Source organism: Podarcis raffonei, chromosome 3 (assembly GCF_027172205.1).
Source record: "Podarcis raffonei isolate rPodRaf1 chromosome 3, rPodRaf1.pri, whole genome shotgun sequence".
In the NCBI taxonomy this organism is placed as follows: Eukaryota; Metazoa; Chordata; class Lepidosauria; order Squamata; family Lacertidae; genus Podarcis; species Podarcis raffonei.
Genome location: NC_070604.1, coordinates 56,329,890 through 56,448,789, shown reverse-complemented (window position 1 = coordinate 56,448,789; position 118,900 = coordinate 56,329,890). Strand labels below are relative to the sequence as shown.

The 118,900-nt window shown below is 40.5% G+C and overlaps 2 protein-coding genes across 10 annotated transcripts; one reads left to right on the top strand and one right to left on the bottom strand.

Annotated features, from left to right (window-relative positions):
• The first annotated feature begins 685 nt into the window (after positions 1-685).
• On the top strand, positions 686-94,259 carry CEP85L (centrosomal protein 85 like). 6 transcript variants are annotated; one of them, XM_053381780.1, is made up of 14 exons: positions 980-1,067; positions 8,820-8,959; positions 15,374-15,535; positions 42,955-43,739; positions 70,126-70,247; positions 76,756-76,873; positions 77,811-77,993; positions 80,021-80,173; positions 81,827-81,981; positions 84,113-84,230; positions 84,841-84,891; positions 90,773-90,880; positions 92,199-92,412; positions 94,041-94,259. In XM_053381780.1, the coding sequence occupies exons 2-14, from the start codon at positions 8,842-8,844 to the stop codon at positions 94,199-94,201; spliced, it is 2,448 nt and encodes an 815-aa protein (XP_053237755.1). In that variant the 5' UTR covers positions 980-1,067; positions 8,820-8,841; the 3' UTR covers positions 94,202-94,259. The 6 variants fall into 6 exon arrangements, with proteins under 6 accessions (XP_053237752.1, XP_053237751.1, XP_053237755.1 ...); XM_053381778.1 differs by lacking the exon at positions 980-1,067 and adding an exon at positions 6,326-6,468; XM_053381782.1 differs by lacking the exons at positions 980-1,067; positions 8,820-8,959 and adding exons at positions 6,328-6,468; positions 17,287-17,344.
• On the bottom strand, positions 45,916-117,596 carry PLN (phospholamban). Of its 4 annotated transcripts, XR_008329518.1 has the most exons (6): positions 117,302-117,596; positions 115,156-115,294; positions 113,709-113,800; positions 87,215-87,404; positions 56,321-56,405; positions 51,490-51,609 (listed from the first exon to the last, which is right to left on the bottom strand). XR_008329518.1 is itself a non-coding variant. In XM_053381786.1 (5 exons), the coding sequence occupies exon 5, from the start codon at positions 51,484-51,486 to the stop codon at positions 51,328-51,330; it is 159 nt and encodes a 52-aa protein (XP_053237761.1). In that variant the 5' UTR covers positions 51,487-51,609; positions 56,321-56,405; positions 87,215-87,404; positions 115,156-115,294; positions 117,302-117,562; the 3' UTR covers positions 49,559-51,327. The 4 variants fall into 4 exon arrangements, 1 of the variants encoding a protein (XP_053237761.1); XR_008329519.1 differs by lacking the exons at positions 51,490-51,609; positions 113,709-113,800 and adding an exon at positions 45,916-47,646 and having other exon boundaries at positions 117,302-117,594; XM_053381786.1 differs by lacking the exon at positions 113,709-113,800 and having other exon boundaries at positions 49,559-51,609; positions 117,302-117,562.
• Positions 117,597-118,900: the final 1,304 nt, after the last annotated feature.

Here is a 118,900-nt window from a genome sequence, read left to right as displayed (position 1 = left end):
CTTGGCAGCCTCCATGCCTTATCATGCCCTGTGTAAAGTATCTTCAATAGGGTTTAGTCCAGTGTTAACCAAACCAGAAAGATTACTTCTTCCCTTTTACCCATTGTGGTTGAACTAGCTCAACTCAACAACCAGTGTGTTATTGTACTCAAAACTGCCTTCTGAGTAGGACCACGCTATTGTTATAAAGTTCACCCGTTGGTGACCACGCTATCAAGCCCCCCACCCTCTCTCTCTGTGTATACACACACACACACACACACACACACACACACACACACATATATATATAGTGTGTGTGTGTGTGTGTGTGTGTGTGTGTGGAAAAGTTGCAAAAGCGTTGACCTGGAAGTTGTTTTCTTTCTCTCCTCCTAATGGTGTCAGACGCACGGGGTCCGGCCCTCTGCACGTGCTCAGAGGCCCTTTCGCATGTGCTCCCGGATCCACCTTCCACGTTCCCGGGCTGCCTCCTGCTACTTTCCAAGAAACAGCCCTCTCCCCTCCCTCTCCTTTTCCTCCTCTCCCGCTTCTCCAGTTACCCCTGGCGGGCTCCGTGCTGCCTGCCGCCCCCTCCCGCTTCTGCTGCCAACTCCCCTCTCTTCAGAGAGTAGCGGCAGCATCTGCTGAGTTCCCGCCTCTGTCCCCGCCCGGCACCGAGCAGCAGCAGCAGCAGCAGGAGGAGGAGGAGGCGGAGGAAGAAAAGAGACGCGAAGCTGCAGTGTGTGGGCAGCAGCAGCAGCAGCAGCGAAGGAAGGAGGCGAGTTTAGTCCTTTCCGCTGCTAGTCCTGCGAAGGAACTGGCCGGCAGCAACCATGGCCTCGGCTCCCCGCAGGCCAGAGTCGGGCTGCCAAGCGCGAAGGGCAGGAGCGGCGGCGGCGGAGGGCCGGCAATGAGCGACCAGCAGCAGTTGCCCCTTCCAGCCTCGGCCGTCCAGGCCGCGCGCGGGCGCGGGTCTCCGTGCGGACCCCCGGAGCTTCTCCTCGACGGCCCTCTCTCCGCCCGCGGAGGCCCCGCCATGTGGGGGAGGCTCCTCTCCGAGTTCGGCCAAAACGGCGACTACAGAGCAGGTAGCGGCGGCGGGGGGGGGAAGGCCGGCCACATCTCTTCGGGCAGCAAACGTGTGAACGCGAACCGGGTTTGGGTTGTGTAGCGCCCAGCCTCCACAAAGCGTGTCTCTCTCTCTCTCCCCGCCCCACTCGCTTGTTTCAGTTTCCAGGCCAGATTTCTCCCCTCGGTTTTGGCGCTCTCGGTGAAGGTCTCTTCTCTCCTCAGCTTGTGCCTGGCTTCTTCCCCTTTCCCTACAGTTGCTTCAGATGTTCGTTAACGCGCGTCGCCATCTGGTTTCGTGATTTGGGAGGAGAAGGGGCGGATGTCGGGCAGAGTTGCGGGGAGAGGAGCGGAGGAAGAAGAAGAAGGTCACTGCAACAAATCCGCCCGCCCGGCGATGCAGATTGCAGCCCAGCCTGGGTGGGAAAGGAAGCGGGGCGCCGCCGCTTCAGGGAGCCATTAAAGCCGGGGAAAGCAATGCAATTAGTTACTACGCGGCTATATTTAGCGCTTTCTCCGCTAATCACCCTTAAACCTGGCAAGATTGGTGAACGCGGCTTAATCCAAAGAGGAAAAGAAAAGCAACCCCCTGCGGGAAACAAACTAAACAAAATCACCACACTTGCTATTCTCTTTGGAAGTTCCCAGATACGGGTGGGGGGTGGTAAGAAGACCCTAGTGCTGCCCGGTTTTGCACATGGCCCTGGAATAATTAAGTCTGTGCTTGTCTCGTCTCCCAGTCATGGAGCCCCGTTTCCTCAGAGAGACACTGTATGCTCTGCTTCCGGGAAGTAGTGATAACTCAGGGTTAGGGCTTTATTTTGGAAGGAAAGCTTTAAAGCTCAGTAGTGCTGTTAAAACCGGATACATCTCTGTCGAGGCTTCTAGTGTGATGCTGCTGTTGAAATGGGTAGGTTAAAACGGGTGGAATTCAGTTGGGCCTGTGTAGCTCGCATGTCCTTGATAAATTAATTAAGCCATACAGTTATCTCTATAATTAAACCATGCAAGATAGGATTAGGTTGAATATTCTTGCACTGATGGCCCCAAACTAGGTAGTGTTTTAGTCATCAGCTCCTGTTACTGATACTGAATAGTTCTCTTGCAGTGCCTGAGAACAAACTGTACTTGTCTGCACAGCACTTTAGAATAAATTACCATTCTTTGGTAACACTATGAATTACTGAACTGTTTGTTACATGTGAGGAGTGGCTTATAGCTTTGTTGTCAGCTGTTCTCGGGGTGAACTATTAAATAGACTCTGCAGATTCTGTTGTTTATTGTGCATACCATTCATTTGCTAACTTTTTAATTAATGATCAGGGCTTGCTGTACATAAATAATTTCCTATTCCTTAATCCAACCAGAAATTGAAGCAATAGATTAAATTTGGCAGTTCCAGAAACAAAATCCAGAATTTGTGACTGGTTTACTAAAATAATTGTATATGACTCAAGTATGAACCAACCCTGTTGGTTCGCTAGAAGATATCTCTACTTTATTCTCCTAGTCTAGGATAAACACAGCACTGATCCCCCCCCCCGGGCACTGTTGGTACAAGACTTATAGCTGCCTATTCAGTTCTGTATGTATTCCATTTGCTGTAAAGTGAAAGGAAAATAGGAATCTACCTTCTAGCACGTCAGTGCTTTAGTCCATCTTGCTCATTATTGTTGACACTAACTGGCAAGACTGGGCTCTCCAGGGTTTTAGACAGGGGTCTTTGCCAATCATGTTTGGAGATGCCAGTGACTGAACCTGATACCTTTCGCCTGTAATGAATGTGCTTTACTACTGAGCTTGAGGGCATTTTTTAAATTTTTACAATTAGCTATTAATTTATTTGCATCACACACACATTTGCAAAGTATGCTTAGCTTTTTAAATATTGTTTGCTTGCACTGTACCCATAATAAAATGAAGCAATAGTATGTGCTTTAAAGAATAGGGTTGTAATATCTAAAAAGAACACACCTGCCACACTGTGAGTATTTTTATGGCTTTTCACGTGTTATACAGTATTACTGAGGAGAGTGGGTGAGAGGTGAACCCACTGTCCAAAAACAACAAGAGCTACCCATTTCTATAAGAAAATACATAGAAAAACAAGTGGGGAAAATAAACAACTTCCAAGTCTTTCAGAACAACCAGCAGATCTTCCTGAAAGTAAAAGGATAGAAGCTTGTGAGAAATGCACACATGTGATTAAGAATTGACAGGTGCTTCCCAGCATGTTCTACTGTTACCTCAATATGTTTGTATACTTAGTTTGCTAGGCTAATACAGAAGTGAATAATAAAATAGATTGATTTAAAAGAATGTTGCTGGTTATAATAGTATCCTGCTGCTGGACAAAATGTGACACCCTTATTGTCAAACCTGGAAATCTTTGTACCATTATGTTTTTTCATTTCAGTTTAGTATGTTTACTAAAATCTATACCATCCACTTGAAGCAGTGATTATGCCTGCCAAGTGCTAGAATATTAGGGCTGCTTTTGAGTGTACCATTATTGACTTTGATACTGTAGTTTGATTGGTTGAAGCCTCTGAATGGAACCATTATCTGACCCAATATGAGATTAGTTCTGATTGCACAATAGCTTGGTAATAAGTCATATCCATAGTGAATATTTTTGATTGTTCTTGTGGTTAATAATTTCTCGCAAAAACACTATAATTATTCATTATTCAGTATTTTTATCAGGACAGTTGGGTTGCAAACATAAATGTGAATTCTAATTATTTAAATAAATCATGTGCAAAGTTCTGTAGAGAACATGGATTAATTGATAGCTCTAATCCAGCAAGAGGTTTCATTGCGCAGGTTACTCTTTGCATGAATAAGAGGCTGTTTTGGGATGCAGAATCCCCCTCACTCATAATGACTTTGTACAGAAACTTTATAAGAAGACCACAGAGTATTGCACTTGTTTATCTGAATGTGTAGGTGATCAAGAATAAATATTTTAAACACCTGTTTCAGGTGTGGCACTTGTGAAGATAAGATTGATAATAATAATAAGCTATTTGTGGACCCAAACATTCATATTGCTTCATTTTATATCTATCTATCTGTCTATTATGGGACTATCCTCAATAAAACAAAATGACTGAACTCTGTGAAGCATTATATAATTAATTGAGGCAAAGAGCATTCATGGGTAATTTCAGACCCAGGTGGTGTTTTTGTTTTTTGTTTGTAGGATAGCTAGTTGTTAACCAAATTCCGAAGGAGATTCAGATGTCTGTTTTTGAGGCTGAATGGCTTCTTTTGCTGAGACTTCTCTTTTTCCTAGCATCTGAAACCTTTGTGTTTGGTTGCTTAGAAAATGTAGTTCCAGAACATGCATTGTTCATACGATTTGTGCATGGCATGTGGTTGCATAGCACTCACTAGTCCCACTGGATGTTACTAAATAATAATGAATGACACAACCCCTTCCTGCTTGTGCTATTTTGTGATATTTCAAAACAAACTTCATTAAATCTGTCTTCTCTAGAGCAATATGCAGTTCTTTTAAAAACTAAAAAGTGGTAAACATGAGCAGCCCTCTTGCCCCACAGTAATGTCCCGCATGGTGTAGTAGTGGTTACGAATGGTAGACTCGTAATCTGGTGAACCGGATCCACTTCCCCGCTCCTCCACATGCAGCTGCTGGGTGACCTTGGGTTAGTCACACTTCTCTGAAGTCTTTCAGCCTCACTCACCTCACAGAGTGTTTGTTGTGGGGGAGGAAGGGAAAGGAGATTGTTAGCCACTTTGAGACTCCTTAAAAGTGAAAGGCAGGATATCAAATCCAAACTCTTCTTTTTCTTTTTGTGATCCTTGTAATGGATGTATTATTATTATTATTATTATTATTAATAATAATAATAATAATAGAATACTCCATGATCTCTTTCTCACTCCAACACAAATTCCCAACGGCATTTGGTTTTGTGAAGACAAACCAAAAATCCTGATGTCCAGGCAGTCTCCTCACAACAAGGCTGGACTGCTGATTAGTGTTTTGTTTTTACTTTTACATTTATATACTACATTTTCTCCAGGCGCTCAGTGAGTTCCCCTCTACCATGCAAGTCATGTGATGTGTGAAATAAGAGCTGTTTTTAACAATGGCATTAGAGAAAGTGCCACATATCTGTGGCATGTAAATTGGTGTGCAGCCCCATGGGTGTATGAATAGAGTCCAATGTCTGAGTGTCAGGAGACCATAAAGTCAAGCTTTGATGTGCATAGCAAGGAGGCCTCGAATAAAAATACCCCGCAAAGTAGCATTCCCCAGAATGGCACCCCCCTCATCAGGCATAGGCAAACTCCGGCCCTCCGGACTACAATGGGACCATAATTCCCATCATCCCTGACCACTGGTCCTGTTAGCTAGGGATGATGGGAATTATAGACCCATTGTAGTCCGGAAGGCCAGAGTTTGCCTATGCCTGCCCTAGATATTGCTGGGCTGCAACTCTCATCATCCCTGACCATTGGCCATGCTGGTGCAGTTATTGGGTTTTTTACTCCAAAATATTGGGAGGGCAACGTCAGGGAAAGCTACTGCAAAGCCATTAATACCTGAATATGCACAGTGCAACAATTGTAGCATGTTTGATAATTTAGAAAATGCAGTCAAGTACTAAACATTTTTTGTGCTTTTTGGCTTTCAAAACTTTAGCGGGGAATCTTGAAGAAGGGCCATACTTTAGTAGTGGAGCATTTGCTTTGCACATATTCAGTCCCTGGCCTCTTCAGGTATTCCTGTGAATGTCCCCAGTCTGAAACTACAGAGAGCTGCTATTAGTTAATATAGACCACATTGAGCTATATTGACAATTCATCTGACTCAGTATAAGGCATCTTACTATGATTCCAAGCTGGATAATTAATAGTAGAGTGATATTTTGTTCCTTGATCCACTAACTTACTTGAAGGCAATATTTAGGCTGTTATAGTTATTTCTTGTCTACTAATAATTTCCTGAGACATGGTCTTGTTAATATAGGACAAATCTGATCTGTTGACAATATCTGTCTTTCCCTGAGCAAGGTAGGTTTTCTTGCTAAATGTTAGCCTCAGGTGATATGAGAGTGATCAGCCTCATAGGCAATGTCACAATTGAATTTTAAACCAGTGTGAGATCACAATCTTACTATGAGCTTTGAGGGGGGTCTCCTGAATTGGTTGGTTATGTTAAAACATGAAACAAATGCTGAATTCATACTATAGGTGAAGAACCGGCTAGGATAACCTAAGCTCTCTTTGCCTTTTAGGTGTGGGATGGGTTGGGGTGGGGAGGGGAGAAAGATCAAGTAGTTTTATATCTGTTTGGATATAAACAGTAATTGGAGCCCTGAAGATGAGAACGCAATGGTGGTACTTGCCTCCACGAATGCGAGTGTGTCCTTGAAAGGGGAAGTAATGGTGAGTTTCTGAATTGTCTGTGTAGTGGCACTGGCATGCCTAGAGCCTTCAGGGATGAACTCAGTAGGCTGTACTGCCTTTTCTCTCTCTCTGGTTTGTGTGACCTTGATTTTCAAGGCTTATATAGCACCTCTGCCTCCTGTTAGCATCTCCCTTCCTGTTCTTCCTATATCTTACCTTCCTATTTGTTTCACTTCCATTGTAATATGGGGTTGCTGTAATGTCCCTTTGTGAGATGGCTTTTCTGCCTTTACATTTGACCCTTTTAATTTCTTTTGGGGCTTGTGCTTTCGGGCATGCTGTAACAAATATGCATGGGTGCGCAATTGGATAATGAACAAGCAAGAGAGAAAATAAATCTCACAACAGATGGAGGCTCACGTGAAGCACCACCTTTTGTACCAAGGAATAGCATAAAGGGGGGGGGGGACAAGAATACAGCTGGCTCTATTCTCACCTAACTGTTATAATTAATGGGTGGTTTCTGAAGTTTATGTGAAACTGCAATCTTCACTCAGTTGGTTATGTTACAGTAAGGAGCAGATGAAGAGATTTCATAATCCATAATCCAGAACTATATAAAAGGTAAACAAGCATTCTTAAAATGTTTATTGCAACTTAAAATCAGGATTGTTATGAAATAGTAATGAATGAAGAGGACCATAATGGTTCATTCATTATGCAATGTGAACCAACAAAGATTATGTTCTTCCCATTTGCATGCCACTTATTTGGCAATGGAAGTTACTCTTAAGAGTCTATCAGAGTAAGCATTTATTTATGCATACTCATTTAATATACACATTTCTCATATTCTGTGCACAGTAGTAAATCAGTTGAGCAGATGAGAAATCTCTGCAATTGCTTGGGAGTCCTGAAGATCCTGAAATGGTTTAATGTGTGTGGCAGATGTCTTAACAGCTATTGTTGAAGAAAAACCCATTTGTTGCTGATAAGCTATAATAGGAGGAAGGCTGCTTCTACACTTGTCTCCAGTATCAACTGTTCTGCCTCTTCCACATAACTTTAGAATCCTATCTTTGGTTTGTAACCTGAGTTTCAGGAGCTTACAAGCTATTTGTTAATTCCAGTGGTATTCTTTACCATACAACTTTACATATGAAGACATTTTCATTCTTAAAAAAGGTCTCTATTCCGTGTTCTGAAAACTTATTTGAGCAACTAAGTCCCACTCTGAACGCTTCTGCTCCTCTTTTGCACAGTTTAAGCTCAGTTGTAGGCAATGTGAACTTTTCCCATATAATTGTGACTGTGATTGGGGTGCTGCTGTGTGTACTTTGCAAAATGTGTACTGTCTTGTTGTTGCTTAGTTTTTGAACAAGTGAAGCTTCATTGCTCAGAAACAAAAATAAAAACATACTATTGAAGAACAAACTTTAAATTGTACTTAAGCCCAATTCAGTAGGTTTTCCTTTATCTTAACTAGTGCACAATTACAGGAATAGTCCTCATGCATCCATGATTAGGAACTTCTGGCTAGCCACAGGATAGTCACATTGGATTCATTATGGCCACATAAGCATCTGCTTATATTTGTAATTAGGACTAGAAGAAATGCAGAAGTAGATGTTGAACAGTGTCTAGGTTACTGTAAATGTTTCTGATCTCTTGGTTGCAGTCCAAGTATGAGAATTTCAGTGAGTCAAAGGGATTGGTAATTTATGACTAGGATTTTCATAAGTTGAGTTTTCTGAAACTTTTAATTGCCTACAGGTAGTGTTGTGTCTGTTCATGCAACGTGTCTTTATCTCTCTTTGGGCAATCTTTGTATGAATGTGAATAGGCCAAGGACTGCTTGCATATAGTTTCTTTGTTGGGATTTAGGTGAAAGGATTGTTCCATGAATGTGAGAAACATTTAACAGAAATTTGCTCTTTGATTATTTCCAAGCTTCCAGTTGCCAAGCAGCAAGCATTCTTAGGCTTCAGAAGAACATTGTTACAGAGTTGGGGGCGGGGGAATCATTTTGTTTACAGTACTGTATACCTAACTTCACACTATGATTCTCCTGCATGGTGTGGAAGGATGTGCTTTTTAATTTGTGGTACTGCACTGGGTCAGCTCTTCTGGTTCGATCTATTTGTTTGAGGAGAAATGAATGGCTGCTATGTAGTGACATATGCACTCTGAAATTTCTGTTACATGAGCTGAGAATGACAACAGAAGACATTTTAAACAGAATTTTCTGACACGTAGTTTTTACTGTAGCTAGAAGTTGCAAACACTTTGGTTTTGTTTTTTTTAAAGTAAGCTTGGGCTAAATAGAGAATGATACTTACATTTGTTGAACATGCAAGATTACTACATTTTAAATTTTATTTTTGTTTCAGGGTTCAGCTCCCTGTTAAGTACATGGCTGAGCAGGGTGTCCCTGAGAGAATCACTCTCTTGCAGCTTCAGGTTCCTACTTGTAAAATGGGAGTAATAGTGACCATTCTGCAAAAGATGTCAGAAGAATATAGTGATGAAGGTAGTTCAATTTGTTTCCTCTTCTAAGCTTATATATATAAGCTGGGGTCCTTTGGGAGGAAGTGTGGAAAAGAGATTTAATAAATAAAATACCTATAAACATATAAAGTGGGGAGGGGATCAAACTTCTTCGCTTCTCCCATAGGGGAGCATGAGTGGACTAGGGAGACCAGTCTCTAGAGAAATTAATGTAGTTTCAGAAATGGCATTGCAGCCTGCAGAAAAAACCCTTCTTGTTCTCATACATTACCTGCGGAAAACCTCTGTTTGAAATTGACAGTAAAAATAAAATTAAAGAAGGCTGCAATACTAATGCTGGTACTTTGGGACTTGTCCTTAACACATGAAGATTCAATAAAATAGTTTTATAAAAACAATTTCATCGTATCAGAAATATGGCCTGGAATAGCAGGGATGTGGCTCTATAATAAAGGGTTTGAAATAAAAATGAAACTGGAGTTGTACACATCATATAGTATTTTTATTTACTACCGCCTGCTCCACAGTAGGCCATGGTGCTCAAGCTTTGGGTTTGTCTGGCAGGAATCAGGAGTGCGTCTTTGTCAATCTTACCTTGCCTTCTACACCACATTTCTGCAAGTTGCTTAGTGTTATACTGAAAGACGGGGGTTGTTATGCATGTCTTTCTTCCTTACCAAAAGGAAGCTTTGTGTGCCTCTGTAGGCAATGGAAACTGACAGCGGTGGCTAGGCAGTGTGATGTATAGGAAGAGACTGATGCTGAGCAATGACTGGAAGGAGCAATCGCTCCACCAGTTAGTAGCATGGAGCTTCCTTCCTCTTGGCCACTGATTGACCCATTGTACTACTGCTGTGTTTGCTTCTGTTGGAAACTGATGTGTCTTACATATACTGGTTGTCTAAACTTCAGCTGCATCCCCATGAACAAAGGTGCAAACATTTCCCATTTTTGTCACTGGCTAGAGGACCTTGTCAAGTGAAGTCATGAAGGGCTATCTCAAGAGTCCTTTGCTGAATTTTCCCATAATTACCTTGTACATAAGTACATAAATCGGCTCCCTCTTGCCTTAAGTTTTCTTTCACTGTTAATTTAAAGAGCTACTTAAATATTACATGAAATTACACAGATAACAGTTTAACTCCCTGTTGCCCAATTTGTATATTATTGCACAGTGTAGCTGCTGAAAAAACTTCATAACACAAAGAAGGTTGGATCACATGTACTTGTTTTTGTCACATTACTTTGGCAGTGGGTGGGTGCAGTGTTGGAGAGGGAAATGACAATGTGACTTTGGTGATACTGCCTTCCCTTACTTAATGAAGCAGTATTGACCCTACCCAGCTCTAATTGTATGGATACTTTGCTAGCTACTGTACATCTTCCTATTGCTCAGTAAATCAAGCATCTTCCTGTCCCTGCTTACCAAAATTTCCAAGATCAGTTTTCTTACTTCAAGTTCATGGTACAGTTGTACCTTGGTTGTTGAACAGAATCCATTCCGGAAGTCCATCTGACTTCCGAAAACGTTTGACAACCAAGGTGTGGCTTCCGATTGGCTGCAGGAGCTTCCTGCACTCAATCAGAAGCTGTGTCAGATGTTCGGGTTCCAAAGAACGTTCGTAACCCGGAACACTCACTTCTAGGTTTGCGGCGTTTGAGAGCCAAAATGTTCAAGTCGCAGGGTGTCTGGGATCCAAGGTATGGCTGTATAGCAAAAATTTTAAAAAAAAAAATTCATTGGAAATTTGGCAGCATGAAATGCTATTTTTAATGACAATGTAAAATGCATTTTTGTACAACAAACGACGTTTAGTTTCCAAGTGGTTGCAGGAAGATGGCAACACATATCCCTGTCATTCCACCCTAAGGTATGGCTGTTACAGGCCTGCACCTCTGCTTTACTGTGTGGCCAAGCCCTGCCTTACGTTCCTCAGTCCTTTCGTTATGCAGAGCAGGCTCGACTGTTGTTAGTTACATTTCTCTTTTTTAAAAAACTTTTTTTTGGTGGTTGCTGCATAACTCATGAGAGGACTGTATTTTGATTATAAGCAGTAAAATTGTTTGCAAACCAATGTAAAACTCTGATCTGAAAACAGCTTAGAATAAAGCAGTGTAAATCAACTATTCTCTGGCTGTTTTTTTAAAATGAAATCTCCCCAGATGGAATAATTTGGTTGAACAGAGAGTGTAAAAGAGGAATAGTTACTATAGGTGAAGAGTGCATTGGTTAGGACGATGGGGAGGTGAGCCAGCAATAGAAGGCATGAGCTAATGCATTGCATTTGTGTGCCAAAGTAGAAATAAGAAACATCTGTAGCTCAGTTTTCTGTTTCTGCTGTGTATTAACAGACTTTATAGGAGCAAAATAGCTAATCGGCAGGGCTGTGCAACTCAGCTCTAAACTCCTCTTGTCCAATTTTTTAATACTAGGATTTGGTTCTGCAAGTGGAATAGGTAGAATAAATGAGCTTTGCACAGTTCATACAATTTGTACAATGTCACATATGGTTTCTGTGAGGAATTTTTGTCTTCCAGAATTTGGAATGTTTCATTCAGTTTGTCTGTGTGTAAAGGAAGAACATGGATTTTAAGGCCAAGAAAATGTGATTTTGCCATGAGAAATGGCCGCTAGTTGCACTTAGCAAATGGACCTTTATCTGATTACTGAAATTCCTATTAAAGGAAAAATGGTCATTCCCTTTTTTATATTCCCTGCCTGCTCAGGTAATATGTAGGCTAGAGACTTGCAACATGAAAATGCAAACAGATTCTTAGGATTGTGTGCAAAGGAATAAAATTTAGTTGCCATATTCCGTGCAATTTGAGTCATGCAGGTTTCCAAAGTCCCGGATTAAAATGAAATCTACAAAGGCCCTGAAAGTTCGTTAGTTGATATCTATGCTGGTTTTATGTGTTACACAAATGCACTTGAATGAAAACATGAGCTTTAAGAGCTTATCATTGTGCTAAAGTAGATTGTTTATAGGCTGTCTTTGTCTCACTTGTGTCACTCTAATTACAGTTGAAGCCCTCTAGGGCTGTAACTTACTATGCAGCAGCCATGTGCCACTACGGAAATGATGACGACTGCTTGTTGCAAGTGCTGAGTAAAAAGTTCAAAGAGAAACTTTTGCTTACCTTCCTCTTCCTTCCATTCTTGCGTGCATCTATATACCTACACAGCTTTGCCTGGTTCTCAGCATACCCCTGTGCTCTTTGAGCAGGGCTCTTTCTCTTCTTGCTTACATTGAATATCATTAATTTAGTGAAGTCCCATTTTGTGTATTTTTATGTTTTGGAAATTGTTGTGGCCTACTGCTGATCCATTGAAGATAAGTAATTGTCTCGTAAAAAAGTATAAGTCAGCTATTTCACCAGCTGTTAGAGACAACCACAGCTATTAATTTAGAATTACAGTATAAGATGCAGCCAGTGCAGAGGTTATTTACAAGTAGGACAGTAAATTAATACTACCTATATATTAATTAATATATAGTAGTATATATTAATATATATATAGTAGTATATATTAATATATTAATATATAGGAGTATATACTCCTGCCAACCTAGCAGTTCGAAAGCATGCCCCCCAAAAGGTACAAGTAGATAAATAGGTACTGCTCCGGCGGGAAGGTAAACGGCGTTTCCGTGCGCTGCTCTGGTTTCAACGTTCGGTTGTGTCAGAAGCAGCTTAGTCATGCTGGCCACATGACCTGGAAAAACTGTCTGCAGACAAACGCTGACTCCCTCGGCCTGTAAAGCGAGATGAGCGCCACAACCCCAGAGTCGTCTGCGACTGGACTTAAGTGTCAGGGGTCCTTTACCTTTACCTTTTTTATAGTTCTCATACTATAAATACTACCCTAATGGAGTTGTTATGCCAGTCCTCAAATCTGGAAGATGGAAATCCAAGGTTTATATTCTTACATCTTGTCTGCGATCTATATATTCTGATTTCCTCCCCTTACATCATTTCGATCTTCTACAGGCAGGGCATTGAAGGATTTTATAGTGCTTAACTGTGACATTGAAGTATACATACATTATGCACTCTTGGTAGTTCCACTGCCCTCAAGTTCTGGGTGGTGGTGTTCCGGGAGAGAGCATTCTCTTTGTCAGCCCTTAAGCTATGGAATTTCCTTCCCACTGAGGTGTGTCTGTTACCTTTAATAAGTTGTTTTTGTCCTATGTTGAATTTACCCTGGTCTTTGACACCCGAGGTCTGTATTTCAAGACCCGACCTATTTGTTTAACTATCATTTGTTTTAAATTATTTCAATATTTTATTTTTAAATTGTTGTTACCCATCTTGAGACTTTATGGCAAAGGGCTGATGATGATGATGATGATGATGATGATGATGAATAATTAATAATAATAATACACTTTGTAAGTCTGCAGTATTCAAGGCATCAAGAAAATTTAAAGAGGCAATCTTCTGCGTGACTCATTTCTCTGCTGCTGTGTGTCTAAAATTTTACCAGATTTTGCTTTATGTTTAGTTGCATAAAATCCATAGATTCTGCTATAATTAAGTGTAGCTGCTGCCTCAAAGCGGTCTCCGTGCCATCATTTTACTACACTTGCTGGTAAAAAAAGTATTGCTTCCATATTTTGATTTAATAAAACTTAAGGAAATAATACAATTTCTTGGTAATCGCAGAGTCCATTTTACATGCAACTAAAATTGTAGTTGTAATTTCCTAATCCTTCAAGAAAAATGGGAACCTGCCCATTTCAAGCCTTGGCACAGGTTGCATGATTTGCTCCAATGTCTCCTGTCATCCATATGTATTGCTCTACTATTCCCCCGCTCCTCACAAACTGGGTAGGCCTGGCAGTCTGTTATGATTGGCAAAAATGAAGAAGGAACAGCAGGATAACGAGGGCAACCTGGCAGGACATAATGGACATGCTTGTGCATCATCTGCCCATGATATACTTGGCTCAGTCCCCTGACTTTTACATACATTTGATATTTGCATTGTAAAGGCAAGCGCTTTGAAGTAGGATAGGAATTAGCAAAGCGCGGATGGGATTGGCGTATACCAATTGGCAAAATTACGTTCTGCAGTTCTTTTTAAAATTTGAGCACTACAGACATGCACACATGAATACTTCAAGCAAGGTATGAGCTTCCCCTGCAATGCAAGTGGGTCAGGTTTGTCCTGCCACGCTGCATGTCATTTGTAATTTACTAAAAGAGCTTACTACTGTATCTGAAGTGTGTGTTAGCCAGTAGCACCAGCATAGCTGATTGGCTGTGTGCAGACATAGAAGAGGGGGCAGCTTGAGTGGAAATGTCTATCCTTCCATAGACTGGAATCCACAAACTGAATTAAAAGTGGAAAGATGTAATAAGTAGCGACAGCAGTATAGAGGATAGGAATCAAGGAACCTGAATAGATGTGGTTGGCACGAAGTCCAAGTGCCTTATTAGTTGAATTTAAAGTGTGGTTTCTGCTGCTTTGCTCTGTTTAGTTATGATGTAGTAAATCACAACGAGTGTCTGTTGATATGAGTGTGCATGCACGTGTGCATCTGGCATTATTCAAGGTTCCCCTTTAGCTGATTGTTAAATTGTGATTTTATTTAATTAATTGAGTTTTTGGAATAGGGTGCATCTTGCACTTACCGAAGGTTGGCCTCTACTACATTGTGTCACAACTCATAAAATCTGTATTTCTTCATGGCTTCTAAGTCTCTTCATTCAGGATCTGACCTGAATAGATGGCTTGTGACATGCTGTAAGGTCATGAAATCCATAGATGATGAGCTGAACTATATTTACTGTATTTCTGTTCTGTTATATCAGATAGCATGCAGTTGTTTAGTGTCTTCGGTTGAACTGATTGCTAAAAGTTGCCCTCTAGCCAAGAGTCTTTTGTGTCAGACAAATGAAACTTTGTCTGCTGGAAGGAAGCTGTTGAATACCCTTTCGAGGACATTGTGGTTTGCTGTTGAGCTCTCATATAATATTAATTACACTTCTCTTAAGGGTCATTTTAATTAAATTAAAACTAGAGAAAACTAGCCTTTTAGAATCCTGAGCAACATTTTCTGTGTGTCAGAATGTATGATGACTTCCAGCTTGCCTCTCAAAACCTTACTTGCAAAGAAATGCGTAGCAAAAAATAAACTGTATTTTGCAATATCTTCTGAGCCTTGAGCAAAGCTAGGTTGAGAATAAACACAACAAATATACAAAGTAGTAACTGAATGATACCAGATCTTAACAAGAGACTGTCATTTGTTTGAATTCGTTCATGTGCAACTTCTGTGATAAACTACATCATTAGATTACTCTAGAAAAAATTGCTACAGGTTTTGATGTTTCCTAATTTTACATCTGTGGATATTATCTTTAAAATCCAGTTTGTTGTTGAACTCTGTCATAATGACTTTGAATAAATATACTTTTTTCTTGGCAGGCACAGAATATTCTTCGTCGGGATGGTTACCTGGTACTGATCCACTGTGGCAAGCCACAACTGGTTCATCAAGTGGTCGGAGTACCCACCTGAGAAGACACAGCATAGCTTCTGACAGTGGGGACACTGGTATCGGAACCTCCTGTTCTGATAGTGTGGAAGGTGAGTAGAGATGCTTAATATAAGGCATTGGTGCTTTCATGGAATGCAGAGGCAAGAGATGGTCTTGAAACATTGAGACGGAGTTTATATAAAATACAGAGAAGCACGTAACTTATTCAGAGAACAAGTTAACTTTTTTCCCCCTGTTGACGTGAGAGATTTGTTTTTTCAGAAGTAATTCCCACCATATTCAGTGGGGCTTATTCACAAATAAGTGCTCATTAAATTGCAGCCTTATTTTTTATTTGGTCAAAGGTAACATGTTAAATATAGTTACAGGTAGGTAGCCATGTTGGTCTGCCGTAGTCAAAACAAAATAAAAAAATTCCTTCCAGTAGCACCTTAGAGACCAACTAAGTTTGTTATTGGTATGAGCTTTCGTGTGTATCTGAAGAAGTGTGCATGCACACGAAAGCTCATACCAATAACAAACTTAGTTGGCCTCTAAGGTGCTACTGGAAGGAAATTTTTTATTATGTTAAATATGTAAGACCTCCTGAGTATACCCTTCATGAGATGCTGATGTTCAAGAGTGTTGCTTTGTTTTCCCCTTCCACCATACCTAAACAAGTAAAAATCAATAAAAAATTTAATTTGGAAGGACACTTATAGCAACAGAAATACTTACATTTGCATAGGGGAGTAGTGCCTGTGTCCAGCTCTGCCTGGTTCCCCAGTTATGGCTCTTCCTAGATCTGGCTTGCAATTTGTTTACTTATTCCATGAACTGGTGGTTGAGCAATCCCTCCTTTGCCAGCCTGCTCATGTGCCTGCATCAAATTCTTGCTTGCCCTTGCCTTGGCCATCAGGCGGGTCACTAAATACAAGGCTGGGCTACATAGCTCTAGCTGATAACATTGTTGTACCTACTTTTATTTGTTAGCACTCCCTTTGTTCTGTTTTTACTTGCCCTGTATTTATTGGAAATAAAAGACATGTTATTGGATCTGCTGATGTCACTTATCTACATTGTTTTCACACTGCTGTTCTAAATCATCTTGCTGTTTTCCTGTCTGAAATTCATGCACGAGGCTGTTTTTCAAGGGAAGAGGAAAATTTTTACAAAGCAAAACAGGAACCTCACTCTGAACTCATTGGATTGCATTTTTGTCAGTACTGGCTAGACTTTAGGGAAGACTTTTTTAAAAAAAAAAATGGGATGCAGCATAATTCATGACAAAATCTAGATAGGCTGCCAAGAAGAACGTTATTTTCAAGCTGGTCCTTAGCCTGTTCTCAGTTGCAATGCTGAGAAGGCAGGTCTTGCATAACTGATGGTAGAAAATGCTGTTGAACAACCTGGCAACTTTGACCATTGCAAAGATGCAGGGAAAGGAAATTGCATTTTTCAAGCTTAATAAATATAATGAAGTTCCTGTCAGCTTCAGTACTGAACTAAGTGTGATTTTTTTATTGTACTTTCCCATTCTTAGTTATCCGTGTATAAAACCTAGCCTTTGCTTTGTAATATATCTTCACATAGAATTGCTTTAATGTTCTTCCCTCTAGCAAATGGGTATGTAGATTTGATAAATGATTACATACAGGGTACATGCCCAGATTATTTGAATAGATTGGCAGAAACTAGCAAAATCAGGGTTGTGAACTATTCTAGACCACCAAGGTGTCTGTGCCACAGAAAAATGCTTTTATTTACGTCTTTCTTTTTATGACTAGCCCAAAGACTGTTGCCAATTACTGTAGAATTTGAGATATTGTATAATCACATATTTATCTATCTGACTCCACAGTCCAGTGCATCATTATTTGAAATCAAGTACCACTATTTTCCTTCAGAGTTATTTCCATGTAAGTGTACATAGGATTGCAATCTGACTGTGATACTCTTCTTACTTGACTTATAAAGCTCTTTGTAGTTTGATACCTTTCCTACATTTCTTAAGGTTTTCAGCATTGTTGGAGAGAATTTCCTCTCCTTTCTCATTAAGATAAAAGTACAGATTTTGCTGTAAGTGAAGTTACATGTGCAGTGACGAAGAGCATTGCCTCTTGTTACTTAGTAAGTATCCAAAAAGTTCTTGCCTATTCAAAATTCCACGAATGCTTGTGGGAGTGTTCGCTGCCTTGTCAATTCGAAATAATTTATTACAACTGAAAAATCCAACTCACTAGGGTGGGAGAGGATAGATGAAACAAAAACAAGTAACAATTATAACAGCTGAGAGAGACTCTTTCCCCATATCTCTGGCCAGGAATACAACTAAATGTTTAGCCTGAAAGCATATACTATAAAATTGCAATTGTTCAACATTGTAGTCATAAAAAAAATCATAGTTCTCTCTCCCCCCCCACCCCAAATTGGCAGTCTCCCAATACAAGAACTACAGCATCTTCACCACAATTGGACTCATATGTGCACTTAGTGACTTTTCTGTTTTTAGTTTGGTTTTCAGTCTGCAAAAATAAACTGTTCTTGTTTCAAGCATCTTTGAATGTTTTCTGGTAAATAATGAATGCAAGTAGATCAATAATATAAATAAATACTCTCTAGGCAAGCATAGAAAAGGTATATTGTTCCCTCATATCCAAAAGGAAAATTATTGGACAGGTGGGCTGATTCCAACTTCAGTTTAGATCAGTTATGTCTAAGTTTGTTTCATTTGAGCTTGCTCCGTTGATACTTAACAGAAGTGTCGCTCTTCCTAAACGAGATTCTAGCACTTCATGTTATCAATAAAACAATAGTGGCGCATATGGTGGGGCAGAGCTGCCCACCTGTTGCTGCTGCTTACCCAGGCTGGGGCAGGGTGACCATGCAACCCCAACTTTGCCTTGCTTCAACAGCAGAAACACCGATCTTGGGACGGTGGCTACACCCCACCCCACACCCCACTGCTGCTGTAAAAGGAGCACAATACACTTGCCTTTCCTAACTTGAGATGTTTTGGACTACAACTCCCGTTATCCCTGATCATTGGCCATGCTGGCTCAGGCTGTTGGGAGTTGTAGTCCGAAGTGTCTGGTTGGCATCAGGTTGGGGAATGCTATACTATAGTCCTACTCACCTATGAGGAAGCTTGCTAGTCACTCAAAACTGAGAGATGGCCATTGAAGAAGGAAACTGTTGTTTGCCTATGCAAGTGGTTTACATGCAGTCAGTCACAGTCCCTTCCTGCTTCCATCTCAAAGCTTACTTGTAACTCATATTTAAAGGTCAGCAGCAGATAAGCTATGGAAATAGGATTCTGCTGTATGAACATATATATATATATTTAAGTTTCAGATAAAATTCTTTACATGTACAAATTAATGTGTGAAGCAGCCCTAATTGTGAGTGATCTAGAAGGTTCTCTGCTGATATTAAGCCAGGAACCAGCACTCAGAAGTATGTCTTTATGTGAATCACTCTCAAATAACAGATACCAATAAATATAACTGTTTTATGGGACCCAATAGAAGATAGGAATTTTAATATGAGTGCTGCAGTTCATTTGTACGTGGTAGGAAATGTATTATCTCCTTCTGAATGGTGTTTTACTGAGTCAAATGATAAACTATATTTGCAACAAACAAAATAAAAATAATGCTGTGATTTACAGAGCAAACTGGGAAAATGTTGCTACTACACTTTTTTCATGCACGTCAGTTGCATAAATATGTGCTCCAGTCAGCCAGACAGACAGATTTGCTCTGCCAACATGAAAGGAATAAAATAGTCTGTCACAGTAAGCTGCTTTTAAATAAGTGAATGGTCATTGCAACCAATGAAAACTGCAATAAAGGAATGGATGCCGAAGAGCTGTCTCTTGCTTTCGTCCATGTCTGATTTCAGAGGAAATACCTATTCTCTTTTTAATGAAAAAAATTGTATTAATTTTTAACTCGTGTACTAATTTGTCTCTTTCCAAACACCTGAGAGAAATCTGTCTGCAATTAGAAATGTATCTTTGGGTGAGATAGTTTAGGAAGAAGAGACAGGCAGAAGGACATTGCCAATTATTTTAAGTCATGTAATGGGCTCCTGCTAGTAATACCGTTAGTGTTGTTGGTGGACCAATATGTTGTCAGGTGTGGTTCTGCGCTTCCCTCACCCAGCAAATCAAACACACACACACACACACACACACACACCCCGTGTTTCTGAAATGCATTGACGATATTCAGGAAGAAGAGAGCAAAAGGAATGAGCTGTCTTGCTCACATCCCCCTGTGACCCTTTCCACTCCCACAGGATAGTTCAGGCAGCATGGGGGTATATTGCCACATCTACCAAGATTGGCTCAAGTGTGAAGAGCAGCTAAGTGAGAGGAGAATTCTTCCTCTTCACTGCTGCCCTTCTCACCCCTCCCCTCTCTCTCTCTCTCTCTCTCTCTCTCTCTCTCTCTCTGCACCATCCTGTTCTTCCTCTTGCTTGGCAGTTTCAGAATACGCCAGGAAGGAATGAAGTAGCTCCTTTCATAAAAGCAGACTTGTCCCAGGATGCCACCAGTTCCAGTGTCTATTGTGTTTTCTTACATTTATGCAAGAAGAATGCTATGAAATGATACTTTCTAATAGGGCAAACAGTTCTGAAAGGAAGGAATCAGTGAAATAAAATGCCAGTCATAAATTATGAGTCTTTATGATGTTTGCTGTATCATTATAGTTATTGCCAGTTCATTATGATACCGGTGCCCCTGGACTTTTAATTTTCCACAATTCCTTTGTAAGCATTCCTGTATGTAGTGGCATAAGGAACATTTTACCTGTGTTTATATGTTCCCATATGGCCTTGCACAGAGGACAGTATCAAAATCTGGAAGTAGAATGTGGAAATCATGAGCTGGAGACAAGGGAGAGTTGTCTCTCTCCAACCTACACTCATTCACAAATGCTTGGTTGCTCTTGACAGTGTATGTAGTATCTTTAATGTGCAATCTACCTGACCCTCACAAGAATTGGAGAGGATCATGAGGATTATTATTAATTGAATTTATATACCACCCTATACCCAGAGGTCTCAGGGCAGTTCACAGATTACCACATTATGATTACTGGGCCATGTTGGCTTGAGTTTAGTCCATGAGCCCTTTGTAAGCAATGACCTCAAACCTCTCTGTATACCTAACATGACCCCTTTCTCTGTGGGGCGCGATTTATCAAATATTCATGAATGAAAAGGCAAGGCTATAAAATGTTCTGCATTAGAGGTGTTTATAAATGATTGATAAGCCCATTTGCTGCTGCAGTTTCAAGGATTAAACACCAGTGTACACAGCCTTGATATTTCTTGTATGCTTACATCTCTTTGAACTAGCATAGAGCCTGTGAGGAGACATAGGACCCATTGAATAAAAGGCTGTAAGCTTTCGGCTGAATCCTCTGTCTCCTCACAGGTTCTGTGGCAGCCCAAGTTGAGAAATGAGTCACTATTGTATGGGAGCTAGTGCTGTTGCCTCCCGGCCCTTGTGCCAATGCAATAATGCCTTTCAGGAGACAGTGGGCAGAGTGCAGTGCTGTTTTCCCTTCTTCCTTCCCCATACCTCTTGTCAGCTTCTAACAACCTCTGATATTCAGTTTTGATGTTTGCGCAGCTCAGAAGGCGGTCCTTGGTGATGAGTACGTGGATGCAACTTATAGACTACTGCTCCTAACTTGGCACAATATGTATGGGAAGCATGCTTATGCGATGTGTTTTGTGTTTCCTCTTGCATAGCAAGGGCTTGGACATGTAGTAGGTCTGTTCTCATGCATACTACAGTTGGCCCAGTTGTTCTTGCTTACATTTTTTTTAAAAATCCAGGGTACACTATATGATCTGCAGTTGATGGCCAGATGTGGAAAAGGTTTCACTTAAATTTGTTGCTTGAGATTTGTTTTCTTACTTGCTTTTTTAATGTATTAATTCCTGCTCTTACATGGGGCATCCAGTAGTCTGGTCCCCCATCCAAAGTTCTGATCAAATCCACACCTGCTTAGGTTCAACAGTGTACTTCAGCCTCAAGTACTCCCAGACCTTGAATTGGGTCTTGCTTGAGATTTGTTTTCCCATGGAAACCATAAAACAATGTAAGCAGTGTTTAAACTGCCAGGAGAGGAAGTGAAGCTTAAGTCGCTCCCTTCCCTTGTGAAAGCAAAAGTTGCAGAGAGGCGTGCCAACAGTTACTCTGCTAATGGAAAAAAGTTTGTTTCTATCAAGTATCTTGTCAGTATTTCAAGTGCTTAAAAATTACAAGAAACCTTTGTTTTTATATAATGGTACGGATACTCTTAAAATACAAGCAATGTCCTTTGCTGGCTGATTGGGTTCTCACATTTTGCCATTAGGTGTAAATAGCATGATAAAAGATCATTTATCTGAGTTGAGAATTTTTTCAACAAAGATTTTGCATGGATGTTGTGTTGCCTGTGGTAATCTGAGGTGCTGAATGAAGAGGAATCCTGCAAAAGAAGCAACATATGTCTTAAGATGCATCTCCAAAACAGAAATATTTTCTTTATGCTGATCTTAACTCCCAGCAACCCCTTCTCCAATTCAAAAAGTAAGCATGTGAATGGAGAATGGAATCCTGGTTTCAAATCCTGCCTGCTTTAGCCAAGGACTAAGCTTTGGACAAGTCACTGTCCCTTAGTCGCAGTTTCACAACTAAATATATTGTAAACTATTGAACTACTTTTAGAAGAGTTTGATCAAGACTAAACATTATAATTACTGTGGATCCCCATGAAAAATAAAAATTATAGAACTGCTGATTAAGCAGCCCTGATCAAGATGGCTCTGGTTTTTGGAGTTCAGAGGATGATTTGAGGGAGCTGGTAGGAAGTTTCCCTAATAAAAGTTTCTCTGATCTGTTCAAAGGGTATATTGATTATCTACTAGTGGTTATATAATATGTTAGTTATCTAGTGGCATTAAGTGCTCAAACTGTAATTGGCCGGTATAGTTTGAATGATAGTAGCAAGGTAAGATGGTAAGAAGGAAGATGAATGATGTGAGAGAAGGAAAGTAGAGTATCCTGATGTCGGGTGGAATTCCATGGAGAAAAGCAAAAAGCTTGTAGCCAGATTCCTTCCTTCCAGCTAATGCACTTGGTTCAGGAGACGATTCTCCTGGCAGCATATTGCATTGATTTTTAGGTTGGAGACCGCAAGTCTCTAGGATTCTGTAACAGAAGACTGCAATTAGTTGGAAAACGAGCTGGCTGTAAATCAAAAATGTCTTTGTAGACCAACCTGCTCATTTTGGATTAGATTGAATTTATAGATGCCTCCCATTTCTTGCATTGCTTTTAGGTGTTGCTAAGTAACGGAGCATTAAAGAGAATTATACAAATGTATGTCTGCGTGTCATATTTAAGGCTACCAAGGCATTTTTTTAAGGCATAGAAGAGAAATAGAAAATAATTTGACTTGCTATAAGCCTAATCAAATATTGATAGTTTAGTAGGAGATTTTGAAAACAGAGAGATTGATCAGGTTGGGTTGGACATCCAGCATTCATTTGTGCCTCTTGGAAAATCTTCCTTTTCTGTGCCTAAATGTAAAATAGAAATAAAAAGAAATACATATATTTGTTCTTCTCCATATACTTGATATGAGGCATGGACAATAAAGGGCCTCAAATTTGGGGCATGACTCAGCCAAAGTTAAGTACTTTGAAGTCCCACTGAGTTAAGTAAAAACAACAGAGTTGTGACACCTTAAAGACTAACAAATTCCTTATGTCACAATAAATTTCAGTGAAGGATATTTAACATGTGCTTAAGGTCCCCATGAAAATTGGGTTTACGCTTTTGTCATTGAAAACATCCCAAAAAACCCTCATGTCAAACTTTCCCTTCTGATAAATGCTCTCTTTGAGTGGAAGTAGATGAGCACAAAAGTCTCGGCCACTCATTTGGCTTGATGTCTCATGCAGCGCTCTTCAACGCTCAGTATATGCCCACCCCCAATACTCAGTGCATGTGAGTTGTGATGTCAATGATCCTTTGGTTCACCACTAATAAATTTTGCAGCCAGCAATGTCTGGGAGAGTTATAATAGATAATATTCAGAAGGCCCACTAAAATAGTTGCTATGGTTGAGCAAGCCTAGTTGAGCAGGAACATTTAATACCCATGCCCAGTTCGCAGCTTGGATGTGAAGCTGTAGAATCCCAGGGCTAGCGTATAATAAGGTAAGCTCCACTTTACTTTAGACTCAAGGTTTGCCACATAGTACTAGAATATTAATCAGGCAGTCCTATTAAATGTCCTAATTTTGTTTCCCAAATCTAGATCATGTAGGACTGCCCATACTTTTAGTGTTTACAAAGCCATGTCACTGGTATTGACTAAATATTTATTTGTCACTACAGTTGTCTCTACAACAGACTGGTTAGGTGGCGTCTCACTGGAAAAGTAGTTGATGTAATTGAAGGTTTACGGTTACAACTCCAGGCACCTTAATGCAGCGAGATTAATTTCACAGTTTTCTGAAGCTGGAACACCCCTCAAGTGAAAAAAGCCTCTAATCCTTAGAATAATCCATTGGCTTTCTGCACTTAGAGCTAATGAACTTGCGGCTTTTGTGATCTTAACTTGACAGTAAATTCATTAGGAGATCAGGGTTATATTGGGTCATTACAGTTTCGTTGGAGGGGGAAAAAAGAATTTCCAGTCTTAAAACCAGTGCCCAGTTTTTAGAGTACACACGTCACAGCAAATAGGAATGCTTTTAACACATGATCACACCTTGTCAATGAGAACCATATTAGGGATTTGTATTATTTAAAATTTTCTACAAGAAGTGAAAACTTCTGTGGACAGATCAGAACAGAGGGCAAGTGTTTAGCAAATGTGAATTTTATTATGTATTTTGAGCAATTTTGATTATACATAAGAATAGTAAATGCACCTGAGGGTGGTTCCTGCAATATTTCATACATTGAACCAAAGTGTTAAAGTGACTGCTTTTATTGCAAGGGTCAGATGAGGGAAGGGGAACTGATCTCTTCTTACTAAGCAAAGGTCAAGTTATTCATCAGGAGACTAACAATTTTTTGCTTTGGTTTCCATGTTCCTTGGGCTCTGGCTATTAAATAAAGACTAGCATCCCACTGAAAGCAATTTGGAACATAGATTAGAGAAGGTCAGCAGAAACACACTTTTACAAGAGCACAGAAATAACTCAATTTAAAAATCTGTATAACCTATTGCATGGTAGCTGCCTGCCTGTTTTGTGTGGTCTCCAGGTGCATTTACTCTGCAGACCAGGGGAAAGCTCTCATGAATGAAATACAGAGCAGCATGTTAAACCCATTTTTATGTATAAAGGTTTGTTTCTCTCAGTGTTCTGTTGTTGCCTCTAGATATTAAACCACACTTGTGTGTACCAGTGGATAGTTCAGGATAATAGTTGATAACTTTAACATATATGGCAGATACCATGTTATCTCTTCTCTGTACAGTGGTACCTTGGGTGAAGAACTTAATTCGTTCTGGAGGTCCGTTCTTAACCTGAAACTGTTCTTAACCTGAAGCACCACTTTAGCTAATGGAGCCTCCTGCTGCCGCTGTGCCGCTGCTGCACGATTTCTGTTCTCATCCTGAAGCAAAGTTCTTAACCTGAAGCACTATTTCTGGGTTAGCGGAGCGTATGTAACCTGAAGCGTATGTAACCCGAGGTACCACTGTACTTTATGTAAGGAGCTGTATTAAGATAACTGAAAACCACACAGAAATGTGATTATTAGCACACTCCCTTTGATTGGAGACCTACAGGAAAAGATTTTTTAAAAAAAATACTTGAAATTCATTGCTTCTTTTCTTTCTGCACCTCTTCTCACTAACAGCCTCTTCTGACTTTATGCTCTGTATGCTTTTTTATCATTTCCTCTTAATTGTGTTTTTAACTCTGTGGAATTCAAAAGTGACTGCAATCTAGTAACGAAATATGTTGCTGCTTTTGTTTCATATCAAGGCCTTTGGGTTGTTTGGCATATTTGCCTCTAGTGATATATCAGAATTTTAGCAGTGGCAAGAACCGTTAATTAAGTATATAATTAATTAAGCTTCCATTGGAAGGATGAATGCTAATGATGTTACCTCGTTGGAAGCCATTCACTCAATAGAAGGAGGGGAAATGAGCATAACTAAATGCAGAGCTAGTGTCCAGGCTCCCATCCCAGTGAGCTTCATGACTGGGGATTTGAGCCCTGATCTCCCAGGTCCTAGTCCAACCACACCACCACACTGGCTTCCTAGAAAACTTCTGCTATGGAGCAGCTATATAAATTAAGCAGGTAAATAAATATGGGGAAAGCAAAATGTCAGAGAAGGATCTGAAATATTTTCTTAGAAGCTTGAATTTGTTTTATTCTGGATTTTTATTTGATTTTTTTAATGTGTTGTAAACCGCTTTGAGATTTTTTTACTTATAAAGTGGTATAGAGAAGATGATGATATACTCCCGCAATAAGGTTCCTAGACGTTCCGTTGATTCCAGCATTGCAGGGGGTTGAACTAGGTGACCCCTTAGGGGTACCTGTCAGCTCAACAGTCCTGTGATTCTATGACCGTTGTTGTTGTTGTTGTTTAGTTGTTTAGTCGTGTCCGACTCTTCGTGACCCCATGGACCAGAGCACGCCAGGCACCTCTGTCTTTCACTGCCTCCCGCAGTTTGGACAGACTCATGTTTGTAGCTTCGAGAACACTGTCCAACCATCTCGTCCTCTGTCGCCCCCTTCTCCTTGTGCCCTCCATCTTTCCCAGCATCAGTGTCTTCTCCAGGGAGTCTTCTCTTCTCATGAGGTGGCCAAAGTACTGGAGCCTCAACTTCACGATCTGTCCTTCCAGTGAGCACTCAGGGCTGATTTCCTTAAGAATGGATGCGTTTGATCTTCTTGCAGTCCATGGGACTCTCAAGAGTCTTCTCCAGCACCATAATTCAAAAGCATCAATTCTTCGGCGATCAGCCTTCTTTATGGTCCAGCTCTCACTTCCATACATCACTACTGGGAAAACCATGGCTTTAACTATACGGACCTTTGTTGGCAAGGTGACGTCTCTACTTCTCAAGATGCTGTCTAGGCCTGTCATTGCCCTTCTCCCAAGAAGCAGGCGTCTTTTAATTTCGTGGCTGCTGTCACCATCTGCAGTGATCATGGAGCCCAAGAAAGTAAAATCTCTCACAGCCTCCATTTCTTCCCCTTCTATTTGCCAGGAGGTGATGGGACCAGTGGCCATGATCTTCGTTTTTTTGATGTTGAGCCTCAGACCATATTTTGCGCTCTCCTCTTTCACCCTCATTAAAAGGTTCTTTAATTCCTCCTCACTTTCTGCCATCAAGGTTGTGTCATCTGCATATCTGAGGTTGTTGATATTTCTTCCGGCAATCTTAATTCCAGTTTGGGATTCATCCAGCCCAGCCTTTCGCATGATGTATTCTGCATATAAATTAAATAAGCAGGGAGATAAAATACAGCCTTGTCGTACTCCTTTCCCAATTTTGAACCAATCAGTTGTTCCATATCCAGTTCTAACTGTAGCTTCTTGTCCCACATAGAGATTTCTCAGGAGACAGATGAGGTGATCAGGCACTCCCATTTCTTTAAGAACTTGCCATAGTTTGCTGTGGTCGACACAGTCAAAGGCTTTTGCATAGTCAATGAAGCAGAAGTAGATGTCTTTCTGGAACTCTCTAGCTTTCTCCATAATCCAGCGCATGTTTGCAATTTGGTCTCTGGTTCCTCTGCCTCTTCTAAATCCAGCTTGCACTTCTGGGAGTTCTCGATCCACATACTGTTTGAGCCTTCCTTGTAGAATTTTAAGCATAACCTTGCTAGCGTGTGAAATGAGTGCAATTGTGCGGTAGTTGGAGCATTCTTTGGCACTGCCCTTCTTTGGGATTGGGATGTAGACTGATCTTCTCCAATCTTCTGGCCACTGCTGAGTTTTCCAAATTTGCTGGCATATTGAGTGTAGCACCTTAACAGCATCATCTTTTAAAATTTTAAATAGTTCAGCTGGAATACCATCACTTCCACTGGCCTTGTTATTTGCAATGCTTTCTAAGGCCCATTTGACTTCACTTTCCAGGATGTCTGGCTCAAGGTCAGCAACCACACTACCTGGGGTGTACGAGACATCCATATCTTTCTGGTATAATTCCTCTGTGTATTCTTGCCACCTCTTCTTGATGTCTTCTGCTTCTGTTAGGTCATTACCACTTTTGTCCTTTATTATGGTAATCTTTGTACGAAATGTTCCTTTCATATCTCCAATTTTCTTGAACAGATCTCTGGTTCTTCCCATTCTGTTGTTTTCCTCTATTTCCTCTATGACCGTAACCTAGGTTTAAGGTGGCATTTGGTGATTAACTTATATATCTGAGTTTCTAACCCTGCTTGGCATACTCACCCACAGTATTCACTCTGCAGGAATGTTGGCATTGCAAACACGTGCTCCTTCGGGGTTGGTGGTTCTGTGCCCGTCTGTGAAGGTGGCACCTGGTTCTAGGCAACAAGACTGCACCCTCCTGTTCTGGCTCCTGTTCAGTCGCTGTTGCCTTGTGTTTCATCTCTCGCCTCGGCTTCTCAAAGCTTCCCCCCCCCTCCTGGCCTACATTCTGCAGGAAGGGGAAGTGGCATCCCTGCTCCTCCTCCTGAAGTAGCTGAAGTTAGTGTAGAGGGGAGGTCTCCCCACTCCTCCAGCCCAATTTTTAACTATTTAACCTTTCCTCCTGCCTCTCTCTCTCTCCCCTCCTGTGCCAGAGTTTACCCATTCAAACCTGATCCCTATGACACTGTGAGACTCACGACAGCTGGAAATTTCATTTGAAGGCAATTCAATAAGATAAGGTGTCGGTTTTGACATGTTCATAGTACAGTACTTGATGTGTGGAGCACTTTATAGTCATCACCCTTACAACCGCAGAGGGTCATTAGCCACTAGTCATCATTGGGTTAAAATTCTTACACTGTCCAAGTCCAGGCACTAGGCTATATAAAGCAGTGGAATTCTTGATGCCAGCTAATGTTCTCCTAATAAAATTTGAGTTGAAATTGGATTTACATAGTTTTATAACAAGATTGGCAAAACCAGCTATGACTTGTTTTCTTGTCCTCTGCAGCAAAGTTTATAAGTGGTCAGCACTTTCAGTGCATATGCACTTTGTATGTTTTATTATGTTAATTGCTTAAAAATAAATAAATAATGTTTCAGCATTTTAAGGAGATGCTTGATGCTCTGTGAATGTTTCATCAGTGTGTGGAGGCAAATTATTACTAGTTCCAGTAATTCATTAGTGTAAGTGGGAACAGAAACAAGTCCCAGATTAGAGCTGAATATTCTTGATCTGGATTACTTTATTTACTGTTTTCAAATATCAAATTAAAATTGTTCCCTTATTTTGAGTATTTCTACCTCAGTACTAGCCCAGCGTCAGTGCAGTACAGATGGTACAGTCATGCTACATTTAGGTGAAAGGCTTGCCAATTTCAGGCTTGTTGAGTCTGCTTTGTTTTTTAGTAGAATCCTAAGGTCTACCACTCAGAATCAGCTGCACAGTAGTGGGTCAGGGGGACAGATATGTCCTCAGAATTAAGAAACAGTTTGTTTCTGAGCAGGAAACTAATTCTATGCTCAGCTGAGGAATTAGTTTTCAGTACTGGAACTGAACTCACATTCCAGTCATACAGACATCTGACCCTAGTTTCTTGACAGCTTTCCTTGTGTCAGAAATCGAGTTTGAGGGAGGAAGGAGCCTTTTTGCTATTGCCATTCTTAAATTATTGGGAGTAATACACACTTGCTATTCTACCTATGGATGGCAATCTGCCTTCTGCCTGCCTCTGTATATAGAGATGCAATCAGCTGCCCTGAAACTAAGCAGGTCTTGGTCTCATCAGTGTCTGGATGGAAGGCTGAGAACTTAGATATGCTGCCTTGAATCCACCAAAGAAGAAAAATGTAATGTGTGCGCTCTCTCGCTCTCTCTCTCTCTCTCTCTCTCTCTCTCAGTATATATAAGCACGCTTTATGGTACTTCATGGAGACAATTAATGTATTTCACCTGAAACGCACTGGCATCGGAAGTGTTACAAGCTCTCTCTGTTTATGACCATAACAGTCTTATTATACCAGCTTATTTTCTTTTTAATGGAAGTGTGCGCTCAAACTGAAGGAAAATGTGTGTATGTGCACACGTGTATTGCTAACAGCATAAACACCAGAATAGTTTTTAAAAAAACTTTCCATATTTACCTATAGAATAGTAATTTCTTTTAAATATAAAGCATAAATATATTTACATTTCTACCAACAATTTGGTACTTTAAAATCTCAGTCCTTCTTTCTGTAAGCTTCTTAGTTTGGTTTATCAACCCACTTTCATACTCTTGTTGTCATAACAAAACCTTGAGACTTAGTACCCACATACCTCTCTTCCTGATTGATGATATAAAATACTGTCTGTGAGGCTTCTAAAAATCACTAGGGTGTGGGCGTGTTTGTGTATCTGTGTGTGTTGATGTGTATTGGTGTGCACGTGCTAGGTTTCACATTTCATCCCAGTAGCATTGCTCTGGTCAGATACCATTGCAAATGGGATTTGCTGTTACTATTAGGTGACACATAAAAACACATAAGAAGCTGCAGTGCGCAAAATAGCTCCCTGTATGTTTTCTATCTTGTCCTTTCCCTTCTCCTAGGGCTCCAGAACACTTTAAATCATTAATGTCAGTAAACCAGCCTGAAATAGCTTATTTTAGTGAACTTGGTGCAGGAGGCTGAATACATTTAAGTACCTCTGGATAGGTTATCTGAGTAGGTGGTTCTGTATTTGTATTTGATATTTTCTCTCCTTTGTTCTGTAGCTGCTTATGTTTTTATAGCTTACCTAGTTGATTTCTGTTAAGATGCACCGAACTCATTTTTAGTTTTAGGGATGCCTGTCCTAAGGAAATACATAATTACTAGGAAGCAAGCCCTGTTGAGCTCTGTGAGACTTACCTCTGAGTAAATATGTTTAGTATTGCACTGCATGAGAACTTCACCACTCTCACTTTCCTTAAAAAATAATGGCATGAAATTTAATTTTATTATTAGTAATAACATTTGAACATAGTACATTTGTACCTCGGGTTACATACACTTCAGGTTACAAGCGCTTCAGGTTACAGACTCCGCTAACCCAGAAATAGTACCTCGGGTTAAGAACTTTGCTTCAGGATAAGAACATAAATCGTGCTCCGGCAGCGTGGCGGCAGCAGGAGGCCCCATTAGCTAAAGTAGGGCTTCAGGTTAAGAACAGTTTCAGGTTAAGAAGAGACCTCCAGAACAAATTAAGTTCTTAACCCGAGATACCACTGTATTCTCTTGTTAGCTTATAGTATAGAAGAGTAAAAGAATAAAAATAAAGCATAAACTATATAAATCTAATATAGATACAAAGTAAACAATAATAAAAACTTTCCACAGCCCCAAAGTTAAATAAAGATATAAAAACAGACCAGACTTCACGAGTTATCTAAAAATAACAACCTGAGTGAACAGAAAAGTCTTCACTTGGAGCTGATAAGACCCCAAGGATGGCATTAGACATACCTTTTTGGGAATAATGTTGCATTACTAGTAGTGTACTACTACTGAAAAGGCTTTCTGTCTGGTTTGTTACCTGCCTCACTTCTTTCAATGGGGGCACTTTAAACATGGTCAGCAGCTTCTCAGATCGAATGGGATAGAAGGTTTGAATTATCTCACATTTTGAGCATTCAGAACCAGCATGTCAAGGAAAGGCTAGCATAGGCTAGAACCCTGGTGTGCTAGTTTGAATATGCAAGAGAGGTTTTTTTTTAGTTTCTGTTTTTTAAGATGTGGGGAGCATTCAAATATTTAAACCAGGCACCCCCAAACTCAGCCCTCCAGATGTTTTGGGACAACAATTCCCATCATCCCTGACCACTGGTCCTGTTAGCTAGGGATGATGGGAGTTGTAGTCCCAAAACATCTGGAAGGCCGAGTTTTGGGGTACCTGATTAAAACCCATACCTGCAGTCTAAAGTGGTCATCCAGCAACAGCATGTGAGGCTGGCAAATGGTGTTCAGCATGTATCAGAAATGTAGCATATGTGATATTTGAGGCTATTGGTGAACTTAACAGTAGAGGGTAGGAAAAACACACAGGATTTTAATAATAATAATAATAATAATAATAATAATAATAATAATAATAATAATTTAATTTGTAACAAGCTTTTAAAAAATCTGATTGCTGTAAATAGATTTAAAAATGAGCAAGTCCAGACTTGCAGTCAAATAGACACAATACAAAGGAGAAAAAGAGTGGTGAAGGAAGAGAAAGCCAAACCAATTCTTAAAGTTGCATACTAGATCTTATCTAGCTGGAATGGCCATAGCAGATACAGTTATGAGACAGGAGGAGGCAAAATGGCAGTTAGTCCCAGCTGATCTGATGGAGTGTGATTTACTGTGTCCTTTTCCTCTGATGCAGCCATATTGAAAATTGTGCTGGCTTATATCTATGTCTCATTCCTGACTCAGAGGAAAACATTAGGAGGGTAGGTGAACACATATAATTCACTTCTGGTGAATGTGATGAAGATTAAGAGTGTTATTACAGGCACCATCCTACAAAGAACATTGAGGGGGCCCAACACGATGTCCTGTGTGATGGCACACAATGTCCCTATATTGTTCTGTGCTAGGGCTCTGCCCCCTGGAGCCAGCGCCTATGACTAATATATATGTTTCCCCCCTAATACAGAGTAGTATTAGGTCAAGCACTAATGAAAGTCAAGAAAGCTTTCATTAGTAACCTTCTTGTGTCCGTTTAGGCAGGTTTTTTTCTGGAATTGCTAACAAATAGTACACTTTCCATTAAATTTGTGAACTGTAGAATTACCAGAAAAAGGTAACAGTTTGCATTTGAAGTGCTGTGTATATGTACAGTTATATTTTATACATTGCTTTTAGTAAAATCTGATGCTTAACTTTGTCCAGGCTGCTGCCTCTGTTCCTAGCCTTCTTAGGAACTGATGTTTTAGCGAAACATTGGGCATTCTGGAAGGGTTTATTTGGCAGAGATGATTGTTCCTGGCCTTCATTGTATCTTGTATAGTGTTAAGCAATGCTTGGGTGGTGAAGAACAATATTGCTGTTTCATAACAACTTTTAATAAGAATGTAAGTCTCTACATCGCTGGAGAGGAAAAATAAAAAGAACCCCTGAGAAGTTATATCATCAGCAGTATGAAAACGTATGGGTATATGAAGGATAAAACAGTCTCATTAAATTTCATTATCTAGGGGAAAATAGACAGGCAATGTGTTGTAGAAACTTATAGAAGATTAGACTTTTTTGTAGCTTATGGAGCTTGCAGCCTTGAATTTAAGTTTTATTGCCAGTATTTTAATCAAATGAAAATGTCAGGTTATACTGCCGCCCATAATAAAGGTGTATAAATAATATTGGGATTTCAGTTTACCATCTGGCTTTATAGGCAATTACTTTTTATCCTGTGCCCTAAAATGTATGGTTTCACATCAGGAAACATACAACAGTGAGCACACTGCCTAAGAATTTTGGAATTTCCATCTTGGCTTTGAGTTGGCTTGTTTCAAACTAGCCATAGTTGACATCAGTCACAATGATACCTAGGTGTTAACGGTTGGTTTGGATGACACAATAAGCTGTAGTTAAACAAAAAAGAGTGAAAGTTTTCAGCTATGTCAGAAGAAGAGGAGGGTGCAAGAACTTGTGGTTTATCTAGGCATCGTGTTAAATTCAAAAATAATGTGTCTACCTTAGTTGTGCAAATAATCCTACACTTTTTTTGGTACTGGGGTGCTTCCAAATGGAGACTTGGTACTGCATATGGATTATTCATATCTGGTTTGGATGTGTGTACAAATATGCTTCTACACATTCTATTTCTTCATTTGTGCATATTCATTATTCATCCTTTTGCCATTCACACCAGTGGGCGGAGCTTGGTTGAATAGATCTGTTCTCTGGTGTGTTTTGTCTTGCCCCTCAGTCACTTGTCTTTTGCGCTCCACTGATCTTTTCCACTCTGAGCATGTGCACAGACATTTCTGTACCCATATGAAACCAGCTTTAGGAAAAAATCCCATTGAAAGTGTGCAGGAGCACAAGAACATATGTTACCAGCCCTTAATTGTGTTTCACCGTAGGCAAAATGGATTTTTTTTTTGGGGGGGGGGCAAACATATCCATTTCTACCTGGCCTTTAAAAAATAATAATACTGAGATCTTGCACAAGTGTCATAGCTATATTGCTCTGTTTGATTTGTCAGGAATGTGTTTGGGTGACACTATCCTCCCTCCAGTGAAAAGTACCCCATAACCATTAACAAATCAACCATGCATTCCCCCCCCAAAAGCCACAACAAGCCTTTTGCTGTTGCTGTTGTTAGCCAAACGCTGCTGTATGTATTGTTATTATAATCTGTGTGATAATTATCCTCGTGTATTTTGTGAACATCTTCAGAGAACAACAACTCCTAACTGGGTCATTAACATTTGGATGTACATTCAGCATGTGGCAACTGGTGGAAGTAGGCTTGCTTGTAATGTTTAGATTGCCAGAAACAAAATGACTAGGTTGTGCTCAGGTGAAGAGAAAATAGAAGGGGTGTCAGAGACCACCCACCAAAGTGACACGTGACAAACCACCCACAAATCAAATGAATGTTTCAACAAGCTTCTACACCAGTTTTGACTGAATAAATAATGGGCCATTTTACTTACTGGGTTTTCTGTCATAAATAGAAATATGGATTAAATGTAAAATAAGTACAGTTAGACATTTGGATAATGACAACACTTTGTCAACATGGCAAAAAACTTGTGCATTAGCAACACTGATGCCACAATAAACTCATTTCTGGAAGCTTCTAGTCTGCCTTGAATCTTTGTTTTCAAAAATTCATTGTAACGGTTATGAGATCAGACCTGTGCAGAGTTTGTCTGAGGCCCAGGGCAGGAGTCTTGTTAGAATAAAGGTATAAGCTCAAACAAAAAAACAGCCGGTCCCTGCCCCCCCCAACACCTTAGCCCTCTGAGGGCCCTCTGCTCTGCATGGACGTGCACAAGATGCTTTATTTAGAACAGGGGTGTCAAACTCAAATTCATCGGGGGGCCGCATCAGCAGTTTGGTCACCCTCAAAGGGCCGGTTGTATCTGTAGGACTTTATCAAAGTTATTTTTCCTTAGGCACTGGTGTGTGTTGTCTTGAACCTATACACTATTTAATATACCTATTCCAGTACGATTTTAAATAAGAATAGAAGAAGAAATAATAATGATTTTTTAAAAAGATGACGAGATGGGCTTCCAGGCAGACTGGAGCTCCAACGGGGAGGAGACAGGAGCCTGTCCCAACAGAGCAGAGCAGAAGCAAATGTTGCCTCCCCCTGCCCTGCCGCCACACTCAGGAGTCGGAGGATACGGAGCTGCAGTTTGGACAGCAGCAGTTTCTTCCTTGCAAGGGAGCCCCAGCGGCACTGCGGGCGCAGGTGGCCAGGATGTCCTGCTGGGGCCCCGAGCTGCTGCAGTTGCTCCTGGGGAGGGGGCTATCCGCCAAGTCCTCCGGCCTGGAGAAAGCCGATGTGTTGGCGTGGGGAGGGGAGCGGTGTTTCATAGCCAGGCTCCCGCAGCCAAGTTGCTGGCAGGCTCCCACTTTGCTCCAGCCGCCCAGATGCTTCGCCTCTCCCAGCCCAGCCAGGGCGCGCCGCCTGTGGCAGGACCTGCGCCAGGTCCCTGCTCTCCACTTGCCTCCGCCGTTCCCTTCCCCGCCTGCCAGCCCTGCTACTTACCCACCAGACCCCCAGCCAGCCCCTGGCCCCGCCGCCCGCACCCCTGGCCATCTCCTCGCCAGCTGCAGCGCCGCAGTGGCCTCTTCTTGCGGCCCGAGTGAGTGAGCGAGCGGCGTTCCAAGCATGGCTCTCGCTCCCTGCCTCCGCGGCTCTCTTGGGCTCCAAAAGTTGCCACACGCGTGACCCACCCCCTCGAGCTGCCGCGCCTGGGAGGCTGCGAGGGGCGGAGGCAGCCGGCTCCGAGCTCGGCTTTGCGTGACTGCCTCCTCTGCAGCGAGCCCCGGACTGGACCGAGCGAGCAGAAAGCCTCTTTGCCCGGCCCGCGAGGCAGGCGAAAGTTGCGGGACCCGCCAGTAGGCAGTGCCGACGGGGCGTGTCGGTTGGAGCCCTGTCTGCAAGCAGGCAGGGAAGGCTGTTGGCGTGGGTCACTTTTTAGAAAGGCAGAGAGCCTCCGCCGGAGTGCGGACCCTAAAATCTGGGTCGGGACCAGTAAAAAGGACGAGAAGCTCGCTACCTCGCCCTTGATGCCACGGGCCACATGACGAGGTCTGGCGGGCCGGATTTGGCCCGCGGGCCTTGTGTTTGACACCCGTGATTTAGAATACTAGGATATTGTTTCCCCTCCTTGATCTCCAAGCCCAGGTCATTTTGTATGGGCATGTGAGGTAAATGGAAAGTTCTAGAATAATCAGCATTATACTTCAGAAGTTGTCGTAAATGCAATTCATCTGGACTAGGTAGCTGCATTTTTCCTCCAAATGTGTTGGAGAGAGAAAAACACAACACACATCCTGCAGTAATTCACATGGCGAATAGTTTTGTGGTTTGAACTGTTCCCTAATGATAGATTGGGGGTGCGGTAGAGTAACAGCATCACAAATGAAATGTAGTGTGAGAATAATCCCAACGTTAAATAATGGTCCCACAGAGTACGGGAGTTGGATGGCGGATGTGGGGGAGAGTAGGCAAGGTTAAAAGTAGTTAAAAACTGATTTAATGTGGCCTTTTTCCACCAATGTAAGAGGTGATGCTCTCAGTATAAATCTGAATAAACATGTCACCCACATAGTCACCTCACTTACTAGATTCCTGACACCTCCTTATATTGCTCTCAAATGACATTCTGTCTTGCTGCAGAGCACAATTCATCCATGGCTGTGGATCCTTTTGCTGGCTCATCAGCTATGTGGTGCGCTTACTGGCAAACTGCCCAAATACATTGTTTTACCCTTCTTTCTCCCCTCACTTAATTTAAGTAACTCTTAAAAAAATTAAACATACTGAAGGGGTTTGAACAACCCGAGCTGAAAGTCGAAGCTAATTTCACATGAAGGGCTTTGTTATTCTCATATTCCTAGAACACAAAAGCTTTATAAATTCAGAATAAAAACTGCTTCTTTAGCTTCATGAGTGTATTGTCAGCTGTTCTCATGCTACTTCTGGATGTTCCTTTTGCATTGTTACTCCAGCTCTTGAAGTTGTCAACACAACATTATTATGTCATTGCATCTTGGAATTTAATGGAATTGCTACCAAAGCAATGGTGAAAACTTTGAATTCACATTTCTAAATAAGATTGACAGCCCATGTGGCTCTAGGGGTGTGGGGAGATTATTCCAGTGTATTCTAAATTTCAAAAAGAAAAAAGGGCAATAGGCACCTAAAAAAACCCCATAAGCATATGGAATGGATTGTTGGGGAATTTGCAGCTGGACTGTTGTGGACTTCATACCCAATAAAGCTCTGTTCTGCTGATTTTCGCCCCAGTATTTTCTGATCAGTCTTGCTGTGTGACCTGACTGTATCCATAGGCAGTAGGAATTTCAGTGAAAATAAAAGCGGATATAGTAAAATACCATATTTTTCCATCTATAAGACGCCCCCATGTAAAAGGTAAAGGGACCCCTGACCATTAGGTCCAGTCACGAACGACTCTGAGGTTGTGGCACTCATCTCACTTTACTGGCCTAGGGAGCTTGCGTACAGCTTCTGGGTCATGTGGCCAGCATGACTAAGCGGCTTCTGGTGAACCAGAGCAGCGCACGGAAATGCCGTTTACCTTCCTGCCGGAGCGGTACCTATTTATCTATTTGCACTTTGACATGCTTTTGAATTGCTAGGTTGGCCGGAGCTAGGACCGAGCAACGGGAGCTCACCCCGTCGCGGGGATTCAAACCGCCGACCTTCTGATTGGCAAGCCCTAGGCCCTGTGGTTTAGACCACAGCGCCACCCACGTCCGTCCCCCATGTATAAGACGCCCCCTATTTTGGGGGACTCAGATTGTCGCCAGTCCACCCTCGGCACTATCCATGTATAAGACCCCTCCCCCTAATTTTTGACATTATTTTTAGGGAAAAAACCTAGTCTTATACATGGAAAAATATGGTACTTTCAATTGCATCATACCAGCAAAACAATGGGTTGCATTTTTTCTAGTAATTTATTAAGCTTGTCTTCATTCTGCTCTTGAAGTCTTAACTGTTTCTTGATAATGCAAAATTAGAACTGCAATGAACTATAACCCCAGACAAATTCCCTCAACCTTTGCAAGATTTATCAGCTGTTTCAGAGAATATAGTTGTCTTGATCTAGCAAGGAAGCACTGTATATGGAAGCTGGTTTCTAGTTCTGAATCATTCTTTTACATCTTTTATATATCAGGTTCTACATGTGCAGAAGTATACATTACACAGGATGAAGTAGCTCGCATTCCCAACTATGGTTCTGTGTGGCATTTGTCACAGTGCTGTAGAATGGGGTTCTGAGCACCTCCTTTTGATTCTAGGTACCCCACATGTGATCACTACCAAAACTGTGACCATGTGTGTGCTAGTGATGTGCAAAGATATCTCCTTAGAGTGGAGAGAAGATGAAAAGGGGCCAGAAGAACTGGCATTAAATCCTGCCTGAGATACGTAGAATTGTAAATCACATTGTAGACAAACAATGCAAATTGTAAAATTGGGGAATTTCAGGACCACAGTCGCAAGGGTTTGTATAAAGTGTACAGCTAGGATAATTGCAATATTATATTTCTTGCTCTTGTAAATTTCTCCCAATATTTGAAAGAGTCAGTTCACTGCTGCTTTTGTTGCAAGGTTCACACAGAAGTTAAAAGGAGTCAAAAATAGAAGATAATTGGACTTACATGTTCAGAGGCAATATGCCTCTGAAATCCTAATTGCTGGGGGACAGACAACAGAGGAGGGCTGATTGTGAACTCCCTGGAAGCATTCATCTGATCCAGCAGGGCAGTGCTTATGCTATGCAAGTTGCCATTTTAGCCAAGCAAGTAGGTTACGGTTCATCCAGACTGTCAGTGTTTCACGGGAGGGATTCAGGCACATTGGAAACGAGGCTTGCATTCTGATGCAACAGATCCACTTTAAGCAACAACAACACCCAGAGTTTTTGCAGTTTGGAAAGTGATAGGAAAATGTGTTGAAAAGTGTGGGATGAACAAATGAATTATGGGAAAGGGTATAAACTCCCCACAAGCAAATCAGGATGAATGCAGAGTCAGTGTTTATTGTCATATAACCAAATTGGAACAAATGCTTAGTAAAGGCTGGATATAATCTAGCCTCCGCATAAGCTTTGTGCAAGCAGATCAAGATGAGTGCTCAACAAATAGGTTGTCTACAGGGGCTACCAGGAACAGGTCCTACCATGGTGCTGTGTTGTTTCCTAGGCTGAAGAAGTGCAGCACAGTACCATGGCAGCTGCTTTGGCGTCTGTCTTTTGTAGCCTTTAAAAGTTGCCATGTGGAAAAACGAGAGCTTGTACTGTTTAAAATGGACCCAACTTAGGGCTTATCTACACTTCCTCTTGTCCCACTGCTTTCCCCTGGGGAAAACCTCTCTCTTGCACTCAGTCACTGCAAATGGCATTTTAGGTTTTCTGTGGATTGTCGTTTGTTCCACTTTAGAGCAAAAGAGTGGATTTTCCCAGGAAAGGAGCAGAAAGCGTGGGCCAAGTGGAAAGCTGCTCACATCCATCCTTTCTAGTGGCTGTGTGGATGAGCTCTTGGTTATGCTGCTTAATTTTAGTTCATCTTCTCCAAGTAAAACTTGGTCGAATGTCACCCACCGAAAAGCAATGGCACAAGTTAAAAAGAAACCCACACCCAATCTCAGGGTTTGGGACAAGACTGTTTTGCAACGGAAGAAAAATAAAATCTGCAAGCAAATATTTCAAATAGAAAAAAAATAACTTGTAGACAGTTATAAGTTGGCAGACAACTCCTTGAGTAAAAATGGTTTCACTGTCTTGCTGTGTGTACAGTTCAGTTAGAATGAAATCAGCCAAGTGTGCATTTATGTACTCATTCTTTTCCCAGGGGCATTCATGTAATTATGGCTGAATAGACGGCAATAACCCGGTAACAGAACTTCTGAACAATGCACGTGGCAAACCGCCTTTTATTATTTGTTTGAACAGACAAGATTTGACTGCTGGTGTCCCTATGCTATAAACTAGGAGCACAAGATACTAGCTTTAATTGACTAATCACTGTGGTTAATCAACTAAAACTTTAATTAAATATTAACATTCCATGTTTCACCCTGCTTAATTGGTGGAAATGATGATCATCAGTAAAGATTTCAGGACCTTGGACTCTGAAAGAGCCCAGTACCATGTAGGAGACACAGAAGCACAACCCTTCCTTTCCCAGAGTCTTGATTTAAGAAGAAACTTGAAAGATGACCTTTTCTTTCAGTTTGCATGCAAAGCTACCAGAATAGTTTGGCATTCAGAGTGAAACTGCTATGGTTACTCCTCTTACAGGAATAGCCACAGGAAGCTGAAGGTGTCAGTGTTAAGCTGAAGTCAGTGTCAGTACATTTTCTGCAGTGCAATCCTGTGTGTATTGTGCTCAGATGCAAGTCCTATTGAATTCACTGGGATTTACTCCCAAGTAAATGTGCGCAGCTTTACAGCTGCAGGCATAGGATTACAGCCTTTGAGTAGATTTACCGTATTTTTCTCTCTATAACACTCACATTTTTTCTCCTAAAAAGTAAAGGGAAATGTCTGGCCCGAGTGCAGAGGCAAAAATCAGGCAAAAATCAGATCCCGCGTCACGGAGGAGGGAAAGCTGTAGAGGAGGCTGCTGCTTTCCTGCATTCTGCCTCAGGGTCACCCCAAATTCACCATCAGATCACATAGCATGTCTATGGCTACAGCCTGCACCAAAAAAAATCACATACCCACTGTTGCCTGGGGCCACAATGGTGCAAAAACGTGGTTACAAAGCACAGATCCACATGGATTCTCAGGATTTTTGCATTGGGCTACCCCAAACTCACCGTCAAATCACATGTCTGTGGCCACAGCATGAAGCACAAAAATGATACATCCACTGTTTCATTCAGAATTTTTTTTCTTGTTTTTCTCCTCTAAAAACTATGTGCGTGTTATGGTCAGGTGCGTGTTATAGAGTGAAAAATACGGTATATAGCATTGTACTGTTAAACATTTACCTTCCATAACACAGTTGTGTGCAATATGGCTTCAGAATTATACAGTGGTACCTCGGTTTTCGAACGTAATCTGTTCTGGAAGACAGTTCGATATCCTAAACGTTCGAAAACCGAAACTCAATAGCCGACAGCTAGGCTTCAGGGTCTTGCACTCAGCGGAAGCCACGTTTCCTGTTTGACTTCCGAGGCGCATTCAGAAACCGAAGCAGTTACTTCCGGGTTTTCGGCGTTCGAAAACCAAGGCACCACTGTTTTAAATATTGTCATTCTTTCATTCACTGTGATATGTAGTTTTATTTATTAATTGTCATAAATATAAAAGGAATTGCTCACTTGTTTCAAAGTCCTCAAAAAGGAACTGTCAACATTTTGGGAGTATGTACATTTATTTATATATGCTAGATACTTCAACAATTTTAACTTTTTAATGACATCTTTGGACTGTGGCCATCGTAGTTAAGAGAGATGGCAATGAAATGTCATGCGAGAAATAACATACTTTTGCAAGTCAAGTACAGTCTGGTCTCTGGAACACTGTACCTTCCATAACACAATTGTGTACAATATGGCTTTTTAATGACATCTTTAACGACACCTTCCCCGCTCCTTCCTGAGATCTGTGTGTCTGATCCTCTGTGCCACCATTAGCAGAGAGCTGCTGAACAGGATTAAATTGCCTTTAACATGATTTACCTGAATTCTGCTAAGCATTACTCTCCTTGAAAACCATAATGGCATGGAGCACTCAGAAGTCTTGGAATTGTTTTGTTCTTTCCCCCAAAGCCATACATTGTAACTGTAGCAGATCACGATGATTAAGAACAAATAGTAAGACTTTTTAAAAAGCCTCCCGTGTAACAGCAACGTGAACAGCTTGGGGGAAGGTTGAGCCACGTGACATTGTAAAGGCTAAGATTCTAATGCCAGGATTAGCTGCTTATTTTTGGTAGTCTGCAGGCTTTGATGCAAAGCAGCAGTTGCTAGGCATAGGAGAGCTGCTACTCAGATTCCAGTAACCTCTGCCTCACCTTTGTTAATTTTAACTTGCTTGTCTGTCTAGAAACATTGGCACATTGGCATTTTCTATACGCCTACTAATATTTCAGATGGTGAATGGAGCCAGAATGGAAGAGGCGAGGCACTAGCAATATACCATTGCTATATACTGCGTTATTTTTCAATATACAAAGGCTTGAATCTTAACTTCTTGTTCCATCAGCCAGATTTTCTACCTCCCACATCTCTCTGCATGAATACTCCCCGCCAAAACCTATTCTGGGAGTTATGGGGTTCTTTTGAGCAGCATGCATATGTTGCAGGGGGCCACAACACCAAAGGAAAACTGTCCAAAATTGGGGATCCCACCTCCTTGCATAAATAAAGGTGCCTTTCTTTTGTGCAATTGCACATTTGGTTCCAGTATATTATCTACCTATACGTTTGAAGGTGTACAGTGATTTTATCAGCAAAACCATGTGATTTACTAGTGGATATTCTAAATAGGAAACTAATAAGCCTTTATTTCTTCATTAGTGTTTAGTGTAACTTCCTTATTACCCCAGAATTGTTTTGGGAAAATGGCTACATATTAAGGTCATTGAAACATACAAATAGGATTCTTCCAGGCAGGTGTTTCTTGGGGGTCTGTGTTGGTCATGCATGTGAGGTTTTTTCCCCTTACAAGTCCTCTACGTTAGAATGCTTTAAGCATGAGGAGCGGAAGGAAAAAAAACATTTGATGCAGCTTTCCAGCCTCTTCCTGAAAAATTCAGAGATCAGTTCAGTCCTGTGTAGTTTTAGTGTATATAGTGAACTATAGTTTTTCCATCTTGTATCTCTTCCGCAAATTCTGTTAGTGTACTACATGGATGAGAAAACCTGTGACCCTGCAGATGTTGTTTGACTGACTCCCATCAGCTCTAGCCAGCAAATGGCAGGGGATGATGGGAGCTCCTGTCTATCAAATCTGGAGGGCCACAGGTTGCCTGTGCCTGGTGTACTGCAATATAGACAGGCGCCTCACGAATTAAAAACCATGTATGCTTCAAATAATCTCATCTGTGTCAACACATTATGTTTAATTTCTTTGTGGTGCTTAATCTTGACCTATTCTTATTTGCACTGTGTTCACTCACATGATGAAAATCTTTTTCTCCAGATCATTCCACCTCAAGTGGTACTTCGTCATTTAAGCCCAGCCGTTCACTGGTCTCGATTCCCACTGCCCATGTGATGCCGTCTAATACCAGCTCTTCACTATCCCAGCATAGGGAACCTCTGAAGTCTGACTGTTCAAAATGGAGTACAAGCTTTTTGAGGTCCGCCGCAAGCAGGCATCAGGGCATCCTGGACAGTTCTCTTGACATGAAGGACTTGAGGCCTGTAAGGAAATGGTCATCTTTGTCTAAACTCAGTGCACCCATTACCTGTAGCCAGGATGGGAGTGTTTATTCAGCAGAGTGCAGGACAAGCATGGATAAATTGGGAAGAGACAGCACTGTGTCACCACAATTAAGAATAAATGGGACAAGCTGTTTGCACAACAGCATGGAATTACTCAAGATGGAGGACAGAGAAACTGGGAAAAAAAGAAATTCTACCTTGGACTGCAAATACAAATTTGAAAGTTGCAGCAAGGAAGACTTGGGTGTTCTTGATCCCTCAAACAGGAGACATGCCTTAGATATGACCTATAGTGCCTTACCTGAAAGCAAGCCTGTCACATCCAATTGCGAAGTGTTTCATCAAGGATATATAACTTTGGGACCGCAGGCTGTGAGCGGGGTTCCCATTCAACCCTCAGAGAGGACTCAGAGATGGCTTACAGAACAATTTCATACAAACCCTCCAGAGTCCAGGCCTTCTGAAGAGCCATACAGTTTATCTCCTTGGCAGTTACAGCAGCTTGAAGAACTTAGAACAGGAAGTGAACATCCTGTGCAGGTAAGAGCAGAAATTCAGTTTTTGCTGCCACCAAGTGGATTGAAAGAGAAATGACATCAAATAACATATTAAATGACAGCAGTGGGTCCTCTACAGTCATATAGTGTAGCATGTGTCTGATGTCTTTGATAGTAAAGATTTTAATTGAAATGAACTGGGAATTTATGGGTGGGCAAGTCAATTAAGTATTAATATCACTCTATCTAGCTCTATACATCAACCACAATCATCTTTACATTTATGTTTACTTAGTTCATTTAAAGTTAAAGAAATTGATCCATGCCTAACTCTGTGTTGAATTAGGGACCAATGACTTCAGGCTTTTTATGTCATTAGCATATTTAAGGTAAATAACTCAGTTTCTTGGGTGATGTGTATTATCCCCGAGTTACCACAACTTGCTATCTTCAAAAACATATTTTGTTAAAATAAACTTGGAGAGAATACAATTAGGTTTTTTCTGTTTCACCTGTTTGAGTATGTTATGAATACATCTTGAGTGACAGAGTAGTTCATTGCACTTAAAAATGGTAAAGTTTCGTATAAAAATATTTTTTCTTTTGGTCGATGCTGCATCTCATAGAATATTGAATGTCTGGAATACCTGAGTCAGTGATTTATATAATGTAAGTTTTTGTTGATGCTGCGGAACCAAGGCTTCTTTCCCTTTTCTTTTTGCCTAGATTGTAGCAATTCATAGCTCTGAATTAGTTATAGATTTTCTGTTGTTGCAGAATTAAGCCCTGCACATTTTTTTAGGTGACCGAGACACTTGCTCAGACCGTTCCATGCCCTCAACCATGTATGCAGCTCAGTCTGGAAGTTGTACATCCTTCCCAGCTCTGTAGCCAGGTGTCCCTTGTGTAACCAGCTCATTCATTATTACAGCTGAGCCCTGACCACAGCACATGGAAGATGGTACACTGATGCCAACTACTTCACAGTGCCTGCAACTCCAAAAGTGAGAACCATGTGTTTTGGTGGGAGTTCTGAATTGCCCTCCAAAAGTAAAAGTGTGTGGGGGGGTGTTTTGTTTTTGCAACTTAAAACTATTTTTTCAGGTATTTGTATATTGAGTTGCTCTGTTTTAGTTTCCTGGTTTTCTTAACTGCTATTATCCAAAATAATCATAAACCAGTTCTATGGTTTGCTGTGATAGCAAATACCAACCTCAAGGTCAATGCAAAATAGAGCACTTCTATGACACAGTAATAGTAGAGCATTCATTATTCACTGAGTGCTGATGCAAAGAAAAACTGGGAACTGGTCTTCATACTCTGTATGAGAGTAGCATCATGGGAAAAGAAAACATTGGCATCATTTCAACCCTGTAATGTGGTAAATAAAGGGCTGTGGAAGTGGTTCTGTTCACAATAGAACAGAGTTGGGAATGGTTTATGTAGCAGTTCAGATATGCATTTATGTAGCAGTTCAGAGCACTTCACAACGTTATGTTCCCAATTCTTAGAATGACTGTAAAATAGTCCATACTACTTCTTCATATAATTGCAAATGGATGGTTGAGTATGAGAGAACGATAACTTGCTAAGGCTACCTACTGCATTTATGATTGAGGTGGCATTTGAACCAGGGACTTTTTGACTTAAACTCTTAGCCCCAAGGCTACACTTGGAGATTTATTGGGTATGTTTCAATTAGGTACAAAGGAAACAAAAACAACAAAGTACAGTCTTTTTTCATTCTTTAGCAAAATTAAACTTTTGATACATATATCTGTATATTTAAATTAGTGAAATTCTTAACACTGGTAAGATACAATACTGTCAGTACATTCTGGTATCTGTTGTATATATTACATATGTGAGTGCAGCTTTCCCACTAAATATGGACTTTTTATCAATCTCAGAGGACCTCAACAGTATGCAGAAAGTTGGAAAGACTTGTCCAGACTGCATATAAACTTTAATAACTGACTGATAAAGGAAAAGAGAGACATAAAATTGAGCAGTTAAATATTTTGGCTTGTGCCTTTGTAGGTAAGAGTTATATTTCAAACCAAATCTTGGGAACCAAAGTGGTAGAATTTTAAGAATGCTGAGGGTAAATTGAATTCTCAGGAAGGTGACAATAGAAGTTCAGTATTATTATTTTTTTTAAAAATGAATTAAACACATAAATAAAATGCTTTCAAGGTTAAGGGCAGGAGAACGTGTATATATGCAGAAGTTCTATTCTACTGTTACAGGATTGAATGGTCTTTCTGTTGGAAATATTCCCATGTTTGAAAACTTATGAGAATCTAAATAAAATGGTATTGCAACAGACTGTTCAATCTCTTTTGTTGTGATTGCCAATGTCTGATTTCTGAAATGTATACAGAAGTCTGTAGTTGTTTTCCAACATATATGTGGTATCACAGACATTTAAATACTGTAATCTCTGCAATTGCTGAGCTTCCATTGGCTATTCCATTTAATGTAGTAGTTCTTGCCAGCCATTCTGCTTCTGAAGGTGACTGTTTCCCTTTGATGGGCATGCAGACAGACAGACATATCTCAAAAAGGTGCCCAAAGACATATAAAGTTCCTATAGTAAATTCACTGAGCCGTTCATTCTGTGAAACTGATATGTAGGCAAAGCTAGTGTAGAAGAAACATATGCATTCTGAATTTCATAAAGGTCTCTTTGAAAATTTGATTCTACATTACTGTATATTCACAGCAATGAGCATCACAAGTAAAAGAATCATAGACACATCTAAAAGTCATGTGTCATCTTAAAGACTTTGTTTTTTCTTGCCACAGATTGACATGGCTATCCCTCTGGAACTCTAGCCATATCGATCCACTGCTATAGTGTGTCCTTTAGAAATTCTGTGGCTTGAAAGACCAGAGGAGCTAGCTAGAGACTAAATGGGAGCGTATTGGTCTGCTAAAAATGTTGTGACTAACACATTATAATGGAATAACACATTGGCCCATTTTCAGTGTTCAGAATAATTAACAGTGTACATCTATGCATGTTCACTAGTAAGTAAGTGCCACTGCATTTCATGGGTCTTATTCCTTAGTAAGTTTGGGTAGAGTAAGGCCCATCAAACACTGAAATACTCACTTCTGAATAAGCATGCAAACAATTTGGCTGCATTCCTACCCCCCCCCCACCTTACCTCCTCTAATTATTGTTTGCCCTCATCCCCAAATAAAAGTCACAGGAACTTCCATGTTTGCTTCAAATAAATGTGCTTTCATTATTTTCTTCCTTTAAACAATTAGATGCATGTCATTATTATTTTTTCTTTTCAGGTTGTTGCGATGCACCTTTTGGGCTAAGTTTTTTTCTCTGTCCTACTTGTAGAGTCTGTAATCTCAGAAGTCCACAGTCTAACCATTCTTCGGTAGATACGTAAATATATAGTATTGATGATTTCTGCTGGTGACCATGTTGCAGTTATTCTATACTGTAAGGGGGTAGTTTTTGTGAAGTACAGTCCTGCTCTGTTCTGGTGCAAAAATAATGCACACCAGCAAATCCATGTTCTTAATTTGTCTGATAAAATCAACGCTCCCCCAATCTTCAGTTTTTTAGGTTGTGGATTTTTCTGGGTTTTGTTTGTTTCAGTGTTTCTGTTCACAAAGTTTGAAGCTTCAAGTAACCATAGTGGATTAATAGTAACCGTTCAAACAAAATGAAAAATTCACATGAGCTTTACAAGGATGTACATGAGAACAAGAACCAGGAAAATAAGTAGAAAATTGAGTAGGAGGTTGAGGCCTCTGTTTGCTGCAAGATCCATTGTAGGCATCTCCTGCACTTTTTTTGTGTGCAACAGAATTTGTGATCACAGTTTTAAGTTTCTTCAGTTTCAGTGCCAGTGAATTAAGGTTGACAGGTGTATATCACATCTTCAGTTCTTGGCTTTTTCTGAGCTTTTGCTGTCCAGCACCTAAGAGAAAATGGCCGATGAGCAACAACTATAGAAACCAGTCCCACATAGATACCGACCGCCCTCTAAAACACCCTTGAAAGGAGATGCAGAGAACTTTTTAATAAGTGCCATGGTTTGCATAAAATGAATTGACTAAGGGAGTTGTCTGTCTTACTGTGCCAAGTAGAAAAGTATTTTTTCAAAACAGCAGATGACGTTTTACAATAAAATGCACATTTACCTTTATAACTAGTCACATAGCACAACCCTGCCCTCCAAGTTGCTAATCATCTGGCTCTGTTCTCATTCTTAAATCATCTATTCACAAAGCACATTTAGAATTTAATATTAATAAACCAATGAATCCTTATCTGCAGAAAGTCCTTATACAATGCACTGTGGGTGCTTCTACTGTTTGTAGTACATCTTAGTTACCATATTTTTCCATGTATAAGACGAGGTTTTTTTGCTAAAAAAATTGGGGGTCATCTTGTACACGGAACATGGGCATCTGGGGGAACTTTAAAAATATTTAAGCATGTGACCTGGATTTTGCCTTGAGCAAGCTGAGGGGGTCCCTCCTGCTGCCTTCCCCCCCTTCTCCCCCTCCGGGCTGCATGCTGGTGACTGGCTTGCCTCCTGAGGCCCCTGCTGGCTCAACCACCGGATCGAGAGCAGCTGCCGCCGCTGAGAGCTGCCTCAGCTACCTCTCCTTGCCCTTCTTTCCTTTTTTTCCTCTTCCCCTCTCAAACTCCCAGCCTGCTTACCACCTTCCTCAGCTCAGTTTGCTTGACGGCATGGCCCGGCGCAGAGCGGCCGCTGCTTTCCCCCGGCTCTTCCTTGGCATCCTGCTTGGGAGCCTGCTTCCCCACAGCAGCAGCCGCCACTGGGGGGGGGGGAGCGTGTGGTGCCCCAGTCGCTGCCTTTGCTTCTGCACCACAGTGCACTGCATGCACCTCCATGCTGGAAACTTTGAGGCCGATGTCCTCAAAAAGGATCAACAACTTGCCACCACCAATCATCCAGATTTTCACTTCTATTTTAGGGTTTCATTTTCATAATTTTGGGGTCAAAAAAATAGGGGGCGTCTCATACATGGAAAAATACGGTGTGTTATATGCAGCTTTCCACCTTGATGAGTGGGTCATTGGCGAAGGGGTAATTAAACTTGGGAAAGGATGACTGGATACTCTGCCACCATCTCTTAAGTTGGAGCTTTGAGGAGGCTTGGGTCATCTGCACCGATCTGACTGTCTCCATCGCCTACTCCAAGATAGAGAAGTTGAGGTGGGTCATGTGAATGCATAGTGATTGAGCTACTTGGAGTCATAGTCTCTCCTGGCTCCAGTAGGAAAGACTGGAGACAGTCTTGGTGGTGATGTCCATACAAGGCTCTAGCTCTGGAAAAGATTGAGAGAGCTATTTTTGCAGCAGATAGCTGTAGTTCAAGGAACACCTTTCCTGCTCTCCGTCAAAATGATCCCAACCTTTCTCCCTGGCTGCAAGGGGGCAAAATTGGGGCTAGACTTTTGCTACTTTCCACAGCAATCGGAGAACACAGCAATAGGATTGTTCCCAACTTCCTTCAGAGGCTCAGTGGTAGATCAAGAATTAATGCTATAATCCCACGTGGCTTCACCTGAACACGTTGGGCCATTTTTTCTTAGTAAGCATTCATAGAATTGCTCTGAATGGGAGGGGCAAGGGCCCAGCCATACATTTTGGCAGCTGCCAAAGCCAGCCAAAATTTCTGGTAATATGGATTTCTCAGCAATTATAGTCCCCTTTGGGGAAAAGTTAAGACTGTTTAAAGTGGTGTGATACTGTTTTAAATGTATAGTGCAGGTGGGCCTCACTTCGTTAAATTTATTCACGTTGATCAAATTTATTTACCAGTTTTAAATTGAAATAAACAGAAATAAGCCAAAAATGTCTTGCCAATCCATTAACCTTTATTTTTTATCTTAAGAAGGAACCCAACCTAATGTGTGTGTTTTTCTCAACACGGGAAGATCAGTTCATGTGTAACATAATTAGAAGAGTACATTCTCAATGTATGAAACAATTATAATAATTTAATGAGTCATTAGACATGGTTGCTTCTTACCAGTTCAGCTAAAATGATCACATGTACACTTCATAGAAATGATAAGTTTGGTTTCAAAACATTATGAACTTATTTTTAACCATTGGTGGGGTCAGTGCCTAGAAAAGCTTTGACCATGGTTAAGGTTCCTGGGGAGTATTAAATCCTGTAGTTCTTCCGTTCACAATTATTAACCAAGGTAAGAAATTGAAAGCATATATGTCCAATCCATGAGTAAACTCGACTCTATACCTCCTCCTCCCCCAATATATAATATATAGACATCCATAGTATGATGTTTTGGCTTTTTTGTACATTGAAGCAAATATTCAGATCTCTGAATGCCATTTTAAGGAGTGAAATAAAAACAAACAAACCCACAACCAAAGGACAAACTGCTTATTTCAATACTTTTTTTTTTTACTGTATGGAAGCATTTATTCTGTTTTAAATATTACTGAGCATTGCCAAAATACAAAGCATTGACCTCGCACTTTCCCCATACTTAGTGCTAGATTCAACTTATCTGGCACACTAGAGGAAACCAGTGCTAGCACAATAGGGCTCCCCACCCCCGTCCCCAGTACACCCCCTGTGCCTCCCCATAATCCGCTCTGGAGAACCCTCAGAACAGTGTGCAGAGAAGGGGAGGGGAGATCATTCTGTCAGGCAAGAGGAAATGCTTGCACTGATAGAACAATCTCCTTAGCGCTGCATTGAATCCCAACTTTTACGTTTGAGAAAAATATTGATATCAGTTTTACTTCATTACTTGGGTTTTTGTGCACAAAACTCTTACTTGTCATACTCTATCTACATCCAGTGTCTTCCACCACTTTCAAATTACCTTACTTGAACACACAAGCGAGGATATGCAGTATTTGCAAATATATCTAATGCCTGAAGGTTTATTTACATTTGGCCACAGTTTGGGTCTCAGTGCTTCTTTCAGGCTGTTCTAGACAAATGCCATTGCTGAAATGTGCAATATGCATGTCAGATGAAAAATTAACTTCATTTAACTATGGGTTGATTGAATACGTTTATTTTTCAGACCAGAAAGTCTGTGTCCATGTAATGGTTTAACATTAATTTCAAGATTTCAGTCATAAACATGCTAAAGCAAGCTTCATAATAGTTTGAGTAAACAATCCCAAGTACTCAAGATTTGAAAGTAGGCTGTGCAGAATATTTTCTAAACTATATAATGATCTAAGTGTACCTGTTAACAGTTCATTTAGCCTCGATCTCTACCTACCCATTCAAATGTGAACCTATTTCAGAGCCATAGTTAAAACTTATTGGTGGTCATATGTAAAACTTGCTATTGGACATTTTATAGCTTTTTTTACTAACACATCGATTCAGTAAAACAAGTCTGTAACATACACTTAACAATACATTTCAAATCACTGTTCAGTACAGGAGCTTTTAACATGGTTGCAGTGGCTAATAAGTGAATAGTGCAGCCGGTTAGAAATTGTTTAGTCCGAATGCTGGACTTTCTTGCAAGGATTTCCTTGTGCTGGAAATTTCCTCTTTGGTTCTTTTCTCTCTCTGGCTGCTTTCCCCATTTTCACAGCGCAGTGAAGATCAATCAAAGAAGCCAGACTTCAAAGAAGCATCACAATGATGCAAATAAGCAAGAGGCATATTAAGATAAGACAAAAATTCACAAAGAGCTCTTGAAGCCTTTGGCGTGTTTGTGGGTTCACCTCAATAGTTGAGGCTCTCCTCATAGCAGACCGGGTTATGTACTGGACCTTCTCCATGGCAACAGGAAAGCGCAAATTTTAAGAAAGTGGGTGCAGATTTTTAAGAAGCAGTGGTTTTCAAGGGCAGTGCAAAGTGCTTAATATCTTCTTGTTTGCTTTGTTTTAAGAGTCTTTGTGGAGCTGGGGAAAGCAGGAAAGTGAAGGGTTAGAAATACAACAAACAGTGCATTGACCAGGGCAAGTGCAGATTATTTCCAAGTAAACAAAATGTTTGAAACAAGCATGTGAGATTTGTTTACTGTGTGAGACATTTATACATAGAAAACAAATCTTAACAATAAGACCAGACCTGCCTTTCAATAATAGCACACACACCAAACTTGTTCTCAAGACCACTGCGTATGATATGGAAAAGAGCTGTTTGCAGCAGGTTTACCATATACTCTTATGTTAAAACCATAACAAATTTGAAGGAGAGAGGCATGTGTTTAATATGTGGCTGGAATACACCTCCTGGGTACACATGTTTGCAATTCATCATAGTGAGTAACAGTGGACATGCTGCAAACACGTCCATATCTTGTAAAGCAATCCTGAGAGATGTGGTTCATTTGCCGTACCAGGTGTGACTTGTGACCCATTAAGCTGATTGTAGCCCACCAGCCATGTATGGTGGTTCACAAAGGGCTTGTTAAGCCTTCTGTTTTTAATGCCTGCCCAAGACTGCAAAAACAGTGAAGCTGTCAAGCTCTTGGCAGTCCAAAATGCATAGTTGGTGGGCTCTGTTCAGCTTAGATCACATTTGCAAAGGAATGTTTTATATAAATACACTCTACAACTCGGCTTGACTTTCCATTACTTTTGAGCTCTGTTTGATACTGTATAAATGAAGGGCAATAGACCATTAGCCATTAAAATATTTGGCTGTTCAGTTCTTTTTTTCTTTTCTTTTTCTTTTTCCGGTTTACATTTGACAAGGGTAGATACTCTAAAACAGACACACACACACACACACACACACGGCAGGCACAAGACAACTCAAGGGACCTTGTAAAAACGGTGTTCCTTCTTCTAGCCAAATATGGACTCAGTTATGCTAAAGTGTTTATTCTTCTCTAAGCAAGCCGTAGTGAATTAAATACAGTACTAACAGATTTGTATTAAACACCTTTGTTAAATATGGCGTGACACTTCACAGACATGTCACATAGCTAGCTGATGGAAATAGTTATCACTCTCTTGTTACTGAATAAACAGCACAGATGCCCTCTTCCTGCATGTAATATTATAAGATGAAATTATTTGATGGAAAAACTCCACTCCCTGGGAGGGTCAGCAACATACTTCTTGATAGAACAGTATTTTTGGCAAGCTAGGCTGTGGCTTTTTCTGTAGTTAAGAACTTGCATTTGTCAACATGAGGCTTTTCAAAGAGTTAAGACTTGATGATTAATCATAACATATAAGCAAACAGCTGTGATCTCATTTCACTGCAATACATATAGCTAGATGAATACTGTTGCCTGTCATTATTGCTCTGAAATTGGAGAAGACATTGGAAGGACATCAGTGTTCCATTCATTGTTTTTGTTTTTGTTTTGTATCTCTGTACTAGACAGGTCTCTGTACTAGACCTTAAAAGACATTTGAAGGAAACAAGAATCACATCCCAAGCCTAGGTTCATTTAAATCCCACTTTGTTCATTGGGGTAGTCTGGTCTATAATTATTTATATTTGAATCATTATATATATGTATTCTCCTGTCTTGTTCTGAAAACTGAGAGTTCTTAAAATTGAATCCCTCAATTCCATTTAACTTAAAGTTTTGCTGACGTCAATTCAGATATCAAGTAGTTAGTACACAAAAAGTGGAGGATTCAGAATAAAAATTGGTTCTTTGATTACAGATGAGCGTCTACTAGATAGAAAAGAGGAAGAGGAGCAGTAGCAGTTGTTCTTTCATTGTTTTCTATTTTTTTTTAAGAAAATGGTGAGTGCTGCTTCATTAGTCCACTAGAGGTCATCAGTTTACTGCTGATTTCCCCTTCTTGAAAGTTCATTCAGGAGAGACAGCTTATAAATGAGGGGGAGACCATTAAAATCACAACATTTTTGAGGAATAAGTCTGTTCTGCTGGGAGTCAGTTTCTATTGTCCCTCTCCCAAAATTGTTTTGATACTGTTAGTGGCAGCAGTTAATCAGTTATTTCTGTGCAAGTGAACAGATTTACTTTATCCCACTAAAATCAGTCTTGGGATTCGTTTAAGAGGCTGGGGGCAGATCTGCATCATATAATCTTATAATGAGCAGTGTCAGCCATCAGGTATAACCAGAAAAGAATGATAAATAGAAGTGGTATATATGTATTTTTTGGGGGGGGGGGAGACTGGGGGTTGGCAAGAAAGGACACGAAACAACAGTATGGAAGAAGGAGGAATAGTGGTGCCCAAGAAGCTATGTGAAAGAAGCGATGAGCACATATATATTGGCTAATTAAGCAATTTGTGGCCTTTTAAACTGTTTGGTGGTTATTATTTTTGTTTGTTACTATGGTATGCATTTTTGTGTTTTTATATTGTAAACCACCAGGTTTACATGCAGGCCAGTATAGAAATTTAATTAATTAATTAATTAATTAATAATAGAATTGGCTCAAGATTCTAGGGAAAAGGTGAGATGAGGCAATAAGAGAAACAGAAATGGGATTATAGAATGTTAAGAAAAAAGGTTAGGAGAAAGTGCATATTTTCAGTCACAGAGAAAAGGCTCACTTTCATAACAGTGACAAAAACTGTTTCAAAGAGAAAAACATAAGAGTGAACTGATCTCTCCTGACATATTAAAAGTAATAAATAAATAAATGTTTAGCTAGCCTGCAAGAAAAATGAAGCAGAAAAGAACTTTTGGGGCGTCTAAAGTGTGTTTTGAGATTTTCCTCCTTCCAGTGTAAGTTCCTTTTAAAAATAAATAAATGAATGAAAAAGCAAACACCCCCCCATTTTTTTTATTAAAAAACAATAAAAATAAAACTTTTATTAGTTTTATTATGCCCCTTTCCCCACTTGAAAACATACAGTGAAATGGATCAAGTTTTGCAGTTTAAGTCGGTGAAGGAAGTTATCCTAACTTGCTGCAGATTTGCTCTGAGATTCTTCCGAAAGCTAGTGTTTGTGTCAGTGATAATGTAACAGAATTGGCTGTTATTCTGTGTTGCTGGTTTGTTTGTTTTGTGTGTGTGTGTGTGTTTTAAAAAAGGCCTCTTGTGGACAAAAATAAAAATGCAACTGATTGTTTTGAAAAATGTCTATAATAGAAATTAGGTAGTATTAAAAAAACTACAAAATCAGGTACTCTGAAAATGGGGAGTTCTGTTTCTATTGGTGTATAAATAAGTGTTTTCACTAATATATATTTCTGTTACAATGTTAAAAAGGAATTCTAAGTATGCAAAACTTAATCAAATAGTAACGGCTTTCTAGTGAAAATACAGCTTCCCTCTAGCAACAAGGTTAAGTCTTTATTGATACAATAACAACACCTTTAAGTTTTGCTGTCACCTTTATGTGGGAAACACAGCAGAACATATTTCCAAGTAAATGTTCATGGGACTGCATTTTGAATTAAAATTCTGATTAGTGGATGGAGAGAAAAAAATGATACAGTAAATCTTGCCTTCAGCTCTATAAATAGTTCTCCCCTCTCTCAAACCGTAAGATGATTTTATTTGCTTCTTTTTCTGTTTTTGGCATATGTGCTCATGATTACAATTGTGAGTTGGATCCAGATTTACCGTAATCTTGCTGAGAGCTGACCCATTGAAATGACGACTAACTTAAGCCCCATTGAATTCAGTGTGTCTGTTCTTAGCATGACAGTGGGTTGGAGCCAACTAAGTCATACTTGGAGTAGACTCACTGAAATGAACGGAGGTGACTAACTTAAGACCATTGATTTCAGTGGGCATATTCTGAGTGTCCTTAATAAAACACTTCAGTGGTTGAAAACATTACATGTTACTTGTAAATTAACACTGTAGGTAGGCTGCTTGAAATAAACACCTAGTTAATGACAGTGGCTACAACCATGCACAAGATTAGGCTTCTTAAATCCCATTGTTTTTAAGTGACCTTAACTGTGTAGGTTTGTAGCCGCTGGCTAGAATCCAAGAAATCAGGGTACTAAATCTGTGCCCAACATGTCATTGGGCTTTTGGTGGGTTTTTAAAATAGCAACACCTCTCCATGCCACATTACAAACCATTTTAAAACACCGAGGACTTTAAAAATCAGTTTGTGATATGACATGGGATGTCATGTAATTCTCACTGGCTATGCAGAAATCCTTGGGCTTTCTTAAATAAATACTCTGGTCGCAGGGAATATTAGTATTAGATGTGGCTTGCTGAGCTGTAGTAAAAAAAATACATGTACAAGTATACCTGTTTGTACTAAAACTGCTTAACTGCTAAACTAAAATGTAAACACTACAAAAATAAGATACTTTTACAAAAATAATAAGAATAAGAATATATTAACATTTTCAATAGAAAATTGAGAGTCTAGAAGGGAGGGGGGAATAACAAAATTTCTGACACTGTGACAGCAAGATCCTTTGCTGTCCACAAAGCACTGAAATATAGCTTGATTCTGTCTGAATTCTTTTCTTCCCAAATCATATGCCCCGCCCCCTCTATGTACAAATGCTTTTGCTGTACCTGCATTTATTATCAAAAAACCCTAAAAAGTTGCAGAAGGTAACCAGTGTTGGAGTTCTGCATCAAGCTAATGTTTCTCAACAAAGGCTGCAGACCTCTCTCTTCAAGTAGGATAGCTAATTTAGAAACCCACAATCCCTTATACATTTTTTTTAAAAAAAAACATATTTCCTTACCTCAATATCCAGTGATTTCTGAAATATGTGATGGTATGCTCTGGGAAACTACAAGGCTTCTCCGTCACAGAGTTTGTGGGAACAACTGAAGTTGGTGGAGGGAAAAAATAACAAAAGTTTCATAGGCAGGGCTCATGATGTCATCCAGGAATTTAACTCTAGTGATTGGTTATAGAAGAGGCTTTATAAGAACAGGGACATTGCACAGCTTACATCATTGAAAGCAGTGATATTTCGTTCTTGAGCTATAGGGAAGAGGAGTGAGTTAGAAAGGACTCTATATGTCTACAAATGTTATTGACATGTGAATTCAGTCAATAACAAGTGTACAGTGAGTACACATCACTTTCCAATGACAAAATCTCTCACTGTTTCCCAACTGGACTTACTGTTTTCGGTAACTTTCCTGTAAAGCTGTGTACAAAAATGAAAAACTGAAACACATGATTTTTATTTTGCACATGCTAATGAATATTAAGGACCAGTTTTTCCAGTGATCAGGACTCTAGTAATGCTTACTGTGGATTTGATCTAAACCTATCTCTCTCATGCCACACACTGCTTTTGAAATTATGAGTTTCAAAACAGTTTGCAGTATTAAGTGGCATCTGCTGTTTGGGGAACGGAAGGAATCAAAATGATCTCTTGTGGTGTTCCAGGAGTAGGTTTTCGGATTCTGCTGGAAAGTAAATATGGTAGCCTATTGTTCTGTACATGACTTCGAAAGAGCTCAAGAAACTTCACAATGTTATGGTAAATTTATCACACTGTTGGCAAATAGTTTCCATATTTTTTTCCATAACAAAATATGAAATCACTTCCTAATGCAAGTGACTCCCCCCCCCTTACATACCATGATGTTTGTAGCAATTTTACAATTTGTAGCAATTAGAAATTTTAGGAGTTATGCAAGTAGCACTCCTTATATCAGCAGTGTAGAGCTTCATTATTGTTGGGGTGATAGATCTCAGAGGCTTTCAAGAAAAATACATTTTTAATTAAAAAAAAGATCTTTTGTCAATTGGAAAGAAGGTACCATCTTGTTTTACCACATGCAATTACAAATGGGTTCACTTACATATGGATAGAATACAGGCTATTGAAAGTTGCATCTTGAGTTTCATTTAACACACTTGTTAAAAGTGAAATTTTGATGATTAAACATATGTAGTTTATAGCGTAGAAATGAGTTTAGAAAATATGCTTTATGACTGTTGTATTATGACGGTTCTAATATTTATGGACCATTCTTCCACAATTACTAGATGAAATTGTATTTTAAAAATCATTTCAGTGCAGAAAAGAATATTGTGAACCTAGGAAATCCCTTCTCAAATATCAGCAGTGTTCGAAACCCCCATTGTTCTAGTCACACTTTGCGAGAAGGAATTTCATTAGTGCAATCAGTTTCTGACTTCTGGGTGCAGTACCGTGCCTAAGATTTCAGATTAAAACTGCAGAGTAGAAGGAAAGGAGGGCCCTTTTTCTGCCTCCCCACTTCCAGCTACTCTCTGAAGACTGGAGAAGAGACCTTAAGAATATTAGGGGGGTGGGCAGAGGAAGGACTAGACCATGTAAAAAATGAACATAATATTTTAGCTGCAGTTCATTCATTTTCAGCTTTGTATTCTTGTTATTTAAAAAGCGTGCCGAGACATTGTTGTACCCATAACCTAGGTTTAATGTGCCATTTAGCTCCTAGCTTTCATATCCTTTCACAGCCCTTTTCATGTTCCTTCTTTCTCAGTTCGTGTCTCTTCGATGTCCCCTTTCCTCAGACCCTTTTTTATCACCTACTGTTGCCCTGCTTCTTTGATTAAGAGCTAACTTTCCCTCCTTCCTTACTGTTTCCTGTGGCTTCTTTGCCCTCTGCTTCCTTATATCCTGGGCTTGAAAAAAAAGTTTTGTTTCTTGTAGAATTGGAATGTTTGTGAACATTCCTTGACATCACACCTGCATATCCAATCTTTGTCAGAAGCTTTGTCACCAGCTTATCTAATTTTATAGTTTATCTAGACACAATTTCTTAAGTGCCATGCAAATAAAAGTGATCCATCCATCCCTGTATTTGATACTTGTAAGTTTTACATATCTTTGTGAATATGCTCACATGTCCTGTGAAGAGAGGGGAAACATTTGAAGCACCTTCTGGACATATGTCAGTCATGCACAGATAAAATAATACACCTTATTTAATTTCTAGGTTACATGAGAGGGACCTGAAAATAATTGATGTCTTGGAATACTGGCACATATAAAAAGCAAAGCATGTATTTAAGCTTTGGGTTGACTTTCATTTTCTTCAGGGGACAAAAATGTGCAGCTGCTGCTTACATGGCCTTAAATGGAAATGATCTGGGTTTTCTCCAGAGGGATTAGGAACCTACGACCAGAGCATGTTTCTCTTTACTTGTTTATAGAGATGTGGTAAAAAAAAATATATTTGGGGTCACATCTAAGGAGAGAAACATTTTATACTTTGTTGTAGCAACATATTTGCTTTTTTAAAAATGTATACCTTGGAAATAATTCTGACATCTTATATACTTATTTCTAAGTGTATATTTATTTGTACTGTAAAAAGACATTAATCTGTATGAAGTGCTTAACAGCCTGACTTTACAAGCACCGTAATCCCCTGATACCTGTTTAGGGCAGAGTTCTTTGGTTTTCCCCCTCCTGATTCATTGGTGGGTTTTTGTTTATGTTTATGTTTATTGACTATGAGTTGAAAGGTCATGAGCAACCATGGCTTACAACAGTGCACTAGCATGGTGGAGTTGGTTTGCCACTGCATGCCTAAGAGCTGCCTTTCTAACCAGGCTGCCAAAAACATTTTAAGCCATGGTTGAGGCATAATGCTGCTGCAAACCTATGTGCTTGTGGAAGGGGTCATATATCATTAAGCAGAGTAGAAGCTTTGAATGGAGAATGTCCCGGTTTAAATTGCTGGCATCTCCAGTTAAAGAATCTCTAGTAATGTGTCTTGAAAAAGTCTTCTTTCTGAGAGACTACGGACAGTGCTGAGAGACAAGGACCAATGGACTGAACCCAGTCTTGTATTTAATCACTAGCCTGGTAGCCTTGGGCAAGAAAGGATTGCTGGCAGGCATGCTAATGGAATTCCACACAGGAAGTGGGTGGACAAGCATTCCTCTTCTGCCAGTCCCCAGCAGGCTTCTGTTATGTTGTGTTGTGTTGTGTTGTACTGTAAACTTTTGTGGACTTACAAGGCTGGGCTGAACCAATATGAGACAGTTTAATATATTCATAAATGCATTTTTGTGGGATTACATCTCATATACAGCACAGTAAGGAGGACATGGCCTACATGCCTGTAATAAAGAAAATATTCAAGTCATACCATGGAAATGGCTAATGTCATGTATGCACTCAAACTAAATATCTGACCCAAAGCTCTATATTGTTGTGATATTCTGTAGAACCATTCTTCAGAAGAGATAAGCAATTATAAAGCCAGTTTGCTTTTTGGCAGGGATGGTTTTATTTTGTTTGATTATTTTGTTTGATTTTGAGGCATTTTTTTAGACTTGCCCTCTTGTTGGGACCCATGTCTTATTTGAAGTTGTTTTTCTTATTAAAAACAATTTATTGCTTTAGAAAAAGAAAACTATTCACTGGGAACAAAACCAGAAAGTTTGCTTAACTAATAACAAATAAGACCAAATTTAGAATGTTAACATAGAGCATGAGAATGCTATTAATTCAGTTCTGAGAGTTCCTTCTCTTCTGCACCCTGGATTGGTCTCAAGGGAGTTGAACGATGATGTAGTGGACACGACATTTCTTACCTCTGCACAAAACAAAAAAAGATTTGCAGAGTTGGGAATAAACATTAAAGACTGGTTGCAATGGCAGTACTTTTTTCAACCATAATGATGTTGAGAATTGCTGCTGACTGTACCCTGTTCTTTGTCCGCATGAATGAACTTGAGGGTGTTCAGAGCTGAAATGTATTCTGGAAGTGGTCCTAAGAATTTGTAAACACTAGTACTTGCATTTAATAAGTCAAAATGAAAACAAGTGTTTGTATTGTTCCTATGAATGAAAATTAGTTTTAATATCATATAGAAAACCCTAAAATATTTTAAGCCCTCAGAATCACCATCAATATCTCTATCCCTCCCCCCGACCTTCCTCTTGGAATAGTAGAACCTATACAACAGCAGAGAATATCTGGATTGTCATTAACATTAACGGTCAGCGTTTATATTTCCCCCCTTGGTCATGCACTGTTAACGCCTATAGTCATGAACATGTCAATCAAGCATGTTAAGGGCAAGAAACCACTTCTTTGGCATTTTGACCTGTTTGGAAGGTTTATAGAAACAAAGCTAAAAACTAGGTTGTTAGGTTGGACCACACAGTGTGAATTCATAATAATTTTTCCCACCATGTAACATGTTACTTTAGAAAACATTACTTATTTGGCATAAACAGCAGCAGCAGCTCTTGTGTTAAGAGTCTTGTAACTTCGGAGCTGTACTGAGTGTTTTTCTGATAAACTGTTCCAAGAAGCACCAAGATTAGCTGTGTTCTTTGACATGTTATGAGTGCTGGATGAACGCAGAGGCAAAGGCATATGAAGGAGAGATAAAAGGCTGAAATGCCAGTTGGGGTACTGTTCCAGTAAGCAAGAATTCTGGTACTGGATTATCTCTACTTTAGCAGCAATTACAGACTAGAGGCCAAAGATTGCATTTGTCACTCAAGCTGTTAAGATTTTCAATGGTTTACATTTTCAGTGGTTTACATTTTTACAGGGAGAGCATTCTGGCTCTGTACAGAGTATAATGAAGTAGAATTTACTGTAACTATCTAGAAAAGCGCCTTTCAAGGTTTAAGCAGCAATGGTCTGACTCTCCCCATTAAAGACTATTCAGTATGTACAGTTCACTCTTTCCCACTGGTCTGCCTAGTCTTGGGTCAGGAGAAGGAGGGAAATTAATGAAAGCCTATGACTACAAAAATAGTTGTTTTTAAAACAGGTTGTTTTTAAAACTTAAAATGTGTGCTTTAATTTGACTGTGGTAAAATTTGACTGTGGTAAATTTGACTGTGGTAAAAGAAGAGACGGGTGCCCACAATTTGCCTCTTGGTTCATTCAAAGTATAGATCTCAATCTCTCACCTCCCTTTTTCTTTTGAAAAGAAAGGTTCGTGGCTATGTTGGTAGTTTGAATCTTAGAACATAAGAAGAGCCTGCTGGTTCTGGCCAATGGCTTATCTGGTCCAGGATCCTGTTCTCACAGTAGCCAACCAGTTAACTGTGGGAAGCCCATAAGCATGAACTGAGTACAAGAGTACACTCTCCTCCTTTGATTTCCAGCAACTAGTATTGAGAAGCATTACTTCCTCCAACTCTGGAGGCAGAGCATGGCCATCATAGCTAGTAGCCATTGGTAGCACTCGTCTCCATGAAATCTTGCTAGAAAAGACCTCCTTCACAAAGGATTTCCTTGGTTTAGGAGATTAGGGAATGAGTTTGAATGTTTTGCTTACAGCCAAGGCCATCACAATGTGGGCATATGTCATACTTTATTGTGGATTTGGAGGACAGGTTTTTTGATGGCAGTTGTATATTAATTTCTAGTGCCTCATTTAATGCATATAAATAAATGTGTAGACCTCATAAAAGGGCTATTCAGTATCTGCAACCAAGAGGAACAAAGTCCACCAATCATGCATGGTATTCTACCTTAGTCTTGGCAAACTTACTTTTGTTGATGCCAAAAAAAGGATGGTTCCAAGGATGCTTAGCTTTGTGGATCATGTTGTATTGGTCTGCCCCATGTGGTGAGGTATGTTTAGTTTGAGACAGCTATGGAATCCCAAACTGGCTTTGAAGGAATCTTATGATAGATCCATTATTATTTTTTTGGTTAATGACCATGAAAGTTCATAGGCCACCATCAAATGAGAGCATTTTACACAGAGAAGCAGTATGTCTACGATACTAGCTACAGAGATGGAAATATTAGTTAAGAAGTTAAGAGTCATGAAACGCTTGTTTACCAAGCAGGTGGTAGGAATTCTGTGCTCAAAGTCCTGTTCATTACAGTTAAATAAACCCCATAGTAATTTTCCAATCTCCTTTTAAATGCTGGGTAGAATCCAGGCCAAAGTACACAAACTACAAGCTTCACTTACTATAGTAAAAGATCTATGTGCTTAAGTTTCTTCCACTGAAAGCAATGAAATTTCATAACTCAATTAAGAGTTTGGTTTTGGCTGGATTATGCAAATAATAATCCCACAGTGTTTTGTGGGAATTACATCTTGATCGTTTACATGGGTATACTAATGCTTGCTAGCAAATAAGTATGCATTAGATTGCATTCTTTATCAAACATACCTTTATGCCATTTAGTAACCAGCAAAATGCTAAATAAAATAAAATAAAATAAAAATCTGACAATGCAATCCTATTGCATGTGTACTCAGAAGTAAGTCCCATTGTGAGACTTAATTGTCAGGTTAAGTGAGTGAGTGTTTATTTTAGGCTCCCAGTTTTTTGGAGAATCTTCCTAATTTATCTCTAAAATAACATAGATTCCTCCCTGCTTCTCTTATAACTTGGAGTAAATAAGTGATTCATATTCCAATAAATTCTGTTTTGAGTGAAACTATGTTGAGTAAAGTACATAATATATTCCTCCACATTTACTATAAATACCCATGCAAAGGAATTCTGGTGTTTGTGTCTTACGCAGAATTCCTTCATGTTGGCACATCCCAGATGTCTCAGATATAAATAGTAATAAATAAATGCACACTGGAGAATCAAGTCTTAATTTTTGGAAACATCAGAATTAACTGCTCATGCAGTTGTTATAAATGGATCCGGACAAGATTCTGGGAGGCACTATGGTAAGACAGGTTTAGCAATATGTGTTAATTTGCTTCCTGTGTCATCTTCTGAACTTCTTTGTGGCCACAAGTAGACAGTTTAAGGATGTTGTTCTCTGAGAGTGAACAAAATATATTCTTTTCCTTCTCCTCCTCATTTTTGTTTCATGTTAAAAGCCTTTAGGATGCATCATTATAAGAAAAATCTATATAAACCAGGGATGGCCAACCCATAGCCCTCCAACAAATCACATCATACTTCACAGGTCTGCTGGGGCTGGTGGAATTGGAGTCTAGCAACACCTGGAAGTCACAGTTCACCACCACTGATCTAGACCATAACTGCTTCTCACACATTTAAATGAGGAGTACATTTTAATGAGTTCCCATCCATGTCTACAAACATGCACACATGTAAAATGAGAGACTCTACAGGCATCCAGTTTTAGAAAACCTGTAGATGACATAGCCACTTTGGCCATTTAAGGGTCTTTGAACTAGTTACATGTTTTCTCATGCTCACTGTTACATTTTCATGGATTTTCATTCATGAGCACAACTTCTGCTCACGCAAGGCAGCCTTTGAATTCCTGCAAAGATGGTAGACACAGGTTTTCCTCAGATGACCTTTATCAAGCTGCTGACTTTTAAAAGTCAAGTGTCCTATCAAGCACCCTTCATGGTGTCAAGTGGTAGAGGTTAGTTTTTTTTGGAACAGAGCCAAATCGTTAAGCCCTTTCACTTATTCCCCACAATAAATTACTTGACAATTTTTCCGTTTTCTTCATGGCCTTCTTGCAATTACAATGGTTACAGAGCCTAAGAAGTTGATTGCTTTTCCGGACGGTAATAGTCACATTGGTAGCAAGTGGGTCCTCCTTATCCTTGTGCATTTGCTCCTTACCAGTCCTGCTGCGTTCTTGAAGGAACACTTCATCTGATTGTCATAGTGCTCCACATGCCTAATCTGTAATCAAGACTGCATTATGTTTTCCTGTCTATCCAAGAAAATGCTACATTTTATTTGATTCTTTGATGTTGAATTTATGGCAGACATGTGGGGGTTTTTTGTTTTTTGGGGGGATCCTTTTCATACTTTGGTTAGATAATAGAATCCTGCTCTCTAAGTAACTGCATTTGACAGCATCTAGGCTCTCCCCTTCTCTTGGAAGTGCTGGATGTCCCTCCATTGATGAGTTGAAGAATGCCATTAACTCTCAGGCATGTGGTGAAGCCCCAGGACAGGACAGAATCCCAACAGAAGGGCTGAAAGCCAGCTTCAGTTCCTTCCTCATGACACATCTCCATGGCCACATCTTGCATTGTTGGGAACAGGGATCTGCACCACAAGACATGTGTGACTCCAGCATTGCAAACCTCTACAAGAACAATTGTGACCACCATTATTGTATCAACTATCATGAAATCTCCCTGCTAAGTACTGTGGGGAAAGCTTTCACCTGTGTAAATCTCAACAGATTACAGCTACTCACTAATAGGGTGTATTGTCACAATGTGGGTTTAGAGCTCAGAGGTCAACAGTTGACCTGATTTTCTCACTGCGCTGGCTGCTAAGAGCAGAGATACTCCTTGTGCTCCACCTTCATAGACCTGATGAAGGCCTTTGACCTCATCAGCATTGGTGACCACATGCTACCCAGAGTGGCTGGGGCAACCCAGTCAGATGGGTGGGGTACACTTATTATTATTATTATTATTATTATTATTATTATTATTATTATTTATTGTTGTTATTATTGCTTGAGGTGGTAGACCATTTTGTCAAACTGGACTCCACCAGTACCAGCAACCTTTTCATCAATGCTAAGCTGGACAAGGGTATCGGCAAGGCAGCTATTGCAATGGCTTGCCTCTCCAAAAAGGTATGGAAGAGTGTGATGCTAACATCCAATACCAATATCTGGTCTACCAGGCTTGTGTGTTGAGCATTCTGTTTTATGAAAGTGAATCCTGGGCAATTTACAACCACCAGGAGCGACTCCTCAATGCCTTTCATATGTGCTGTGTTAGGAAGATTTTGGGCATCTCATGGCAGGACAGAGTCTCAGACAAAGATGTCTTCTCCCAAGCCCATATTCCCAGCATGTTCACCCTTATGCCTTAGCAACATTTACACTGGCTTGGTCATATCCACAGAATGGAAGCTGGCAAGATCTCCAAGGACATGTTCTACAGAGTGATGGCTTCAGGCACTAGGCCTGTTGCCAGATCCAAGTCTGCATCACAAAGCTATCTGCAAATGTGACATGAATGCTGCTGACATCAACCCTGCCTTATGGGAATCCTCTGCAGACTATCGCAGTGCCTGGTGACAGTCAGGTTGTGTATCCACAGCAGTGCCCAGAGGAATGATTACTGGGAAGAATCACCATGGTGCATCTGCAAAATCAGATGCCTTCATCCACCCCACCTGCAATAAAACATGTTTCGCCCATATCTCTACAGCCACAGCTGGTGCTGTAAAACTCCAGTGGTTTGACTTTACCCTCGAAAGGTGCACTCTTCCATTGTCTCCTAAAACAGATGCCGACAAGTAACTTCTAAATCTGAAGGAGTCCGAATCTTTATTAAGGTCAATTTTTTAAATTTGTGCATGCAACACTTGGAAAGCCCTCCATTGCACTTTGGCATTGCGTTACACATGAGTACATATTAAAATGTCACTGGCGTATACGTTCACAGTACTTCTTATAGAAGACTGACAGAAGAGCTGTCGTTAAAGTGTATTTGTATGTTGTATGTATGTAGGCCACAGGCAACCCAAAGATTTCTTTTGTTTTCAGTCAACCAAAACAGTTGACATTTCTTGATCTTTGAGTTAACAGTAGTGCTAACACCAGATGATTATTATATCGCTACTAATATTAGTATTCGTATACATTCTTGTTTACTGTTAAGATCCCTTGATCGTGGTGTTTTCCTGTATAACATGCTAAACACATTTCAAAGAAGGTGATAGTTTGTAAAGATCACTAGAGAATTCGAATGTAATGGGAAGATAATATGAACACTTATTAAAACAAGTGCTTCTATACTTAGGACAGACCTTCTGTTATCTCTGGAAAATTCCAGACACACTTGCTCTGAACATCATCTGAAGTGCCACCTAGAAGTGTTGTCCATAATATTGGCCAGAATATAAGTGGAAGGCTTTCTGGCAAATGTGTTACTGACTTTGGTGCAAGGCTTAAAGGAATTGTTTTCTTTTTTCGATTTGTTTTAACATTATGTGTTAAGTTTTTTAGCTGGTCCATAGGTATGTAGTATGAGTCACCCCGCTGGAGACACTTCTGTCACTGAAGTGTACTAGCTCCAGGAGGTGTTATAAAAGAAGATGAATTAGATAAATCACAAATGAGATAAAAATAGTATTTTTTTCCTCTCGTAGTTTAGCTAGGATTAGTGACTCTTCTTCTGAAGGGCGGGGGGCATTTCTTGGAAAACTGCTTAACCTGGAAAGTAGAAGCAGAATGGGTAACTATGTAACACTGAGCAAACATGAAGGTGCAAGTGCCTCTATTAGCTATTTACAGTGTTCCATCAGTTTGTGGAATCGGTGGACAAATTTACACTAAAATTGTGTCCTTTAGAAGCCCATGATGGAAACACTGCTAGTGTTTAATTTAGCTTTCTGCATTTCTCTTAAAATAGCCAGTTCTGTTTGTTAAATTATCTATCATTATATAGAGGCAAAGACTGTTATCTTTCATTCTATATGAGTGATATTGGCTGCTAGTTGGGTATTTGTAACATGGAATGGTAGCTTCCAGCATTCCAGTAGTGTTCCAGGGTGTGGTCATAACAGCTGTAATTTCCTTGTATTTTGGAACTTGCATGAACATGGGAAGCCCTTAACACAGCATCTTAAACTAAAAGTTTTTTTTTTTGTTAATTGAATACACATATGTTTAGTATCGAGAAATCAGTTCCCAAGTGCAAAATCTAATACACAAAATGGGCAGCATGGAACTTAGCGATTTTCCAGGTTGCTTCTTTTATCAGCTGGAGTGCTTTAGTTAGAGGCATGTGAACATAATCTGTTCATGTTACCTCTGAAAGTCAAAAGTAGGCTCATAGATCCATGTAGATGGCACAATGATGATACTACAAAACATAGCACTGTTGCTTCAAAGCCCTCACTAGGATGCTGGCAGTGAAAGAGCTGCTGTCTGGAAGTGGCCTTAGGGGGGAAAGCAGGGGGTGGCACACAGGCTTCACCACTGAGCAGAAGCACAATCTGTGGAACCTAAAAGAAAGGTGTGTGCATCCAGTATGCACTATTTCATTGATCTCTCTCTAATTTAAAGGGGCAATAGGATCAGAAACTGAAATAATTTTGTGTCACCTATTTCAGTCCCCAGCAGTGGAAGGCTTCATTTAAATTCACCATTCTTTTAGGGACGTTGCACTGTTTGCCAACCTAAATATGTGTTGATGCAATATGAGACCATTGCTTGCTTTTTTTTAAGCTGTTCTTTCAATAATTGGAATGCCTTTATATCAAGGGTGGGGAACATCTTGCCTGCAGGCCAGACTTGGACCACCAGGCCATTTCCCCTAAAGATTCTCACCCGCCCCATAGCTGATGTTATTAGGTGTTGTCCGGTGTGGGGCAGGTATCAACATTGTCACAAAAGGATAATTGGGAGCTGAAAGAGAGCTCCCGGTTGTTCCTTTGCTGGAGCAAGGCACACTCGGCCACCGCCCCCCCCCACTTCCCCTCCCCCACAGGAGGGCAACTTCTTCAATAGCTTCAGGCAGTTCCATTGAAACCACTGCTAAAACAGAGCTTTCCCTCTCCAGTTTAGTGGTTTCAGTGGAAACAGCATGTTGCTATCAGAGCAAGACAATACTTGAAAATGGTTCTCATGATCTCTTTAACTTTTCCTAGGGCAATTGCTCTGTCCTTCACCCATTTACTATGCATACTGTATGTTCCAAATACTCCACTATCTTTGTTATATTCTGGATTGTCTATGGTGCGCTTTCATGGTTAAAATGTGGAAACCAAAGCTGAAGACACAGATGGATATCAAAGCCTCACCTGTGTATAGAGTAATACAGATTTAGATTAGACTGGCCTAGTGTTCTGATTTAAGTAATTTTATGTTATGTTTTTAAAAACCTTCTATTGTGCTTTTTTCTGTCATACTAAACTCAAAAAGCAGTTCAGCTATCATCCTCAAAGAGCTTACTTTTAGAATTGAACAGTTGTCTTTTTAGGGATTCTTCACAATTAAAAATAAATAGTTGATTGGATCCTTTAGAATTCTAACATCAATATTTAAGAATACCAGGTACTCTTGTCTTTCAGTAACATAGAATTTAATCTGCTTAGGAACCTGCTGTGTGTATTCAACACCATGTGTTCTATATGAATCAAGAGTGCCTTTGTTGTTCTGGGCTGTATCAAGGGAAGTATATTTATAGCACTAGGGGTGGAAGAGTTGGATGCAAGTAGTGGAAAAATCAAGTGTGTGCTTTGGAACAAGGAGCAAAAACAATTACGTCTGAACACTAAAGTTTCTTTAAAAACAACACAAGTACAGGTGGTGAATTCAGTGTTGCATTAGTATGAATATTCTGTCTGGACAAGCATTTCAGCTTGCCAGATGGAGCAATCCCCTCTCTCTCCCCCTTTCTATGCTGTTCTGGGGATTCTCCCAACCCTGCTAGATCCATTTGAGGGGTAAGGGAGGAAAGCCCCACTGGCAAGCAGAAGTCAAGCAGGGCTTCCACTGATGGGGCTCCTTAGGTGAATTCCACCCAGAATGTGGAACTAGATGGCCTATTGGTCTGATCCAGCCACTTTATTCTTGGGTTCTTGTCCCTCCCCGCAAACTTCTACAAGTTTAAATATTCATAATAGCATTTTATCTTGGGTTTTTTGAACTCTTGCAGTCCATCAGTTGATTATATGAGAAGCAATAAATACCCATTTATATGCTAAAAGAAAACCATATTGTTTTATTCACCCTAGGACAGAAACTAATCTAAAACTCACTGAATCCCTTAATATCCTAAAGCCATTCCTTTTGTTCCTGGGTGGTATTTCTTCCAAGCATACGTACCTATTGGATTGAAAGCAAAAATTCCCACTAACGTGTTTTATAAGGGTTTGGAATTGACTTTTAACATGTGGCGGCTTGTCCAGTTACTGATAAGGAAGTGCTACTTGTATATAGTTAAACCTGTATGAATAAGGATTGTGGTGTAATTCCAATTTACAGGCCACTTTTTTGCATAACCATATTCTTTTGAAATAGATAGCAACTAAAAATAGCAACTTCATGTCCTCATCAAGTATCAAGATCTACTTTTTAAATCACCTCTCACCATAAAAGTAAAGTTGAAGAATGAGGCCATTATTTTAATGGTGTCTATAATGCAGCAGCTGATCGTGGGGTGGAGTGGAGGTGCTTACCTGACCACCTGGCAGCTGGGTTGCGGCTGCTTACGAGGAGGGGTGCACAGAGTCATTCCAGCAGACTTGTTGGTGCATTTACACTATGCCTCACCACGGCATTATACTACAAGATCTGCTTTCACTGACTCCTACTAAGCAGCACAGACTGTCAATGGCATAGCTGATATGAGGCAAGATGCTTTATTTGTGCCCTCAGATAATAAACCAGTGAAAAATCACACAAAAAGAAGCCAATGTGAGACTTCAGTTAGCTTTCACTTACATCAAAGAACAAAGCAAGGAAATGTTGCAGATGAAGACTTTATAAATGGCAAAACTACTGTTTGCCAGGTTTCTGTTTCATCTAGGAAGACCAAAGGAAGGACCGCTTTCCAATAGGCTTTCTAAACATACATTTCTCTCAACTAAGCACTTTTAAATGTATAAATGGGTGAGTAAGTGTTGTTTTTCTGCTCTTTGACAATATTCTTTTGCACATTTCTTCCCAGGTTCTGAGTGGATCATCTCATCAGAATTACCCAGCTGCAGGCTTTCAGGATTTCAACAATTGGGAATCCCTGATGAAAATCAAAGAAGGATTGCTAAGGCAAAAAGAGATTGTGATTGATCGGTGAGTAAACTCTATCTTTCCTCCAGTTGCTTAGAGGTTGCCTTGTAAATTGGTTGAGTGTCCCAGAGACTGATTTCCAAAAATGATTATGTGCCTCCCCACAAACAAACAAACAAACAAACAAACATGAAAGATGAGTACAAGGGTTTCACATCAAATTTCACAAATAGATGAACAGTAGAAATGGCCAGGAGAAGGATTGAAAAAACATCAGGTATCATCATGTTAATCAGTGGTACCAGGTATAGTTCTGGAATTATAAAGCTGCCTTTTATTGTCAGACGGTTGGTTCGTCTTGCCTCTGACTGTTCTCCAGGGTTGCTTTTCCCAAGCACTGCTGCCAGTCTTGTTTGACTGAGATACCAGGGATTGACTCTGGGATCTTTCATATACAAAGCATTAAGATATAGAACTTCTGGGTATCACACTTCAAAAAAGATATCATAGAGTTAGACATGGTAGAGAAAGGGACAGGGGTTTGAGTACCTTCCATATGAGGGAAAGCTGAAATGTTTGTGGACTTTTAATTATAACAAAAGAACAATTTGGGAAGGAAACTTGATGGAAGTTCATAAATAATGAATAGCGTTGAGAAAGAGAAACACTATTCCCTCTTGGTAAAAGAAAATTCAGCACATAACACACAATTGATTTATGGCATTCTTGAGTCACGGAGAATTGATGAAACCGTTGTATTTGTCTCAGGAGTATTGCTTAATTGGGAATCTAACAGACAAAACAGAGTTAACAGGTGCACCCATGCTAGAGTTTACAGATTTCAGTGTGAGCAGGATGCAAAATTAGGAATGAGTCTCAAGTTTTTTACATTATGAATCAGTTACATACTGTGTATTGCATTCAAGTGCATGGAACCCCATATAGTAATTGTGAATACCATACAGTACCATACAAGAGCCTCTAATTTTCTAGTAAGTAATCAAATCTTGATATATTGACAGCATTTCCTGTTTAATATTCTTCTCCAGCTCTATGGCTCTCAGCAGAGTTGATGTATCTAGAGCAGAGATTTTCAACCTTTTTGAGTCCACAGCTCCCTTGACATTCTTTCTGCGGCACCCTGTGGGGCTCGGGAGCCCAGTTATGTTACCCCTTGCCTGCAGAGCTGGCAGCCTCTCAACCTCTTTTGAATGTTTAGCCTCCTCTCCACTCTCCTTGGGAGTCCTCCAGGAAGCTGCTGCTGCCATCTCTGATCTCTGAGCTGCCCTTGCCCCAAAGAGCTTATAGCCAGGGCTGCTGCAGTAAACAGCTGTGCAAGCCTTGGGGAGGCAGAGACGTGAGAGGAGGGAGGGAAGGAAGGAGGGACAGAGGCCAGTATTGCCTGCTGCACCCCTAACCATCATTCACGGTACCCCAGGATGCAACGGCACACTGATTGAAAACCACTGAACTAGAGGATTGATCTAGCATATTTGACATGAATATGTTATCCTTGCAATTTGTGCTTTCAAAATTGATGGCAGTCCCATCTTTAACAGATCCTAATCTCATCAAGGTTTTCACAGATGTCATGAGAGCTCTTTCTAGGTAACAGAAACAAATTCAAAGTTTTTTTCATTTGGTAGTTCCCATTTTTGTGTGTACTTCTATTGCTAAAGTCATAGGATGAGGCCTATTGCACAGTGTTGTTTTATCAAAGGCTCACTAAGCTCCTTGTGGACTTTTAACTTAATTTGTGTAAAAAATGTTTGATACTGATGCCAAACAAGTTGCAAATTATACTTAGATGTTATAGTGGAATGGGCCCCTTTCCCTTTGTAACCCCTCATGGTCCCTTGGAAGGGGGTGGTGGCCCTGTATAGCACTCATTGTAATGTGACAAGCTACAATAAGTGTGATCAGAAGTGCTATGAGCTTGCATAGGGGTCCCCAGCCCCTTCTCACTTGCCTCAAAAATATTCAAAAAAGAAGCACAAGTTAATACTGCTGGATTGGCATGTTGAGAATATGGAAACGATAAAGAGTTAGTCACATAGTAAAGGAATATGATTACCCCAGAAACTGCCAAAATAGGTAGGATTGAGTGGCAATTGAGCATATGCATTACTCAGAGAATTAACAATTAGTGGGTGGTATAAGAATGCTGTCAGTAAAATAAAATAAAATTCTTAACACTCCGGTCTGGTCATGTGTTTTGGTCCAGTGAAAGAGAGAGAGGTTCATGACTCTTTGATGGATGAGTGAGCTCCTTTAAGAATATGGAGCTCACATAAATACTACGTTTTATTTTAGGGGTAGTCTAGTTACAGTTTTTATAATGCATCAAGAAAGAAAAAGAAAGACAGACAGACAGAATTTAACAAATGTGTAAGCATTTTACTCTCTTCTGTCTAAGCTAGAAAAGGGCTATTTCTTGTTTTGTTTCATTTTGCTGTATGTGACTTCTTTTGATTAGTTAAAAATATTGAATACCAAATGACTTCATTTTTAACACTAGAGGGAGCAATGGATTCTTGTATGGTTTTAAGTAGTATATTTGCCGCTTCACTCTATTGAAAGCATACACACATTACAACTATTGTCTTGTAACACTTGGGATTGTTCTGACCTTGATTGGCCATTGCATGCTATGCATTTCCAACGCTCGTGCTGGCTGGCAGTGTCGGTTTGGCAAGGATTGCCTAGAATGGTAGTGTGAATAAATGCCAAATGCTAAACGTATGACATAACTCTCTGAAAATAATAGCACACTCATCAACAATTGCTACGTTCTTTTCTAAACAGCTTAGGGACACTCAAAGGGCTTTTAAGGGAAGGTAAATACAAAGCTTAGGATTTGAGGGAAGAGATCTCATTCCACAGGGCATAATGATGTTTGAAATCCTGAAACAGCTGCTGAATCCTTGGCTTAGTGCCACGATTAGAACTGTGGTTAACTAATAACTAATTCCCTGACCATTGAAATGGATACTTTTGGGGTTTGGGGTCTCGTGAACAAAATACTGTTTCATTACAAGGGTTAGAACCTTGTGCTGGGTATAACTTAATTCTGTACATGCCTACCCAGAAGTAAGTGTGATTTAAATTGCAGGTCAGATGGCAGCAAAATTGTTCAGAAGCAGGTATCTTTCATATATATATATATATATATATATATATATATATATATATATATATATACACACACACACATACATGCGCGCGCGCGCACACACACACACACACACACACACAGATGCATTTTGCAAATGAAGTAAAACACATATTGCTTATTTTTGTTTGTTTTTTTCAGCCATCTCAGGCTCAAATAGCACATGAAAAGCAGGTATGCACTACAACATTTTGTTGTGGTGTCCCAACTGTATCCTTAAAAGCCATGTAAGGTCATGGCCGTCACCATATTTAGGATTGTTATACGCTATGTGAAGAAATACTTTTGACAATCTACTTGAAATACCTGAAATTAACTAAAATTATGTTTTCTATTCCTGCTGTGCTAGTTGATGTAGAAAGACTATGTGGGGGCTAAAATTAATTCTGATCATATAGCTGTCAAATATGGCCGGCTGAGTTCTTGAAGATGTGCCATTAGTGCATGCAAACTGCATGTATAAACATGCTTTCTTTTATCATGCATTTATTTTTCAGGAGTTACACTGCAGTTGTAAAAGTTCTACATTCATATGTCTATATAAAATGTTTCTGAACTGACTCAAAATTAGATTCGAAACAGTTGAACTTTTACTGAACCATTTTTTTAAAAAATGTTTGTGTCTGAGCTGAAACTAAACTGGAAAGTCTAAAAATGGTAATGAAGCTAAACAGGAACTGAACATATGTTTAATTGTTTAGTTTTTGGGTTTATGGATACGGAGGGAATGTTAGTTTTTACACTAACATTTGAACAGTGTTATCTAAAGCATATCTAAAGCAAATTAAAAAATGGGGAGCTTTTCTGAGTGACTGCTTTGTCTCACAAAATCTGAGTCCCTTTGAAGCTTATTGTACTATGTTTTATTTATTTAGCAGAATTTGTATACCACTTAATTTTACATAAAACTGATAAGTGGTTTACAAAGAATATGTAAAAGTTAAATTAAATCCCATGCCGTGGGTTACTAAAATTGGAATAGGTAAAAAGATATGGCAATGTGACAAATGGTTTTACAATTTAAATATTTTTAAATGTTTAATTTTTCAGTGTCAATTTTCATACAGATAAGAAAAATAAAGATAGTTTTTTAAGAGGACAGAATACACACCACAATGACAATACATATTCTCAGCTCACTCGTTCAGTAAAAGTTCAGAAAAGTCTTGAAACAACTTACAATTTTAAAAATTCAATATAGAGTACAATATTAAACATGGATTCAATACAGAACTATATATTTATCTGTTATTACTAATTTTCTAAAAGGGCAACTCTTCCTCTCAGTTTGGCTTGTTATTTACACTATAAAAATGTTTCTTGACTTAAAAGTATAATCTAAGCATTTGGATGCAAAGGACTGCATCTAAGTCATACTCAGAACAGATCCACTGAAATACATGGTCTTAAGGCTCATTGAAGGGACGCAGGTGGCGCTGTGGGTTAAACCACAGAGCCTAGGGCTTGCTGATCAGAAGGTCGGCGGTTCAAATCCCTGCAACGGGGTGAGCTCCCATTGCTCGGTCCCTGCTCCTGCCAACCTAGCAGTTCGAAAGCATGTCAAAATGCAAGTAGATAAATAGGTACCGCTCCGGCGGGAAGGTAAACGGCGTTTCCGTGCGCTGCTCTGGTTCGCCAGAAGCTGCTTAGTTGTGCTGGCCACATGACCTAGAAGCAGTACGCCGGCTCCCTCGGCCAATAAAGCGAGATGAGCGCCGCAACCCCAGAGTCGCCCACGACTGGACCTATGGTCAGGGGTCCCTTTACCTTTACCTTTTAAGGCTCATTGGTTTCATTAAATCTGCAACTTTGTCAGATACAAATATTACTCAAAGTGTGGATACTATTGGCAGGAGTCAAGTATAACTTTTGGTGATGAGACTATATAATGGGGCACAAAAGCTAACTGTTTTTAGTTTAATCGTTACAGAGATTGGTTGTTGCCACCTTACACACATGTCTGAAGAAAGGAAAGAGAATCAAATGACCCAGTAAACATTCAGACCAGTGATACCCAACCAAGCATTTTGAAAGTTCACAATTGCACCCATGCTGTTGTTACCAACTATTTAGAGAAGACTTCCCATCTATGGAGCATATGAGTTCAATATAGCATATAATTCAAAAAAGATGGGTTGTGTAAGAAGTAATTTCTACTCTATAATGAGTATGGAGGGTTAAATGGGAGAATGATCAAATGAAGAGGTGGAAAACTGGAGGTACCATTAGGGTGGAAAAATAGAAGCTGATAATTGGAAGTATGGAAGACAAAAAGAGAGGGGAAATACTGCAAATGTTGGAGAGAGAGAAATTATTGGTTTGAATGTTGCAAAATAAGGATTCCACTTTTGTATGTAGACTCAGATCACTACATAGCAGACACCTGAGGTCTTACTATCTGGAATGTATTGGAAAATGTTAGAATTACCTGCAGACTGGCAGACAGCCGAGTATATAGTTTCCATTGCTGCACTCTGACTAGGCTTGTGAGATCACCATGCTATCTTTTTTTAAAAGCAAAGCCCTATCATTGTGTGGTTATACAGTGGATTAATAGCAACAGCTGTTGGAGTAACAAAGGATTAAAGCAACCATACAACATTATCAGCAATGAAATGTACGTGGCACAAGGCCTTTTATTGTCAGATAACTCCAGAGATTTATAGGATTATATGTATGGTAGGGAATGTTTTTGCAGTTCATTTTGGCATCCTTTCTGAATACTTTGACAACTTTTTAAAGCTCATGTTAGATTTACTATGAGAATTAATACTGTGAAATATAATTGCATACGAAATAAATGAAACATTTTTGTTCTATTTTTTTGCAAGCAACTTTCAGTATAGTTACGTTAATATGTGCAAGTAACCGCTGGTTATGCAAATATTGCATTGAATTCACCTATAACAAAATGGAATAGTCAGGTATATTGAGCCATTGCATATTACAGGGGATGGTTGAAGCCTTCACTGAATCAAACAGTTTTCTATTGGCATATGGACACCGATTGTATACAGTCCATCATATTTTAACAAAAGTGACATATAGTCCCAAGTCTTCAATTTAGAGTTCTGATAGCACTGTGAAGGCATACCAGGCCTCCATTCACCTTAGGAGGAGCAGCAAGTGATCTGCTTCAGTTCACAAAGAGCTGCCAAATGCACTGAAGGGAATCAGGAGGTCCCCACAGGCAGGAATCTTCTATAGCCACACTAGAGCTAATGTACTCATACCAGAATGTTGATCTGCTCATGGCAGTTTCACTTCCATAGTTAATACAAAGTTGTGGAACAACTTTGAGATGAATCGACAAGAGGGTGAAAATGGAAATACTGGGAAGCATGATTCAAGTTTCATGCGTTCTTTCTTTGTTTCTGTTCTTTCTCTTATGAATTACAGGCAGAACCAGCAAATTAACCTTTTATATCAGAAAATAAGGGAGAATGAACTCCGAGCTCAGCAAGCAAGGCTCGGGCATATTGTGAATTGTGAAGACCCTTACATGAGTAGTTTCCAGGTACGAATTATTATTATTTTTAAATCATCAGGATAGTCTGCACACATCTGTTATTATGAAGGGCAAGCCCAGACTCATCTCATAGTAACTTGTATTACATTTGGAGAAATGCAAAAAAGGTTTTGCCTTCCAGACAAATCAAATTATGGTTAAATACATAACCGTATTGGAGCAGTTCTTATATATTGATAATAGTTTAAAATCAATTCAGTGCATGTGTTGTTACTACCCCCTTGCATTTCAAAACTAGTATCTCGTTACATTTTATAAGCTTGGAATTTAAAACACCTCAGATACAAAAGTGAAGAGATACATATTAATGAAATAATTATTTGTGTTGCATCATGAAAGAATCTGAGCAGCTGTACTATTTCAGAATGTAGGTTAGAGGTTTTATTCTTGATGAACAATTTTGCCATTGGATAACCTTTTTGTCTAGATTAGGCCTGAGCACAATTCCCCCCCCCCACCACCATAAGGTTAAGTTTTGTGTTTGGAGGGGAGGACTAAAGGTGGGAGGGAGTTGACCTGACATGGTTCGTTGTACATGTTGAATTGCATAAAAATGAACTGCCAAACTCATTTTCGTTTTTGTTTCATGCTCAGATGCATATTTTTTTATTTGTAAAACTACTTATAGACCCCGTTCCCTACATAAAATATCAGTGCACTATACAAAATATGCAAGTACAGCAAAACATAAAATACCACAAAATACAAATAATATGCTGGGATATCAGCTGGAAACTGGGTGTGTGCTATAGCTCAATATTACAAACAATAGGTTCTTTGTTGTCCACTTCTGTATGTGCATTACTTAAAACAATATAGCATTCAATATGTTGTACTCTTGCTGAGTTGGCCACTCTGATCCAGGTGAAAGGTTTAGAACAGCATCTTCTCATCTGTTCCCGTTCCTTCCTTTCCTTCTTCAAAGCAGCCTCAGTATGAGAGCACAGTGATGCAGGCTCAATTTGCAGAGAGATCTGTGGCCCACTGTGAAAGGGACGAGCTGGAACGAAAGCTTGCAGCAGTGCAGAGTAAGGAGCTACAACTCAGTGAGTTTCTCAAACAAATGGCAAACAAATCCAATGAAGATAAAAAGAAGATGGAAGAAAAGGTGGGTCTTGCATTGACTTTTCCCAAACGGTTTTATTGCTGAGACAAGAACATATATTTCTCAGACAAGTTGGCTGTACTTAAGGCTTCAGAATGATCCATAGCATCTTTTTTTCGGAGCAGCCTTCCGAAGGCTGGGGGCGGGAGGAGGTCTCTCCGCCCCACCGCCAGCCTTCGGAGCAGCCTTCCGAAGGCTGGGGGCGGGAGGAGGTCTCTCCGCCCCACCGCCAGCCTTCGGAGCAGCCTTCCGAAGCCTGGCGGGTGGAGAAGGTCTCTCCGCCCCACCGCCAGCCTTCGGAGCAGCCTTCCGAAGGCTGGGGGCGGGAGGAGGTCTCTCCGCCCCACCGCCAGCCTTCGGAGCAGCCTTCCGAAGGCTGGGGGCGGGAGGAGGTCTCTCCGCCCCACCGCCAGCCTTCGGAGCAGCCTTCCGAAGCCTGGCGGGTGGAGAAGGTCTCTCCGCCCCACCGCCAGCCTTCGGAGCAGCCTTCCGAAGGCTGGGGGCGGGAGGAGGTCTCTCCGCCCCACCGCCAGCCTTCGGAGCAGCCTTCCGAAGCCTGGCGTGGGGAGGAGGTCTCTCCGCCCCACCGCCAGCCTTCGGAGGAGCCTTCCGAAGGCTGGCGGCGGGAGGAGGTCTCTCTGCCCCACCGCCAGCCTTCGGAGCAGCCTTCCGAAGGCTGGGGGCGGGAGGAGGTCTCTCCGCCCCACCGCCAGCCTTCGGAGCAGCCTTCCGAAGCCTGGCGGGGGGAGGAGGTCTCTCCGCCCCACCGCCAGCCTTCGGAGCAGCCTTCCGAAGGCTGGCGGCGGGAGGAGGTCTCTCTGCCCCACCGCCAGCCTTCGGAGCAGCCTTCCGAAGGCTGGGGGCGGGAGGAGGTCTCTCCGCCCCACCGCCAGCCTTCGGAGCAGCCTTCCGAAGCCTGGCGTGGGGAGGTCTCTCCGCCCCACCGCCAGCCTTCGGAGGAGCCTTCCGAAGGCTGGCGGCGGGAGGAGGTCTCTCTGCCCCACCGCCAGCCTTCGGAGCAGCCTTCCGAAGGCTGGGGGCGGGAGGAGGTCTCTCCGCCCCACCGCCAGCCTTCGGAGCAGCCTTCCGAAGCCTGGCGGGGGGAGGAGGTCTCTCCGCCCCACCGCCAGCCTTCGGAGCAGCCTTCCGAAGCCTGGCGGGGGGAGGAGGTCTCTCCGCCCCACCGCCAGCCTTCGGAGCAGCCTTCCGAAGGCTGGCGGCGGGAGGAGGTCTCTCCGCCCCACCGCCAGCCTTCGGAGGAGGTCCGAGGACAGTGGGGAAGACGCACTGCGCTTCCCCGCTGTCCCCGGAGATTTCCCTATGGGCTTTCATCTTGCGAAGGAAGCCCATAGGGAAATTCGTCTGGCGAAGCACCTCGAAAAACAGAAAACTCTTTCTTCTTGCGAGTTTTCCGTCTTGCGAGGCATTCGTTTTGCGAGGTACCACTGTACTTTTGCAGTAGCAAATGATTAACATGAGCAGGGCTTCCTTATCCTGTAGACATTTTCTCACAGAGGCTCTTGCTCACATTTCTACATATGGGGGGTGGGCACAAAAAAATGTGGTTGACTGCTGTATGTACAAGATACTGGTAGGGATTATGTATGAAACTGCCCACAGGTCTAAAGCTCAAATCCATACAATCACAGAAGCAAAATTTTTAATTGCTCTATTTTGGAAGAAAGAAAAAAGCAAACCAATCACTTGTGTTTATATATATGTTTTGTGGTTTCCGAACTGCTGATTTAAATAAAGGAAAAGCATCTTTAGATAAACACACATCTAACTACTTTTAAACAGTAAAGAAATGTTCAGCTATGGAAATAGTCAGCAAGAGCTCTTAGCTTTTAAAAAGATAAATGACCTATAACAATCCATTTATCTTTTAAATAAAAACAGTTCTACTCCCTGCTGAGAAAATAACTTTCAGAATCTGCTGAGTTTTAAGTATCAAAGAAATCTTTCAAATTACCTTGTGCATATTCGATTCCGACTTCAAAGAATGAGATGCAATATTACTCTCTTTTTAGCTCAAAACTAGAGACAGGTACATAAGCAGCCTGAAAAAGAAATGCCAAAAAGAATCAGAGCAAAACAAAGAGAAACAGAGAAGAATTGAAACTCTTGAAAAGTACCTGGCTGACCTGCCAACACTGGATGATGTTGAAAGTCAAAGTAAACAGGTAATCTGTGTTTCACCTAGAGCTTTTGCTAAATGCATATTATGAATTGCAGAACATAATACTTGCTCACAATGTCCTTGGGTAAACATTAAAAGGTCATGACCGCCTGTAACATCTCTGCATAAGCCCTGTAGAAGTGATTGAGTGCTGCCCCAAAGCTCCTACACAGATCTCATAATGTTCTAGATTTAATAAGAAATTTGCAGCTGCCAGAACTCGAAGGTTAAATTTGTTGCTCTTCATCTATATTCTGTTCCTTTTCTGTTAAGGAAGAGAACAAATAATTATGAAAAACAGTATCTGGTTTCTTTTGTTCTTGACTGGCATAGTAATAGATTGCTGCAATGTTTACATTAAGATTTTTTTATAATCATCATCATCAGACACATATCTAAGAAAAGTCAGCAGAAGTGAGAGCCTTTGTTATGCATAATTAAAAAAAATCAAAATGCAATGTAATTAATAAATTCAAGGAGACTGTTGGTTTGATCCATGATTGCAGATGTTTTATAAAACAAGAGCCCAAAAAAGGAACACCCTGGAAACAAAAAAAGGGAGATGAAGCTTCAGAAACATGCTTAAAGTGGAACCATTTATTGAAAGTTCCGTGTGCCTGCTGCATTTTGATCTATTCCCTCCTATTTTGATGAAACCTGTTTTGAACAAATGACTACAATATGTGGAATACAATTTCTAAATGGTTTTGCTCCTGAATAAAGTTATATTCCGAAACACATTGACAATGTTCCATTTTCTAATAAATTTTAAACTGTTCCATTTCTAACACCATGTTGAAGCTTTGACTCCCTTTTTGTTTGTTTCTGCTTCTCGAAGCAAACCTCCTGAGAATGGTAAAGTGTGATTGATCCATGACCTTCAGAGGTCCTGGAAACATTGCTTTGCCTCAGTCTCTCCCCCCACCCTACCCTTTGTGAAATCTCCAATTTGCAAACAATATGATTCTTGAAGCATGTTAAAGAATACCATATGACAAGAAATAGGAAAAGAAATAGTTCATGATCATTTAGCACTGAGATGCAATAAAAAGTCAGACACATCAAAAGAACTGCAAATATAACTCAATGTATCATAGTACACGGATCATTTTAAAATAACAAAAAAATACAGTCTTGAATGAAAGGAGGAAGAAATACAATTAAGCAACCTGATATGGACAAACAACACTTTGAGTTGCCAATAAAATATTGTAAAGCTGGATTCAGATTATGTAGTATTTAAGTCTTGTTTATATCAGGGCTTATGCATATGATTTAAAAAAATTAAATCCTCCAATCATCAGTGGGTCTGGATGAAAAATACTCTGATAAAGGTGTCTAAGCATCATACATCAGTGGAATATCCATCCACATAGAAACAAAATGCACCCCATTGCCTATTATAATACTTGCCACTGAAGAGCAACATATGGTTACAAAGCACCTGACAATTCAGTGTCTTGTTATACACATCAGGAAGTTCAGTTATATTCTGTTCTATTAACCCAGTATTGTATTACTGTGTTTGAAAGCATTGTATGAATAAATTAACAACAACACCACCACTTTGTTGGTTATTTGATCTACAGTAAACATGCTTCTATATAAAAATATTTATATTTGCTTCTATGTAAAAAATATTTTGGCTTCTCTCTAGCTTCAAGTTCTTGAAGAAAAGAACAAGCAGCTGAAAGCTACTTTGGCTGAGCTCGAAAAGGCTCTAGAAGAGTCCAAAACACAGTGTAAAGAACAAGAATTGCAGCTAGTTTGTCAAAAGAAGAAAGAAAAAGAATTGGTAACAGCAGTGCAGAGGTATGAATAATTAACTTGATCTGTCGTTTATGACTCGCTAGGATCTTTCTATTCCCTTCTGCGTCAGTTCAGTTTTGGTGAACAGATTCACGTGAACTCTGTTGTAATGTCAAACGCCAGAATGCACTACACCGAAGGCAATGATGCAGTATGTTGCAAAGCACAATTGAGATGTGTCAGACTACAGCAATATCATTTTTAATACGTGGGCAATGTTGAATTGCTGCTTTTAGGGAAAGAGGGTTGAAAATGAGAAATATGAGGTTGAGCTGAGAAGGATGTAACAGAAAGCCTGTCTGGTTGCTGAGGAGTGAGGTCTGCTAACTAATGATGTACTTGTCTAGAGTAGGGACCTTGAACTGTTCACTTGTGGACCAAATCAATCTCATAGAAAGATGCCATCTGGTCGTAGAAATCTTGTTGAAGGTATTAGAAATACTTCAGGTGCTATTCCTGCCAACGCCTATATCTTAATTTTAGGCATGTCAAAGCTGTCGTGTAAATTCAAAGTCTAGTTTTGCTGTTTGAACTACAAATAAGAGGAAATAAGGGGGACTTGTCTGCCCAGTAGCTTAGGAGCACACAGACATCCCTTACTGTTTCCTGGTTAAGGGGAATCACACCAAGCAACCACATACACAGTTTCCCGAATGAACAGTCCCTACAGCTGACATATTCTGGCTAGAAAGTTGTAGGGCATCTGCCTAAAGTTAATGGTACAATGGAAACATTCCTCCTTACCATAACAAGTTCCAAAGGAGCTTTTAGGTGTCATTTGTGCCATATGTTTCCCCGGTCAGCATCAGTAGGGCAGAGACACCATGACATGCATTAACTCATTGACCACTTGGTTGGTGAATGCAAAATCAAAGGATTGAACATTCCATTGTGGTTGACGGGTCGAAAGAGTGCAGTCTGGTTACTATAAGTTAGTTTTGCCTTGGGGATCAAATTCTTACTTAGTTGTTAACTCGTTGAATGGCTTTGGATACGTTACTGTCTCTGAGCTGCCTTAATAGCTGCAACTGTTCCGCAATGGATTTGTAGTTACAAAGAAACAGAAAGCAGGATAACAATTCCAGATGGATGTTAAAATGAGAGAATGTCACTGCAGCACAGACTAATTTATTTAGAATTGTTTTATTTAGAATCTATTGTTTTATAAAAGGCTTTTAAAAAGCAAAAGCTAAAGGAGCACTCATTTGAAATTATGCAATAAAGGTAATGGAAGCCATTTTAGAATTTAATTTCCAGTAGTCTGAAACATGTGACATTTCAGTTCGTGACCCTGCGTTGCTTAAAAGTGCATGCCACAAAAGCTTTGTTCAAATGATGAAAGGTTAGGTATTTGGGACAGTTAGCCAGATCACTGGGTGCATTGTTTCCATCTTACATCTGGTACCTATTGCATTTGTGAGTGTGTAATCCACCAGGGTGGCTTTGCAGTCTCCTGAAAGTCTATAAATATTTGAAGGAGAGTCTTGTTTCTAAATTTAAACAACAATTGTCATTGTCATCATTTGTGTTTTCATTTTTGAAAGATGAGGCGGAGGGAAGCAGAAGTGTGATTCTTCCCTGTGCTGGGGCATTTGAGTGTTGTTGACAGGGGTAGGTTGCCCAGGACTCTGCGTAACCAGAGATTGAGGAAATTTCTGCTGACCCCAGGCAGCTAGTCACCTGGAAGCCTGTTTCAGATATCCACCAAGTCATGCTGCAATTCTGGTTAATCTCTTGTAACACTGAGGCGGCCAACATGGTGCCCTCTAAAAGGTTTCGGACTCCATTCCCATCAGCCTCAGCCAGCATGGTAAGTAGTCAGGAATGTTAGAAGTTGCAGTCGCAACAGCATCTGGAGGGTATCATCCCTGCTATAAAGGGCTGTAGGTTCTGATGGCACTCTCAGAGGAAGAATTGGCTGTCTACAGGATCATTTCTTAAAATGAACCTGTCAACATAAATGTGCAAACCCACTCCAATAGCATGCATTAACCATAAAACATCTCCAAGAATGAATCTGTGTACAGAATCTTTCATTTTTGCAGAGCTTACTTATTTCCTGCACAGGATTTGACTCTGGAGTTTTGGTATGCAATTTCTGCTTTCTTTTTGCCTTTTCAAATCCAAACTACAGCCTGCAACAGAAGGTAGAAAAATGCCTGGAAGATGGTGTCCGCCTTCCTATGTTGGACACAAAACAGCTTCAGAGTGAAAACGAAAGCCTCAAAGAGAAAAATGAGAAAGCTAGCAAGGTACATTCATTAAACTGGGATGATCTACCTGTGTCTGAAGAGCTCTTTTTGCTACTGATGTTTGCTGTTACTATATTGTCAACCTGTTTTTGTGTCTCCCTGCCCCAACATATGTTTCCAACAGCTGCCAGTGAAGCACTGGCAGGTGCCACTGGGTGGCAGTAAAGATAAAATATCCCCAGAAATAGTAATGTACAGAGTCAGACCATTCGCCCATCTAGCTCAGTATTGTCCACACCCAGGGGCTGGGAGGCTGCAGTTGAGGTCAGGCACATGTAATTATGCAGTTGTTGATCGACTACTTGCCCCCACTAAGTGGTTGTGCACTTAGGCAGGGCAGACCAAGACACCCTCTGTCTCCACCACTTTCCAACCATTTCTGAGCATGTTTTCCCCCTACCCCATAACTGCCCCCACAGCATCATAAGGCTTTTCTTGTTACTAATTTCATTCCTGATCTTGCAGCATCCTAAGTTGTGTTTTTTATAGCAGTGCGTGTCCTTTGCATCCATTCCCAAGCTTACAACAAATTAGATACCTTGACCTCACAAAAATTTGACAGATACATCAGAGATACAAAGAGCATTTTTGTGTGTTCTTCTCCTAACAGGTCATAGACAATCAAGAGAATCAGATTGCCGAGATGACTTTAGAGATTCAGGTAATGAATTGTGTTTTTGAGGCGTTTAACCTTAGCCTTACTATTGATGAAGATGCATCCTCTCCATGAAAAGAAGGGTTGGCCGTAGGAGCTTCATGAGACAGCAGTAATCTACAATATTACACTGTTTAATGGTAGTTGTGCTTTTATTTGTAATCTGCTTTGGGTTCCCAAGACAGAATGGCTTCATATAAATGCTCTGAATACTTGAATGATGCCACAACCTTCACATAAACATAATGCAGGGAAGAAGAAATGCATGACAAGAATTAAAGCTGAGGTCTAGGGCTAGGCAATGTTAGGTTTTCAACACTGCAATCTGGTGATACACTGTGATGTTGAAAGGGTGGAATAAGCTGCATTGGCTCCAGCCCTGCGAGGCACCGGAGTGAAACTGTCACCACTGCTGCCGAGGTAGTTTCATCCGGGGCCAGATGCAGCTAGAGTGGTGGGCTCCCAGGTCCAGGAGAAAAGATGCAGCCCACCCTCCTGGGCGAAGGCAGCTGGACAGCGGTGACTGTCAGGCCCCATTCTCAGGGCTCCCTCTGCTTTCACACAGGTGGGCTACCTATCTGTCCCATGCAAAGGCAGCAGTTGATGAGGCCACCACAGGAATGCGCCATCTGTGTGGCTTCAACCCCCTCCCTCCGCCTTAGCAGCTGCCTGTGAGAGGTGGGGGGGGGGGAGTTGATCAGCTGAGAAGCAGGCTGCCTTCAATTGCCTGCTTCTCAGCTATTCAAGCCCCTGTGGGGCTTTGTTAAATTGCTCAACTGAGTGGAGCAGTTTAAAAAAGCCGTCTGCTGGTGGTATGAGAGCCAGAGGGCTGTTTCACCCAGCGGTATATTGCAGGTGAAACAGCAGTCGCTCCTGAGTCTCTCTGGAGGCAGGAGGACTCGGGAGCAGCTGCTGTTTCACCCGCGATATATCGTTGAGTGAACAGTCATTGCTGTCTGGCCCTCATACCGGTCCTGGGTAATACATTGCCCAGGCCTGCCTGGCACTTGCTTGTTTCAGCCACCTTTAAAACACAGGCAGAATCATGTGCACATAGGAAGCATTTCTTCACCACTGGAGCCCATGGGCCTGCTGCCCTCATCCAGCTGTCAAAACAAGCTGAGGCAGCAGAAGCAATACACCCCTTTCCCCCTTATTCATACCACAAGACCATCAATAGAGATTCCAGCAATCGTAACATCAGCACAAAAATTATGTATGAACACTACAAACTGAACAAAATATTAAGGGGGGGTGTTACTGGGTTGTTGTTTTATTTTGATTGTGTATATATATTGTGTTATGTTGATCTTGTTCTGTGAACCGCCCTGAGACCTCTGGTTATAGGGTGGCATACAAATTCTATAAATAATAAAGGCAAAGTGTGGATTAACCTTCAGACAAGACAGGCATGCATGCAAAATATGTTAGTATGATCAAGTTTTGATAAGACAAGTGATTTTTAAAACCAAACGATAGCATATGTGAGCAGGTCTTTAATTAATAATCTACAAACTGTTTAATGGAAGCATTATAAAATGCAGCAAGGAATGTTAGAAATATTATTTTTAAAATTAAGAAAAAACCAACGTAGAGAAGCTGTCTGGTGATTGACCATGTCCCAAAACAGTAAAAGATTTACTCAGTTCCTTGAACAATTGTTTGGGTGTGATTTCTGTGGATTATTTCAGAGGTTCAACTCATCTGAAAATAATCTCAGGTTGAATTTATTGTGAAAATGGCTCCTTTGGCCTGGGTGACATATTACCCAGGACTGGTATGAGGGGCAGAGCATGATGGCAGCTTTATCTGGCAGTATATCGCAGGTGAAACTGCCACTGCTCCTGACTCCCTCTGCTGCCAGGGCCGCTGGTAGCAGAGGGACTTGTGAGTGGCAGTGGTTTCACCTGCGATATACCACCATCACACTCCACCCCTCATACTGCAGAGGGAGGAGCAAGCTGCATCAACAGCTGGTACAACTTGTTCATTACTTGGCTTCTTTAAACTGCTCTGCTGAGGCATGGGTAGCCACACACTCCTTAGCGAAACAGTTTAGCAGAGCTGACGTGGGGGCTCTGTTGAACTGCTCCTGCCCCCCTCCTCAGTTGAGGAACCCCAATACCTCATGCATGAGCTGGGAACAAGCTGTGCCAGCCCCCCAGTGCATTGGGGTGAAACTGCCTTGCGGGGCTGGGGCCAATGCAGCTCGTTGTTTCAACATCAGTGTATCACCAGACTGTGATGTTTGCCTTGTGATACATCGCCCAGCCCTGTATGAGACCAATTTAAACATTCAGCTGGTTGTTCTAAAAAAAAAAAAATGTACCTGTGTGACTCAGGTTGGAGTTGCTTCATTAGTAGGAACAATACTTCAACAGTCTTCTTGGAGTCAGTTGGAAAGAGTAAGATGTCATCAACGTATTGATGATATTGAAGTCCAAATCATGTCTCCCAGCGGTTTCATATGGATGTTGATCAGCATACTGGAAGACGGATCCCCTTGTGGACACCATAGGCTAATGTTCAAGATGCAAAACAGAAGTCTGTTAGTACTGTCCTAAGAAATTCTCCTGCCAAAAGGATTAGAGCATGGCAAAGCAAGACCCATCTGAGCCAGGCAGCCCATACCATGGTCAGTGGTACTGAAGGTGATTGAAATGTCCAGCAGAAGCAAAAGGAATGCATTCCTCCTGTTTGGTTTCCAACACAGGTTGTCCAGTAGAACAGCCAAGACACACTGTATCCTGTAATTAAGATTGAAGCCAAATGAAAAAAGGATCCATTTCATCCAGGAAACCCTACATATCTGATTTATGTGAAGTTATCCGTGCATAACATCACATAGATAAGTTTTCTGTACACGTTCCACCTTACTTTTAGATTGAACTTCGTAATTCTATGGTATGATTGTAGATCTTTATTAAATGCCAGATAATTAGTTTGATCTTGTAGTTAATAAGGCATGTCCCATAAAGTATATTCCCAAAATGCCACTGTATGTTACAGTAACGTGTGAAATCCCTCCCAAGCATTGCCTTTTGCTAATCTGAAACATAAAACTGAACATACTTTCCCAAGACATGGTATCCTGTAGCACAGTAACATCATAGCACAAGTCTAAACTCCAATTTTATTCAGAGGGAATTTATTGCAGTCAACTGGAAATGGACGCTAGGCTTTGCTTAAGGATGCAGTCATCAGAGTATATGGGTAAACCTCAGCACACAATAATACAGCATGCTTGGATGGAGAATAACATAAAGTAGGGGAAATCCCCTTTGAAAGCTTTACAAGAGGAGAATGAGTTGGAACTTGTCATCCTTTGCAGCTTAACTTTTATTAATGCCTAGAGTACAACAATTTGAACACTCTAGATTCCAGCCAAATAAAACCAGCAAAGCACAAGCATGAATATATGTGATATTGCAGTTGACTAACCTACACGTTGAGCAGAAGAAAAAAATAACTTCTGTCAAAGTAGGAACAGTTATATTACATGGCTGCATTTCTCAAAACCTAGCAATTGTATACTAAACATCAAGTCAGCACTTCGTGCAAAGTAGGAGTGATGTTTAGCTGTTTTTAAAAGTTATTTATATTATTTGTGGGTTATATAAATATCAAGAAATGGCCAGTTTGCTGAATAATGAGAAGAGGAGCAGGGTTGTGGGAAAGAACCTGAATAGCTAAACTGACAGTGGTAGGCAAACAAGCACCAGAAGCAAGCAGGATATGTGGAGAGGAAATTGTGGGCAGGGAGGGACAGCATGAAGAGAAGCAAGAACTAAGGGGAAAGAGGGACCTTGGTCTAGAAGCAAATCAGTTCCTCTTTCCTTTTCCAAGGGCTGTTGAGGTCAGGGGATCCGCGTTACTCCAGCCATGGCTCATGGCACTGCAGCATGCAGGGATGGGAAGTCCTAACCATGGTTGACTTGAGTCTCTTGGGACCCAAACTAATTGCTGCTCAGCTCTCAGAGGCTATGAAGCAATTAATTCACAGCCAGGAAAGATTGTGTCCCCACCCCTCCCCAATATCTGAAAGTGTTAAAAGCCAGAAACTGAACTGTAGAATTGGTAGCTGTATTTCTGTCCCATGGTGTGAAGCTTTGCTGTATTTTAAATAATGGGAAACTAAACTTGAAAAGAATTCCATCCTGCTAGTCATGGATTAAATTAGCATAAATTTGACACTTTGTGGTTAAGATATGTAATAAAAAAAGAAGAAAGTTTGGAACAGATTGTGTTGAACAATAATTTGAGACACAGTGCAGAATAAGGCTATTTAAAATTCATTGGTGGTATTTTTCCAGCTAATTTGAACCTCTCAAAAAGTATGATTTGGACAGATGAGTGGATCTTTTGTCTTCTGAGATTTTCAGTCCTGGATTTCAAGTGATGATTGATAGATAACACACACACACACACACACACACACACACGGCTGCTGCAAATGTGAGGGAGAAGTGCTCTTAGTCAGACAAACCCTTTACCTGCCAGTTGTCCAGAGGGCTTTGCAAACTAAGCCCACTCTTGGACACCTTTGGGGATTTCAGAGACTGCCCTGGTTCCTTTGAGCACTGCAGAAGTAAAAACTGAGGGTGGGAGTGGAAAGCTGACCCACCATGAACGACCATCTCGCCCTAAAGGATCCTCTATGGGTATTGGATCTCCAGTGCTTGACTGAGGGGACCTCTCATTCCCCATAATTCAGTTTCTCATTTGGCAATTGTAAATTTAGATGCAAAAAGAATGCATAACATACAGTGGTACCTTGGGTTACAGATGCTTCAGGTTACAGACTCCGCTAACCCAGAAATAGTACCTCAGGTTAAGAACTTTGCTTCAGGATGAGAACAGAAATTGTGCGGTGGTGGTGCAGCGGCAGCAGGAGGCCCCATCAGCTAAAGTGGTGCTTCAGGTTAAGAACAGTTTCACGTTAAGAACGGATCTCCGGAAAGAATTAAGTACTTAACCCGAGGTACCACTGTAAAAGTTAGGTGTTAGTTGAGCCTAGTTCTTTCCTTTCCCTGTATTTGTTTGAAGGCATGTTTTGTGTAGCTATTACATAAGTAAAGCTAAAGAGGTTCCTTGATAGGGTAGTATTAATGATAAATCCCACAACTGTTACAGGGTAAACACTCCCATCCATAGAAGCCAAGCAGTTCCCATTCTTATTCCCCTATGCTAAACACTGTAGAGGGCTAAGTGAAACTCCTGGGTATTTAGCAGACCTTGGGGATATAGCTAGATTGAATCCTTATTACGGGATGTGCATTCTGATGAATCAGGTTTCCAAGCATAATATGATTCAGCTTAGGCACACCACTAAAGTTCACTTGTTAGTGGTTATTTAAGTACATGCCTAGGTACATCCAATAAGTTTGTGGAAGGAAACTGGTTTTAAGACACCGGGAAGTGAGTGTGTATGTGTGTGTGTTTCTTTGGCTGTCGTTCACAAGAGAAGCAGAAGCTGTACATAGAACATAGGAATCTGCCTCACACCATTGTGTGCAAGTCACAACATTGGTCCATCTAACTCAATATTATCTACACTGACTGGCAGCAGTGCTCCAGCATTCCTGACATTTCCAGCCCACCTAGAGAAGCTGGGGATTAAACCTTTGGCTTTTTGCATGCAAGACCACTGAGCTATAGCCCTTCCTGAGCATTCACTAAAGCCCTCACATCCCCTGCCTCTCTATCCCATAGAAGTAAAGGCAAAGGGCTACTTTTGCAGCCACTGCTGGTTCTGCCCCAGCATTATTGAGCATTGGCTGAAGCTGAAATGCTGCCCCCTCCATGAATAGATGCATCAGCAGTGTTTGAGCTATCAGCTTACTGGACTACATGCTTTAAGGTGATTTTCTCTTTTTTTGCCCCCTAGTCTATGCAAGATAAGCTTTTGCAAGGAAAAGTGACAATTCAAAAACAGAAAAGTGAACTTGAAGAAAAGGATAAGAGTGTACAGCAGCTACAAAAGACGCTACTTGAAGTAAGTATTTGAGATCGCATCTATTGAGCCAGTTGTCTACCATTGTCACCATTTTGTTCTATTCTATAAATTCATCATCAAATTGCATTCCTGAGAAGGGATGAGGCGTAACAATACGAGAAACAATAATTTCTCTTAAAGATAAGAAACTCTGGACACTACAAGGTAAGTGGTGATATTCTCAGTATAACAATCGTTGTCACAAACAGCTGATCTGTCGCTTGAAGGAGAAATACTGTGACTGGATATGGTGTTCACATTCCAGTCCTAACAGGTGATTGGCACTGTCCTCACTGATCTCTAGTCTGGTGATGGAGAAGGACCACCAGTTGCTTACCATAAGATGAAGGATACAAGGACTCACAGCTCATGTAGCAGCAACAGCCTTTTTACACATTTAGGCCAGGAACCAAAAAACTGGGCAGATAGTCCTGCTTGTTCACAGAGGAGTTGTGTTTCCCACACCACAGGACTATATGGCAACTCACTTTTAGAGGGGGGGCAATTTATGATATAGCATTGTGTGTTGCTGCTGGAGGGGAGAGGGAATGTCAGAAATTCCACTAATAAGCCAAACCTTTGGGTGTACCCAGTGTCACTCTTTGAATCCCAGTAATAAACTTTATCCAGAAATGGAATCTACATCTAAAAATATGACCCTGTGCACACTTTCTGAAGGCTTTTCTATATTTTATATCCTATAGCAAGCAAGTATTGTCATCTTGATCTTTTGGAATGCATACTTAAGACTTTGATATTAATTGAACCTATACTAGAAACTTACATTTCAAGATGAAATGCTAAGGCAACTTATCAGTTTAAACATGGGGATTGTGAGACTTATCCTGACCCCATAATACGTTTATTTATTTATTTTTTTTGTGGTGGAGGGAAGATGCATCATGTGCAGTTAATTGTTTGTCATTCCCTGTCTAGGGTAATAAAACACATTTTGTCATTTATTGAATTGTGTGCATGATTGAGAAATCTTCTGGGAATATTCCTTAAAAAGTATATTGTAAACATGCCTTGCTGGATTAAATAAAAGTCTTCCAAGCCCAGCCTTCTGTTTCCAACAGCCATTTTCAAGATGCCTTTAGACATTCACAAGCAGAATTTAATGGTGATGAGCATTCTTTATTGCTTTCCCACACCATTTCGTTTTCAGAGATAGACTGGCTCTGAAGACAGAGTTCATTTTCATTAAAATGGACAACAGCTTCCGAAATAACTTATGCCTGTTATTTATATAATTTTTCTAATAAACAGAACCAGTGAATAAATGTCTGCATTTTTATTTTCTATCTCCCTAATTAAGAACCAAAGATTTATGGAAGAAAATGCATCTTTGAGGGAACAGATTCATCAGATGGAGCTGTCCAGACAGCCAGTGGCTGAAAAACTACCTGTGGCTGATCAGTTATTCAAGGAAATGTCTCACTGTTTATTTGACTTGAAAGCACTTTGCAGTATTCTTACCCACAGAGCTCAGGGCAAGGAGCCTAACCTGTCCTTACTGCTGGGAATCAGATGTAAGTGATTTGAACAATGAGAAGACATATCTGTACAAGTAAAATCCAGGAATTTGGCCAGGGAGAAAGAGCAAGTTTGCGGGGTGTGACTTGTACTTTATAATTATAATGTTGACAACCAAACAGAAACCTTCCGGTTTGGCATTTAGTAACCACAAGATTTTTTAAAAATTGCTTCTTACCTACTCAAGATTAGAACATACCGTAACAGTAAAATAAAACAAGACAGGTTACATTTATGGATGGTAAAAAGAATGCAGGAATTATTAGACTTTTCTGTACTTCCAGAATCTGTGGGAAGGCGTATTACAATGGTTGTCTCCTTGTAGCTCCCCTACAAGCCACCTTCCTGCCCTTATTTTCTGTCTCAGTACTAGTCTTGCTTGGCTCACTTGTTGATGGCCTTCTGCCAACAGGCAACCCCTTTTAATTTACACAGATGTTGGGCCTACTGGTCTGGTTTTGTTTACTCTGCTGCTCTGTATTTCAACCTGCATTCCTAATTAGTTATATTTTAAACTTGCTGTTATTTTTTGTCTGCTCTTATGTGATTTTTATATTGCTTATTTGTTTGTGAATTATTTGGGGTTGTTGTTTTTTGGCCACCTTGTACATTTTTTTATAATTTTAACACATACATAAATAATAAAATGGAGGAAGGTTGGTGGTGACTAGCAATGGATACAGTGAACAGCTCTGCAAAAATAAGGTAAAGTCCAGTTCCGTTTACACCAGCAATTCAAGAAATCAGATTCATACATCATGATTATTATTCCATTCACCATTATACACTGCAACATGCTGCAGCTAAAATCACTTCGGAAATATGCACGTGAGCCTTAACTCATAGCCTCACCTACTAATGCCAATTAAAGCTTATGGCCCTTGTAAAAACTGTACAGCAGTGGAATAATAATGATGATGATGATGATGTATGCAAAGCAGCTCATCTCAAAGAAAGCAACAGATATTGTAAGAGCAACTGTGTAGGCTAAATGCTGGTGTTCTGCATTGGTGAGCTAAAAACAGTGCATGGAAAACTGCTTTTCAGAAGCTGATCCTCTTATTTGCTTGAGCCCCTTGTAGCTTTTCAACAGCATACCCAATGTGCATAACATTCTCTGTGGCCTCTAAGTGGTCAGGGGTCGTGTCCCACCTGCACAACTGATTCTTGCTTCTGCAAATGGGAATTATCCTTACACGCACACAACCAAGAATCTGCTAGAGGGTTGGGGGACCCTCTCAAGCAGATTGGTTGGGTGGCTGTGAGGAAGGGGGGTGCCTTTGCATCTGTCGGCGCAACATTGATTCTGACCCACATCTGAAGTAGAGTAAACCTTGTCCTGAAGTGGGAAACTTCACATTTAGAGCAGCAGCATTGTTAATTTGGGGGGGGGGTATTAACCAAAATCACTTTCTGAATGTTTCCATTCTTGTTGCATTGTTGGCAAGAAACCAGTATAAAAAAAACCATTTTCTTCCACATTTGTGGAAGGGAAAGTGCCACATTTTCATACTTTCTTTTCAATGTACCAAAACAAACATTGGCTGGAATATTTAAATCAAAGTTAGGTGTGTTGAACTGTGTGTTTACCTAAGCTGTCTTTGTCTTTTTATTATAATTTCAGCAATGAGCTGCTCATCTGAAGATGAGAATTACCACAGCACAGAAACTCTCTCAAAGAAACTCTTAGAGGTGTGTCAGTTACGAAAAGATATTGATGAATTGAGGACTATAATATCAGACTGCTATGCTCAAGACATGGGAGAAAATTGCATTACACAGTGATAAAAGGTTTTGCTCACGGCAACAGTGACTTAAGTTATTAAATGCTGCTCTGGTTTTAGTTCCTTGTGTTTATGTTAAGGAGCCATAGTGGAAGACACACTCCGTGTGCCAGATCAAAGGGTTTCAAGCGTTTGCATGTAAGTTCATGCCGGTGAAGCAGTCGTCACTTGAAGAGAACGGGACGTGCTGCACAAGAGATCTGATTTCTTCAAAACTACTGAATGTAGGTCAAAGCTGTGAAGAATGTGTTTCTGTTGGAAATGTTGGATTTTGTTTCCTCTGACATGGTCTGTAAAAGCATCCATATTGTCTTCTGGAGTCAAAAGATTTAAGTGTCAGAAGAAGGCACTGCAGTTACTGCTGTATCATTTCCCCCCTTCAGCAAAGCTTTAGGGTACAAGATCAGTATTGAGAATTTTACTAGGGGGAAAAAGTTTTAAGTGCCCTGCCATGTGTAGGTATTAAAACTGGATGATGACATGGAGGCTCCTTAGAAGGACTGTTTGAGGGCAGGCACACACAAAGGTAGCCTGCCTACCTTGCAATGCTTGCCATCTCAGTTTGGTAAAGGTCATTTTACTTAGAAATTGATGTCCATTGATCATCAGTGTTCCTTTTAGACAAAGCAGCACATAAGCTCCTATATTTTCAATAAAGCATAAGAAGTTCAGGCCTGAGAATTTAACTGTCATCCTGTGAGCCTCTTCTGCACTATATTAGTGTGGAAACTTTACTGTCAATTAAGTTCATTTGTGACCTGGGTGCATCATACATGGATGGCTAACCTTCCACTGCTCCATTCTTGGGACCTGACCTGGACAAACACACCACAAGCAATTTTTTTCTGACCCCTCAGGACCCCATTGATTTTGGCAGCAGTGGAAAAAGCCAAAATTAAAATGGTCACCTCGCTGGAGTGGGCTCCAACCAGCACCCTGATGGGGATGCAAAAATTAGTCTCTCCTTGATACCAAATAGTTCATCTTCGTGGATCATGTGAGGCGGGGAGGCTGCATGTGTGCCTGTACACTTCATGTGTGTATGCCCAAGAGTGTGGTGTCAACCCCAGAGGGTTGGCCAAGGGTTAACACTGTCATTCAACCCAAAAGGTTAGCCACCCCAGCATAAAGGATAGAAAGGGTTTTTTTAACACACACAGAAAGAGCAGGAGAATATTGCATCCTTATAATCAATACCTAATTACTTTAAATTTCTCCAGGAGCTCACTCCAGCACCCAGGAAGCTTAAAAGCTAAAAGAAACATGTTTAATTCATGTGTTCTGAAAGTCATTGTTCCTGGTGGATAGTTACAATAGGAGTGCTCTAGAATTAGGAAGCAATGTACCCAAAATCACTTAGTAATCCAGACTGCTCTATTTTGCTGTGTTAAAGTATACACATCCTTTCTGCCAAGTCAAGCCTGCTGTCACTTTATTCTGACAATCAATTATATAAAGCAACGAAGTGCTTCCTTTTGAAAGAGAAAGGAAAAAAGAGAATAAGGTACATTTTGCTTATTTATGACAATTGGCCCTGATGTTCAGAAAGCTATAGACTGGTCTTGCCAACTGTCATAGCTAAAAGTGAGCAAGAGCTTCTTTTGAAAAGGTTGCCATTTTCAGTTTTATATGTTATGTCTCCATTTTACATTGTTGGTTTATGTTGAAATACAATTTGCATATGATAGTACTTGTTTCAAAAAAAGAAAAACCTATTCTGGTCATTTTTCCCCCAGAGATATATTTATTTAAATGGGTGTTTCTTGATCAACACTGTCCTGACTTCTGTCTGTGGAAATTTATTTTAGTATTTATCTTAACTACTGTTCAGTGTTTTCAAATGGAGATTTGTAAGTATTATCTTGAAACAACTTTGTAAGCATGAAAGTACTTAGTCCTCCGTCCTTACAACATAAAACAAATTGCTTGAATTTAAAATACAAACAACTGCAAACCCCACTACAGTTATTAGAAAGTAGGTCTAATTAGGTGGTATTGTACTCAAGAATTGCTTTGTTTGTTTCTATGCAGATGAGGGCATGAATGGTGAAAAATAATTCTAATCAATTTACTTTCACACCAGGAAGCAACTGAAAGTGTGATAAGACACTGACTCAACATGCTATGCTGTAGAGATGTCTTAAAGATGACTTGATGGTTAAAGTATTTTTTCCCTGTTGCATCTTCTGTTTTATAAACAGAACTTTGCCATAAATTTGACACTGCAGCATCACCATAGACCAAGAAAAAATATTTAAGAGACTTAAAATAGAACTAATGTGCAGGAATCAACTAATCAAGTCTGTCAGCAAAAACCCTGTGCAAGGTCTTCTGCTTGTGCAACAGGACTCCCCCTTATTCCTCCCCCGTGTGCCTCCCAAAACGGGCTCTAGGGGTTGGGAGAAACCCAGAGTGTGGTGGTAGGAGAGGCAAATTGTTCTATCTGATGGAAACACTTGCCCTGACAGAACAATCACCTTACCACGACATTGAATTCCTCCCATTGTTTGTAAACAGTATAGTTTTGGGACAAAGAAATTGAAGAAGTTACTTAATTTTTACATTGGTTGTAAATTAGGCAATATAAACTTCATATAAATTAAGTCCTTACCATCATCTACTCATTACCTTCATTACTTGTGGAAGATAACCCAGTTAGAGAGACAGTGAAGCTTTGCAAAGCACTTAGGAACAAGACTCTGCCAAATGTTTGGCCACAAAAATTTAGGCATTGAGGGACAGAATGCTCACAGCTGTCCTGACTTCATATTATTCTATCTTTTGCATACTATTTACACTTTCTTATTTCCTTGGACTGCAGCCTTGGTGTCTTCTTAAAAAAAAAAAAAAAAAAAAGACATGGGGCTCTTTCTGAGATAATCACAGTCAGTCAGGGTTCACATAGGCAGTATGATAATACCAAGTAATCACACAGCCAGTTAAATGTGGCCACATTATGCCATCATGAAGCCAAATCGGAGTGAAAAGCATGATTCCTGCCCTCACTTGAATAGGCAAACATTTCCGCCTTGTTATGCAGCACCCATTGAAAATCACCAAAATAGAGGAGGGAGTTTTTCTGTGCAACGTTCTCTCTGACACTCAGTATTTTCTTAGCCTTTCTCTAGGACTTATTTGACCTTCTTGTTTGTTACCTATAAACTTATTTATTTCAGTTAACGTCGTCCCCTCCCAATTCATTTAAATGAAGCGTTGAAATAGCAGTGTGTTTTTTAAAAGCTTGTTTGCATAAGCAATTTTTTAGAGCCCTTGGCTTTTTTAAAAAAGACTGATATTCTTCTTTGGAAATGGAAAGCTGAACAACAAGAATATTCTCTAAATATGCTGAAGTGGAGTTACTATTTTAAAAACCTCATAAAGGGGAATAATTAAGTAATTGAGTAATGGAAGAAATTACTGCATCTTAATTTGTACATAGGTATACGTGTAACCCTTGAAGCTCAACATTTGCTCAGCAATTTTCTAAGAATAAAGCCCATGTTCTGCAGCAACTTTTGGCATTCTTCCAGAGTCCTTTTGAGACTTCGCCACATGTTCAGTGAAAGCATGAGGGTAGCAGGATCATGTCACTGGCCACAACCCCCTCAGCAGCTGCATGCTTGGGCAGGAGTGTGAAGGGGAGCAGCACATGTACTTACTGGCCATGGTTCCTCCTCTCCTGAAGGCCTTCACAGTTTTCAGTTGTAAACAAATAGGCCCCTTTCATGATACTATCAAATGCACAGTGCAAGGGAGTGTGACTACTAGCATTTGCAGTTCAGCTATTCAACCACCCTTTCTGAACATACCCAGCACATCCAAAGATGATCTTGTTTTGCTGACATGAGCTCATCTTTTAGCACTGGATGTGGTGATACCATAAACAGTAGCCACACACAATTGCTAGAATCTAGAAGGAAACCTGCATTTGGAAGGAAGCTTCTACTTACTGGTGACAGGCTTCTCTTGTCTCAGTCATGGTTAAAGAATGAAAGGAGGTGGTAGCCAAAGACCGAAATGCCATGGGCAAAATTTATGTGAGCCATAAGGACACAGTATTATATTATTTGAACTAATGTTATAATGCAAGGCCTGCTGTTTAAGTAGCTAAAGAGCCCATCGGTTTACAATGCCATTTTTAAAAAATAGGTAAGATATGCATGGGTATTTTCAGCAAAAAATAGTTATCTATGGTCCCGTTCAACATATTTTATGTGAAGCTAACTAATACTAGCTTTTAAGAGAAGTGGTTAACAATGGCGTTACTGAGTAGGCTGATTTAGTCATGACAACCATTTGCCACAGATATGAGAGACAATCCCAAGGGCTGAAAAATATATTATGAATGAATGAAAGCTGCAGTTTTATCTATTAGAAAACATGAAAGAAATGTACAAGCAATTTTCATATTTCAGGTTGTATTTCTATAATTGTGTAGATGGCATTTTGTAGTAACTACTGTAATTCAAGAATGTATTTCAAAAAGGAACTTGGAAAATTGTTTTTGGATATAACTAATGCTATTATTTATATGCCATATAAAATTTGTAGCGTCATATTTAGGTCAGTTCGAAATGGTTATGTAAACTTGACTTTAAAGTCCAGCTAGGCCGCTTGTCTATGATCCTATGCACACTTGGAAGTAAGCCGTAACAGTAAGCCCCAAATCACCAAGATTACCTAATTAAATGTGTTTAGGATTAGGTATTAAACCTTCAGCTTTAGGTGTGTAGATTTAGAAGCACAGCAGATCTGAATTTCAGTTAATTAGGTTGCCACAGACACCAACTCTGGAGATTTCTTTTAAAAACATAACAACAAAATTAGCTATATGAACCAAAGTTATTTCTTTCTCTCTCTCTCTCTCTCTCATTATTTTTGGTTTTCACTTTTGTGGGGAAAATGGAGAGGAATTATTTATTGCCAGATTCTGGAATGAGAGAGAGAAGAAATGCAAGGCAAAGTATCCCTTTTCATTTGCCTGAAACATAAGCTAAATTCACTTAATTACAGAAAACCAAATTTGTCATTCAATAATGCCTCTGTAAATCCGCTTGTATATTTGGTATATCTCTCTGCATGAAAGAGATTTTACACAATATTCTGGATGTGGATGCCATTTCATCCAAAGTGGAAGGTAAGGTTACTACTTTAGAAAAAGCCAGTGGATATTTAAAAAAGGGGAGTCAGCAAATCGAACACACCAATAGCTTATTCAATAGTTCTATTAATTCCAGTTCTGTGTACCTTTGTGCCTTTTATTTTAGCTGATGGCTTAATAATAATCTTATTTTTTAAAGTTATGAGAGTATCAAGTTGTTGCACTTTGTTTCCTCTGCTTATTAGTATTATTTTTTAGCTTGTAGGCTTGTGAAAAATAACTTTCATAAATAGAAATATTTTCTAAAAGCTGTGGGTCAATATTTGAGAAAGCAGTCTGATCTTTATTTTCCAGCTTTTCTGTATATGAAGAACATTAAACAGAATGTATTAATTTTGTATATATTAGGTATAGTACATCATGATAATCAGTGGAGAAGGCAAGGGAAAAGGGGCTATCTTTAAAAGCACAGCAGATATGTACTGGATCAGTCTCCCAAGACTGGTAGTTTTTCAAAATTGGGTTCAGTTTTTGAACCACTCAGAATACCTCGTGTAAATAGAGTTGTCATGACTTAAATCAAAATGCATCCAGTGTTGTTGTTTTTATTTTATTTTTAAAGAGCCACTGGTTGGCTCATGTCTTCAGGCCTGTCATTCTTGCCTCTTTTTGTAACTTTTTTTTTAGTAGAGTTTACAGCTAGAATTTTGAATGCCAAAGTTCTATTTATTAAATAATAAAAGTTTTCATTGTTAATTACTAGTATTTTTCCACTCAATTTGTTTGATGTTTGGATTTGTATCTACAGAGCAAAAATAAATTTTGTTACAAAATCTAGACTTTTTGTTTGTTTTCAGTTTACATTGTGCTTAAATATACCAGCTTTGGGAAATGTGTCATCTGTACATTCTGCATTCCTGTGTACTCTTGCTGGAGGGTGAACACTGCTGAATATGGACTTTCCTCCCATGTGAACCTCACTAGTCTCATGCTATGTAGGGGGAGGGATACGAAGAATGCCAGTTAAATAGAATTGTGCTTGATCTAGGTTCTCCTATCTACATGGAGCCATTCCCTCTATATGTGAATGGGGAATCCTTATAGAAGGAAGCTGTGTCTTTCTGAATGATCACAATAGATTTCTGGATCAAATATAATTATGCTGCCTATGTCCCATCAAATAACTGCAGGCAAAGACTATGCTTTGTACCCATGTTAGAAATCATGCATTTCAAACAGTTAACTTGTGAGGGACAGAAATGATTTTATGATACCACCTACAGTTTCCTTCATGTGCAAACAAAATTAAAAAATTCCTTCCAGTAGCACCTTAGAGATCAACTAAGTTAGTTATCGGTATGAACTTTCGTGTGCATGCACACTTCTTCAGATACAAGATTCGCATATCTCACAGCTCTGCATCAAGTGCTAGTGTAGTGTTTGAAACAAGCCAACTGCAAACAATATGTTATAAATGGTGGCCAGGTTATGCAAGCTGTAGTTTACTATTGACCACAGGGGCGGGCAATATATCAATATACTGTCTTATATCATTATTAAGAGCAAATTGTGATAACTGTTTTTTTTAAATTACCTGGCAATATATCATGAACCTTGTGTGCGTTTGTGTGCAATAGTAAAAAAGCATGATATTGCAAAAATTGGGAAGCCGGTGCTGCTTCCTGTCCTGTGCTGCCAATGCTATTGCTAACTCTGCCTCAGCTGCTCTTCCGTGCCTCCTGCAGCAGCAGCAGGCTGACGCAAAAAGCGCACTGCAGGGTAACTCCCTGCCTTAGCACTCCGTCTCCTCTGCCTCCTCAGCAGCAGGCAAAAATGGTCCTTGGAGATACCATGTGTGTGCATGCATGCAGCCTAAGTTCACCTGAGCGCTCCATCTCTTGAGCAGGCAGAGCTCAGCAACCTGCAAGCGGGAACTTCCCTCCATGCACTTGTATGCAATTGTCTCTGTGTCTCCCTCCTTATGCTCCTCCAGACCCTCTCCCTACCCTAGAACTCTTCTTAATTCTCCCCTTGCCCTTTTGCTTTCTCACACATTTGTTATTATTAACAGATTACTACATTAACGTTAATATATTCTCCAGAAATATGTAATGTTACAGTTGAAGCACGCTATCATTGAGTAAATTTTCATATAATTAAATGCATCAAATTTTCCTTGCAAAAATATGTATTTTTGTTTAATCATTTTTTATTCTGTGAATTCCTATCCATTCTTTCTGGATAGGCCTGGGGTGTGGGTGTGTGGGTGTGTACACACACGCACAAAATTCCCCTGGTACTAAAAATATACCATTTTGTTTAGAATTTTTTTGTTCTGTTAAAATTTATCCATTTCATTCTTTCTATTTTGGCTTGGTTTAGAAAAGAAAATTAACTAACAATCTAATAACTGGTGTTGTAGGATGCACACATTCAACTAAGACTCAATAGTGAAATATATTTGAATAAAAGTGACAGTGAATGTGAATTGGCATTAAATTTTTAGGAAACATTCTCCCACCTTATCTTTGAACCTTATCTTTGATAATTACTGAATTACTTCTACAGCTTTAATTTTAGAGAAAATGTGCTAATTTAAACATTATCAGTACAGTAGTACTATAACACAACAGTTTCACAATATGTTAAAGGTAAATAAAAATTTATCAGTTTTAGAGTTAGACCCGTAAGTAGTAGCAATTGCCAGGGCATTGCCACATTCACCTCTACATAGTTCCAGTCTTATTTCAAACATCGTAATATATCAAAATATTGCTATGTTCAGCTGGTGATATATTGTGATATTGAAAACCAGATTATCGCCCAGCCCCAGTCAAGACTTACTGCAGCTTGTTCTTGTTAGGGGGAATGTCCAAACATGGCCACTTAAAAGATGGTGTAGATGGCACATTCATTTGTGTCAGGATTTGTACCACATTGTATCTCAGACTGGGGGGGGGGGGTTACAGATTTGCTTCCCAACTCTATATGAAAAATGACTGCAATCCCCTCCAAGGCACACACCATACAATTATAGTGAGCGTCTCCAAACAAAGAATCAGAACGAAATAAAACACACCAATGAGGTTACACCTTGAAAGGCTAGATTTCTTAGGGCACAAGTTTCCACACACTACAGTCCACTTCAGCAGATGACATGTTAGCCCAGGGGTGACTAACCTTTTTTGGACCAAGGGTCACACTGAAAACAGGCCACATACCTTGATCATGTGTACACACATGGCTACATGCACATGTTAAACACTCACACAGACATTCAGCATGGGGAAGCGGACAGGCAGACCCCATGTCTGGCATGTGAAAAGGAAGAAGAGCAAGAGCAGCTTTCTAGCACTAGCTGTTTGCATTTTAAAAAATGCACGCATTAACTGCAAAGACATCTCTAGCAGGTCTTGTCTGGCCCTAAAAGATGGGAGGTCCCATGGTCCCATGGTTTGAACAACTGCCACACATTTGAACTCGGCTGTGTTGCCACAAGCAAAGCACCGTTTCTCAGCCAATACTACTGGCCTACCTTCCAAAGCTGTTGTATGGGTTAGTGGAGGTGAAGGTACTTTGTATGGGGTAAAGCATCCCATAAATCCTAAGTCATAGAAGTAATATTAAATGTTAGCCTGGACATGAGTGAATGGCACAAGGGACTGAGCATGTCTGTACAGGCTGGGCCTTTCAGTTTTAATTTGTGAATATGTTTTAGCCCCTCGATCTTCTGATTTAAATATACTAATCCTGCAACCCTGCAAAAAAATGTAGCTGGGTAGAATCCTCTCTGTACTATGCATATACTGACTAGACAGAGAAAGGCGAAAAACTGCTAGAGCAAAGAAGGGCTGCACTGATAGTTCTGTTTAGCAACAACTTCATCCAGAAGATGTCACCAGAATACAAACCATGCTTAGTTGCTGCTCCTGCTGTGAGGAACACTAATGAAGGGATTTAAAATTAGAGGGTTTTAAATTAAAAAAAGCTCTAAAGGGAACATAAAGTATCTCACAATGTTATGTAAAAGCTGCCATTAATTAGAGCCAAGAGAACAAGCCCATGGGCCAGCCCAGCAAGACTGGTGGTATATTAATTAGACGAGTGTGAGAAGAGGAGGGTGCTACTCAATGCTTCCTGATTTAATGTTCAAAACAATCTGTCTTATAAAACAAGTTGAGGACACAGATTACTGGGTTCAAGCTGTATCCCACTGAAACCTTTGGTGGGACACAAAAGCTAATGAGCTAGGATATTATGTCACCCTTAAGGGCTCTGATTTGGGCCATACATTTGGTCCCCTCATTCTGTAGCTCTGTGTACATGAGAGCGATCCCCATGGGGATTCTATATAGCTCCTACAACTGGACACACTATCCCACTCCTCTCTAAGTCCTCCGTGCATAGGCTTATCTTCCAAAGAGTAGGAGTCATCCCCTCATGTGTACTTTTAGAGCAACCTCCCCCAGCCTGGATCTCTTGTCCTCCACGACCATTTGCCATGCTGGTTGCGGCTGATGGGAGTTGGAGTTTACCGTCAGCCTGGATAGCTCAGCTGGTTGCAGGTTCAATCCCTGTATGGGCCAGCTGCATATTCCTGCACTGCAGGGGGTTAGACTAGATCAGGCATAGGCAAACTCGGCCCTACAAAAGGTTGGGGACTACAATTCCCATCATCCTTGACCCCTGTTCCTGCTATCTAGGGATGATGGGAGTTGTAGTCCCAAAACATCTGGAGGGCTAAGTTTGTCTATGCCTGGACTAGATGGTCCTCATGATCCCTTCCAACTCTACAATTCTATGAACAGCTTGAGGTGCACCAGGTTGGGGAAGAGTGCTGTGCAGGAATAGGCTGGGGTACCTGCATGAGGCATGGAAGGGCCTCCCTTGAGTATCAACAGATGTAACTTGGTGCAGGAAGGGAATGAACAGGCTGAAAATCTCTGATTTACAGCACCTCTTCATAAATTTACCTACTTCCCCCTGCTAGGTGCCCATTCAGTTAAACCACCTATCGCTTATCATGCCACCACTGCACTGTCATTAGTCACTCATAAACTTACATGTTGCACAGAAATTATCCACGTCAGTTCTTTGCAGTTCATTCCAAGAATAACAGTTTGGTGTGCTTGCATTCCTTAACCAAATTTAATTGCTGTGATATTGCACCATATGCCAAATATCACATTTTCTACAACATAGAATTTTATTTATAAACAAAGATAAAAATGCAGGCAGCAAGACACACACACAACAACAACCCAGTAAAGGAATGAATAAACTCCCTGATTATGGCCCTTAGTATTTAGATCACATATTTGATATTGAATTAATCAAGTGGATTATCATCTCTGATTGTACTTTACAATCAGTATATTTGAGTCACCACTTTACCCTTTGAAAGCATGAGACAAACATTGTGCTCCAAAGCACCAACACATCCTGGACCCATTTCCTGTTCTACTAAGGAAGATTCATGTGGTGGAAAAAAGATTTCCCTGACACAGCCAACATCGAAATAATATGCCTGTGGCCGCCAGAAGAACATTGGGGCCACACATAGTAAATTCAAGTTTTGGTAACCTAAAATGTGATGTGCCACAGCTTTGATGAACATGAAAATGGATACATTTCTGCAACAAACACCATGGTCCCTTGTAAGAATAAAACAAAAGTTAAGGTACCCTTATGTGGTATGAATACTGAATTTAAGCAATACAAAACTAGATGTTAATTCCGTTCAGTAACACCTATGAGCACAAGAGTTCCTCTGAATCTTTACTTAATTGGGACAAGATTTATATGCCTGACATGATGCTATTTTATCAAGTATGGCAACAGCAAAAGCAAAAAGCAGTCATTTCCGGACACTGATGGCAAATCCTTCCATTTGCACATTATCTTCTCTACAAATCCACCCAAAAATGATCACCGAATTCTGCCTGCAGTTTAGTGTTATTAGAATACAGCTTTCCTAGGCAAATTATTTATCTAATGTGTCCCACACACAAACTGAGTGTATAACAGAAGATGTGACATTCCTGCTATAGAGAGTTGTTGGCATCCATCTGTTCTGAGACAATGGAGTGTGCCCCCGAGGGCTGCGTTAGCAGCAATAAGTGGCTTGCCTGGGGCACAAGCCTGTGCAGTGTATATGGAGGTCCTGGGCTGCCTAGAGGACAAGACCCCCCCCCCAGCCCTGCTGATGTGAGCAGGGCAAGGGGGAAACCGCTCAGACCCATGCCTAGAAAATGCAAAGGAAGCAAAAAAACCCTGCTCAGATCCGTGCTTTTTAGGCACAGCACAAGTGGAAGTGTGGACAGGGCCCGTGTCTAGGCATGTTTATTGTATTCACTGGGGCTTACTCCAAGGTAAGTTATGCCTAGGATTTCAGTCTTAGGCTTCCTGGTATCAAATTTTTAGTTATTAAGACCATCAGAGGAAGTCCTTCTTGGTGTCCCACCTACAAGAAAAGTACACAGGTATGTGCAACAGAGAGGGCCTTTTCCAGTGGCAGCTGCTGGACCCTGGACCTGGAAGAGCAACTAGGCAAGGCCTCAGAGGTTGAAGACAGGGCCAAGGGAGAGTTAAACGGTGCCACACTGAACTGTTAACAAGGGCCTCCATAAACTTCCAGCACAATGGGAAAAGATGATCCCTTCCTCCAGCTTTGTGACTTCTAGGTCTACTTTCCAGAATATGGAATAAAGTGGTATGTTCTTAATCGGACTAGGATTTAAGAGAAGAGGTTCAAAATCACTACTGGGCCATGAAGCTTATTGTAAAACCTTGGGCCAGACATGGCCTCTCAGCCTGACCAACCTCAAAAGGATGTTGTATTACATGGGGAATAGGGATACCTTGTGTGCTACTTGGAGCTCTTTCGAAGGATGTAGTGATTTAAATGTAAAAGATGATCTCTCACCTGTCTGCCCTCCCCCCCCCCCGATTCTGAAAGGAGTGGGGGAGGATAGGTTTGGAATAATACAAAAACAAACCTAAAGAAAACACCAACGAGGATGATATTGCCTATGAGCAATAGATTTCAAGTGCAGGTCCTCAGCAAATCCATTGTGTGGAAAAATGCTGGGATAGGCTTCCCTTAGTGGCTTGTGCAGGCACAATGTAATTTCATATTGCATCTACACACTGTGTTCTCATCGCATCTGAACCATCCCCTGCAGTTTTCTACATTTGTAATAATGTTTTAAATTTGTTCAAGTGTTTTGTAGTGTTTTCTCCTCACAACAGCCTTGCGGAGTACGCCACCAGCACAATTTTAGCAAAAGGAAAGAAAACGTACTTCCCCTTTACAAAACCACAGACTTAGGGAACATCCAAAGTATCATTAAACCAACCCCTAAATCCTGTAACAATACATTTCCTGTTTTTCATTTCTGCTGTGAGTGATGGGTTTGTTACCCTTTGAAAGTGTACCATACAATTTTATGTACAAGCTCTGAGAGTAATCTACCCCACAGCTATCTCAACAAGGAGACATAAGCGCTCCATTCCCCAAATACAATAGTAATATAACTTTAAAAATAAAATACAGACTCACATTTGGTGCACCAATAATCCTTCCACTGGTCAAGTCATTAATAACAGAAGGGGGGAAGCTGCTTTGCTCACCTGGTGGCTGGGCTCTCAGCAAAATGGGGCTTTACCCACAATTCAGCAGGCTACTTTGCAAAGGAAAAGGTCTGGGCATGCTCAGATCAGAAGACTGATTCTAATTGGCTGCCAGTTTTCAGGGCTTGGGAGTAAAAAGGCAAGCAATTTGGGGAGTATTTTTCTCAGCTGCCTGCTAACACCTGTGACCTGATTAGCTGGATTGCCTATAACAGTGATGGCCAAACTTGGCCCTCCAGCTGTTTTGGGACTACAACTCCCATCATCCCTAGCTAACAGGACCAGTGGTGAGGGATGATGGGAACTGTAGTTCCAAAAATAGCTGGAGGGCCAAGTTTGGCCATCATTGGCCTATAAGGATGCAAATGAAGATATGGACCAGGTGCCCTATCAGTTGCTATGTGTGTGTGTTTTTCTGCCTGAATTTGAATGGGAGGAATTTCCTGCCTAAAGCAATAGTTTTGGCTTGGATTGGTTGAGCAGTGGAACAAACTGCTTGACCAGAGAATGGCTGATTGTCAGAAATAGCTACAACAGTTCAAATGGAAGGCTAGGGAGTGTGCAGGTAACAGAAAATAGTGTGGTTTTGGACAACAGGCTATTTGGGGGGAAAATTGTAATTTCCCCCCTTTAAACCACACATGACTGGGCAGTGCCCCAGTCACTCTATTTGACCAGCTTTCACTGGGCTTTGTGAAAGGGGACACAAGTGGTGCTGTGGTCTAAACCACTTGATTTACATTGCTTTTAACATTATTTCATGTATTTCAGGATTTACGCTCCCTGCTCTGAAAGATGTGGTAAATTAATTATTTAACTAATTAAATATATAAATGAATGGAGTGAATATTCCAGATACTTAAGCACCAACAACAGGGTTCTCATCTCTTAGGATGTTTCCAGCCCTGTTTAACCAAACAAGTGTACTTATTCCTACCCCAACATCTTTCCTCATCCCAAATGGCCGAAGGGTTCTTGCTTGAATAATGAATTTGTTGTCCAGAACATAGAGGAGCATTTGTTAGGATTACACAAGCTTTTCCTCGTGGAATGCACTGGTGGAAGAATGTGAACATCTGTTACAAAAAAAAGTTATCTGAAAAGCCAGATTTCAGAACGAGGCTTTGCATGTGCAGCTGGGAGTGACTCCACCTTCACACCCTTTAGTCTGGTGGCTTTCAATTTTTTGTATGTGTATTTTATGATTTGCTTTTGGGCTCATGGAAGCTTCATTGCCATTGGTATACTTTTGGTCCTCAACTACAGTCACACAAAACCTATTTAACAAGATTTTACTGAGGAACTTAGGAAAGAAGTACTTGTTGTGTTTATTTAAAAAAACATAAATGAATGAGCCCCATACACTGCATTCATTTTAGCTATAAAAATGAATAGGAATGGAAACAGGGGGACCACTCCTTGCTCACTGAATTATTTCCTTATTCATTTCTATTCAGATAAAAACTAGTCCAGAACAAGCCTGCACAGAAAAGTTACAGCGAGTTAGGAAGAGCCAAGTTGTTTAGGCTGTGTCGGTGTCTTCCAAAAATTGCCTATAAAATAGCTACGCTCTCCCCAAACTGTTTGGGATTTGACAGGTATAATGCTGTGCCTGAGAATGCCATGCCCATTTGTATGGAAAACGCAAGCTACAGGCAGCAGAACACTAGTCTGTCTCCCTCTGAAGGCAATGGGATATGAAAAAGAAAGGGAATTATTAAAATGAATGAACTAGTTCTGAATAAATAATGAAATCAATCAACCGCAAAGAACGTAATGACAAAATTAAAAGAGAAACAAAAAAACCCTCCCCTTATATACATCTAGAAAGGAATGTGCAACAGCACAAGTGATGATGCTTCTATCACAGCACTTTAGGCTTTCTGAGAAAACTATCCTTTGTCTACAAGCCTCTCCCCTCCTGTAATGCCTTCTCCCTCTCTTAAGAGGTAGCTTGACTCAGGAGGGTCTGGTGCCAAAATCTGTACAGTTACTGGAGAACACCAGCTTTAGCAGCCATTAAATAAAATTTAAAAATTATTTCATTTCTATCCCGCTCTTTCTCCCAAAGCTCAGGGTAGCAGGTTTTTAAAATACAAAGGTTTTTAATGCTTTGTTCTGTTATTGATGCTGGAATATATCTACACCACCATGGGCCCCTTTAAGAGGAAGATGGGGGTAACACACAAAATTAAATTCTATTGCCTTGAGTGCCTCCTTCATCCTGAGCGCCTACTTCATTCTGCTGCACCTGTGGAGACGGGGGCGGCCATTCCACCAGGAAGTGTGAAGCAGCTGCCTCAGGCAGTGTGGCTGCTGGGGTGCGTGTGGAATGGTAGCCAGGTGCCACAGAAACAATGGTGTGTGCTGCATGTCCTGCCCTAAACACCTTAAACTAGTCCGCCACTCTCGGCATTGAAGATTCTACTGCCCGTCTGGTTGACATGGAATGGGAGTTGGTGCCATCTTGTCCTTAACATCAGGCACACAAAAAACGCTTTGGGTCAGCCCTTACCAGCTCATTTCCACCTGATGGGGAGATCTGGCCTTGCTTCTTATGAGTAATTCCCATCCACCCCCAGCTCTTCCAGCTGAGCAGAGGTTTCCAGGCACTATCCCACATGGCTTAGCTATCCTTACTTATCTTGTAAAAGCAGAACAGTTGCACACTTGGCATGGTATCCCAGCAAGCAAGTCACAAGACTCTGGCACATAACCAGCCAAATGAGCCGATGATGCCATATTGGCACAATCATTCTATAATTCATCAACACCCAAGGCTGGGATGGTGGGGGGCGGGGCTCTATTAAACTAGAGTTTTAAGGATGTCTAGACTCTCCTTGTGATTTAGATGCACACACAATCAGTGTTCTAAACAGAGCCTATATTCATAAATCAAACTCTTTATCTTCAGACCTTCCCCCAATGCATGGGCAGTGGAACAGCAACACTAGCCAGGGGCATGACACTGGGGGTAAGGCCAACAAGCCTCATTCTTTTCCTCCAAGTCTTCATGGGGAATGCTCTAATAGGGCTTATGTCCGTTTTGAAAGAAATGGCATTGCATTACTGTTCTTTTCCATGCAGTGGCTTGTTTCCAATGTTGCCACTTCCACTTGTGCAATGGAACCCCTCCCCCCTCTGCTGCAGCCCCCCTCTTGCACCCACAGAATCTGCTTCAGGGGGTTGGGGGGGATCTCTAGAGCAGAGTTTGTGAGTGCAAGGCGAGGAAGGGAAGCCCCCTTGCACAAGCAGAATTTCACTTGTGCAACAGTGGAGACAACTCAGTGCTTCTTTGCACTGATCACTCCCCAAAATTACTGTCCCATTTCTATAAAAATAGAATAGTAGGATTTCCAAAATTTTGACAGGTCAGATTTGCATTATCATGCCAACAGATGTCTCAACCTAGCAACAAAAAGCCAGAAAGCAATCTCCCATTTACTTCCATCTGCTGCATTAACACCATTACTGCTACATTTTAAACTTTGCATTCAAAGAGGTTGAGCTATATTTTCAGTTACAACGAGAAAAGCCCAGAATGTAACACAACGGATTAAGGTTTTGAAAATAGTTGTGAGAAATGACATTTAAAAATCCAGCTTAATCGTTTTCTGTTTGCTTGCTATGTTAGTTCAACAATGACATTCAGAGTGGCCCTCGCTATTAATTTTATTAAAAGACTTGAGACATATTTAAGCCTTCATCTGAATTTCCACTAAAATCAGCAATGGCCACTGGGCAACCAATCATTCTATTCACAAGCTTCTTAAGAGATAAATCCTCTGCTTGAATAATCTCAAATGAAAAACTAAGTCCTACATTTGTTGGCAATCTACGTTTTCACTGAAGGACATGGGCTAATGTACTCCCCATTAGAAAAATGAAACACACAGCCCTACTCAGATATGTAATCCACAGGGGGAGAGAACATTTGTGATGCAAATCGGTTTCCTTAAACAATTAAATGGTCTTTTGTTGAACTTCTATGGATGCAATTATAACTTCTCACAGAGACAAGAAGAATTGACAAAATGAAAATGCATTTTCATTATGTATTCATTGCATACAAAATATTGTGGGGGGGAGGAAAACCCTTATTTTATTTTTTTAAGACAGAAAATAATTGCAGAAAGTCTGAGCTGATTCTACGGCAAGAAAAGCTCCATCTGTTAAAAAAGTTGCATTTACAGAATAAATATATATTGAGTAATAAAATCAGGCTCCAGAATTCTATCAGACTGCACCATCTTGATCCTAAGAAATGAAACCCAAAATGGAAATTTGTAGAGGAAGGGATTGAGACAATGGATATCATTAGATTTTACTGGCCAAAACTGGGGGAGGGGTAGAATCTTGGAAATTTTTTTGGTTCAATCAATAAAAGTCTAAAAATGAGACATCTATAATAGGTTGAGAATATGTTGCTATCAAGTTGGAAAAAGGAAGACCAACAGCCCTAGTTTTTGAGTTCTTGGAAAGACAAACTCTGTGATGGAATTGTCTACAAACAGTTGATGCTCACATCACATCCATCTAACGCAAAGAAGATTCCATTAACATTAATATGTCAGCTTCCAGTCAGTCACTGAAAATGGTTACCATATGATACGGGTCCTTAGAATCATAAACCACAGAAGGCCAGCAGCCCTGACAATTTTTCTTGGCTACCTTTCAGGAGGAGGAGGAAGTGCTTGCTCTGAGCTTGTCATCTGCAAAACAGGTTCTCAATTTTAAGTTGAACCTGCATTCCTACAAACAATTAGTGATTCTCAAACCATAAAGAAGTCACGAGACTATCCTCAGAAATACAGTTTGAGCACTGAGATGTAACTGGTATCATTAACTGTATTGCCTAATTGTGATTTTATTGGGCTGTAAAAAAGCCCAAAGAATATTTGAGATGTGGGACGCGGGTGGCGCTGTGGGTAAAAGCCTCAGCGCCTAGGGCTTGCCGATCGAAAGGTCGGCGGTTCGAATCCCCACGGCGGGGTGCGCTCCCGTTGTTCGGTCCCAGCGCCTGCCAACCTAGCAGTTCGAAAGCACCCCCGGGTGCAAGTAGATAAATAGGGACCGCTTACTAGCGGGAAGGTAAACGGCGTTTCCGTGTGCGGGGCTCTGGCTCACCAGAGCAGCGATGTCACGCTGGCCACGTGACCCGGAAGTGTCTCCGGACAGCGCTGGCCCCCGGCCTCTTGAGTGAGATGGGCGCACAAACCTAGAGTCTGTCAAGACTGGCCCGTACGGGCAGGGGTACCTTTACCTTTATGCAATGATGTGTGTCTGCTTAATTTTCTCATTAGACATTCTAGAGAAGGCCAAATGAAAAGTACAACGTGTATAAAACTACTAGCAGTAAATAAAACCAGTCCAAACTGTTTACACAATAGGGAGAAAGGAGGAAAGATCTACACTCTACATTGTCATCTACTGCACTCATAAATATTCAAGTAGTTAACAGTAATACAGCTACATTTACAAATGGCAACCAATAGGTTCAGGTTGGTGTAATCCGAAGCAGGCTGAGTCTTAATGTGCAGGGCAAAAACGATGCACACTGGGACAAAATTATATATAACACATATATCGATGAAGTCTATATTGTGTGTAACAGGGATTTGGAATCCCTGTGGAAAATTCACTGAAGAGATCAACTCAACAGATTGCAGCAGTACAAAGGGCCCATTCAATGTTAGCAATTTTCAGGAATGGAGTTAAAGATAAAATGCCATAATATCATAATGCCATTATGTAAATCCTTGGTGCAGACACATTTAGAATATTATGTGCTGGAAAACATACAAGAAAGGGAAAACGAAAACAATCCTAGAAGATGGGACACTTCCCAATGAACAAGATTTTTAGTTGATGGGAGAAATTGTTTTGAAGAGAGAAATGAAAATCTGGATAGAGGATATATTTTTGCTCACTCATAACAGAACTCAGCACCACTGAGTGGCATTAGATTCAAAGCAGGCAAAAGAAAATAAGTTTGTACAGCACAAGGATTAACTTATGGAATTCACTGCTAGAAGATATGGGGATCAACACTTGTTTAGATGGCTTTTAAAAATCAGGTTAGGTTTTTCAGTAGTTATTTGCCACAATAGCTTAAAATGCTCTCTTTTCTCAGATGCAAGGGACAAATGAAAATGTAGCTCAGCAAACTGCAACTCCCATTTCTTGAATATGTAATGCACAAACCTTCTGTGGATCTTTAGGCAAAAAATCAAAATCAGCACACTGTCTCTGGAAAGCTAGTTCTGTTGAACTAACACTTAGTAGGGTGATCATGGTCACCTACACTTAACAGAACACCAGCAACCCTTTTTGCTTTTGAATAATCATAAAGGACAGTCCCTCACAGAGTGTGTTGCAGCAGTCTAGACTTGAGATTATGAAAACATAAAGGAGGGTTGCTGGGCTTGAATCTGAGTCACAGCCATCTCACCAGAGTTACTCTATCAACACAACTTCAGGCTGCCTTTCTTCATGACTGCCTTGCAGTAATGCCCTTGTGACATACAAATTGGCCGGGGGGTGATGGGAGTTGGAATCCAACTATATCTGGAGGGCCTAAGGTTCCCTACTACTGATCTAGTCAATATACTCTCAACATAATTAAAACCCCATTGCAAAAAGTGGCACTGATTTTTGCAGTAAATGTGCATGGTGGTACAGGGTATATTTCTCCCTTGAAAGCTTTTCCTTGGCCTGTTTAATTGAATAGGAATATTGACATAAGGGAAAGTGCAGCTAATCAGAATCTGACTACCTTTAATAGAATCAAGCTGTCACCCCTTTCATAAATTGTCTTTTCTTTTTTCTTCCGTTGCTTTTTAAGTAATGTAGGCAAAAGTCAGGAGTCTGAGACATAAAACAGATACAGCACCAGTCAGCGCATGTGTGACCTATTTTAGCTTCTAAAAATGTATTTAATGCCAAAAGCTACATTAGAGAATTGAAACAAAAGCTAACCCACGTGCCACATAATAAGACACTTTTGATTATTCTCGTGTTTAGTCTCAACTTTCCATCTCCATGATAATTTCATTTGGGAAAAGGGTATTTTAAAGAGCATGCAAATTTGATTGCTAGTTGGATGGGGAAATTGACAAGGAGCCAGGCCTGTGTGGTCTTCGGAGGAACAGCAGGGCTGGTTAAACGAGCAAAGCCCATTAGGAACTGATCCACTGCCACAGATGAGATTTGCTAGCATTCCACACCTGTAAATCTCAGCTCCTCAGCCTAGCATGAGCGTGATTCTGTTCCCTGCGCATTTGTCATAGGAAACTAAATCATTATCATATCACTCAGGGAAACTCACTAGACACTTATGATCCACCTCCATTTCTTGCAATAGTTTGAGCAGAAACAAACACTTCTGTTTTGCTCCCACCCACCCATGAATGAAGGGTGGGGAAGGGACTCAAGAATTTCATCAGCTTCTTCTTCCTGAAACGTAACAAGTCACCAGGAACTATTAGCTCTGCAGGATTAGCTCTCTGCTGGTGGTGCACTGTAGTTTATATGGTGTGAAATAATTGGGAATTGTGCGGTTATGCATATGATGGATAGTCCTACTTTTTGGGAACGCATTTGAATAAGATTGACTTTGTTCCTTACTAACACTGTGTTTTTGATGCTATAGAGTGCATTGAGGAGGGCCAATCACCAAAGGGACATAGTGTATATTGGATGCCTCAGGCTTGTGGAATCAACTTTATTTTACACTAGAACCCCAAGATTCACCAAGAGAAGACACTTAGAATTAAATAACATGGTGTTTCCAAGCAACTACCGGTAAGCCCAATAATTTGTTCTGAGTACCTGAGTGGAACTGAGCTCACAGTTATTCCAGACAAAAATCCACATTTGGTTACCCCAGGCTTTATTGATTTTAGCAGTATAATTGGAGGGGGGGTCATTTTATTGCTGCTATTGTTAAACAGCTGGGGGTCAGAAATAATTGTAAATCAACTGCAAGTCACCTAGATCTCTACCAGTAGATCCAGATCTATTTCTGCTGCCCATAGCAAGTAGCACAGCTGGATAAACCATATGCTGAAATGTGGTGCATTTCAGCCAACGTAGGGCTCCAAGATCTACGAGTTTTCTTGTGTCAAGCAGGGGCACCAGCTCATGGGGGCTGAACTGTTTTGGGCTCTCAGAGTCCTTTGCATTCAGAGAGCACTTTATTCAGTTTCCTTATGTTTCCTTACCTGATACATATCCTTGTTTCATGGGATCTTTCACACAACGGAAAAGCCACTTCTGGAAAACTAGCCGCATCTAGCAGAAGTTTAGTGCTCACTTCTGTGTTCTTTGCATCCAGAAAAAGTCAGTTTGCAACCTGGTTAACTGGGGAAATCATGAGAATTTTGAGCTGTCATTTCAGATGACACACTTTGAGGTAGTAATCCAGCATACAGTTCTTTCTCGCCACTTAAAATTTAGTGCAACGTGATGGTCTATCAATTAAAAAGGGCTACAGTTCCCTAATGTACCAGTTAATGTAGTATAAAAAGAATGTTAGAATCCAGGATAAACATGCTAGCTAGCATTATAACCAGGAAAACTGACACTATAATCCGAATGCACCCAAAATGTGACTAAGTGAGGCATGACTCTTCTCAGCTACTGCTAATTTTGGAGGTGGGCTTCAATCATTCAAGCACTGCCCAGGGTTGCGAGTGTGATTAAAATATGTAACAACGGAACCATTTTGATTTTTCAAAGAGCAGACAAAAAGATGCCAGCATTCTTCTGCCTGATACTATTCATGTACAAATTATTCTGAGAAAAGATACATTTATAGATTACTCCCAGGGAACCTTTATATTTAGGCTGACAAAGGCACTCAGGTAAATTCTAGCTGAAAGTGGCAGGAGAATATTATCAGTGCTATAAAGATAGGAAAATTTCTCCGATTGAAACCCTGAGCCTCCAATCCTCTATGGGGGGGGCAATTATTTACTTCTCCATTTTGTTGCCTTACCATCAACTGAGTGACACTTTTGGATACAACCCATAACAAAGAGGTGATCATCCAAACCATACATTTAAAATACTCTTATCCCCCTTTAATTATCAGGGCTTCCCCAAAGAATCCTGGGAACTGAAGTTTTTAACAGAAGTGGGAATTTTAACTCTGTTACAAACTACAGTCCAGGAATTAATAATAATTATTTGCCCTTTACCAGCAGATCCGAGGGTGAGTTGCAACAATTAAAAATAAAAAACAGTTAAAACAGATTGCAATTACATGAAAAGGCTTGGCCTTGAAAACACACATCTCAGGTGGCAGAGTAAAATGGTGTATCTTCAGCATTTGCTAATATCAAACAGAAATAGGTTCACCTATTTTGTTCTACCAAAGCTACATAGGATTCCATTGTTCATTTCCCCTTTCAATATGCATTCACAGCAAGATCCTGTGAGATACAGTTCATGTGGGATAACTGCAAGGCACGTGCAATGCATCTCCAATGTACTGGCATGTGTTGATTTTTTTATGCATATACAAGTGGTCTGTTGTTTTCCGCATTCTCTCTCACTCAACGTTGTTGTGAACATGTGGCTTAAAACAGATCCAAAGGGAAAGTTAACTTTAAATGCTTTGCGAAGGGGATGTTCACTTGCATTCCTGCCTCTCACCAGGAAAGAAATGGATGGAAATTAACTGAAATAACTCCTGCTGCTGATTCCTTGTATCAGAGATTATTTGAAGTGGTAATGTCCAGTGGTTGTTTTTCAAACTTTCTGCCTTAGCAGACATTGAAACAGCCTTTGCTTTACACTGTCCATTTAAACCAATGAAACAAAGAGCTGTACGCAAGAAATTTCAAAGCCGCCACCCCCTTCCTGCCCCCCAAAATAAAGTCCAATAAAACATACATATCTTCAACTGGATATACTTGGCAGTTGTATTTTAGCATTTCCAAAAGTTGCAAAAAATGAAATATCAATAGGAACACACTATTATTCCTTAGTTTATGATATTGTCTTTCACCTGTTGTAAGCTACACAGGACAGATACAGTGGTACCTCGCAAGACGAATGCTGGCGGTGGGAAGAAAAGCCCTTGTCCCCCCCCCCAGCCTTCAGAAGAGGTCGGGGGACAGACTGTCCCCGGACCTGGTCTGAAGCCGGTTTCCATAGGAACACATTGATTGATTTTCAATGCATTCCTATGGGAAACCGTGTCTCGCAAGACAAAAAACTCGCAAGAAGAAAAAACTCACGGAACGAATTAATTTCGTCTTGCGAGGCACCACTGTATGGAAAAGCTTTAAGACAGTTTCCCCCCAATGGCTTTCATGAAGAAGCCCACAAATACTGGCCTGATAACCAGTTTCTCCAAATTACCTGGATTGAGATAGGCAGGTTCCAGCTGGGGGGTGGAGGGAGGAGTCCATTACTGGAGCTGAATAAAACCATATAGGCCTTTGAGGAAGATACAAAATTATTATGACCTTTTCCAGTAACCCCAGGAAATATCAGCTAATGAACAAAATGGCAGAATGTTTTGGTCGGTTTTCTTTGTTCTTCCACGCAGCAATTCCCCAGAGCAGTTGCCAGCAGCCTTGAACTGCAGGCTTGGAGACAAAGAGGAGACCCACATCCTGTTCCTGCATTTCCTGCGTGGGTAGAACGTCAACCCGTTGCAAAGTGGTGCGCAACAAACCAACAGCTCCCCCTAATGGCCATGAATGCACATTGCACCTAGGTTAATTGTATACAGGTATGAGGAACACTAGAGTCTCTGGGAGGTTAAAAAATATGAAAATATCGTGAGAGCTACCAAAGAAGGACACATGAGACGAAAGACAGAGAAACAGAAAAGCTATGAGGAATTAACATCTCGACCTCCAGAGGAAGAAAACAGACAGATTTGGAGGAAGCCCCTCCCTTGAAAGAAAAAAAAGAGAGCCATGTCCCCATTGATTCAGAGTGCCCTCTTGAACCGGATTCAGAACAAATACAAACTTGGCTTACATAAAGGATGTATTTCTTTATTTGAAAACATTATACAGGCATTACATTGCCACAGCCAGTCCATGTTGGAGCATGCAAATATCAAAACAGAAGAGAATTTGTTCAACTTCTCTGAACATTGTTGTTGGACATTTGTTTCGCTTTTGTGTTTTTTTGGTTCTTACTTCCATTTGTAAGTGTCAAAATTAGTGTGCTTTATTATGGCATTTAACAATTAAAATCCTACCCATGGGGTAAAATTTGTATTTATAGCTAGCTCAAGAATACTAAATTGGTTGGTTTTTTTGAAAAAAAGAGAGGAAATACTACACACTTGTCAAAAATGTTAATGGCACAAGTTAGCAATATCTAAACTATACATTGAAACATCTTCATCTGACACAGTGGTGCAAAATGTTAATTGCTTGGTCTGCTGTGGTTGGTGATTGTGTCCTTTAAGTCTGTGCATGGAAGAAAAGCCAAGCTGTCCACTAGTTTTCATTCAGTATCTTGCTACTATCCAGCACCAACAGGACTTGTATTCCAGGAATTGGCCTATACAGTACTTGTGAAGTGATTGTTTTTAAGCTGGTGGTGTAGCTACTTGCTGGACAGAAATACCTTTGCTGGTGTCCACTGCAACTCTTGGAATGGTAGGAAATGAAACTATTTTTTTTAAAGTAACTTTCTCTGATGGGATGGGCCTCATTTTTAATTATATAATGTTTATAAATTTATACCAGTGTTTCCTTTTTTCTCCCCAATGTTCTTTAATCAGATACAGCAAACAAAAAATTATTGTTCTAGTATTGGACAGTATCGACTGGGAAAGGCTCATTCCTTAGTAGTAGTACACATAAATTGCACGCAGAAGGTGCTGGGTACAAAGCACAGCAACTCCAAGAAAAGGAGGTCAGCAAGGCTGGTGGACTTTGCCTGAGACCCTGGAGAGTTGCTGCCAGAGAAGACAATATTGGGCTCAACGGTATA

Bases quoted from the DNA above. Each gene is read 5' to 3' on its own strand.
- CEP85L (XM_053381776.1), top strand. From the start codon at position 890: ATGAGCGACCAGCAGCAGTTGCCCCTTCCAGCCTCGGCCGTCCAGGCC. The intron at 81,982-84,112 runs GTATGAATAATT...TCCAAACTACAG, and splicing joins TTGGTAACAGCAGTGCAGAG to CCTGCAACAGAAGGTAGAAA. The intron at 84,892-90,772 runs GTAATGAATTGT...TTTGCCCCCTAG, and splicing joins AGATGACTTTAGAGATTCAG to TCTATGCAAGATAAGCTTTT.
- PLN (XM_053381786.1), bottom strand. From the start codon at position 51,486: ATGGAGAAGGTCCAGTACATAACCCGGTCTGCTATGAGGAGAGCCTCA.